Below are 140,879 nucleotides of genomic sequence, written 5' to 3' on the forward strand. Positions count from 1 at the left end.
TACTTGAAAAGGCTTGGAGAAAATCTGGCAAACGGCTGGAAAAGCTTTATCACTAATTTACCTTGAAATTAGGCAGGAGTACTCAAAAATTCAATTTTAACTAGCTTTAATTTTTACGCTGAGTTAATCAATAATGGTCACCATAATCTGTGACCAATGATTCAAGCACTCAACAAACCAGATTTTAAATAAAAACTGTAATGCTGACTTCTAGCTGTGGCACTGATGTAGCGAGCGAAGAAGTAATTTATCCTGGATATTCTTTTCTCAATTAGACAGTCAGTACTACATTCCTAGGAACTGTATATAAAACTCTCTTTGTTGTTGGCTGACAATCAGACTAGATCAAATGGAATTGACTCTTTCTTCCTTCCCTGGATTTGCATACTGATAGGCTTGATGATTTTAGGATCTTATTTTGTTAGTGAGGGTGTACTGGATTCTTTACCAGCTACAGTTTGTTAAAAGTGTACTCGCGTGCTAGCATGAGCTTTCTGTTTGATCTTTGACCGTACAATTTTATGAGAAATAGTCTCTAATAACCTCACAAAATCAATTGTTTGCCCCTTACCCAAAAAATCCATAATAAGTCTGGGAACTGTATCCAAGTATTCCAAATCGTCTTTACCTGGGTAAAGGTTTTGGGCAGGTGATGACTTTCCAGCTATCTTAAATCATCTATTTCTCCAAAAGCAATGGTTTCTATGCTAGACAGAGCTCTGAAACAACCATTTTGAGGTATTTGTTGATGATTGCCTGCTATTAAATTGATTGTCTGATATTGATCCCAAGTGGATCATTTAATCTAATATAGATGTATGATCAAAGGACAGGTTGGGCTCTATGGGCCAGACAGAGCAGATTTGGGCTTCAATGGAGTCATTAGCCGATTGTGATGAGGATTCTCCAAGCAGTCGTGCACAAGGGGCAAAGCGCCACTAGGCTAAATTGGTCATTAGATATTAGATTAGGTCATGAGTGTGCAGGCTTACAGTGGCATCAATCAGAGATGAGCTGCTTCCTCCGATAAGACATCATGGTGTTTATCACTTCTGTTGCACTACCAATGACAAACTGGTGCTGGTGCACATTTTTTCTGGTACTTTTTGTTTGCCTTCTGCTGTTGTCAAGACATTTTTGAGGTGCCAGGGTTTATGAAAATAATTGCTTGGGTTTTGAAAAGTCTATCATTCAATCACTCTGGAAAAAACAGCAAAATTCTTGCACAGATGACAACATGGATATGAAGATAAGAGGGAAATGTAAGTATATGTCCTGTAGAACAGAGCAATGGTCAGTGTCTTAAGTTCTGGAGTTTCAAAATGTTTTGAATGCCTCTTATAAATAAACATTAATCTAGAGACCTTTATTGCTCTGACATTCATGATCACCACTTTTCTCATCACTGATTAAAACTCTGCACTCGTGAAAACACTATAATGTAGATTCTTTCTGTTTTTAACAGATTTGTATTAATTAGTCATTAAATTCATTCCACTTTCTCACATTAAAAATAAGCTCTGCTTCCAAAAGTCTTTGGCCTCTAGTTTATTATTTTCTTGGCCGGAGAAGACTTGGCACCCACAAATTCACACTCGCTATACTGGATGTACAACATTGACCTTTACTATGATCTTCATGCGGTCAAGAAAAGCAGCCCAAAATGCATAATCAGATTATTTTGGTTTCCTTTTTTTTGTTTATTTTATTAAGAAGTCTGATATATAGTACAGTAGCAGAGAAATTCTGATCTTTCTTTGAAGCCTCAACTTCCACACCAACCCCCATTACACTGCAGGCTTCGCAATTATTGGTGTATTATTTTACCTTGTTCTTGCAGCCAATACTGTCAAAGTGCAAATAGTCATACTGTTTTAATGCAGTATAAACTACAGGCTTCAAGAGTGGCTCTGACTGAGTGCCTGCTGAAGCATTTCAATAATGGTGTAAAGTCTAACACTGTGCAGAAAATGGTAAAGAGCCTAGCTCTGTGCAAAGTACTCACTGAAGTTTTATTCTACTTACAGTATGTAAAATATTTTCATATAATAAAGTTATTAGTTATTCCATATAAACTATTCCTTCTTAAATGTTGTTCTTTAAAACATCTAAGGTTCCATTAATTCTCATCTTTCAAATTTATTATTTATTAGAACTATCACTAAATCTTCCTCTCTCGTATTTAAAAGGGGGTATTTTAAGTATGTGGTTCATGCAATTTTGAACATACCACAGTAGCCCTACAATTGTTAAAATTACATCTGCTATTAAAACCAGTTCAGTAGCTAACGGGAAACCTCTGAGCATTAAAGACTGAATATAAGGATTGTACTGAAATAAAATGTTAGCTTCAATAACAACAAATTAGTGAACAAAATCAAACTGAAACACATACCGCATCATGCATGTCAAGGAATGTGGTCAGAGCTCTGGGTTCCAACCCTGGGTGGGGACACTGCTATTATCCTAGAAAAAGGCATGTTACCCAAATTGCTCCAGCAAGGCAGACTGTATAAATGGATATCAAAAATTACATGTTAAAAAAAGTGTTAAACTGCTTTGAACAAAAGTGTAATATTGCTGTACAGGTTTTTGACATGTAATAATATACCATTATCAACGCTACATATTTGTACTGGCAGCATAATCATATGACAGAACTGCAAGCACAATCTGTGGCAGAATCTGTCCCAAAATGCCCAGGATGAGCTAAATGAGCCATGTATGGTCTTTAATGTCGCCAGTTTTTACCGCTTAAAGGATTTCTGCTTTTGTTAGAGTCTCACACTGATGCCCACTTTTACACATTACAGCTGTGAAGGGCTCGCTCATGCTGCTATAATGCTGTAAGGAAGTTTCCAGTGCCTCATGGGTTTATGAAGGTCAGATTTTACATAAGAAAGGTTTGTAAATGGGAGGAAGCCATTCAGTCCATCTTCCTCCTCTAGTAGTTCAGCCTTGAATGAGCCCAGAGTTCAGGCTTCAGCCACCTGGCTGGGAGTGTTGCAGATAGTCGCAGGTTTTTTTTTAAAAAAAGTTTCCTATTCTCTGTTCTATATCCCGTAAATTGCCTTTTAGGTTCCAACTGCGACCCTATGTTCTTCTTTCACTGCAGAATGTGAAATGATCCTCTGGGGCAAACCTATACCCTTTACAATTTTATATATGTGGATCAAATCTCTCAATCTCCTTTGTTTTATGCAGATGTTTAGCTCCTTTATCATGTCAATCTCCTAAAACAAGGAGTCTTTCTTGTTGCTCTTCATTGAACACTAAGACTAGAATATCCTTTTTTTGGTATGATGACTAAAAACCAAGCACTATTCTAAATTAGGACTTACTGTAGCATGGTAAAGTGAGAGCATAACTTCTGCTGCTTTCTGCTGTACACCCAAGCATTCTGTTTGTTTTTCATTGCTTCCCTACATTGTCTTGATAAGGACATAGAATCCATATAACCACCCAGATTGGTTTCATGTGTTACTTCCTACAGCTCAGATTCACCAATGCAATACAGTTTGTACAGTATATGTTCTGACATGATGCATAGATTACTTTGCACATCTCAGCATTAAATTTGTTTTAAATTTGCCAGGTTCCTCTTTTTTTGGTCTGCCTTTTTGTTATTCCTTGCTGCTGTTTGTGTGAGATTCATTTTTGTATCACATGCAAATTTAAATAGCTTGTTAATTCTGCCAGAAATGAAATCATTGATATAGATCAAGATCTGCAACAGGCCTGTAACAGATGCTTGTAGTACCTACTGTTTCCATCCATTTTCTGATCTCTTCTGATCACAATCCAATTCAGCATTGAGGCAAAGTTGGAGCCTAACCTGGTAAGTAACAGGTGCAAGTCAAGATAAACCCTGGATGGGACCCTGGATGTCCATCGCAGGGCACTTACTGCTTATAAGTGCCCAATTAGAGCATAAGCCTTAAAACTACATGCAAGTTCCTGTTTATTAAGCAGTTGTTGTCCTATTTTCATTCATCGTCTTGGATTCCTAAAGTTTCTGGTTTATAAAATGAACCTTTTATGAAGGCCCTTGGCAAAAGCTATCTAGAAATCTAATTTTGTTATGTCGTGTGCTCTGGTGTGATTAACTGTCCTTGTGGCTCATTTAAATCATTTTAATAAATTACATTAACAAAGCCTTCCTTTAAATCCCATTAGGCAGTCTCTTAAAACGCCGTAATTGTGAAAGTACAGTCTTCTTCTAATATAACTATAGCTGTTGTTCCTATAGGTTAACCAGTAAAAGAAGGAAGACTCATTGGTCATTACTTTCCTGGTTCCAGTCTGTGGATATTCTTGTCTAAGCTTTTGTAAAACTTCAATCAGTTTTACTACAATAATCCAATACTGATGGATCTACTTTATAAAAAAGGATATATTTATTTGAAAGATATCTGTGTCTTTGCCTGCATTAGGTGGCCTATAAATTTCACTTGTTGTTTAACTTTTATATTTACTTGTTACCTGTAGTGTCTTGCTTAAGTTCTCTAGTTTGTATTTTATTTCAGATATAAATTTTGTGAAAGTATCTGGAAAGGTTCAGATGTGCTTTACAGAATACTAATTATTACTGTTCTTCACAGGAATCACTATTGTATTCTGTGCTTGCTTTAAAAATGATTGCCTTGATACTGAATGGTAAAACACAATAGCGGTGAGTAGGTAGATTATTTTGAAAAGAGTGCTATACTGTATGTTAAAGATGTTTGTTTTTGTTTTTTCGCCTGAAACAGGTTTGAATTTTATCTGCAAGAATCCTATACGACAGATAGTTCAGTCACAAAGAACATTTCTTCTTAAAATTTCTGCCGAATTCTGAAACTAAATTATTTATAGAGCATAGGTGGGTGTTACATCATTGAAAAATCTGTTTATAGGTTTAATTTTCCCCCTGGAGTCTGGGCTGTTGCTCAAAGATTACTTTTTGGATTGTTGAATGAGTAGATTCCAATTGACTCCCACACTGTAACACAGAGAGATAGGAATTCCAGGAATTTCAATTAAGTCTGATTCCCTAGTTAACTTCTAGAACCATAGCCTCCCTGAACAGCTCAGCAAATTTAACAATGGGAAAGTTTGTTAGATTTACACTTGCCTGGGTCACATTCCTGTTGAGTTTTAGTATTACTAGTTTTCATTGGCATTTCTTCAAAAAACATCCCACATTGAAATTTAAAGTATTCTTTAACATCTAAAAAAAACTACCAAGGTACTTAAGAATAACAGAAAACTTTATTTGTACCTGTACAAAACAAATATGTATATCTGTGCCTGTGTGTGTATATCTGTATGAAGAACAACTGCAACTCAAGACATGGTATATCAAGAAGTTAGATTATTCTCTATAATTCCTGTCTATTAAATACCATATCTCTGAGAAACTGGGACATGTGTTGAGCCATAAAAGCCCAACATCCCACTGCCACTGGGTATAGAGTATCTGAACTGTCTAGTCACACTGCAATAGGTCAATCAACATGATGGACCCTTTCCTCTTACATTCTTCATCAGAATTGTAACCAAGGTACTGTTCATTCCACTAGAATTAACCACAGAGAGCTACACTGTTAAGGCATCTTGGAAATCCCAGACACTGATAAATGCTTTCATTTTCTCTATTGGTAATACAGGAACTTCATACATGGCCAGAGGGCCCATCAGCCTTGGAAGAGGCCCATACAGAAAGCACAGGACTTTTGTCTGGTAACATGCTGTATTCTGTGCTCTTCAGCCCCTACACTGTCTGTTGTCTCACCTGTCCAGTGTGTTCGGTGTCCTTTATGATCCCTGTCAGACCTCTTCCCTATATAGTTCCCAAGCTTCTACGGAAATGTTGGTATAATCTCTGTGTTAATATAAACTTCTTATGAACTATAAACTACTGTGAACTTCTCTGACAATGGACACGTTTCTGGACTTAACAGGTTTGAATAATATATTTGACTAGTCAATGTTTTGATGCTAGAAGTATGTCAGTTGTTAGAATGTAAAAAGTATGAATAAAACATTAAATATTTTAATAAAAAAGACATGTAGCTCCACAGTGCCTTTAAAATAAGCTCATAAACATAATTTCATTTCTCTTCTTAAAGCCAGTTGACTACAGAACTCATATCTCAACAGATATATTTTATTAAGTGTGCTGGTCAAGAACGTTTTGATGCAAATTTCGGGAAATTCAAGATGTCATCTTTTAAGAAAGCGGTATACATAGTTTTGAACTTAGCAATTTGAAATCTGTGCCAGTGAATAAAGATTTGTTTCTTTTCTTTTCATTACATTTCCTGGTCATCTGTAACAGACAGGCTTTCTATTAGTCTCGTATCTGTTCCCTATTTACAGTTTTGCTGATCACTCTGTAATTCAGACAATGGCACGCAGCGCTAATTTGGGGAAAGGAACTGTTGTTTCCCTTTTGTGGCTAATTACACCCACGTTACTGTAAGAGAGAGTGACAGAGGACAAAAATAACTGTCTGTCTGGTAGAGCAGGTTATACTCTCGGGCCAAGAAGCTACCATTTGCTTGATAACAGATTGGTTATTTATTCACATATTTATTCTTCAATATTTATCAGTATTTCACCTCTTCAATATTTATAGGTAAATCAATATTTATTTATTAGACTAATGGCAAAGATAAGTAAAGATAGGTATGATACTAAAGATACTATATACAGGAATGTTCTGAAATTAGGTTTGGTAACATGTAAAGCTGCAAGGCTTTGGATGATGAACTAGTCAATAATGAAGGTGGATAGTTTATGCAATGCACACTGCAGAGAAAGCTGCAAGGGTAATCATAAATCAACTGGGGAACTGCCTGGACTGTCTACAGCAGGCTTGTTAATTGAGTCGAGAATTAGCGTTTGCTTTTTGAAAGGGAAATGTTATCCCTCACTACTGTGTGAATCTTGCAAATCACTATTCAAATTGTGTCATCCAGACAGCACTTTGATCTGTGAAGGCATCAGCCCAGATGCACTAACTAACTTTGATGTTGTACGCTAAAACAAGCGGTATGGTGCCTGACGCCACACAATCTCACTGCACTCTTTCCTTTAAAGGAAGGAAAAATGTGGAATTGAAGCCACGTCCCTGTGAATAGAATATTTTGAATAAATTGGCCAAATGCACAACAGCAATACTTCTAGATCTGAAGTGAAGGCAAATGCAAAATTGTATAGGTTGCCATCAGACACTCAGGAATATGTACAGTACATATTGCTTTCAAAACCATCTCTTGTTGACCCTAGTGTCTGGACTGAAGCAATTCCAGCTTTTAGCAAGAGATGTTCAAGGTTTTAGAACACTACTCATACAGTATATGTATACAGTTTCAGGAGCGTTGATGTTTTATGTGTGTGCCTGGCACAGTTTCCATCTGTCTGTGTAGCACTAATTGGCAAACTAGAAGAAATTGTTAAGCAATCTATTTGAAAATTGTGTTCATACATTTGTTACTTCTCATTTTGACAACTGAAATGTCCAATAGGTAGAAATAACCAGGGCACTTTTCAAATTGTGTTGTTAAAGCAATAATATCACCCTTGTTTTGGAATCTTTACATAGGTTTCTAGTTACCTTTATCTAATTTAATTTAAAATTGTTGACCTTTAAAAAATTCAAATGGTTTTTCACCCCTGTATTTGTGTGATATTTTGCTTATTTCTCTGGAGGCAACCTTCAATCAGCTGTTTTTGGTCTTGTTTTCCCACTTCAAGATTGCAGAGTCTGGGTGACAGTGCCTTTGGGTTTAATATCCCTAAATCCTAAATCACTCTTCCAAAAAGATGTTCCTTGGGCGACTACAATTCCTGTATGACAACTTGTTTAAACTTTTACTTGTGTTATGTTTAAAATACATTTGAAACCAATGACTGAGGGAAGAAAAATAATTTTAAAAACTTAAAAAATAGCAAATTCTGAAAAAAATGTCATTTCAGTGCTACTGTCCTCACCAGGAAAAATGGATTGAAAGAATTTGGATGAAGATCTTTTTAGGTTACAATAAGGTTAATAAAAGATAAAGTTCATTAAGTCGTTAGGCTAAATGGAATGAAAATCTGACAATGCTGTTGTTCACAAAACCAGGAGACAATGTTTCACAAGGAAAATGACTGCTCTAGCAGATTATTGGCTGTACTTTTCCCTGTGATAGATGCAATTTTGGCAATGACACGAAATAAAAATGAGATGGAAAGGGGCATTACTTCTCTTGACGCCTCTGTCCACTGTAACTGAGGTACTGCAGTCCTGAGAAACTTCAAAGAGCCAAAAGGGCCACTGTATCAGGAGGCTTTCATCCTCCTGACGTTTCTGCTGTGGAGCCTTCTTCAGGGGTAGCTGATCCAGCCACCCACCTGATCTTTATAATGCGCCTAGGTTGTGGTAGTTTTAAAATTATTAGGGATACATTTACTTCAGGAATAATAATGATGCCAAACAACTCATTAAATCAAAGCATGCTGGACTCAGGTGGGTATTAAAAGGCGGCACACAAACCTTTGCTCAATTTATGATGCAAAATGTGGCACCCCTTCTAGGTTGTGTTTAGATCAGATATCATCTGATATTCTGAATTCACGCACTGAACTGTTCAGGGTCTATGCAATACAGGGTCTTTTATATTACATTTAATATAAAAGTTGAAAAAAAGTTGTAATCTTCCAATGGTTATATGGACATATTTGTAACAATTTACGGTGCATGCTGTTATTTCATCATTGGTTTTTGGAGAAAGTCTTCAGACATTAGCCAAAGTACACAAAAATGTTTTGTTTATTAAAAATAAAATACAATGTAGAATGTCTGTATTTCACAAATGTCAAGAGATAGAAAAAATGCAGGATATTTTTTTGTTTTAGCAAAGTATTGTGATCTTACAACTACTTTATTAACATTGTATAGTAACAGTGTTATAAGTATGGTAAGGTGTTGTCCTTTGATTAAAGTTAAAAGAAGTGAGAATTAAAATGTTCTGACTCCTGTGTTTAAATTACATTGAGCTTTTACTATGACAGAACACATAACTTCACTAATCTATAGTTGATTTTGCAACATGTGTTAAAAGACATCATTATTGTGACAGCACTTCACTCTTAAATGACAGACTGCCAAAAGGACATTAACAGCAGAGGATAGCACTCAGATGAGAATGACATGGTATTCCAAAGCATGCGACTGTAAATTAATCTAAGGCTGATGTAATTCTGTCACATAGACATATCTCATGCAGGAAGAAAACAAACTGTAAATAATGACTCGGATTAATTCAAGATTGAGATGCGTGTCAATAGCACATGAGTCATTTGATGATGACTTTATGCTTGCCTGCATCTATCTAAAGGAAAGTTGGTATTACAGTAGGTTTGACATTTGCTCAATTTAATTTGATCTAACCCAATTCAATGACTAGAAAAAAATTGTTGATGCTTAATTCACAAAGACATTACTTCCTGTAAAGCTGTTACAAATTGAAGATACCGGCCATATGAAATACATTTTCTCATCCGTCATCAACAAGCTGTTTATACCAGTGGAAACCTATACCACAGAGCACATGATGGAACTGGGACAGTGAGACTGCTACAATGATGCCAGTCCATTGACCAGAATAATTCAGAATAGCGAACTGACCCCAGCCTTCGTGTCTATAGGAGATGGGAGGAAACTTGATCACCCAAAGAAAACGAACTAGACAAGCCGACATTGAACCCATGCTCCTGGGGTTAGAGGCTGAAGCACTAATCACATCAGCACTGTACCACCCTATTCGAAATTTAACGTATCAGAAAAATAAGTTTTAGGGGTCTGCCTAATTTGTCTCTCATTAAAAGATTTTTAAGGATAAAACTGGATGTATAAAACTGATTTTTTATGTTCTTATTTCTGTTATCTTAGCAGGTAAATATAAAGGCTAGCCTGCATTGTCAGAAAGTAAAGTGCCTCCGAAACAATTTGACCTAAGCATAGTCCAAAACACAGGTGTAATTCTGGATTACTGGACCCACAGCTAGGCACAGCAATAACCACTGACAGACTGATTTTCACACCAAAACCAGCTTTAGCAATGTTTCTGTGGTCAGCTGCAGAATCCTAAAAGGAAAAGTCATCTGAGTAGCATGTGACAAGAAAGTGAATTCTTGAAATACCACAACTTTTATCAAGAAAGGAAACACTTTGTTACAGTTTATTATGGAGTGTAGGTTGCAAGCTACAAAAAACACTTCACAAGAGCTTTTTTCAGAAGTTAAAAGTAAAAGGGGGTTTTAACTTTTGAAACAATAATTACCAGAAATGTATGTCTCCTTTTCATTGTGTAAAACTAAGTATTTCTGGATGCATTAAACCAAAAAACAAAATGTTACTAAATTCATATGAATAATGAATCATATGTATATAATCAAATACTTTTTGCTTTTGACAAGTTGTCACAGCATGTTGAAGAATGTTAACTTTACTAAATTGATTTTAAAGTGAACTGACAATATATATGGAATAAATCTACAATATTTTAATGCTTTTTCACTTCTTCTATATTTTAATTTTACTCCCATTAAAAGAGATCCAACACTTCCAGCCTCACTATAACCTCATGTTGCAATGTTTTAAAGGTGACCTACAACACAGAAGATTTTTAAACTAAGTGTTGTATCTGCTTGTTTTACAATACTAGCAGCACTGGGAATGAAACTGAGATTAACCAGACAAGCAAATACACAGATTTTCAGATGTGCCGGTGACTAAAGCAAATTACGTCAACTCCTGTTGCTCAATAATGCATTTCTGCAGTCTGTGGAAGAGCTGGTCACTGATACTACATTATTCTGTTGACTTAAAGCATACCCCTATCACTACAGATATGCTAAATTAAGACTGCAGTTTAATCAAGTATTACCATTAGTATGGAAGTGAGTACATAAGACATAGGGTTTCTATAAGCCGATATATAAAAATGCCCTTTTGCTTCCTCTAAGCAAAAAGAACATGTAACACAGCATTACAAAATTCTTAAAAAGTTGCAAAATGGAACTTTTCAAATGAGGTCAGAGCTCCTTAAATGAGACTGATCAATTTGCAACTTGCAAGTAAAAATAATTAATGCAAAAATAGCTGGAATGTTTGTGATATACAAATGTAGGAGTGGTTTGCTTTCTTTTCTAACATCATTTTTACTTAATAAAATGACTCCCCTCTTACAGTGAAGTATGCAAATCTAAAGGCTTGAAGCTAAAAGAAAACTTGGCATTTTCCCAAGAAAAGCTGACTTGGGCATAATGCAATCCCTAAGGCAGTTTATACTATTTGGAAATTGTGACATGCCTTGTAATTTATGAATTCAAGGGTCCTCACTGCAATTCATTTCTTTAGGTTACCTTCAACACAAAATATATGCAAAACTACAGAGCCTAGAAGGGAATAAACTATTACAATTGTTACAAGAAACACTAGTCACAGCATTAAATAACATTAAATAACAAAAATCAATAGTCTGGGATCTGGGATGCATACTGGTATAGCTTAATGCTTTACTCACATGGTTACTCGGCAGGACAATTAACTGTGACAACACACTCAAACTTTATATATCTTTATTATATGGTGAAATGCTTCGTGTAAATCAGAGATAAACCATAATCATCGGTATATGACAGAGGGAGACTGCAAGTGTGGATCACTCCTCACAATGGAAGTGTGATTTCCCTGACAGAAACATCAAGCAGTACTGGAGGATTCAGTAACAAAGCTTGTTCCTCCACAGGATGAGGGTAAATAAGCAACAGAAAAAGATTCTCAAGGTTGACTAGCCACAACGGGAAAAGATGAATCTAGCCTATTAGCGGAGAAGTCTTGTTTTTTACGGGTTTGATTTTTTCTGAGAGAGGTTGATCTTGTCTCCCAGACTGAGGGCCATCCCCTATAATGAGGGAGAAAAAAAGACAATTACAAATTAAACAGGAAAGGCAATAAGATGCTTGCCAAATAATATTCTAACAGACATTTCAAGGCATCAGGTATTCTTACAAGACTAATTAGCTGCTTTTGCATCCAACAAGCTACCTTCCTCAACTCACATTTCATCTGAACTGAACCCTTAGGAATATTTAACAATTAAGCAAAACTGTGAAAGGGACATTTGACAAGCAGCCATTTTAGTTCCGCATATAAACTGAGGTAAAGAAGCTTATCAGGAGCATTTCAACAGGAAAAGGTGTTCAGCCACGTGCAGTCTGATCTCTATGATCCAGATGTGATGTGTTCAAGCCTTGGACATGTCACCAGCTGACTGTGGCAGGGGAATCCCCTATTGTCTGAGTGACCAAGGGTGGGTTGGGAATAGTGAACAAGGGCTGTCACCAGCACACAGACCCCTGTGGGCATGCAGTGCTGTTGGTTGTGGGAGTGCCAATTGAACCTCTAGGCTATGTTGCTCGTGACGTGTTAAAACGCACAAAAGGTTGTTAATAATAATAATAATAATAATAATAATAATAATAATAATAATAATAATAATAATAATAAACTTTATTTTATATAGCGCCTTTAAAGGTGGCTTCTCAAAGCGCTTTACAGGATGACAATAACAATAAATAAGAAGACTACAACAATAAATAAGAAAATTTCACAAGACAGGACACAATTATAATTACAACAATACAACAATAACAATAGAGGAGACCGTGGAAGATGGTATTAAGAAGAGCAGAGGGGTGAAGAATGGAACCAGTTAAGTAAAGGCTTTACTGAAGAAGAAAGTTTTGAGTCTGGATTTGAAGGAGTTTAGAGAAGGTGACTCTCTAATATCCTTGGGTAAAGAGTTCCAGAGCTTGGGGGCATAGCAGGAGAAGGCCCTGTCGCCCATACAATGTAGACGGGCTTGGGGGACAGTAAGGAGGGCAGAATTTGAAGAGCGGAGGTTGCGAGGTGGGGAGTAGGGCGATAAAAGTTCAGACAGGTATTGAGGTGCCAAGCCATGTAAAGCCTTGTAGGTGAGCATGAGGATTTTAGATGTCTGCCTGCACTTCCTCATCCTCCCCTGTGTGCAGTCACGGGGTTTATAGCTACAAAAACACACGACTGGCTATTCGAAATTGGGTGGGTATAACACAAATAATTCTAAATTAAAAGAAAATTCTCATTATCTATGCATGTACGTTTCGAGAGCAAAACGTACACAGATTTTCACTATTGGTTAAATGTTCAGGTGTCATCTTAACTAACTGAACACTCATGACTATGAAAGAGTCAAGAGACTAAAGTGACATAAAGTGATTAAGCTAAGTGACTATGTCATTATTGCATCTCATACATTTGCTCAGTATAAATTACAAACATCTACTTGGTAGTAGTTCCATTCACGTCTTACAACGTTCTTTTAGCAGTCTTATGGCCAAAAATAGACTGTGCTTCATCTGTACATGTTTTGGTTGCCGTTACTATTTCGGAGGCACTGTAAAGCAATACCATTTAACAAACATCGAAAATCTGTTTAAGGTGAGCTTAATAAAACTGTGAAGGATCTAGTGGATCATTAAAGATGGTGAAAGATTTGTCTAGAATGCTGCAGGATCTCTTCTTTCCTTTTGGTTTCACAGCCTGCCCCACAGTGGACTACCCCAGAAGAGCTCATTTGAACGTGTTAAGGAGAAGGCCTAGTAACAGGTTGGTAAGTTCCAGGTAGGCAGAGGACCCTACCTGGCTCTTTGCCCGGATGCGGATGTGGCCACTGACTGGAGCATCAGGCCCCATGTGTATCGGTTTCTCAATGCTGACGTTGGCGAGGGCGTCCTCTCCGAATATGGAGCGGGCGTACAAATTGGCAGCCATGAAGCCACAAAACCCAGACAGAGCCTGAAGAGTGAACGTCAAAAAGAATAGATATCTGGGCCGGGGTACAAATTTGTTTCACACTACACAACATGTTATGAATTACAAAATTCAACATTAGTTAAGAACATTCCATTGCACAATATCAGAAAAGTAGCCTTACTTTCTGCCTCAGTGTAAAAAACAAACGTTTTGTGTAAAAATAACCTAAGAATTAATAACTAGAACATTGCAGAATACAATTAAGATGAAAAATTAGATTTGCACTATATCATTTTGCCACACAAAGTCAGTGATACATTACCTTTTCTGGAGTCAGGCACTTCATATTTGTTGATTTCAGAATGTGCTGGAGATAATCATTCAGATCTGTGATGTTTGTATTAACTGTCACCTGAAGAAGTAGGATCACAAAAAAATAGAAGATTCACAAAAACTGAAAAATAGTGAAGACTGCGTTTAATGATTTGTGACAATCTTTGAATGCTCTTTTACTTGCTAGGTACACCTGTGATGGTATCTATGATCCGTCCAAGGATTCATTAAGGATACGTGAAGTAGTGGATGTATCGGTACTAGAGGAGTGCTCTTACACATGAATTTACTGAACTCCGCCAAACATATAATGAAATGTGCAGTTCAATATGAGTCACTAATATTCTTGTAACCGGGGTAGGTAATGGCCTCACTGCTAAGTTGTGGTGCCGTTGTTCCTCAGATATTTCCTCAACAACAAATTTCTCAATCATGTCTGCCGTGTGTTAGTGAAAGTTGAAGGTTTGTATTTACTAATATTATGACAGTTTTCAAAAAGGGCTTGCATGGAAATACTATTTTAAATGTTATTCTTTTGATGCTTTCGGCAGCTCCAAGCTATTTGAATGCATGTTTTATACTATTTATTTACAATATTTCAAATAGTCTAAAAGTGAGACTGGAGCTAACACTGGTCAGCCACTGGCAACTCAGTATTTGCTTTCTATTTTTTTTGTCTGTTACTTTGTCTGTTTTTACTTTGAATACACCTTATTTGAATACATCTTATAAATCTACCTCTTATAAGTAAATTGAAATACAGAGTATGGCACAAATAAAATACAAGTACTGTAATAGACTGTCTTAATACAGAAAGTAGTTTTTTTTTCAAAACCATAGTGCTTAATAGCTTCCTTTTCTACCAAACAAATCTTCACACTATCATCTTAACATTTATCACACACTTTTACTAAGTACAGACGCCAAGTTCCCACATTCATGTGAAAATATAAGTTTAGCATAATAGAAATATTTTAAAAAATGTTAACTCTGAAGACTGCAGTTATTATACTTTATCGCTTTACTACCTTAATTAATCCACAGCTTGACAAACTTCAATACCATGTGGTTACACATTAGAGCAGAACACTATTTTGACATTTCTTTGAAATGGAAGTGTTTTTTCACAGGGTTAGATTAGATTTCTACCTTGTTCTCCCATTCAAACTCTGCCCACATCTGGCGGAACTCTGCATCTGTGCAGGAGGCAGGCTGAATGTAGTCCATGATGTCTATATGAATATCACTCAGGACAACACAGTTTCGGTCACTGGCAGCTCCAGAAACATCATAGACTAAAAATCAAAATAAAAGGAGAGGAAGGAGATGCTGATGAAGTTCATACCTCTTACAAAACCATTACAAATCTGAGCAAATCATGATCAAAGACAATGGCATAACAAAATAAAAAAAAAAATCCTATTGGATACTCACAGCTGAAAAAAAAAGTCTTGACCACAAACAAAACTGCCTGCTCTAGAAGACTGTTAAGGTGCTTTGGAACCAGAAAGTGACTTTTGATTTGTACTTACCAATGTTTCCGAAAATAATGCCGTTCTCGGTTGAAGCCACTTTGACATTGGCCTTTATGTTTGCAAAATCGTGAGGGGCCAGTGTGAGAGGTGAAGGTTTTTCCACAAGCTTTAAGTCACCTGTTGGGATTAATAGATTAAAACAATCTTTAGCATCACAAAGAAAAAGCATACCTTCTATTGCATTTATAAACCCACAAGAAAGACTCAGGTCACTGTTTGTGTTTCCAGTCAAGGCAGAGACAGAATAATGGAGCAATACAATGTCTTTAATTAAGAGGGTAATGGAATAAACAAACGATTGTTAAGAAGATCAGTACAGACGATATTGCAAACAAGTTTTAAGGACTTTTTTTAATCTGCTGAAACATTATACATTACTTTACCTAGTGTGGCCAGTTCTAGAGTGCAGTTCTGCAGAGTGTCATTGGTCTGGTTGACTACAAGCACATCCAGTACAATGTCATACTGATTGACATGAACATAGGCTTCTGCATAGACTGGATCTGAGAAGCCTGTCAGCTGGGTGACCTGCAATACAAAGCATCAGCATAGAACACTCACTGTACTAAAAAAAATCATACACACATGCATTTCAGCATCAGAATAGAGGAACATTGGTAAATAAAATTGAAAAGCAAAAAGGATTGTTTCATATTCAAGCAGGTGATTTCAAACAGCATTTTTTTCTTTAAAAAATGCAAGTCATGCTGCTCTCCATTGCCATGAATACTGATCAAATAAATAGCTTCACTATTGCTATGCAAAAGTACCACCTAGTGGCAGCAAGAGAAATACTACTTTACTGCCAATGACAAGAGAAGGCGGCAGCCATATCTCAGAAAGCACCACATCCACACAAAACTGAACAGCCCCAACCAGGGGATCCTGCACAGCAGTACCTTATTGAGTTTAGATGCCAGCGGGTCAGCTGCCTCTTTTCTCTGAGTGTTGCCCATGGCTGCCAGCAGGCTGAGCTGAAACTGGTCTTCCTTGGACGTCATCTCATTTTTAGCTGTGAGCTGCATGAAGGAGATGGGGTCGTCTGCCTGCACTGTCACGTTTCGCTTCTCCGACTCCTTCTGCAAATTTGAGCAAAATCATAACATTGACAGACTCTGCAAACCAAAGGCTCAGGGGGTGAAGTGATGCATCATCATTGGTCATAACAGGTTTAGATACAACACACACCACAAAACATAACAGATGCTACAGTAAATAAAGCTCATCAAATGTAATATGATTACAATGTGCAGCAATATGATTAGGAATGTGCAACAATAAATTATGGGCTCCTCCCCACTACTTACTGTTATGAGGAGGTAGCAAATGAAACTCACAAGAGTGCTCTCTATTACTCACATTTTCTAGCCTTCATATGAACTCCCTTCAAATTCTGCAGAATCTTTGGTAATTTAGTGTTCTTTCAATGTTGTTAACATTCACAGGAAGCCATGAGTCTCTAACACGAGAACTGTTTTCAGTGTGGTTTCAACTCATTTTAGTTTTTGTATTCAACAAGGGCCACTGGTGACCCCTGCTCTTCCTTGGCAGTCGGTGGTTTCCGGAAATTCTCTCTTATCCAAATAAACACAAAATGACTTCAACAATCCGATGAGAAATCAGTAAAAATGCAAAGACACTGTACAGTTGAGAACACCACTATAAGGTACTGTGTAATAAACGATCAAGACAATTCCATGCACCTTACAATTACCAGTGATCTTTTCGATTCTTTAATACAGTAAAATGATTCCTTTTCAAACCGGACAGTCTGTCAAAACTGACGACAGCTGATGGTAAGATGGTGGAGCAGGCAAAGTGCTGTTCTGCTTCAGGTAAAAAGAACTGGAGGTCTCACCTTCTGGGAGAGCTTCTCCTCCTCGAGCTTGGCAGACAGCATGTGGGAAAGGGATTTCCTGCACTCTTTGTTGAAGATGTCGTTCATGAGAGGGGAGCACTCGGACAAGACTTTGAGGCACAGGGAGATGCGGTCCACATCGTCATCGGTGATGGGCTTTTTGGGCAGGGAGGATTTGCCTAGGTGCAGCACCGTTGCCATAATCAGCATGGCCTCTGCAACAAAGGACTGAAAGAGGAACAGCCAGGAATTAGAAATGAGACTAGAGAGAACCGGAAACAAAAACATCCAGCAGAAAAAGAGCAGGCAGGGCATGTTAATCCGTACAATTTAAGGCTGATGTGGACAACTGTACAAAAATTCAATTATTTTAACTCTCAAGGCCCAAATACTATTTCCCTATTTGTAGTTTGTTAAAAGTGGATGTTTTTCATAGATTTTCTGTATGAATGTTGATTAGTAATACCAAGTACAGTTTTTACAAAAAGTCTTATTTAAAAAATAATAATAAATCCGCCTGCTTTTTTAATTTTTTATTGTGCCATCAGCATAACAGAATTTCAAAGAGTCCACGTCACGCCCGCCTCTGCAGGTCTAACTCACGTTTTGCTTCCGTTTATCAGGCACAATCGCGACGTAGCGCAGTGCCAGCTTGGTAAGGGTGGTTGCCAGTGAAGCTGCCACAAAGAAATCCCCATCCATTAAAAATCCCCGCAGCGGCGGCCTGCGGAAGAAAGAGAAAGATCCGCCTTTATTTGAATCATTCTGAAAATATATGCATCGCCGTTAAAAAGACGTGTAAATAGTTCTGAAAAAAAAAAAGATTCTGTAAAGATTCATCACAATACGTTCCACAACACCAGAGGTGTTTCCTTGAACATCTCCTTCGCAGGCTAAGACACCAGTACTGCAGAGACGCATCACAGGGATGGATGTGCTTGCTGCTACAGCGCTTTCCAGTACCTGTCCTCTTCCTTTTTGGATGGCCGGGAACTGCTGAGGGCACTCTGTGTGGCATAGGTGCCCATCTCTGTGACCAGTTTCTGAGCGGGGGCTGCAGTCACCTCTTCTTCCGCTTTCACTTCGCCAGTTTCTTTCTTTATCTCGTTTTCCACGATCGGGATCTAGATGGAGGGAACAGACCACGAACTGAAATCTTTGAATGCAGTTGTTACGCCCCATGACAAGTACATAAATACCTCTATCAGTATAACACTGCCTCTGGGGTTTTTTTCCTTGAAGCAAACAGCAAGTAAAACAGCAAAAGTAAACAGCGTAAGAAATACACTTTAGTATTTTCCTTTTGCAACAGTGGAGAAATAGGAGGTAAGCAATTTGGGACATTCCAAAATAAATACTAATTTTAAAATAAGAGTCTCATCAGCAACAACTTGGTCTGATGGAAAAATAGTTCAGTGATATATCATGACAATATCATGTGACCTGTCCTAGAAGAATAAACTATATGTTATTGAAACACTGGAAAAGCCTGTATATCAGTGTTCTAAAAACCAGGTCTTACACAAATTAAGCCTATATAGCCTATATCTACACCTGCAGAGACAGACATACACATCTATATTTACATCCACTCAACCACAGGTTCCTGTGCGGTTTTTCTGCTCGATGGCAAACCCTGCATGTGTTTTTGGAACAACAATAAAAGCATGCAATTATATAAAGGAGTCTAAGTATGGAGGATGCACTAAATTGAAATGTAAAAAAAACTGATCAAAGATATCAAAGAGTAAACGGCATACTTATTTGCTTCAATATGTTTTTATCTAGGTTTAAAATATCCTCCAAATCGAACTGCTAGAGTGCAAATTGTCCTTCCACCTTTAATTATAATGTAATTATATTGAAATATACTATGCATCTTTGTTTTCCTCCAACATTAGGTGCACACCGCATTATGTGTCCTTCACCAATTAAATCTACCCTCTTCTTGAATTAAGCAAAAATACAATAATTAAGAAAAAAAAATATTGAAAAAAGAGCAGTCATTTAAAACCCAACAGCAGTGTAAAGAAACTGGAAACTACCTCTCCCAGAGACCTCCTAACTTCTGTCATCACACTCTGAATGTCTTCTTTGGTGCTGCAGTACTCTCCCAGAATCCAAAGAGCACCTCTGTATATCCTGATAGCAAAATAAACAGCCATTAAAAAACACAATATTAACCCAATCTTTCAATCAATTTGTGCTCCCTGTTGCCTTTACGCTTTCCATGTGGCCTTGGAGCGACACCACACTAAAGGTCAATTTCAATCAAATTTAAAATCAGGCAACACTGTAAACCAAAGTCTAGTCAAATAATCACTTCATGCAGCGCTAATGCTACAATCTAATACTTAAATTGAAGATTACTACATGATTGCTGGTAGTTCCCTGCTGGTACTGTTTTAATACAATTGAGAACAACATGAATAGCGGTCTGTATGCGCTGTGTATAGGGACAATGGGCTATCGACCACTTACTTCACGGTCTTGATGGCATGGAAAACCTCCAGCATCTTCTCAATGATGAGAAGCCTCAGGTTGTCGAACCGCTGGATGGCTTCACGCACAAACTCCAGGACATCAGCTGCAGCTGCCTCATTGTTGTCACTAAGGAACTCCATCAGCTGACAGACACAAAAAGAAATTACCAGAAAATGACTACATCTACGAGTCGTCTTATTGTAGCACCGAGACACGTTTAATTTACTTTCATTATTGAAGTTTTAATACTGATGGCCTACACTACACACAAAGGTGTTTGAGAGCTCTCCATTTTAAGTGTTATATACCAGTGGATCTATCATCGCCAGACCAATTCCATTCAAAGTTAAATTCTTTTCAATTGCAAACAATAGCCAGATGCTTCGCCTTGCTCTGACTTCATTCAAAGCTTTACAATCTTTATTAAAATGAATTACAACATAACATTAAAGGAGTAACATTGCATCAAAGGAAAATGGAAATTTGCTGATTAGTTTGGTCATGTCAATATTAAAATAGCTATACAGCTATATTCAGTCAAATTATTTTTTCAATGTACCATAAAGCTGTACAGTTGGTTACACCACTAAATCAGTAACAGACCTATGTCAGCAAAGGACTATTCAATTGCTATTCAGAAACACAAGCCACAACAGTACAAAGTAACCTGTCATGACTTACAAGAAAGATATTTGCAGACAATCCTTAAAAAAGTCTTTGTAGTCCCCAAACACAGAAAAAGGAAATTTTACTCACAACAGGAATAACATTTGCAGCCATATCTGGGAACCGGACACTGCAGGAGTGCAGAGTTCGTACAAGTAGCTGCCTGTACTTGTCTGTGTCTTCATGTTCCGTCACATTGTTGGTTTTGATCACCTCCTTCTTCAGAACAATCACGAGCTACAAACCCAAAATAAAACTCAAATTATATCAGAACATAGCTATGCACAGTGGGACGCTACAGAGTGATAAAGGGAAATTAAAGATGCAGACCTCTTCCACATTACGTGAGGAAACAAGATCGAGAGCAAGCTGCAAAGTTTTCTTGCGCACTTCTAAATCTGGTGTGGTCAGCACACGGAGGATGTCCATCACGAGATCCTATAACACATCACACAAAATTCAAAACAAAAGAAAACCTGGCTCTGCTGACAGTGTAGTAACAAAACAATCTCATTTTCAATCAAATGTATTTTTGACCTGATTGGGCGCTTGAGTTATAACAAATGTAAAAGAAATGGACTTATACCCCACCTATGGGATTTTCTGTACTAGACATTATTTTCCCAGTATAATTTACAAGTACACAGACCCATTACAATATGCTCTTTTCTAAGCATAACCTTTAACGAATGTTATTCCAGGATCCAGATTTCATACAGCTGTCAGTTATGTATATTAAAAATGTAAAAAAATTGGTAGGAATAGCACGATTTTAAAGACCTACGTAAAAAAAGTCAGCAGCAACTGTTAGTTTTAAATTGTATGGTCAGCTCTTACGCACATTTGAATCCTTAATTGTGAGGTATGTAGTTATATTTTTACCTGAAGCACTCTCTCGTGAGTGGGGTGTTCTTTCAGCTCAATGAGACGATCTAGGACAATCAGCTTCACATTGTTGTCACTCTCCTTAATGATCAGATCAATGTAGCATTGTGCTGCAGCCTGGAGATAATTGCAGGGCAAAACTAAATTCCATCTCTATAGCACACTGTTCTAACCATGGTCAATAAGCAGTATTTCATATTGTTTATTTAAAAGCAACATTCTCCAGGTGCTTTATAATAAATGGAAAGCACATTATACAAAATAGCCGTATCCTATATAGCCTTGTAACCTGTACATTGTAGACACAACATCAGAACACACAGAAAACTTTTTAGCAAAGGTCTCATAAAAAGACATCATAATAGCTAGATACTGACAGTCATGCTACAAAAGAAAAAGGACTTAAAAATCAACTCAAAATCTGACAAGAAGCTGTGCAAGGACTCTAAACTAAGAGTCATGTGATTGCTTGCTTAAGACCTAGTGAGGATTCTAGCAAATACATTCTGAACCTATTTTAGCTTCTTAAGTGTAATCTTAAGATTCCTGCAAGCAGATCATTATAAAAATCAATCCTTGAAAAAAAAATATTTATCAGTTTTGCTGCTACAGACACAAATAACATTATATTTCTTGAATGGAAAAAAAATCAACCCAGAATCAAAGATCACTCCCAAATTATTCATTTGGGGATTTATTGCCACTGGATATGAAGTTAAAAATAAAACAAGAATGTTCTTCAACAATATCCATTACAGATACCACAAAAAATTCTGGAATTTCTCATGACTTCAAATGCCATTGTTTACCTAGCAAACAAACCTTTCCTTAAAAATGTATATCTGCTTAAGACACACTACCTTTATGGCAGTTGGAGCACTAGACAGCGTCACTAGAGTTCCTGCTGCTTCGTATTTTACTGCTGGACTGGAAGACTGCAGGAGGTTATAAATACAGCGGATGAATCGCGCTCGTTCTGAAGGGTTTGCATGGCACACCTGTATGGACAAAACACAAAACAAAGAGTTCCATGAAAGACACATCTTTGGCAAGAAACGCGTAGTGCCAGGTTTGTAGTTCTTAATTATGACACAGTAATTAATTCAAATTCCACTAACTGCACACAGAAAGAAGGCTAACCAAAATAAAATCATTTTCAATTATGAAACAGTAAATAGATGAGCAAATGAAATTCTGATTTTAGTGAATTAAGTTAAAGCAACTGCATTTTTATTTAAAAAAAAATCACTGTTGTCTGATCAGTTCTCACGCTCTTACCTTGTAAATGAGCTCCACGATAACCAGCTGAAGAATGTCTCCAAAAGTATGAACCTGGTCAATGCAGGTACTTAAATAATCCAAAGCCCTGTCCTGTAGGTGAAATATTAGAGAAAAAAAGTCAAAGAAAATCAACAGATCTTTCTTAGTAAAGAAATCTAGAAATGAACATTATAAAAATCAGAGTACTTCTTCACTATTCTGCATTATTCACGGTCTTTTCACATTCATATCAAAATTTTAAAAATGAAGGGGTTAGCAGAGGAACAGAATATTAAAAACTGTAGTTTTACACGACTTACATAATAAAACATGGAACTGTACCTGGTCAGCATGAATCAGCATCATGAAAGCATTTCTCTTGCAGCTAGCATCCTTCTCATTTACCAGAAAATCATGGATCAGCTCAGGCGCATCAGGAATTAAATTCTCAAAATTCCTATAGGAATAGAAAGTTAACATTAATGGCACCCTTTTCATTAAAAGTTATTCAGAAGTTCCATTTCATTAAGGAACAAAGACCCAGCTACCTGTTTTCTTTTACAACATCGGCTTCTAAAAATCTGTCCTTATACACTGTGTATTGTGCATAAAGAGGTGTAGTCCCTTCATTGCTCCCAAACTCACCTATAAATGGTGTAAATGGCCAAGACAGCATTTCGCCGCACATAGCTGTGTCGGTGCTCCAGGCAGGCACGGATCGCTGGCATCAAGGGCTCCAGCAGCTCAGACTCTTTCAGCTTGCACAGGAACCGCAAGGTGGAACCCCGAATGAATTCATTAGGATGCTGTAGGTCCTGTTAATGCAACAGAAATGAATAACCACAAACTATCCTCACCCCAGCAGACACAAGGGCAGATCAGTGACTCCAAAGCCGAAGGCAATTTAGGCCAGGTCGCAATGCTGAAGTGGGTGACTGAGTTAAACCTGCATTCAGGCTTAAGCAACAACAGATTTCTGGCGATTATTAAACAGTACAGTTTAGGTCAACAATTGCCTCCTATTTTGCTTCATGATCAGGTGTTTTTCCCCCATCAAAGTGGCAAGAAGCACACTGTGAGAATAGTTTTCTGTGGCAAATATGGAGTCACGAGAAACGGGTGGCTGGATCAGATTTCATTCCTCCTGCATGGTCCTGGTGATAATTTCTTAAGTGCAAAGCTGTAAAAGAAGAAGCGTTCAAACAAGCTTTGAGCTCAACAGCCATGACAGCTTTTAAATCCTTATTCTATTATTTTACCCACTCTTCATCATAATGTCTTTTGCTTAGAAGTGAAAAGAAAAATCCAATTCAAATATAAGAGGTGCACTGAAAATTCCTATTGATGATTATAGAAGTGGGTCTCGATCAAAACAAACACTGTTCCCCATTTTCCAATTCCTACAACTTTCATGGCTTTTGGAAAATACCTAAGAGTATTAATATTGGGGAAACGCTCTTGGCTCTCTTGGCTGTTCAAGTATTTCTGACTTTTTTTACGAGAAAGATAAGTGGTAAGTGCTCACTCACCAACACTTGAAAAGTGGAGAGAAAAAGCCACAGCTGTGCAACGTGAAGAAGCACTCTTGTTGTTTATAGAAGCGAGACCTTAACACGGCCAGCAATATGATTATAAATATGAAACATATGAAAACTGCAGATGTTAAAATCTTGCAGTAAACCCACAAAACCAAGTGAAGTACATCTAATGTATATTTGACGTCTTATTCTTAGAGTCAAAGCAAGCACATGACCTGGCAAAAACTAACCAACACAGTACAGAACACAGAACAGAAAAATGGCACATGAGGGCAGGAAACAAGTGCCCTTAACCAGACTAAAAGAAAAATATCAAAATGTTCTGAGTTTTTAAGACTTGGTGCAATGGAAATGTATTCTCCTCTGCCCATCTTTGTAGGGAAGATCAGGACAGGAGACATGAAAAAATCTTTTCACAACATACGTGACCGGTCTTCCAAAGCAAACACTTTCAGACAACACTGTCAAAAGGCACAAATTCAGAACATGACACACTAGTGAGCCGGACAAGTACCTTTCTGTAGGCATCACAGACCAAGATCATCTCTTGCAACAGCTTCCCATCTGGAGTGGTCTTGGGAACAATCTCCCAGAAGACAAGGAGCAGCTTTTTAATGGTGTGATCTTGAAGAGGCAGTACAAAGCGAATGATGGTCATCAGCAGGCCAGGCAGCTTCTCCCCATTGAGAATCATGATGATCACCTTCTTCAAGGCCTCCGTTTTGGCCTTGATATCCCCCTTTTCTAAAAGTGAACAGCACCACAAGACTGAAAATGAACACGTGCATAATCACATTCACACAAAGATCACTCAATCCTATCCCCTTTAGAAAACAGGAAAACTACCCCCCAAAAATGCTTTAATCGTGAGTGGCAAAACATCAAAGAAAGAAACACTTTTATTTTTTTAACCATGTGTTAACCATTCAACAAACCTGGTGTAAATCTACAGCAAGTTCTTCCTTCTAGCTTCCCTTGCAGTTGTTTGCATTTAACACTCACCGAGGTCTGTTTTCAAACTTAGTTCTGATGGCGGTTCCGAGTCCATCGGAACATTTATGAGAGTGTAACACACATTCTCCGCGGCGGTCATGATGCCGGCTGTCTAATTTTCTGAACGAAAAACACCAGGAGAAACTTGATGTTGATCAGACCCTGTAACAAAGAACAAGAACATGCATTTTTTTAAGATAAAATTGATCGCAAGTGACTGCTGTGCAAAACGCGAGTAACTTTGCCATATTATACATTATTTATCGACGTGAAATGGCATTAAAATCAACAAAGCAGCTGTCACAAATGACCAAATCATTTAGAATTGGGCTGTCCAATCCTGGTCCTAGAGGATTTAATTTCAATGTAGCTCTTAATGTCCTGTCAGATCATCACTGGGCTAATTGGACCAATTTATTACGTTATCTTAGATCTTCAGGTGCTGCTGCTTTAAAGAGACCTAGAACACCTGCAGACACCCTGACCTCTTCCCTGTACAGCACCAAGAATATCCTGCTCCACGCTGGCACGTCAAATCCGTGCTGTTCATAGAGACATAATTACACTTACTGCTCACAGGACGTTCGCATTTAAATACACATGTATAAGTGGCCTCCGTAAATTAGAACACCTGTAAACACCACTTCTATTATTTTATTTTACGTTTTGCAACCTGATGACAAAAACATAATTCAAGTAAAACTTACAGCATAACGTTCATATATTAATAAGAAACTTGCTGGGAACCAACAGTAACTTATCATGAAGCACTATTTTATCATCTTTTAGGTTCTTCTCCGTAATGAGAATAAATACAATTAACACCACCATATAAAGGGCAGGTGAAAACAACATTTAAGAACAAATACTAAGTAATAAGGCAAAAATGAAACTATATCCTTTTAAGATATTACAATAAACGTAAACATTTTGTATTAGGGCCATAACTTGTCTACCCAAGTCTGACGTTACACAACGATATTTTAACGATTGTTCCCTTGGTGTAAACTACAATACAATAAAAGCATGTGGAAAGCCACTAATTTATTGACCATATCAGTTGACTATTCTGTGCAGGTGTGATCACATAATTTTATAGTAAACTGCACCGAGCTCGTTCTTCTGCACAATCAAGAGGTTTGGCCTAAAAGATAGGCCTCAGGAAGTGACCGGCTCAACTACACAAAATCCCACAAGCTACATCAGAAATCGGTATTGTGGAGGCAAAACCACCACAGTAGCAAGTTTGTGCATAACGTTCAAATCAACAGCCATAACCGATTTATCATGGGTCATCCAACTCCGGCTTGACAAATGTCTTCCTTGTTAATGCTCTCTGTAGTGGTGCCTTGCTGGAACTTCAGCTAAAATAACCTGCGAGATGTGGAGCTTCAATTTACAAAAAGGAAGAACCTTTTGAAAATTACAATGCAATTGTAAATATTTCTTATAGAAGAAACTTCCGTAAAATGATACAAAACCGCATAAATCTACACAATTAAAATGAAAGTTTCTTTACCTTTTTATTCACTGTGTTAACCTCTCCCCAGCTGCACTACGCTACAACATCCAAGTGACGTGGAACTAGGAGGTCTGAGCCACATCAATACTACAGGAAGCTAAGAGGGACAAACTTGCTTAAACTAAGGCGAGAGGGAACAGAAACTCGTTTCTGCCTGCATGCGTACAAATGTGAACTTTTAACGTCACCAACATTTAGTGTATAGATAGAAACAGAGTATAGGTAAATCAGTTTTTCAATTTTATTTTATTGATTCGATCATATCTATAAATAAGAAATGCTTAAATAGATTAGTAGTTAAATCCTACTAATCTATTTAAACATTTCTTGTTTATAGATATGACCGAATCATTAAAATACATTGAAAAAACGATTTGATCGATGTTAATTCAGATTATAATTTTTACGATGAAGTTTAAATGTTCTTTGCAAATCGCCTATTAAAATATGTTCAAAAACAGAAAAAATAAACACCAGTGCAACACTATATATGTTCCTTAATAAAAATAAAACTTTGTTTCAATAATGATAATTTTTTCTAATTTTAAATATTTTTGTAAATATCCACTCGTTGCTTCATTATCACAAACACCTCCCCCTATTAGAACTCAAAAGTGCATTTCATTCTGTTTTAGGGATTTATGTCATGATCAGAACTGTCTGTCAAATGGGTTTAAATGGGAGGATTCAATGTCCACAATTGTCCACCAAGCCTCTGGCCAGTGACATAGGTTAACCAAGAACCTCCACATAACCCAGGTCATTCTACATAAGTGCAGGCATTTATCATTGTGGTCATGTCTACCTTTTCCTGATACCCCACAACCATCTCTCTCCCTTTGTCAGTAATGTCCCCTGAGGGTGTGACCAGATCATAGATTGTCTGTACTTTATTAGCATAAAACAGACTTTTTTTTCCTACGTCAACAGCATTAGTATTGGTATCATTATTTTTATCTGGCTTTTCTGAGAAGAGCAAAAGAAACGTTACAAAAGAGGAAGAGGATGCTATTTGGTTTGTCTAGATTGTGGTTGCTTAACTTAGCAACCTGAGCTAAGAGGATTTCATCCAGCCATTTGTTGAAAGTTTAGTTCAGCTCCAACAACACCTAGTCCAAATCCCAACAACCCTAATGTGAAAAAAAACCCCAACATAACACATTCTCAATCTCATGTTTGTGTTTCATGTTCATATTTGTTTACTGATTCTGAAAAAGTCTATTGGTTTGATTTTATGATTTGATATGTTTTAATATTTGAATCAATTCCCATTATACTCTTCAATACAAGACTATGAAGATTCAGTTTCTTTCTTCTCTGGACTGATGCTATTCTAACATAATGTTTTCATTTTAACATAGTGATAAAGGTTGTGTACAGTATTCTCATAACAGTCTTCTAGTTGAAGGAGCCTATTGATCACAATTTTACATTTATTTATACTGAGCATCAAAACATATCACTCCATTTGAGCATGTATTTTTTTAAAAATAGAATGTGTTTCCACTGATTAAAGCCTGGTGAAATTCAAGTAAATAACAATTATGCCCCATATACAGTATCGAGGGTAAGACTCCATTAAACTAGCCGTTATAACTACTGTTTATTTGAATGTTCAGTATATACAGTATATACTAACATTCTGTTTACTAACTATACCATTGATATAAATTAGGAAGAGTAGTGGTCCTAATACAGATCTCTGTGGTACTCCATTAAGTACATCACCAGAACATTCACCCTTCCTCTGTTCTCTTCATTTCTATAAATGAACTAGTTCTACAGTATATCATATCATATGCTTTGTGTTGTACCCTGTGTTGCTAATGCTTGTTCATATGTATTCTTAAATCAATCAGCACAGAAGCCATGGACATTCTGCTATCCTTGTTATCCCTTAACAGAACAAGATCCCAGGCACTATTGCTGGCTTACATTTAGCTGATTGTTATGTGAGCCAAGGAATATTATTTTTGTTGTAAGTAAATATTTACTGAAGCCCAACAGGGACTATGATTTCACAATAAACATGCCAATGAAGATATATCTTTTAATGATCTGAAATTCATCTGCGTCAGTTTCCTTAACTTTCCACGCATCATGCTCAAATGTGAATGAAAAAGAATAGCGTGCATGATCAGTAAGGAGTGAGGGACAGAGACAATGACAGGAGTAACAACAGAACTCATCTCATTGGAATGATGAGAGAACATTTCTACAATATTCTATATACCTAAAAAAATGCTGACCTCACCAGAAGTTGTTGTGACCTGGGGATAATGACTAACGGGGAGAACACCTTACTGCTTCTTCTGTAACATGACCTCTTCTTGCGGTGCCAGCCCTTTTTGTGAAACTAGAAAATAAACTATCTGCAGGTTTGAGGTCACCCCTGGGATATACTATTACACCTCTTCCTTCAGCGGTGTCCTTCATACTGCAGGAACCTTGACTCAAATCAATATCAAAGGTCTGCTTCGCCTGACACAGGACATTGTTGCACAGCATTTGATGACCCCGTCTGGAAAAATTATAGCAGAAAATACACCTGGTATTTCATAATCCGGTCACATTTTCAATATTTCAGGGTTTTTTTTTTTACTTCCAATGGGTACCGTTTTATCACCATGAAAACTAAAATATGCTCATTTCTTTCCTAATACAACAAACTTTATAACAATTAAACATAGAACTTAAAAGGGTGTTAAAATACCTGCAGATAACCTTTCTATCCACAAGAAATCCTCTATCTAAACAAAACTAACAATTCAATGGGGTGACTTAAACAGCACCATCACCTTTATCCATATTGAACTGAAAGTGGGATTATTAGTAGTATTTCAAGAGGTGTGCGTACAATAATCAATTAACATCATGTTATGTATGTCTAGCAAGCCCATTTTTTTCAGAGAACGTTAGAAGATGCCAAGAGAGCATATTGCTACCTGATATTTTGACTTAAGCAGACAGAAAAAATGACACAATAAAATTGGCAAATAAGCGTACCTTGGACACCACCTCTGAAAACAACATATAACTGAAACTCGGGCCTGGTTCATGATTAATTGGTACCAAATGATTACCCTTTACTTATACATAAAGGAAATTCAGCACCCATCTTACACTGTACCAGCTGATTTAACTCACTATGAAAAACAAACTTAACTATGAAAACAAACATGCAGTCCTGGAACTTCGGGTTCACCTTCAAGACCCTCTATTTTTTAATGGAGCGCAAACCTTTTCTATCTCACAGGATCCTTACATTTAGCAAGTGTGTTTTCTGAAGAGTGCTTTAGACTGCAACCTTATAAAGTACATGGTTAACAAGGTACTACAAATTCTTTTTTATTTTTTATTGGAAGCAGTTGTTACTTAACATTTCTGTTGTTTTGTTTTTTAAAAAAGCTACGACCTGAAACACATAGGGAAAACAAGATTTTATTCTGAAACTTCAATCTGAGGTTGGTTCATATAGAAAAGCATAATATAACTAGTCTTTGTAGAAAACAAAAAAGCTAATATTGTGGTAGGTGGCTTTCTAAGATCTTCTTAGGCCAAAATGGGCTCCATGTTGACATTTACTTTGTGAATGCATGGTCATAGACTGACAGCAGGTATGTTACAGATTGTGAACTTTTTAATCAGCAGTGTAAATCTTTGGCAGCCAGGACCAACATCAGTGCTCCATGGGCTCATCAGCTTTTCCTCCTGCTGGCTCTTCAGGCGGCTGTGCAACCTAGAAATCAAAACAGGAGCAGGCTTCAGTAAAGAAATCCCAACTTTAATAAAGAAACATCATTATTTTTTCTAAAACAAAAATCTTGCCTTAAGTATACAGTTAAATATACTGAGCATGAAAAATTACTGTGAAAAATTCAACAGAAGGATATGTAAAGCAAGCGAAGGCCTTACAGTATAATTTGCTGCATTGTTGTATAAATCCTATACATTTTGGAAAGTGTAATAATTCTTCTTATTCACCTTGAGGGAAACAATCACCCTAATTGTCCCTTAATTCTCTTTTAATTTATATAAATAAAAAGAAAGCTACTCATTTTATAAAAATATATTATATAACTTGGCAAAAAAAACCTTAGCCAATTGTATACTGAATACATATGGAGCAGAACATTGTGCTTATGGAAAGCACAGGAGACATTTTCAGCAAGAGGAAGTTGTGAAAGAACTGTACGGTTAAATATATCTACCTTTCTCTGGGGTCTCTCTTCAAGGCCTTCGAGGAACGGTGCAACTTCGTCATCATCATAGATAGTAAACTCCAGGTCTTTGCCAACAATTCCAATGGAGACATTCTGTGAAGGCCAAGAATGTTACCCTTTAAAGTATTTTTCTGAATATTAAATATGTCATAATAAATAGTAAAGTTAATCATTACTGAATATTAAATCAAACACTAAATACATTCAATGTCCCCCATATTTAAGCTTAAATACATTTTTAAATTTTTACAATTCAAAACAACATTAATAATCACTTTCATAGCCTGTTTTTGGATTCGTGTATCAAATCAATTAAGCATGAAAATGTGAAACAAATGGAGCTAAGCAGTGCACAGTCATACAGAATATAAATCTCTGTCAGTGTAAAATCATTACATACCACATTACATCTAAACATCTTTCATATTTACTGCTTGCTTGTCAATGATGAAATTGTTATAAGACAAATCACCGGGTTTTCTTTGCATCAGACGCTGCACGAATTACTTACCTTTGTAGTAAGGTCCTGCTCAGCAGGGAGGGTTTCTCTTAAAGCACGGAGACCATGCTGGACAAGTTCGTTCAAATTGCCTTGAGAAAAAAAGACAAAGTTTAACACCCTCATGAACCATGATGGATAGTGAGATACTGGAAATACTGGATACTTTCTATTTTGTACTCACAGTCAATAAATTTCTCCATGTTTCTTTCCAGGTAAGTGCGAGCAGACTGGGAACGGGCTCCAATGGACATGGCTTTACAGTCAAAGTAATTTGCCGATGGACATGTCTGGAAGATGTGAGGCCCCATATCCTAAAACAAAAGTAAAACTCATTCCAGGGGTATAGAGAAACCATCTCCTCGCAGTTTCAATCTATAACTGCCTATCTGGGTTTTCTCAACCTAAGGATACAAGCCGATACAAGCAAAGGTCCTGACAGTTCAAAACCCACTACTGTAATAATTTTAAGATCTGTGTTCTCCTTTATCCTTAAGGTGAAACCTGCTCCTCATGCTTCCCCCAATTGCCATAGATTCACCTCAGTCAAAACTCACCACTTGACATCTGCCGCCTTCAAAGACTGAGAACATCAAGAACCAGCGTGTGTGTGTTGGCTGGATGGTAAGTGGTGGGAGTCCTATTAGTAGGACTCACCTTGATGATGAGGTTAACACAACATTGATATGTCCAGTGTTTTCAAATGCATCTGAGCTCATGCTTTAATTCAGACTGGCAAACTTCAGATATGTGCTGACATCTCAGGATTGAAGCACAGACCAGTGGAGACAAGCGTTAATTAATTATTGATTCTCAATACAGGCACTCAAAGGTTAAATAAAATACGTAAAGAACCAATATAGTGATGTAGTGCGACACAGGCATTGGTAAATGCTCTTGTAAATTAGGATCTTCATTGATGGTCACAGAATTTAACTTCAGATTTTACAGAAGATCCTTACGACCACTGTATGAGCAGAGGAGCAGAGCTTATTAATCAGAGGCTTCACTGAGCAAAGACACGAAGGATGCAAATTTAAGTTCCTTAAATACTATTTATATGATTAACATTTGAAAAGGCGGTTTTGCAAAATTCTTTGTAGTTATGTTTCACCTATTACACTTACAGAGCTGAATCTTTTGACTCTAGGAACTTACATCATAACCAGCAATAAGCAACCCAACACCATAGGGTCTCCTTCCATATCGCTGTGTTGGAATCTGGGTTTCTGAAGAATAACTCAGGAAAAAAACATAACTTTTAACAGTGCTTAAAACCAGTACAACACGTGGTCAGCACATTTAGTGCTTTCTGAAGACAAAACAAAGCCACAAGAAAAATAACACTGGCATTTCAAGAGTAGACTTTAAAGTACCCATATTTACATGTGACCAAATAAATTACATTGTTGCATCAGTCTCGTTTGGTTCACTGTTTTTTTTTCAGAAAACAAGCATTATTTCTTTAAACATTTACAAAGAATGGATACGTGCCACAATAACTTAACGAACACAGTTTAGTCTACTATGGGGTATGTTTGGTTGATGTCCTGATAATGATGTAAAACTCTGAAGAAAAAGCAAAGGAAGTGCTACTGCCAACTACTGGCTCTTCAGAACTGAGTGGGGTTTGGCTTACACGACTCATGTATTAGCATGGCAGCAATCCCAGCCCCTCGCTGTTTCTTCATCTTTCTGTTGCTTTTACTGAGCAACAAACATTCTCTTGCATCTTTCTGAAGTCCATTATGTGCCCTACTGATTACACCTTAAGATGTTCAAAGCTATGAAAACGTTCTCAGGGCTGACAATAACTGACAACGACCTAGCATATATATTTGCAACAACATGTAGAATCCTAAAACTTACTCTGAGATAAACCAAAAAGTAGAGCAAATCTATGAAGTCAAAGGATACTACTTCCAATCAAAGCCACCAGGCGGGAAACAGGAAGAGGCCGGTCAAACACAAACCTAGAGTCAAGGCACTCCTGACGCATGAAGTTACTGAATATCAAAAGAAAGAGGGCAAAAAGATATTAATCAAAATCCGGATAACTGCAGTAAAAAAATCAAACTAAATATAATATAATATAATATAAATGTATCTTTTAACAAACCACAAAAGTCTTGCATCAGCAGTAAGACCCGCAATAGAAATGCCCACGTGGTTGTCAACATGAAGAATCTTCTTCTGGTGAGCAGCTAGCTCAGACTGAGCTCTCTATAGGAAGAATTAAAAATATGTTCTGTTACACTGTGTATCAAAGGTATAAAAAGCTGTGAAGCCGCTCTTCTTTAGCTGAAGAAATGTCCCTAGAGAAGCCCATAAGAGAGTTGGTAATCAAATTACAAAACATGAAAATAGATATCTTCCCATTTTTACTGCTGCTATTACTGTATTTGGTTTACTTTGATAATCTACTGCAAAGCTAGAACACAATGATATCTGTGAAGCTAAAAGAAAGTCCTTAATTTACATTTAAAAGGATAACAGATTTAAATTGATCATATATGTTTACTACAACCTAGGAAACAATGTAGTGGATAAGGCTTTGGACTTCTACTGTAAAGCTATGAGTTTTACTATAAGCAACTGCATAAATGAGTACAGTATTACATTGCATATTCTTGCAATGGACTAGATTCACATCTAGGGGAGAATCATGCACTTTCTGTCAGCAGGACAGTAAAAAAACAAGATAAGCTCCAGCCTGATGTGCTTTGAGATTCAACCATAGAACACCTAAGAAGAACTGATTAAACCAGTATGAGATATCATATAGTATTATATCACAAAGAATAGAAACACACAGAAATAATGAACCACAATGTCAGCAATGAAATGTATACCTTCAGAGCTACAAGAACAGCATGAGTCTTGGACTTAAGGCCCACAGTGGCAGAACCCTGTTTCACTGCCTCCATGGCATATTCAATCTGATGAATACGTCCCTGGAAATAAATGGGAGAGGAGCAGGTCAAGTTTTAACGATATTAATAACACAATGCAACACTACCAAACAGCAACATGACACCTGTGAATGGCACAAGTAAAAACAGTAAATTGTACAACCCTAATTCCTTTGGAATGAGGTTCAATCCTCATAAACAGTTTATACAAATTGTATTCCTGCAGCATAAACACAAGCTGATAAAAAGTGGTCCTAATTATTACAATTAAATATGTGATCAGGACAGAACACTACCTGTTAAGATGTAAAGCACCAAAAAGCAAATGTAGTATTTTTTAAAGACAAAATCCATGTAAAGTTTAAACTAATGTCAGAGGCATAAATAGCTTTAAATAGAAAAAAATGCTCTTACCTGAGGGCTCCAAACAGTGACATCGTTGTCATACTGATTACGGAACTGGAAAATAGCAGATGCAAATTAGTAGCATAAACTTCTATTTTTTAGTATGAACTTTAATATATTTTGCATCACTTACTGTACTTTCTGGTCGTTGCATTATGCAGGGTGAAACAGAATCTTGGGGCACAACAGCAGTTCACTGTGCCTGTTAACCACAGCGTGTCTGACTTACTATCTTCATCTAAGTATTATATTTCTAATGAATAAGAAATGACCACTCAACATTTGTCATCTGTTCTTACTTTTCTTTAAGGTATTCACAAATGCTATCTCCCAAGACCCTTAGATACAAATAATTTATATATATTTATATTTATATTTGACCCGCCTGCCAAACTATCAGAAGAAACGAACGTGCATGCACACACAAATATGCAACTTCCCTGAGACATCCTGAGACAAGACTTCCCTGAGACACATGTAACTGTAAGTAAGCTCCAAGAAGAGGTAGAGGCCAGAGAAAACACCAGGCTTCTATTGGATTCATGAAAGCACATGAATTTTAAGAAGTGTCCAAACTGGCCGTGGAGTTATTAAAGTGTCTGCTGTTCTACTGCCAACACTTTTTAGGATTGTCTAGCACATTGCTATCCATCTCCAGTACTGGAGGGCCACTGTGTCTGTTTGTTGTCATTCTAACTCAGTTGTTCAGTTGTTAATGACCACAATCTTCTTGATTCTTGTTACTGGATCAACAGAACCAATTAACCAACTACTCAGAGCTCTTTCAGGTGCATCCATTCAAAGATACCTAGAAAACCTGCAGACACACTGGCCTTCTAGGACCATCATGGTGTAGCGCAAGAGCTGCCAAAACAAAACCTCCATTGTGTTCCCTGTGCCCAAGTTAATGCAAGGTAAGGAGAAACTGAACCTGGAATATTGGTTACAAGTTGACAAAAACGTGCCAAGTTGCCACAACAGGTATCAGAAGTTACTTGGTCAGACCAGGAGAAGATACAGTCTTAGTATCATTAAATGCCATTTGTCAATTACAATTAAGAACACAGATTCTTACTCAGAAGAGCTCTGCTGCCTTGCAGAATCCTGACAAAGGATGGCATCACAAAGTAATCAGTAACGCCCTTAACCATATGCTATCTACAACTGGAGATTAAAAAAGGCATTCTTTCAATCTTCGATATACTTATGTACATCTCCAAAAACTCAACGAAGATTTTAAAAATCCGGTGCTTAATATCAGCACTTCCACGAGTGTTTTCCATACTATATTGTGGGTTTGTATCAAATAACATCCAGGAACAGTGCTGCATTGACTTCTGAATTCCTCCCCACTTTAAATAAAAGAAACAAACTAGCTTCCTCTCGATGTCAAGCCGGACCAAGCTGTTACTGAAATTCCTGAAACACAATACTTTAATCTAAGAGCACCGTTTGTGATGCTAATTCATCACCAACGTACTACAGCACAAAACTGCATTGAAAACGAAAGTAAAAACGGCTACACCAACACCGCTTTTCAAATCCGTTCAGATTATTAACCTGAACGTTCATATATAAATATTGCCAAATATATAATTGTACAGGCTAATTAAAAAAAATATATCATTTTTAAAATATGCCTTTACAAATTGGCTGTCCTAAAAAATCATCGTCGCACTGACAAAGGCCTAGCCATGAGCCTCTTAGAATACTGATGCCCTCTACAAAAAGAGTTGCATATATTTCAGATTTTACCTTCTTATTATACTGTACGATTGATTTTAACTAACATATCTTTGCCAAACAGCAACTGTAGTAAGTAAATCATTCATAATGTATTATTATTTCTTTCCCCACGGTAAACGCTTACTCACTCTCCCATCCCCCATGTTGTCTAGGTGCACCTCGCATTCAATTTATCATAAGCTTTAATCAGTCTGTTATTTGATTAGATCGAGAAGTTAAATCTTGTATCCTCTTTCAAGATATTTAAGAAAAGAAAAAATAACATTTTTGAAATCACATTCTCACCATCTTTTCTTCCAAGCTCTGCCTGATGGGTTACACTGGACACCGATTCTGTCAATCTGTTGCTTTTCCCTGAGCTACCAGTCGCGTAAGGAAAAGCAATAGATCGCAGAAAATCAGTACAGTAAATATCTGAATCCAGGCTTGAGAGCAACACTCGCAGGCAGCACATGAGGAGTTGAAAGACAGGTATATTGTTATGGGGGAAGTTTGCAATTTTTATGTTTTTCGTGAAACATTTAAAACCAACGACCTACGTCCATCATAAACGCAACCTGAAGCATATTATGTCATTATAAACGAGTTATATTATATATAATAGTATCAAAATTATTTAAAATTAGAAGTTCAAAGTTCGACTGAGCAAATTCCATAGGTTTGGGGTTTGTATTGTATGCACTGCGGGGCATAGGTGAAAAGTTGGACTTTCCCAGCATTTTAAATTTAACTGTTTTAAAGTCATGCTCTGTGAAACCTCAAATTTTCACACTTTAAAGCATCATTCATTAACGTTTAGGCCAGCGCCCAGCGAAGGCAAATTTGTATTTTTATTTATATGCAACGTACAATTAGGCACTATACAGTGACAAGTCTAATTAATCACATATTTTAGCATTAAATCCAAATTTAGATTACACTTCCCTGAACAATTCACCGCAAGAGATAAAACATACAGTACATGTGGACATAAAGATGTATACAAATACTGAAATGAATCATTTAACAACACCTCTAACTCTTGAATACAATTATTTACTTTGAATAGCGAAACCACTTAAAAATAAATGATCTGATTCGGTTCTTTAGAGCCCTTTTAGTTTCATGGAAACTAATCTAACTTTTCGTGGTACAGTATATGACAACAGATATTATTAGATAGTACACAACTGATACAAAACATCTATAAACACAACACTTCTATGTTTCCTGAAGTATAAGCTTGAAACATTTTTAAAACATGGTGTAGGGCTTCAGCTTATCTCACCAATAGTGAGGTTCAGGAAATAGAGAAGCATCTTTGAGGAAACAGCTAAATCATTGTAAAATTGGAAAATAATTTCCACAAGCCAATTACCAGTAAACTTAGTGTAATAATAGTCCGTTCTCAGCAAAACAAAAACAATCTTGAATTTCCTGTGAGAGGAATACTGAGAACATGTGTTGGAATCTAGTACTACAAGTCGTACCTGTATTTAATGAAGGTGTCTTACGCACTCACAGTGCTTTTGACGTAAGTGTACAAATTAATTTAATGTTTGACGTGTGATATTGTACTTCTGCATTCTTGCAGGAATACTAAGACAGCTTTTGGTCACAGAGCAAGCTATGAAGTAAGGAGGTAAAGCATCTCTCCTCTTCTCAGGTGAGAATTTTACTGCTACCAAAACCTAAATCTTCGCATAAAGTTTACAGGATCTTTTTGTTTTATTCTCACAAACTATTTCTACCTTAACTTGGTTATTCTCTCATGGTGCTGCATTTTCTCCGTAATGATTCAAGTGTCACAAACTGTCCATTAAACCGATAAATCTGTTTATGTTTGGATTCAGACCACTTCAGAATCAAATGCTGAAGATCGTGTAATGGGTCTGCTGTCCAAAAGAAACTGATTCAACAAAACTGTGCATTTTTACTAACAGACAGCATGGTGGCAATAATAATAATAATAATAATAATAATAATAATAATAATAATAATAATAATTGCTTACACTTATATAGCGCTTTTCTGGACACTCCACTCAAAGCGCTTTACAGGTAATGTGGACTCTCCTCCACCCCCACCAATGTGCAGCATCCACCTGGATGATGAGATGAGAGCAGCTGCCTCACAGACCTTGGGCTTTGAGGTCACTTCCAGCCTAGACCACTGCCTTGAGAGTGTTGAAAGATGCTACCGTATATGAGAATAAAATTGATTGATTGATCGATCGCACAGCGCTTGCATGTCCTCCTTCCTGAGTCGTTCTCCAGGTGATCGGCTTTCCCCCCATCCTTCAAAGACATGTTGGCTAGGTCGTGTATAGGTTACATGGTGTCACTAATTTACCCCTGTGTGCTGTCTTGTGTTTGTGTGTGCGCGCGCGCATATCCTGCAATAAATAGGCATTCATTCTAGGGTGTAGTCTCACCCTGAACCCCCATGCTGGGATGCCTTAAACCTTACTGGGACTGAGTAACCTTCTGAAGATAGATGATGGATATAGTGAAACTAAAAAGTACTATACAAGTTTGCGAAGTTAGATCTAATACCATCATTTTCTTCTTATTAATGTATAACTTTAAGCATTGAATACGTGTTGTATTACCGCGGTTTTCTGGGGGACCCAGAGGAAGTACAGTAAACTGCTTCAAGGGCTACGGCGCGCGTTCTGGGTGCTGCAGAGCGCGCGTTCAGGGTTCCCTCGGCACTGTATTAGTAATCAGTATTGCAGGTTGTGACATCTGGGAGGCGACATTGAGTCTAACTTCATGAAAAAACAACATTTTTACCTTCTTTTCCTTTTACCCAAAATGCTCGAGTACGTTTGAGTGACCATGGACCGCGTTCGCTGTCATGTAATAGTACAATAATACGGCGAGGAAAAAAGGGGGGGAACGATACTTTTGTCGGAATTAAAGGATCTACAATTCGAAACATGGCTGTGAGGGAAGAAGGAGAGGTACTGCACAGTAAAATCAAACACCACGACGGTGTTGGTAATGCAAACAGCACAGAAAGCTTCAGAAACGGCTATGTGAAGAGCTGCGTCACCCCTTTAAAACAAGACCACCAAAGGGGCTTTTTATTTAACGTCTGCAGGTTTTGCAATGCGGATTTAATAGGTTCAAGACGATTTCGGGCTTCGGCTCTTTACTTTGGTGCAATCGCAGTTTTTGCAGCTTCGCTACTGATTTCCAGGAGCCTGCAAAGTGGACCGAGCTCTTCGCTTCTGCGGACTTTGCAGTCATTTTTGCTGGTCTTCTCACAATCCGTCAGTCCCCTCTTTAGCATAGGCTGTGCATTCTTCTTTTTAACGTTTTACCTGCGGAGGAAGAAGAGGGAAAGTTACAGATGTTGGCTGGTATCGCTACCAGCATCATGCTACTTGGGGGATTTCTTGGTCTTGCAGTTTTTGCATTGGGAAGACAATCAGCATCAGATGCAAATGGTGGGCAGATTGCTCTTTGTGCTGGGCTGTGTGGGCATACTGACACTGATCCCCACTTTGAAACTCAGATACAGTGTTCTGATCTTGGTTTTTGCCAGTCTGGTCTGGCTCGTTTCCTTCACTAGCCTCGAATGCCTGCCCAAGCCTCTGAGACCCCTTCTGGCTTGTCTCGCAGGGGTTTCGGGCTCTCTCCTGGCACTCTGTTTCGATCATTATTACCTACCACGGGAAGCGCCACACAGGATCGCTAACGCTGAGGAGAAAGTACCCGTGATCAGACCTAGGAGAAGGTCCAGTTGTGTGTCTTTGGGAGAAACCTCAACAAGTTATTATGGCAGTTGTAAAATGCCCAGGAGACCTTCATTGCCTTGTATTTCCAGGGAACAGGTAGGTCCCCAAAGGCAGACACACATATACCCAGTCTTTTGAATGCCACCGGCATGAAACTTTTGTGGCAACACGAATGTATTAACGCACCACACGACTCGGCTCTTCTAGGAAACAAAGTATTGATGTGTGTTCTGCATTGTGCTATCCATGTTAAGGGGGAGGGGGTAGGTACTGTAGCAGTAACCGTTACATGAACTTGTAAGGCAACATGGAAAACTATTTGCAAGTTCACATGTTGCGACAGACATGCATTGCCCCCTCAAAGGCTTTTAGTGAAATCCTAGTTTTAAAACAATTCTGTACAGTTCTGTTGCTGAGCTCTTTAAAACCAGTTGACAGGACAAGTTTGTTTACTACGAGTGTTGCTTCACCTCAAGTTGTGTAGAATTGTGCAAAGTAGGCCTAAGGAACTGTGCACTTTTCAATTAAAAGTAAACAAAAAAACGTACTATATTTGTAAAATTGAATGATGGAACTGGAGTGTTTGCACCCCCCCGGGGAAACAACACTCATTTTTCACATTATGATTAAATTAATATTTTCTTAAACGGATGAACGTGTAAGAGAACTCGTAGCTGTGAAAATTTCGATTTTGTCGTTTTAAAATTGGTGCAAACATGGAAAAAGGTTTTAAAGATCAAATCGTTTCAGTTTAAAACCATCTGGCGTGTTTTACGTGAATTTTTCTGAGCAATCCCAGATACTGATGTACTTTTCATTTCAATGTTCAAATGTGAGGATAATTAATTTACAAGGTCCAGAATAGTAAAATCACACACTTCTTTAGATTTTGTACGGTTTATCTATTATTTTTAAAACTGGAAATATGCTACAGTGAACTACATTGTTCCTGCTGTCTGCAGGCATTTTTCATTGATGAGTAAATTACTGTCAACAGGGAACCTTGAGTACTTTGACGGTTCGCGGTTTGCTTGTTCAATTAAAATGTTCCTAACTATAAAACAGCAAAGTACAGAGGTAAATGACGAGCAATTAAATGTTGCTATTATTAATTTTAAATTGAATGAAAGTGAAAGTGGCGGGCATTTCATTTCAGTAGCAGTATTTGATTTGATGTGTGAAGAGTCAGTTGAATGTTGGTGAATACTTTTCTATGCTGTTCGGTTTACCTTATGTACCATAGGATCTACTGTAGGTGTTAGAAAAGCCCTTTAGTTGGTGTATAATATTTTTAATCTATTTAGATGCATATGTTTTAAGTATGCAGATTGAATGACAATTCTTGGTACATACTTGATTATTATGATTTATCGTGTTTTACTTTCTCGCTATCGAACCTAAGTTAGATCTTGATGCTTTGGGGAATAATAAGGCAGTATTTTTAAAATAAAGTTGGTGTAGTATAGCACAGCGCGTCGTTTTAAATTTGACTTTTCATAAGTTCATTTTTAGATCCTGCCTAAAGTAAAACACACTTTATAAATGCAAAACTACCTGTTTACCTGCCTTCCTGTGTTTATTTTATTGGAGCTCACCAAAATAAGCGAGTCAGCAATGAAGAAAAAATATCTTTATCAAAAAATTGCTGGAACCTTTTTTGGGTCGCATGGTAAAATACATTTTAACACTGCTTCACGACTCTGTCCTCCAATAAACTTTAAAGTTATAAATAAAATGTGTTTGATTTGACTGAGGCCAAGAGGTTTATATCTGCTAGACTTACAAAACTGACGTAGGAAATGAATTCATTCAGTACAGAGGTCTACTTTCTTAAGAAATTGTGTCGTTGCTGTCTCTCAAGCGCACCATTTAATAAAACTTACTGTATTTTAGAATAGAGAGAAATTAGATACTGTTTTTCTATGTAATAGGATTGTAGGGGGCAGGTGCTTCATATTCATTATATAAGCTGTCATTTAAATATATAGTAAATTATTTCAGCGTTTGTGTAAATAGGGAAGAAATACCATAAACTAGTCATGGACTGATTTACTCTCTGATAATTTATTTTAACATTACACTGAAATGTGGTATTATCTTTAAAGCTATAGATAAAATACATATGTGAAAAAAATACTTTTGAAGAAAGTTTTTTAAAGCTGATTACATCCTTTTATGCAGTAGTTATTTGTAACAGTTATGCTGTCAATTTACAGTGTGTAGGTGAATTTACTGTTCTTTTTATTGGGGAAAAAACCCTCAGATTTAGAACACAAAAGAGCTTATGGTTATTGAAAGTTTAAAATAATTATTTTTGTTATTACTGTATTTTCACATATTTCAAAGAAACATAACATAACTTTTGAACATTCTTGAAAATCCAGTGTGGAATGTGTCTATATATGCTGATAGACTTTTTTTTACAACAAATAATGGAAACATTTCCTCCGTTAATTAGAAGTGTAATCCATGGATAAAGTTCTAGACTAAAATTAGTTTCTGATAATGTGTTTGGTGTGAAACAAATAGAAAAATTCTGCTATATATGTGTCACTCTGATACGCACAATAGTTTAAAAACACACCTTAGCCATGTTACAAGCAAAAAAGGTACAAATAACGCATGCAGAGAAATATCATTAGAAAGGCCATGCCTCATGAGGTCATATTATTTTATAGGAAGTTTCTTTTGACCTTGGTCTGGGTTTTAAAAGAAAATGTATTGTGGCCTACAGTACATTGTTTCCTCAAAAAAAAGGAAAGACTGACTAACATTCAAAGTCTACACTTTTCAAAACAGGTCTTGGATGGTTAAACAGATTTTGCAGTTTCTGTTTTTTTTAACAAAATGGTATGGAATTACTTTGTGTACATTCCTTTTTCTTGTAACACTTAAGATGCCAGCACGTGACAGTTTTAAGATCTCTTTTAAAAAATCTGTAAGACATAATTTTGTAAGATATATTGAAGATTTTGTGTAATAATTTATATAGTTGTAGTAACAGGACTGAGGGATGACCATTTGCATCAGGCGTCCTAATAATGCCTCATTTGACTCCCATACTGAAGTGTTGCAATTAGCTCAAAGATTCTTCCTTATTAAAGCTTCATTTTATCTTATGTAGCAGCTGCATTGAGAATTCTGTTATGAAGAGGTGAGTTCAAATTAAAAACATTGTGGATTTACTAAAGCAGACATGGATTTCTTAAAGAAAGGATTAGCAGAGGGACTGGAGTATTGCTTGCAGAATGTAGGCAAGCTGTGTTTTTTCTGCAGAGGTCTTGGTTCCTCTCAGCTAAACTCCTCACTGGTTGTGGCCTCCTTACCCTTTTACCAGCTCCAGATTTATTGTAGGTCATGTATTAAAGTATATAGTATCATACAATTGTGGAATACCTTTCAATTTACGTATTCAGCCAGCACACATCACCACTGAGCATTTTAGAAACGTCTGTAGTACAAAAAAGAGCTTGTCTTTCTTTTGGTAAGATTATAGCAATTCATCCCACAAGACAGCATAGCAAAAAGATGGTAATCCTTTACGTTTGCGTGCATTAAACTGTACTGTCCTGTTTTTGAATTGGAATTATAAAGTAATGGGCACCTTGGTGGCACAGTGTGTGGCACTTACTTTGCAGCGCCAGGGACATGGGTTCAATTCCGGACTTGGGGTGCTTTCTGTGTGGAGTTTGCATGATCTCCCCCTTTGTACCGGGCACTCCCTCAGTCCAGACATGCTGCTAAATTAAGTGGGCTCTGGGAAAACTGGCTCAAGTGTGTGTGTCTGTTCTATTGTGGGCCCTGCAATGGACTGGTGTCCTGTCTGGGTGTATCCTGCCTTGTACCCACTGCTTGCCAGGATAGGCACCGGGTCCCTGTGGCTCTGTATTGGATAACACGATGAGAAAATAGGTGGATGTATTACAAAGTGATCTTTAATTCAACTACAGTTTGTTTATTTTTGTAGCCATAGTGGGTGCAAATAGGCTTTACATTAACTTTGTATATTTAGAACAGATTATGCTAGCTGTGTGTAATGTTATTTTTCACACTTCCTTGAGCTACACTCAGTGACTCTTCTTTGCAAAAAATGAATTACAGCAAAGTAAGGTTTCAACTCTATATCAACCTGCCTGCCTGTTGTAAAGGGAGATAATTAGTGCAATTTGACATTGCTAGAAATGTCTTCACATGCTTTGGTTATACAGTACAAATGGGTTGTCACGTATTGAAGCTTAAATTGCCAGTTTTGTAACTCATGCAAATTAGTTGTGTTTTGAAAGACTATAGTTGTCATCTATTTTGATACATCACAGTCTTTGCTAGTCTCAGTTCCTTGTTTCATTCCACCACTAAATCAAATTTACGCAAGGTGAACCTCATGTCCGACCTGATCCTTTTTGCTCACCAAGCTGAGAAACGAGTATTTCTGTTATTGATCTCCAGATGTTGTTACAGGTTATCATCTTATCTTGTTGAGAATAGTGATGACAGTGCTGGACTCCCTTATGGGTCCCACGCTAAATTAGCAGTAACTGTGAGGTCAAGATCTCTGGCCTGTGGTATCCCATGTGCAGGACTTACCTTCTGCATTGTTCAGTGTAATGTTTTATTGTAACACTGAGGATCTCTTGTCTATAAAATCAGAACAACACTTCAGTCTTCGCTTACATATTTTAAAGGTTTATGTGTACACAATGTAAAAGCAGCGCACTGTGCAGTTTAGGTGATGATTTCAGTCACGCACAGTTCCCTTCAGAGTAAACATTCCCCTGTGGTTGTAGTTACTCATCCTTGTCATTGCTAACAGTCCAGATTTTACAGAACAAAATTGTACTGATGATATAAAGGTAGCTGTTCGAATGTCAGTAACTCCCACATATTTAAAGTTCTGTTTTATTATCACTGTGCAGTTGCATACTTATAAACACGAGGCGCTCCTGCCATGCTTGTCAGACTAGTAAAATCTTGCTGCAGTTGTAACATTATTTTCTATGAAAACTAACATTCTTTTTTATTTAAACTCCCATCTTCTGTTAAAATTAAAAATAAAAATGTTTAACAGCCATAAAATATTCTTTTCTCTGCCTCCATTTGAGTTTCAGTTTAAGTTTTTAAATCTTGCCAGGGAGAAGTCCTTCAAAAACATTTAGAAGGGAAATATGTTCCAACCAAAAAAATAATTTTAAGCAGCTATTATCATTACAATTTGTTTATTTTTTTTACAAAGACTGTGAATTTCCTTTTAGTTCATATTCATATATTCTCACACGCATTATAATGGGGTTATTGTGCCTTTCTGGTAACACATTTTAGGGTAGATGTCTACTCAGGATTTTTATTTTTTATTTTCAGAAATGAACAACTATTTGCAACTTCATGTACATATAGGATGAATAGGAAAAATACTTTGTAAAGTGTCTTGTTATGTTGGTGTGAACAGGAAGCTTATAACATGCCCTTTGCAAAATAAAAAAATACAATTATAGTTTTGGTCTAATGGAGTACATAGTAAAGTCATACTTTACATGTATGTGCTGCAGTCTTTCAAATTGCTCTCATTCCTAATCACATTTTTTGTTTGACTTTCTGGAATGGAAATAGATTTCATACTCATATTTCATTGAAGTTCTGAAATATATTTGAATTCCTTCATTCATTTCAATTGAATTTAGGGCAGAAGCACCACATAGAGAATGAAAAAAAGAGTCTGAAGTATTTTAGCTATGAATGAGAATTTGGAATTTTTTTAACCGCCCTAGTACTTTCTTGATTAGTGATTGTGACCTTTTTTGTTCAGGTAAGTATTGTTTAGAAAAGCAACACTGAGGTTTCTGATACCAAAACATTTCCTTTTGCGGGCATTTTCTCTCTTCGACTACTGTACTGCCTTTACTATTACAATACATGATTTCTCACTGAGAGTTGTGATCTGAGTGAAGGTTTTTATGAACAAAGAACTCTTCTGTTGATGATAAAACCTGAGATAATGTTAACCCTGGTGTGTCTGCAAAATGTCTAGCCACTACGCATTTTCTTCTATGAATGTATGACCTTTTTTGAAATGAGTGTAGAAGGGTGGGTCAAACCGTTCATAGATAAAGACAGGTAAATTCATCAATTCAGTTTGATTCAGGGCTCATTTGGTATCTTACTCTTTGTCAGGTTTACATGAAGAAGATTAATAGAGAATCAATAGGAAGCTCTCTTATGGGCTGGAGGACAACAGGTAGAAAGAAGCTAACCTTCAAAATGGACCGCACTAAAACTAAACACTGAGCCATCATTACTTCCTTTCTAAGGAACTAGAAAGGCCAACCAAACATATTGGGAATTGGTGAGTGTGTATGCTGATGGTAACCCAGAAAGCTAGGTACTTATTCTGTCACAGATGGCATGAGGGCCTGTGGCAAGAACTGATAAAGGCAGTTTGTCACATCAATATATATGAGAAAGCAGAACATTTTGGCATTTACTTTGGAAGTATTTTGATGACTACCCAAGAGCATTTGAGTATATCCCAGGTCTTACTACTCCATATGCACCAATGGAAAGAATCAGGTCCTCAGATCCCGCAAAACCTTCAGTGATGACCTAAAGGTATATGACTGTTTCACTGTAGATGATGAGACATGGATTCACCATCTGTGTGAAGTCCTTGTCCTTCATGTTCCATACTGTAATCACTAGCAACCAGGACGCGATGCACTCAAGCTTCAGCGGGCAAAACCTTGGCAACAATTTTGTGAAATTTAAATGAACCCTTCAAAATTCAACTTTTATATGACCTGTTTGTTGGGAAAGGCAAGCCCAGGGGGGTTGGAATGCTGGAGATAAACACAGCTTTTTCACAGGAAGCCAACAATGTACAAGTGTTGTTAAAGCATTCTTAGTAAGTTTCACTTGGTGAACTATGTACCTTATGTATACTATCTGCCTCTGGTTGGTTACAGTTTTAAAATCTGAAGGTTCTCCTTAGTGAACAGGACTTTGCAAATAAGTAGAATATTTTGTCTGTCCATCAACCTTAAGAGTTCTGTATTTGTACTGGGGATGCCAAGTGTGTGCCAGATAACGCTATTTGGTTTTTAATTTGGTGATTATTGTAATTTAGTGTTTTTATTAGCTGGTCTAACATTGTTTTATAGCAAAACTAGCAGCGATTTAAGAAGATATTTAAACATGTTACCCTGATCAAAGAGCAAACTAACAAAGACATATATTACTTATGTTCAATGAAATGGCAATGGATTCTTAAGGTATTGTAGCTGCCTGCAAAAGTCTCTGCTTTCCATAAATGCCATAAATCCATAAAAGTTAGTACAGATGGTGAACGTTTTTGTTTTCTAGACTAGACTTGGCGCAAAGGAGCTCTCTGGAAACCCACACTCACACCTTCAGGATAATGTGAAGAGATAGAAAGGCACACTACATCCTATATTTTGAAAGCAGCAATTAGAATGGGAGCACATGTTTGCGCAAAGTGCAAAGAAAACCAAAAGAAAAAGAATTGGATGACTGCATTCATTATATGACAAATTTGGTTTACTTTTCCACTTAGAAAAATGTTGCAAGGAAGGCCTGATGTTGTGGCCAGTCACGTTCGTCAGGGATGATTATACCTTGCCAGTACTTCAACACAGAGAACAAAAAGAATATTAACAGCCTCAATTTAACCAAGTGAAATGCATTACAAAAACAATTTCATGCATAAGCATCAATTAGTACAAGACATTCCAATCACATGTTCACATTAAATTGCTCTTTATTATAGATAAATATTTATTTATGCACACAGATCTTGTGAATTGGATATAAAAGCTTAGCAATAGTAAACTGTAATATGATGTTATTATAGAAAAGACACATCTTGATGAATTAACAAAACAAAGCAATAAAATGTACATGTAAAATATAAACCATCACATAATTACACGGTTATTCTGAATATTAATCATTTCCTTCCACCTTAACCATACAATACCTTCGGCATGATTCTTACATTGATAAATGAAACTACTAGAAATCTATACCATGTCGCTCTTCACAAGTGGAAAAAAGTAGATATGTTACAGAATTGTACAATACAGCTTTTCATATGTTACATTTTATATGGGCTGCATTACTATCCTCTTTTGTATTGTTTTAACAAGTTAATTTTAATATGTGCATATGTTTAGGGTCTAACTAGACTGTATTTAAAATTGATTTAAATGTAGTAAATAAGATGTTTTTTAAAGGTTTGATGTTGACTGATCACATGGTTATTACAGTAAATGTGCCTGTGTGTTTTGTGTATCTCCAAAGTCTTCATGGGAATTTTTCTTATTTTAGTGAGTGAGGGATTGACTTTCTTCTGTGTCAGCAGACAGGTTACATGACCGTTATCAGCTTGTAGTATCCATACATGATAGAGTTCTTCCTGGGAGCTCTTATATCATATTATTTATTGATCCCTTTGATAGGAACAACTGTGGGACCAGCCTCTGTGGCTGTACTATGAAACATGAAGGTGTGTTTTGTGATAGGGTAAGTTTTATCATGGAAAGAAGCATAAGTAATGTTGAAAAAACTGTACAACCGAACCTTTTCAGAACACCTTTCTTGTTTTTTCAGCAGAGCAAATGGATTCTGCTCAAGGATAAAAAATGACCTCTTTTCCAAAAGTCAGAAGAATATTTATCCTTATTATGCAAGAGCTGGAATCTGATCCATGCATCTCACATATATATATTTTTTTTAAATAAAAGACTGCCTGTGAAGTGTTTTACCAATTGATATCCTTCTAGCTGTAGGGTTGTTGTTTACTTTATTTCAGTAAGAAAGCTGAAATTGCTTTCCTGGCACCTCAGTTGAATGAAATGAACGAAACAACAACTGATGTATAGTTGTGGGGCTTAGAAAAGAAAGAAACCGAGATGAAACAAAAAAGTCTATTGTATAAGTAAAAACTTTTTTGTGTCCGTGATGAATTATTGTTCACTCCCTTACAAATGCAATCAAGTTGTTTTCCTGTGAGATGTCATTGGTTGTTGCTGCTAGACAAAAGCACGATAAGAGTTTTCTTCTTTTTTTAGAAATTATTGTTTTGTTTTCTTCAGGACTCATAATTTCCTCCTCCATTTTGTTATGATGACACAGACCATACTGCACGTTCAGTCTCCTTTGACTCTGAGAAACGGCAAGGTCATTGGCCAATCAGATGTGACTGGAAGGTGATGGTTTCGATTGACAAATGAAAGGACAGCTGTGGCAGAAGGAACACAGCTGCTCTTCAGATATGTACCCAATTCACAAGGGGAGTGTGGACTAAAATAGGCAGGGAGAACAAAAAGGGAACAGAATGTGAAAAAAGGAGCACTAGAAAAAAAAAACAGGCTAGTGCTCTGTCATATTTTAGCCTAGGTAGAAAATTGCTCCCTGAGTAAAAATAGTCATTCTTCACCATTCAGGAGTAGATCTTCTGCTTCCTAATGAAGCTGACGTGATCGAGAAATTAGTTTGCCCTCTTTTTTAGGATTCATACTAGTTTTTAGGCTACCTACTATGTGGTGTTAAATGTGTACAGTATCTCTCTGTAAATAACCTTTACATAAGAAGGGTCTCCTGTCCCAATTTGTAATTAAATGTAGTCTGTAATTAAAAGATTTGTTGGCACGCAGATGGCACTGTACATACAGTATATGTAACATTTTACTAGAAAATTAATTGCAATTGAACTTGAAATTGAAAAAGGAAAGTAAAATATTTTAGAATGTGACTGAAATATGATATACACAGACTTCAAACATATGTATGCCGTACTCAAAACAACAATATACCTTTCAGCTTTATTGTAAAAGTGAGCCTGGGAATTGCTTTTAGGGAAATGTCTGGCACTGAAATGTCACATAAAACAGGCCTTTTCTTCCTAGTTGCACAATGTATAGATTCTGCACAGAAGGAACTTTACATGATTGTGTGTAGTAATCCAATTTGCTCCAAATTAGAGGTAGTCAGCATTATGCTGATGGTTTGTCAACATACAGGTTATAAGGCAAATGGGCAGAGTGAATCCTAGCAACTAAAGGCAAATATGCTCTCACACGTCAGTGCCACATTGATGTCAGCAACTAGTTCCATTTGCTTGTGAAGTCCTTTTGTTTTAAAGCATATTTACAATGGGCCAGTTCAATGAGCATGCTTCAGTGAATAGGGGCTTGCATTACACTGTGTAATTACAACTACATCTGGATTTTACCTGGAATCACCCAGATGCAGAATAGTCAAATAATATTCTGGAGTTACAGAATTTACAGTTTCAAAAAATGACAGTTATACAGAAATCAGAATAAATTGGAAAAGTATGTCTAAATGTTATCCCACTCATGTACTAAAACACACAATGATGTATCAAGTTTTTGAGATCACATTTTTTAGTCTCTGCTCAGATTAAATTGCTGCACAATTTGAAAACATTTCGAAAAGGTTTTTTATTGTATTTAATGTTTTACTCTAATTGTAATCAATGTTTTAAATGTTTAAAACAGTCTTAAACATTTTTTTATTATTTCTTTCTTAATATTGCTGCACAAAATGATGCCAGAGTAGTTTATGTGCTGAAAATGTCTTCGTATTTGCACTTTGAAAATTAGCCATGTGTTACTGATTTTCCATGTGTGATATGGAGTTTGTGGAGTTTACTAAGAAAGAGCATATTGTTTATGCTGAAATACAAATGAACACATTTTGCATCTGTGAGTAATGTAGACCACTGAATTTGAAAAAGGGAAATTATAATTTACCAGCTAGTAATTTTTTCCGCACATTAGAAATTAAATGCTCTTAAAGTGTAAAGTATACATATCACCAAGAAATCTACCCCCCCCACTCGTAGATATAGGAAATGTTATAGAAAATATTAATTTTTATATCAATTGTTATTGTTTGTGTTATATTTTTGCTGACCTTTAATAAAATAAGTCTGGATACTGCTACTTAATTCAAGTTATCATGGATGTGAACATTTTGTTTTAGAAGCTCATTATAAATACATAAGGAGTGTGTTTGTCTGACTGTGTACAACAGGTCAAAGCTCTTTTTCTGCTGATGTAAGGGCTTTTAGCACAGGTGTTTATCATTTCAACACATTAAAAAGAACGGTGACAACTTAAGTGTTGCTGAGGTATGTCTGTCTCTGCTTAAATGCATTAGAGTTTGACCTAATTCTCATATTCACAGAATAACACCTCTAATTTGAACACCTGTGAATCTGCTATTCTAATGTCCTTTGTGCATGTTGTCTTAATAAAAAATAAGGAATTTTGTATTTTACAATTTATTAAAGAAACATAAGTTGGAAATATGAAAGCCCTGTCCTGAAAGTATAAAATCTATTCCATGATATTGAGTTTTTTCTCTGTTTATATTTGATATTTTTTGGATTAATATTTGTGTTGTCTGCTGTGCACAGTTGCTGTCACCCCAATTCCCAGGAATTCTTCATTGTTTTCACCTCTGGGGACTTGAAAACTAGGAAGAATAAATGTGGTTATTTAAAATGTAAATAAATTAATGAATAATTTACTTTTTGTGGCGATGATGCTGATTCTTCTATTGTACTGTTTGATTCCTGAGGGCCCTCAGATACCTTTCCGAGACTTGAGTATTAAGCAAGCACATGATAACTGAAGGAAAACAAAAACAGGTTAAGTGATTTGTTCGGGGTCAAACAATGAGTCAGAGCCTTGGCTGGGGTTTGAGCCAGGAATATGTACATTTATCTGATTCTGAATCCTTCACTTTAACAAGACAGGTACATAGTTACCGTGAGTTTAATCTATGTTTCTTTACTATTGCATGCGTATTAAAATGCAAAGTTTCTCTACTCTGAAATATATATGCTTTTTTTATACAATAATGTTACATAAAATCATTAACATTCACAAATATATTTAGAAATTCACATAAAAAATATCCAAGGGTATGAGGTGGTAGATGTTGTTTGATAAAATACAAGTGGATTATCAATATCCAGTATGCCAATTGCTGTTTGTTGGAAATGTTTCATAACCCGATATATTCAATGCTGGATTTTGTATATGGTCATGTATGTAGTACTGTACATACATTTTCAACATTATATTTCCATCAACATTAAGTTGACCAAATTAAATACAATTTTATGTTCAACTTTTAATGTGTATTGAATTAATATATCTTGTAAATACCTGCAGTTCTGTTTTCAACAGTTTAGTTGTACTCTAAACAATCTGATTTTACTTTCTTTGTGGTGATTTGGTCATAAATATGAGAAAGTCTTTTTCATCTTTTTATGATGAAAACATCTTGTTTGTCCAGTTTATGATTTCAAGCCTGATTGTTTCTGAAATCATTCTCATTGTTATTTAGCATCATATTTGGAAGCTTTGGGATTTCTAAGCTAGATTAGTGAGTATGACAACGAAGAAAGGGCAATTTTCTTAACTGCTACTTATGGAAAGCAATGGGGTGCAGTTTTAGGTCAATACTAGGAAGTTACCATTGTAATATCCATACTGTGCTGATAAGCACCTTGGTCCCTGAAGTACCCAACTTGAGCACCAGTGAAAATTATTTTTTAATAAACAAATGATAGAACACTCCTGCTTTACAGAACCAATCATTGCCTTTTTTTAGAGAGCACTGAGTTGTATAAAGCCTTTTATAGCTGAAAATAGAATGAGATTTTAAAGCATTGCTTTAAATAAACAAATGACTGAGATCGAACCCTATAATTTAGAGAATGTAACTGCTGCTGAATTAATATTTATAGTTTTTCCAGACCTTTACAACTGCTAACCTTTCCCCAAAGGATATCTGGAATTCACATTTGTCAACTATGTAATTTACTTAATGGGAATTAGCTTGTTTGAAAGTAGATATTTTGGTTAAAAAGAGTTATAGCAAATCCTTCACAGTTTTGACAGGAAAATGTACGTAAAGCATCAAAGAAAGAAATATTTCTGAGACGTGAAATATTTTGATTTTTTAAGTGAATGGAAAAGAATAATCACAGTCCTAAACACCATGAGCAACACTAATCAGCCCATGAACACTGGCACCTGTAACTTGATTTAATTTTATACCTCTGTCTTCCTTTTGCCAAATATAAGTATTCCAGGTTTTTTTTAAATACATTTAAATATTGTCTTCTTATGTAAATGAGGTACCATTTCTCTGCTTGGGAATCATATTGGATATGATAAAATTGAACAATCATATTAGAAAAATATGGCTCCTGCAGGACAGATTAAAATCTAGTTAATTATGGAAGATGCACTTCATGTGTCTGTTTTTTCATCCTCAGATGCATTAACATTAAAACTAGATTTGCAGGGCTTGTCTATGTGGAATTTCCAATGGCCTGAGACGGTCAGACATGTGCAATGGCTTTGCGATGCGAGAGTGATCTTAGAACATTTGTGCTATCTCATAATCTATTAATGTGATAGCATTATTAATTGCATGGCCAAGCTTCCTGGAAAACGTTCACCCTTCTCTGCTCAGTGATTTGCCACAGAATCCCCATTCCCAGCTTATACACAGAAACAAGATAGTACATTCATACTATGTGAGCATTTCCTATGAAGTCTCAATGTATTTCCAGTTTTAAGTCTTTCATCAGAGAATTCAGACAAAAAACAATTGTATTTATTTACTTTTATTTACTCAAAAAAAATGGTTGATTGGTCTATGACTTCAGTGAGGATTTTTGACTAATAAAGCCTGTTTTATCCCTTTGAATAATAACTTCGCTAGAGGAAGCAGGAGACAAGGGGAGATTAATGAAGACTTGATAATCAAAAGATACACTTGAGAAAGAGCAGTTTTGCAGACAGGAAATGGTAAGAAAATAGTTTCACCCCAAAATGGAGATGTTATGGGAGAACAATTATAAACTTTTTTTTTAAATTACAGGCATAAATGTTTTCATAATAGCTTTCTAATGTTTTTCTACTTCTCATTTTCCCATGATGCTCGTAAGAATGTTTTTCTCCTAATCTGGGAACGTGCAGTAACAGCCATATGCAAACGCTGATCAACATAGCAGACAGCATTTCAAATCACTGTTCTATAAATCTAAATCCCCACACAGCAGCGGAAAAGATTTTACAGAGCATTCATGTAAAAGGAGGATAAAATGGCAAAATAAATATCATTCCTATCACTTTCAACTTTTTAGTATAAAATAATTAGTTTTCTTCTCTTTTTTCTCTGGTTCTAAATGTAATCTGTAGTAGTGAAAAGAGAATACCTCACACATACAGTACTGTTACTACAAGGTTATAGTATACATACAGCAGTGCATTTTATACGCTTATGTTCAGAGAATAATTCCTTGCAGATGGAGGAGAATGCACTTTCTGTCCAGATGAAAATAAGAAAGACACTATGGTAGTCTATATCTCAGAATGAAATCCATGAGATTATGAATGGACTAATGTTTTTTATTTGTAAATTTGGGTTTAGAGCTGAGGCCCCTGCCTAGATACATTCTCATCCTCCAACCTTAGCTTTTGGTTAAGATGATGTCGCTAGGCCTTTGGATGTCTAGTGGAAGCTATATTTGCCACCTCTCTCTTTGTAAACATGTCTACAAAGACAGAGTTGAATGAAATCCCTTCCGTGGGTATTTCAGCTGTCAATCAGATCATAAACCCAAAGGAGGCCGTTTGGCTGATTAGTTTGATGATTGGTGATTGATTCATCTTGAAGGAGACTTGGAAGGTACTTCCACAGCTAACTGGGTGGCTTGTTCTAGAGTCCTAAAATGCCACACTCCATGCTTTACAGTGAAAATGCTGCAGGGAGCGGCCATACGAAGTTGTAACCTGATCTCAAGATCTTTAGAAGCTAAGCAAGGCTGGGCTTGGTTAGTTCTGGGAGACCTTTGAGGAAATCAGGTAACTGCTGCAAGTGGAAGGCTAGTGAGTGACAATTTGACCTTGTGATACCTTGTGACAAACTTTGTGACACTTTGGCTAGTACGTGACACAAAGTTTGAAATGAAAGCCCCATGAATGTAACAGGTTACATTGTGCTGCAGGAGGTGTTCAACTCAGGGCCCTACTACTTGGCTATTAAAGATCCTATGACTGTAAATTCCACTGTAGGTTTGCATAACATGGGTTAACTAAATCCCCCCCCCCCCCTTAATTCAGTCTCTACTTGTGTTCCTGTGTACAGTACAAAATACACTGGGATACTTCAGATTGAAAAGCACTAAACTTTAATATTTTGAAGGGATTTGTCTTATTTTTATTCTGTTGCCTAAAATGAAAATATGCATTTTGTGAATAGTCCTGAAGTCTGCCATTTTATAGGATAGACAAAAGCTACCAAAAAAAACATACTTAATGCAAACCCTTGAGAGACCTCTTGAGTGATGAGCTCACCCTAAAGCATGTAATTGCCAATTAGGTCATTTAGGAACTCTCTTGTCTGTCAGATTCTTGATTTTTGCACATTACATTTATTTTATATTTCCCCCTTTTTAAAATTGTGTATTTAATTTCTGTGAACCAAAAAGATTTTTAAGTTGCAATACAGCATCAACATTGCTAAATAAATGAAAAACAAGTTGAGATAAAAATTAGAGTTTAATTAAAATTCATTATTAAAAATAATCTAATGCCACCCATTAATAAATGTTTTTTTAAATATTTCTGAAGTATTGATATATGAGGTTATTTGATATGTTAATGTTACCTTATTAATTCTACCTTTTTTTTATTCAATAGCCTGTGTATGTGGAAATAATGTGGAACCAGCAGTCTTGTGTTTGGCATGTGCCTAAATATATCTGTCTGCCTCATAGAACCTACAATTTGGCCACCCAAATATTTTCACATCAATAGGAATTGTGACCAGAAATATCAAACATGTAAAAGAAATGACACCTGTGAAAATGAAAGCTGCAAGACATTTAATATCTTCTTCACAAAGAATATGGCACAATGCTTTCCTCGACCACTTTCATTATGTTATCAAGTCTGTATCTTCAAGACATTTCTGTTTCTAGCTGATTAGTTGATCTCATAAAGAGATTTCTTTATGCAGCATGTCATTTTCTTCTTTTTTGAGAGTGGCTTTAGTAATGGTGTATTGTGATTACTCATTTCATTGACCTCAAATATTACAACATCAGGAGAGCTATGCAGCTGTTTATTTGTGGTTTGTCAGCTATTAGAGAATAAACCTAAAATATTTTGTATTTATTACTGTTTGCTTTTAGTTAGTCCTTATATATATTGCTTCTTTCTTCATTTAGCAGATACGAAATGTTTTGTCAGAATCTGTCCTCATGTAAAGATACCAATCTCTTGTTTTTCCAAAACATTGACTTGAACACTTAGGGTTAAAATTATTGAAAGTTAACCTTGTCTTTAGGTGCTTTTGGTTCTGTTTAGGGTTTGGGTTATCAACCAGGGATAACTAATAGCCTTAACTAACTAATAAGTATGTGGTTTAAGCACTAAGCTGCAGTAAAAGCCAGTAAGCATAAGAACCTTCAGTTGTCACGTTCCCCTGCTGTAGAGCCATGTGGAATGATATAACATTGACGTCACTTAATGACGTGCGAGTTTTACTTATTGCCCTGTAGAATTTTGTGACTGCCTTCAGCTCTGCTGAAAAAAAGCTCAGACAGGAAAGTGTCTATATCACAGGCTGCGTACCTTTCTCCTATATGCACCGTTTATATGGAGCGATTTTACGAAGGCATTTGCAGACTGTATTCAAAATAAATTATAATCTTTTAAGAAATTATATCTGTATGTCTATCTAAAACAAAATATTATAATGAGTTTAGGAAAAAAGACAGTTGAAAAAATTGAGTTTTTCATAATATTGAACTACATTGTTGCTTTTTGATTTAAAAAAATGTTTTAAATGATTTATCATATAACATCATGCATATGTCTGGAAAATGTGTCAATTATTTATCCATAATCAACTAATTACTATTGCCATACAGAGATACATGGTCCATTTTTAGTTTTAATAAATGCTGTGCATGTATGCATTTATTTGTAAATATAGTCATTAGAATATTTTTATATTTTCATATACTGTAAAATGCTATATTTATAGATAAGCATAGATTTTTTCAATATGTCTACGTGTTAACATGGGGGCATTTTTTAACAGCTAAAGCTTTTTCAATTTGAAAAGTCTGTGCCGTTTGATATCTTTGTATTGTATACGCATTAGCATGCCTTTAATCCAATAAAGTTAAGCTTTATATTTCCTAACCCTTGAAATAAATATATAAAGATGTACAGTCATTCTGTAGAGCCTTTGTTAAAGAAGAGGAGAATGGTTTCCTCATCTTTATTTCCACTGGTGTTATGACATTTTAGGGGAAGGTGGATATTATTTAGAGAAAATTTTCCTTTTATACTGTAGTTATTTTTCTCTAAGTGCAAAAAGATTTGAGTGCTTTGGGCAATCCTAACAGAATAAGAAATCCATATTTCAGATATTCTCTTTTCACTTATTACAGTTCAGCCTCAGGCTTGAGTGCACCCCTTCAATATGTATTTATCTATTTGAATATTATGTTAACTTCCTGTTATATGTGTGGCAATATGCAGAACTTACTCAATGTTCTAGTGTCTTGTCAAGACAGTCGAGGCAAAGAATAAATTTGAAAGAAAAGCACAATTTCTCCACCTTTGAGTAAAAGATTACTCAGTCACTTTATTTACAGTAATTTAACATTTTTTTGTAATTGTCTGAAATTTCAACTCGGCTAAGAGTTTCAATTTTTTTAATTAAAAGAGTCTGAATAGAACAAAGCATAACAATGGTTGATTTTGTGACCGCAAAAGACTGTTCATTTTTCAGTCTTTGTACTATTTTAATTTACACTCTATTCAGGGAAAGAGGTAATAATGAATGAGGTCTGCAACATAAGTAAACTGTTGCATGGTACGTGTGTGTTTTATCATTACAATTATACAACACACTTGTGTCACACATATACCAGTAATTGTAGTAATTGTAAATATAGTAATGGAAGTTTAAGCTGTGTTGCATATATGTGTTTTCTTTAATATTATGTAATAAAAAATATTCAAATACCTATGTAAGTAATGAACTAGGAATAGCAAATTTTGAATGTGCACTTGTAATATTTTTTTTAATGTATAGTACATTAAGTAAATTTAATAGTAGAATTAAAATGAATCCTGCAACATTCAGTGTGGTTTTCAACATTTTGGAATTATGTTAAGATACTAAATGTAGATTGCTAATATTTTCTTGGGAATATAAGAAGGTTTCCTCACAAACCTCCTGTTTGGCTCACCTATCCAATTTGGTAGGTGGTAGGTACAGTAGGTAATTGATCCAAGGATTTTTTCCTGCTTTGTCTTGAAAGAAGTCAAGGTTTCAGAATGGCTGGGTAGTTTTTTCTTCTTATAGTTTGAAATAAAAAATCCACACATTACACACAATACATTTTTATTAAAACTGCACATAACTGGAAAGGTCTCTTGGAATAATCCATGTTTTTGAAGTGAAGATAGAAGATGAAGATTTCTATGTGATATGTTTTTTTAGTGTCATAACAATTGTATGTCAACAGTAATGTGCGGTAATGTGGACATAACGCTTTGCTTTAATTGATTTTATTACTAATTTAGTACAAAACAAATCATTATTCTGTCGGATTAACTTGTTAAGGTTATGTTTATGTCTGATACCGTACTGTATATAGCCAGACTGTCACCTGAATTATTTTACAATGAGATGAACTCTTTTGCACAATGGACTTCACAAAAAGAGGAACAAGTGTGAATTTGAGGACAGAAGTAGCCCTTGGATATATCTGGACTGAGGGTTTTGTTGGGGGTGTATTAAACGAAGCTCAGTTTTTTTAATTTATGAGGCTTATTTAAGTGTAAACAGGACAGTGTTGACAGAAAAACAGAGGTTGATAATCTATTGCCCCATGAACAAATGGTTTTAATTAAGCAGTTCATGTTCGCAGCAAGATTAAATATGTACTGCCATTAACACCAGGCTGTTTTGAGTAAAGCTGAAAATGTTGTTACAGTATACGACTGACAAAAAGGTGTTATTTGCGTGGATTGCAATATACTTGAACATGGGCAGAATTTTGGTGAAATAAAAATGGCAAAAGCCATATGTTATAATTGCTTACTTTTTTCCCCCACAAGATGAGGGTTGTTGTCCTTTAGGATTTGTAAACATTTCATTTGGAAAACTTTTGAAAAGGACTGGCTTGTATGCTTCAAATTTCCCCTGCTTTGTTATCTTCAGGGGGAACATATTGTGCTAATGTGAAAGGGAAACAAACAAACACAAGATTCTAAAGTTCTTGCTGTTGGCCGTGGAATCCATATGATCACATTTTCTTGCTTAAGGAAGGACTTTGTTCGTGTAGTTTTTGTGAAGGCGGTGTGTGGTTAGGGAAAGGGTTAACCTGCGCAGTGTGCTTTGTGTTTGGCTGGCTAGAGACTGAAACAGGATGCAGTGACTGCATTGTCAGACTGCTGGTGTGAGTGCAAACAGATGAGGAAATGCTGGAGCAGGCACTCCAGAACTCTGGCTGTTGCCTAGGAAACTGTTTGCGTCATGATCACCAGCAATTAGCTTGCAGCTCTTTATTTTTGATGATAGCTTTGCAGGGCTAAGCTCAACTGCAGTAGCTGACAGCAAAGAAAAGTGACCTCAAACAGGACCCATACAGTCTCGTAGAGAAGAAATTCAAAGCTGGTCACTGTAGTTGTTTTTGATATTCCAGTCCAATGTATAGATACTCATTTTTTTATTATTTTTTTTACTTGATTTTGTGGTATGAATTAAGGCAATGCTCTGTGTGTTAACCATGAAACTGTAAGCATGACTGATTTTTTTTTACTAATTTTACTTTGCCATTGCACTTGCACAGTATGTACAAAAGAAATAAGAGAGAAAGCTATAACTATTTAAAAACATCTTAAAGGCAGAATGATTAACACAAGCTGTGACGGAGTAATGCAGCAGCTGAGCAACAGAGTCCGTTATGTTTGCTTTCATGTTTTTTTTTCACCCTGGAATTGTAGAGTATTTACAGATGCAAAATACAGCATTTTGGTCCATTAGTTTATATTTACAAAAAAGCTATTACAAACCTGGACATATTGTAACTTAGAAAGAAAACAGGCAATATTGGCAGGTCTGACTTGTGATTTGATAAATGTGCTCTGAGGCATACTTGAGTCAAACAAATAGTCACGTTGGATGTAGCTATGAAGTGAGTGTTTCCCTGACAAATGAGTTTGCTAATAAGTTTATGTCTTTTATCTCTGCTAAATTCTTATATTTGTTTTTGCTTCGGTGCGTCATTGAAGGGGACTATAGGGGTATTGCCTCTCTTGACAGTGCTGGTGTGAATGTTTCATGAGGCTGTAACATTTCAAACTTGTTTGATTTTTTTTGTGCTTGAGAAACTATGAAAACAAATGCAGTTGGTTGATATACAGTAGCAAATGCTGTTGATTACAAAGATATCTTAATTAAATGCTTTATTTTCCAATATAGAGAATTTTGTGCTGACATGGCTTTTAGAAATAAAGTTTAACTGAAAGTTTAAAATGCAAGGCTGACAGCACTTTTAGGTCTACTGGCATTACAAGTATACATTTATAACATGTTTTACACCTGTAAGTAAGGATAACTTTCTTATTGATTTCATTACAGGTACAGTAGGAGTGTCCATGGTAAATGTGGTAAAGAAAGTACAGCTGCTACTTGCTAGCCTTTGAAAAAAAGTCAGGACTCATCTGAGGTTGTTTTCTTCTCTTATCAGTCAACATCTTGGTTTGTTATGGATTGCTCTGAAGGGTGTGCATTTTTTGCTTTAAATTAGCATTTCACAGAGACTGAAACTGCGTAACTGGAGCATGCACACATGGTATTGTGCTAAAAGTTCCTGTCTGATTTCGAGCAATCTTTTTAATGGTTGCTTTGAAAGATGGCACTCCAAAGATAAGATGCTTTTTAATGCTGCAGCAAAACCACATTCACGTCTCTCAGCATACTGCTCCATCATTTTATGGAGTAGATGTGCATTTTTGGAGTCAAATTGCAATGAGAGGATACTTGCTGACATGAAGCTATCAAGCATACGTCCGGCAGCAGCCCCTGAGACCTGCTCTCCTGCTGTCGAATCAGCACATTTCATTCATTTAAGTAGAGCACAGATTTTCTGCATGGCTTATCTCAAAGGTTTATTGCTCCATACAGTTGTGAGTAGTTCAAACATTTAAGAAAGCTACTACCTTTTAAGTCCATGTTGAAACTATTACCTCTTTATGTGCATCAAGTAAAATACTGTCCGTTTAACAAAGTCACCATGGGGCAGTGGAAGGGGGCAATCTTTGCATTTTTATGAGGCTGCGTTGTGTTGATGTACTGCCATTGTAGAGACTGTAAATGCTTTTCATATGTAATTGAAGGTAGGAGCAGAAATGTCTGTTTAACTTAGGAAAATATTACTTTTGCTTCTCAGGAAATGTGAGAAAACATACCGGAACAGTTAGAATTGGGAATCTGTGTTAAATCACTCCCTTGATTTGTGTGAGCTTAATGATTAAGAAACAAATTGGTATTATTTGAACAAGCATTTATGAATTTTCTTGGAGCCTCAAAATACCAACAGAAATGTAGGGCTTATAATAACATCCAGAAGATATTTTACATATATTTAGTACCGATTTTATAATTTAAGAAAAATGTTACAGTGAAATGATTTGCATGTGTACTTTATTTATTTTCTAAAATTAAAAAGTGGTTTATTATCAATATTTAAGAAATAGCAGAATATACTGTATCCTCAGCAGAGCCCAGCACTTAATATTCACTGATGTCACGCAAGCCCTGGCTTAGAAACACCATTTTGTTGCTGGAAAAACATTTTTTAAATGATTAGTTTAATTTGAGGTTGCCAAATTCTGTATTTTATTATTTTTGTTTTGAATCTTGTAATGAAAAATTGAAAAATGCTGTAAAAGCAATGTATGGGTCAGTTAGTTTTTTGCACAATTTTGCACTGACTTAAGAAAAAATAAAAAAAATGTCTAAACACCTATTTTAATTGTTATTTTTAACTTAGTTTTACTTAATTTGGTTTTAACTTTGATAAAATGGCACAACACAGCAGGGCGGGAATCTTGCAAAAATAGATGAATAGATTATGGATAGTCCCTTTTTCCTTAATAAAATGTGGACAATTTTAAAACTCTGCAAACACGGGAAGTAAATTACCTCATTGAAAATGCACTAAACCAAATCTGATTTCAGACTAATTAACTTTTAATCTCTCAGTAAAATACTATAAAAAAGCATAGGTTCAAAACATCACTAAAAATACTAAAACATTTAATTCAAATCAACAGCTACAATCGGGTTATGAATCTTTATGAACTGACTATAAGGCCAACAAATCAATGCTTAAACTTAAAGTAAATGTCTGAATCACAGTTTCTTTAATAAACTCACTTTTCTATTGTCAGAGCTTATGTTTAATCTCGGCTTAGAATTTTTTTATAGAATAGTTCCCACTAATATATTTTTCTTCATTTACAAAGAGGATGTTCATCTATCAATTCTCCAATATTCATATTTAATGCACATCTTACAGAAGGGCCTTAAAATTAGTCTTTTGGCATTGAAGTGGATTAATGTAAAGCTGAGCAGGGTTAGTCCTAGTATTGGCTGCAGCTATGAATTACTATTCTGCGTAGACTGTTGTTGTGTAACATAATGTAATTTTAAATTTATTATTCACAAAAAATGCAAATGTGTTTTTGTGAGTATTTTTGTTTACATTGTTTTTTAAAAAGAGACATTTGTTAAAATAAGAATAATAGATTTTGCTACAAAATAGCCCTTCTTTTGCCCATATGTTTATGTCATAGTTTGCACCTTAGACACTTCTGCGTTTAAGAATATTATTCTTTTAGTGTAAACAGTCCATTGCAACTGAGATAAAGCACATAGTAAGTTTTACTGTTAAGATACAGAGAAATTACAGTAATAAGATGTTAGTCATGTAGTTCAATTTCAATTTGTGTTCCACATGTACATTGAAAAACTGTGGTATTGTTTTTCAAGTTCAAACTCCTCAAGTCTAAAGTCGCAGGTCGCAACACACAAAGGATACACTGGTGAAGGTTATTTTTCTGGGGTCATGTCCCTGCTTTGTGCTTGTTCTCTATGTATAGTTATACTGTGTGTAGCCGTGAGACTGCAGAACAAACTTAAGAACAGCCTTTGTATATAAAGGAGAGGTGAAAGGTCACAGTTTCAGATTTATATTTGACATTTAAAACACATTGCAGCCCATTGCCTAATATGTTGTCTTATTGCACAATGTGGGTTTACTGTGCAGCTCTTTCCTATGGAGCAAATAACTTTGAAAGTTTTTTAGTCATATTCTCTCCTACAAATCAAAATTAATTAATTTTTAACTGAAATTGATGTACAGTTTTCCTTTATATGTTGTTAATATTTACCTTTCAAAGCTTTTGATGTGAATTTGCTAAATGTCAAATAAAATTTAGTTCATATGGAAAACCAAAGAATGCTTTGGATGAACATGGTGAGACAGCTATGTCAAAAACAGCAAAACTGACAGTAAAGCCAGAAATGGAGCCATATTACAACAGGTATAATACAGTATAATAAATGTAAATATTTTTTATGTTTACTGTAATATTTTTACTATTATAATAAATTTATAATGAGGCATAAATTAAAAGACAGTTTAAACTAAAAATTAAAAGACAGTATAAACTAAAAAAACGTGTCTTTTTTAATCGGATGGTGATTTATTTAAGCCTGTCGTTTTTTGGTTGAAATTTATTAGTTTTTTTGCGAGCAAAGTCCAATTCAAAATTATACCATTTAAAACTAAAGTGAAGAATCACATTAATGTTGCAGTTTGAAAGATATTTGTGTGCTGTTATGGGATTTGTTCAAACTTATTTTACATTTTAGTATTGGTTATTTCTAAGTAATTGATATTGCTTTTTAGTTCTTATTTTTTATTTCTGGAAAAAGGCTCAGTCCTTGCTTTTGCTTTTTAGTGTTAGTTTTTTTTTTTACGAAACTTTTGTTCCTTTGCCTTCCTGTCTTTCTCTCTCAATTGAAGGCAGTGTCTGAACCACCACTTTTACACCAAAAGGCTGTTACTAGGCGACTGCTGACGTCAGTCTCTGCTACAGAAGAAGGTTTGTGTGTTTAGCTGCTGAGGGCAGACCCCACTGAAAAGGGCAAAATTATGAAGCACTATTAGTCATTGCCATGAAAAGCTAAACTTCAGTGTCCAGGCACAGCTTCTCTCTGAATAATCTTGCATGATGCTGGCTCTAGAGACATGCCAGTTTTTATCCCCTCTGTAGCCTTCCGGAGAGTAACTTGTTTTTTTTTAAATTGCTCTCTCATCAGCCTTGCCAACCCCCCCCCAACTCAGACACACACTCCTCCCCTAATCCTCCCCCTTCAAAATCTATGACGTAAGTGAGATTTTGCAGAGGGGAAAAAAATCAATCACTCTTGTCTCATCTAAAGAACCACTCTGAACATGTGGCTTCTGTATTCTCATAAGCCAGACAATGTATTTAACTCCAGAGTCTTTACACTTTTTTTTAAAACATAAGCAGTTCACAGTGCTCTCGTTTCTTTGCTGTTTAAATGTTCAAAGACGGGTCTGTAAAAGATGATCTGTGTTGAAATACATAAATAAATATATTTTAAAATCTGTTGTCTTAGTAGTGTAACCATTATATTTATGTATTAGTCAATAGAAAACTAGTGTGGTTTGCAAAATAGCAGACAAGTCCATACGTTTCTGCTATATTTGCCCCTTTCTATGGAAAATGGGCTGCTTTTATTTTGTGCATTTCTAAACTGTCTCATGGGGTATGGAAACACATTTTCCTTTTAAATAAATCATATATTATAGTTGTAAAGCTAAAATGTGTCTTTTAACATTTTGATGACAGTGCATTCAAGTTAAAGAAAACAGACCTAACTTGCTCTTATGGAAAACTGTAGTTAAATACAACTTTACTGTACATAATTAATCTGAGATATTAAACTCTTTATTTTTGAGACTGAAATGTGAAAATATTTTTGTTTTAAATTTTGAGTACTGATTAGGTGATATGGGATATTATGCAAATCGAAATACTGCAATCGAAAGGTGTGTTATGCATTTCATGTTCCCAACACTACATACAAATATTTTTGTGATTTCTTGTACTATATAAACTTAAAAAATATTATTCCTTATGAAGGACTATCTTCCTAATGTTTTGGTAATCACTGTGCATCTTTCACAAAGCAACATTTATCTATATGCAAACAGTTGTGCTGCATTTAAATGTTTGCATTTATATCCACACAAAGAACAATTATGATTTTGTACGTAAGGGCAGTTTTGAAATGAAACTGATATAATTGCAATTTGCAATTCATGTAGTGCTTTTATTTCCTCTTAAAGATGTCAAAGGCCTTTGTCACAGCCAGTGGTGTTGTGGAGTTATCTATTTAGAAAAATGACTTTTGGACATTTTTGTCTAATTCAACTTTTATTAAAAACAGATTTAGCTTTTAAAATCAAACATAGCTCTATTAATGTCATAAAGAGATGCATAAACATAAATGAAACATTTCGATCTTTCCTTCCACCTTACTCTAAATTGCTACATTATATCATCAGATACTGCTTTAAAATTACCATGTGTTTTTTCTTAAAGCTGAAGCAAGAAAAAAATTTGGAGTTGGATTATCAATGAACTCAGGTTTTTATTTTTCAATTTCCCAAAAATATTTTGCGTGTTCTTGACAAACAAGCTTTTTAATGCTGTCTGTTAATTATCCTTTTTTGTTTCAAGTTACTGTTGATACCAGTTACTACACAGAAAAATATGAGATTCTATTTTTTATAATTGGATAAATGGGTACTGCTGGGTATTTTAAAATTTTTATGTTTTTGAAGGTGTGTGTAAATTTATATAGATATGGGAAGTAAAAGTACTATTGATTTTGCTGCTCCTACTCCTTCAATAAAAGAATCTGCAGTTCATAAAATCTGTAATGGATCGCACTGCTATGTAGTGGGAGGCTGGGAACCTTGTTTTCTTACATTTCCTAATAATTAGCAAAGGGTATACACATTTCCAGCCAGGGATAACACACTGTGCCTGCTTTACATTTTACTGCTTAAGGAGATTTATGACCTTTCTATTCATTTGAGATATGAATCTACAGTACATCTTAAATTTAAATTTGGTCTTGTACTTGTGCTTAAAGAAGCATAAAGCAATAGAACTGTCACTTTTACAAAGGGTGGAGAAATGTACTTGTTTTTGTTTCCTTGTGATTGTGTCCTGATGGACTATGCTGAACTGCATGCTTTAGGCCGGGTGGATTATGAGTTGCCCAACAGTACTTCCTTTGACATGATTAATGGGTGTTCTCCCATCATGCCATTGACGTTGAATATGGTCAGAGAGAGTGCTGTGGCTGAAGAAACACACCTGACATGATCAATCAGGGAGCCTGGCTAGGTTTCAGCAGTTCGATTTAGGAAGCTTGTGGTCAGGGTTGTGTATTTTCAATGCTCTTCAGGGAACACCACGGGCAGCCATCCAAGCAGAGCTTACAAAAAAGTCTAATAAAAAACACTGAGGTGGGAATAAATGCACCCATCCACTGACACCTGATAGGGAGGAGGTGGGGGGGGTGAAGAAAAAATAGTTTAGGCTTTAAACTAGAGCTGTTCTACACACATATCTACCGAGTGTACTATTTGAGCAGCATACACACATGTTTATATTATGTTATGTAAAGGATACTAATAAGACTTGGCTGACTCACTTTAATTCTTATTGTTGTCATTGCTGGGGAGGTGTGATTGCGTTCCCTTTCCCTTTACTTTGAGTTTCATTAGTGTAATTCTGAGTTTGGAAAATGAGTTAGTCCCTGTCACTAAAAACCCCCCTCTTGATTTAACATGGTCTTCTATCGATGTGAGGTTTGTTCCACACAGGACGAGCAGACACGAGAATGTGACTAACTCTTTTACACTTCATCTGTTCTCTGGCTCCGAAAAGGGCAGTTGTGCAGGAAGCTGTGCATCATGTATCAGTTTTTTAGGTCATTATTCAGGCTGTTTATTTTAAAATCCCGTTTGTTGCAATTCTGGTTATTGTGGGTCGCCAATTAAAAAAGACACAGCTTAATGAACTGTGTTAAAAAGACCGCACAGTGCTGACTTTGAAAGGGTAGCATAGTGTAGTGGGTCTCATACCTGGTGGGATGGCCAAGTTCCCATCACAAACATTGCTCCTGTACCTTGAATGAGTCCTTTTACCCCACTTTCTCCAGTCCACACAGCTGTATGAATGGGGACCAGCATTGCGGGAAGGAAGATCTCAGCCAAGGTTGGTGTTCCAGCCAGAGGTAGGAGTCACGTCTTTTGTCCTCTTAGGACCATGGAAACCAGGATAACTGGCCCAATGAGTCGCCCTAACTTGGATAGGGAAATTTCCTGCCGTTAACGTGGCAGTAATTATTTGTCCTGTACTTCTCTCTATGCAGTGTGTTGGTTGGACCTGTACTGCTCTTGGTTTGTTTCAAATAGATGATTACAATCTGTTAATGTCATGTGAGATGTCAAACCCCTTAGATATAGCTGAATTAAAGATCTGCAAAAAGTGATGCAGATATCAGTTTTGCTTTATTTATATTTGCATTGACCTTTAAGTGAAGATTTTGTTCCACTTTACAATATTTACCTGCCAGCACATGGGCAGTTGCCAACTCTTTTCCCTTACAGGTCTAGGATACATTAAAGGGTTTCTCCATTTTTGACAAATTACAGTAAATGTAATTCTTTAACAGGGCTGACCGATTTATGCTTAAGTGCTGTTTCTTCATTATTAAACAATCACAGTTTTGGGAATGCCATAATGAAATTCCTTGGTTTACATAACCAGAGAGATACAGAAGTTATCCAACCACATTTTTTAGATTTTTTTTCTCTCAGTGCTGGGTAAGTGTATAAAGAGCACAAAATTGTCAGCATGTTTAACTAGAAGTCCAAAATGCAGATAAGCTAGATGGGGTCATTAGTATATGTTTATAAAGTGTGATGGGAAAGATCAAAGGGGAATATTCACAATGCCATTCACATGAATGAGTCATCACCAGAACTTGTGTGTAAAAATTATTTAAGGTACAAATGTGCCTGAAATAAGCAAATGGATATATACAGTTATTTGCCTCAGGAGCCCCTGAGTATTTTTTACTGAGCATTGTTATAAACTAATACATTTCTGTAAATGTATTACAAGTCTGCAACTCCTTTCAGGGTTGGTTACCATTTTATTAAGAAACATTCAATTCTGCGTACTCCAATCAGGTAAGCAATTATAAAATGAGCTTAGCAGGAACAGCTGAGAAACCCGATTGAAGCTCTCAAAAGCTGTGTAAACAGCAAAATAAATACAGATACTGTACATGAAGCTATTTGCTATAAATAAGTCTTTTAAAAAAAGTGCTATTTTGTTTTTTAGTTTTTCACTAAATTGCTTGGCTTTTAAAGAAACATGAAGCATGTGGTGCTGCCTGTGAAAAAGCAGGGAGCAGGGACTGGTGTGCAGTTTGTAGAAGCGAAGGTGAAAGCACCTCTGGGTGGAGGGAGAAGATGTGTTCTGTGGTCTTTTTATCACATAGTAAATAGGATGGGGTAGGTTGCATTACTGTTACTGAAAGAATGCAAAGGCTTTTGGGGCATTACATAAACACCCAAATTACTTTAGTTGTGGGAAGGAAGAGTAAATAGGTCCTTTGCTTTCTTCTTTATATTTCTCCTTCCTGAATGATGCTAATTACTGTCCCCATGGGTGTGCTCGAATTGGCTACTCCTACCAACAACCCCTCCACCCCCCCAAAAAAAAAAACACGCACTTTCTCTAGGGAGAAAAGTACTTCTCTCATGGTTTTTTGGTTCTGCTGTTTCTTTGTATTTTGTATTGAGTTCAGGGGTGGACTCATCCATTTCAATTATTTTTTTTAAATAGTGCATGCATTTGTATTTGCTGTTTAATGGGATTCAAGAATACAGTATGAGTATGAGGAAATGTATGAGTTACTTTTATGATAGTTTATTTTGCATTTACAACATTTGTTTATTAAAATGATGTTACCTGCGGTGGTAATAAGTTACACAACTTCATGCCTGTCATAACCCAAACCTTTACACAGTACAATATTTTTATTTTTCTGTTGGTTCACCATTGCTTTTGAAAAACAAATAGTATTTATGTATGAACACTGATTCCCTTTTCCTCAACACATTCTTTACTTGCCTTCAATCTTTCTTTGTAGTGTACATATACAGTACAGGACATGTACAATATGTTCTGAAGTGCTAACATTGCTGTTCTCTGTATCATCTACTTCTTGTCATAAATGCCCAGAACTACAAGCTGTTTCTGGATGGGTGTGGTGTTTGTGCAAAGGTTTGTTTTTTTAATTAGGGGAATTAATTCAGGAACAGGTATCTGTTTAAATATTGGTGTTGTGATGACTCACATTGGGGTGATTTGGGGTTCAGTTGTTTATAAGAGGTTTAAGGTGAGATAAGAGTTTTGACAGCAGATATGTGAATTTCTGTGATATGTGGATTTTAAGCTGAAGTAATGAATCAAATTAATGTACATCTATCCAGGCTTCATTGGTTGATTAGATATATCTTTAATTTCTATGTCAAATGCCACATGTGTTTGCATGTTGTTTGGCAGTACTGAACAGAAAATAGCAGTCCAGCATCTTGCTCATCAAGTAAACTAAGCACTGAAATTAACAATACAGATATCAAAATCCTAGCCACTAGGTTTCTTTCATTATTACTGCATTTGAGTTATTTTGTAATATATATGTAATATACCATACATCTGTATGTATAAAAAAGTTCTTATAGCTGTTGTATTTTAACAATAAAATGACATGTTCTACCCAAAACATACATCAATGAAGGATGTTTTTTTAGGGGACAAATAAACATGTCTAGAAAAGTGTATTGGTTAAAAACAAGTGACTTGGTAAGCTGATTCTGCGCCATTTTGACACAATAGAAATAAAACAGTTCTATCCTTGTGCTTATAGTACACCCAATAATTTGTTCATTTTTGCTCCAATGAGCAGTGCTTATTGAGGCCTATCGATGTGCCTGTACTCCAGGTGAATCCATTGTATACAGTAGTAATAGGTATGTGTGTCATTGTCAGAATCATTAGCAAGAGTACAGTACATTTATGATGTAATTGTAGCTGCAGTCCTTTGTTTCATGATCCCTGAAAGCTCTTACAGTGTTAAATGCAAAGCTTTATGGTCATAATTAGATACTTCATGCCATGTGCAAATTATGTATATGGCTCACAGTCATCTGGCCACCTGAAAGGGACTCAGAAGATAACTCAAATGTTTGCAGGCTACGGTCAGCACTCTTTAATTTATCTTATTAATTTTGCAAGAAAAAACAGATAACTGAGGCTTCCCATATAAGGGTAAAGGTGTGATGACTGTCAAGGCAGTTTGGTCTGGCCCTAGGACTTACTGACAATAATGTTTGCTGATGTACTGAAATTAAGCATGGTTATCTGAAACGCAGGCTGATTTTGCTCTATAGACTTAGGATTTCAGGCATGTCTTTGTTTTTCCAGTTAATAGCCAGGTCCCTTTAAAACAATTTCTCGCCCTTTGTTAATTCAAGCACAGCCTGTGTGAAGCAATTTTCCTCTCATGACCAGGAGCTACTGTAATTAACAACAGTGAAGTACTCCGTATTTCTTGAGATAGTCTTTTTCTTCTATTGACTGTGCTTTAGGAAAATGCAATTAAGACAACACACAAAAAAGGTGAATGCTTTCATGTTTGGTCTATTTAATTCAATTTTTCTGTGAATATTCAAAACCAGCACAATTTTCTATATGATGATATAAGATTTTGATAAACAATGGAAAATTGTTTTGTAGAGATATAATGTAGTGAATTGTGACCATTTCCAGTCTGGGGCTTTCTTTTACTTCATTCTTTTGAGGGTGTCTATAATCAGCTTTATTTTATGTCAGATCTTTATATCATCAAATGGAATGCTTTCATGTCCCTCATGGTGAGAGATTTATCAGTCCAAGACATTGGGCCCTGTGGTCAGTTTTTGGAAGTTTCATAGTTACGGTGGATGAAAATGTTATTGGGAGGTTTGTAAAATAAAAAGTAAGTTTGCTTTATTTAGGTTTTGTCTGGCTGTAAATTCATATGTGACACCACTCCCAGGTGTAGAAGTCCAGATGTAAGTTATTTTTAAAATGGTTAATTCGTGATCTGCAGCAGTTATTTAGTCTATGACAAATTTTGTTTTTCATTTAGCTGTTCAGATGTGCCTTCAGGTTTATATATTCTTCTGCAGCTGCCAACTGTGCAAAGCATAAAACAAAACAAAACAATTTCATGGGTAAGAGTGCAGAATAATTATCGTAATAGATAAAAGTATGATTCATATTACTTTATAAATATTTTTGTAACTTTGTGCTTTCACCTTGTAGTAGTATACTAGATAATCACAATTATGCATTTTAGTGATTGAATGCTTTAAGCCAAAAGCCAAACATGGTGTTTGAGAACTTACAACAAGTGACAGTTTAAATAATTGTGTTAGAAAATGTCATGCCTGGGGCAAGTGTTTGGGCATTTGTTTGTAAATGATTTACTTGTCAACAAGCTATTTTTCAAAGCTTTCCTGATGAATGACAGTTGTGCTCTCACTCTGAAGCTGTTCACATACTTGTAATTGGCTGGGGTGCCTGGGCTTCACAGGGCTGGTCTGTTTATGTGAGGAGACAGCTCTGATTCCTTGATAACACCAGATGTTCCCTTACAAGGCTGAGAATTTCCAGGACCTCAAAGGCTCTCCATATCAGGTATACACTTCCTGTAGTGTGCTGTTTAAGGCACATGGCATTCCTGGGAGCTTTCCTGGGCTCCTATGCATCGCCAAATTGAAACTGTGATTAAAATAGAAATCTCATGGGCAGCATTTATTACAAAGTTGCCTCACACTCAACAGTGAATATGTACATCCTAAGCAGATAGTATAGTATATGGCCCAAATAATGTTGCATATGGTGCTGGCTGTGATAGTTTTTAACTATCAAATTAATAATCAATTTTAAGTGGGAAAAAAAAACACTTTTTGATTCATGCTTTTGTAGTGCAAAAGGCATAAACTGAAGATTAAATGTCTGAAAACTGTATTGCAATGTTATCTTATTTTTTCTGATGTCATGATAGAAAAGCCTCATTGCCTTCTGTGACATTGAAACTATTTTCTCTTTTTTTACCATTTCCCAGTATTCCACAGTGCTTCATTTCTTCTCATGGGCTGTTTGCATCTCCTTTAAGAGGACTAGGTCAGTGCAGGTCATCACAGGCTCCTAACTGTGAATCCTAGAATAAACACAACAACAGCCATCTCGATCTCCTGATCACAAAGCATTGTGCAACAGTCTTGCAAGCCTGCTTTGTTAACATCTGGTGAATTTCTGGTGTTACTGGCTCTAAGTCTGCATGGCTGGTTTATTTTTTCATGTGGTATAAAAATCACCCAAATTGCAGATTTTGTCAGACTCTTCCTAGTTCCTAGCTCCTTTGTGTACCTTTGTGTACCTTTGTGTACCTCCTTTGTGGTATTGTATAAACCAGAATCACTTTCTTTGTTGATAGGCTACTGAAAATGTCAAAAGGTACAGTTTTAATTAAAGAAAAGAACAATTACAAACTAAACGCATTCACTCCGGGGCCGCACAGAGGTGCAGTGGTTAGTACTGCTGTCGTGCACTGCAGGCCCCCTGGTTTCAATTCTGGACCTGCAGTGCTATCTGAGGTGCCATTTACTCCAGTCCATGGTGTATCCTGCCTTGTGCCTGTCACTTGCTAGGATAGGCACTGGCTCCCCTTGACCCTGCTTTTTCAATAAAGCAGTTAGAATGTGGATGGAAGGGTGCATTCACTCCTTCTTGGTAATTAGACTTGGGAAATGTAGGGATGCTTTAAATTTTGGAATGAATAATTCTGAGGTTTGTTTACCCTGTGGGGTTGGATTTGGATGCTCTTTACTTGCTCCCACCATCGGTTTCCTAAACATCCGAGAAACTGGTCTTTTTCCAACTCTGATTTTTTTTAAGCCCTTAAAGACTTGGAACCTAGTCTTTCACAGAGTCCTATTTTCTCTTTCAGGTTCATCTCTGTTTTAATATTACAAGAAAACAAGTTTAATTATGATGAACAGCTCCATGGATTTGTGTATACTGGCACTAGAACAAGAATAAAAGGTAGATTTATTGGATCGTATTGAAAAATGTAAGAATTGGGAAGAAATAAGTCTGTATTGCTGCCTTAAATTTAGCCCTTCTAAAGAGGAACTGGAATTTTTTCCTACTCATAAATTATCTCTGCATAGATATCAGTTCTTGGAACTATACAGCCAAGTTAGAGAGCAATAATCATATATTTTGTTAATTGTCAAGGTTTTGTATTTAAGGTGTAGAACTCTAAGGTTGCCCTAACAAAAACTTTACTTGTAGTTTGAACTATGTTTAAACACCCAAACAAACAATAAACAATTCTTCCTTTACTCATTCATCAGCTTAGTAGTATTCTCTTTTAGTGTACATACAAAATGCCCTTTTAAATAAAGATTTCACATTTGTTCACATTTGTTCTCAATTCATGGATTTCTTTTTGTTGGTGATTAGATGTACAGCTGGTAAAAACACACATAAAACTTTACGATTAAGAAAGACTGGCTGCCTGCAGCTACTTACACTGTGATTTACGGTGAGTTGTTTGGTATAAACACTGGAATGAAACCCTGTATTCAGGATTATATCATTTTCACGGACTACATTTTTTAAAATGTTTTTTTCTAGTGTGCAATGGGTTTTCTTTGCCAGTCAAAACTAGTGTAGTAAGATACTGTAATCTAGCTGTGGCACCGAATGTAATAAACTTTAACCAGCTAAGGTAGATTCATATCAGACCATACCACATAATGAACAAACTCTTCCTTTCTTTTTGTCACTGATTAAGTGTCAGTTGTTTCATTATGATAAAAAGGTCATTCATAAATCTATTGCACAGAACTGATAGAATTGTTGTACAAGCCTAATTTCTCAGTTGCAGGTCTCAATGTGTGCCTTTATATTCTGTTTTATTTGTTCAAAACGCTTTTTTTTTGTAGATAAAAAAAATTAACGCCTGTAATGAAATCAGAAAATGTTCAAGTCAAATATTGCAACATTATTTTTCTAAACCTTGCCACCTTACTGTAAATCCAGACTGGAGCCAGTGTAGTTCAGTGTATTTAAAAATCTTTCATCTTAAAATGTAATGTGGGTACTTTGCTAAGTAAACGTGCAGGATTCTCTGGGGTGTGGGTTACAGATAACTAGTTTTATAATACAGACATATGATTCTTTTAACTAAATCAGCCCAATAAGAGTTTATAAACTGTGTGTGGTGCAGCCTTTTTTACAGATGGGACATTCTTTTTACTTCCAAAAGTAATCCAAACAGAAAGAAAAGGGAAAATACCACTACTAACCTTTATTGCCTTAGTTCTTTGCAGTTTCCTACAATTCCTTGGTTCTTTTCTATATGCACTGACTGGCGCCAAAAATGATCACAAAAGCACATTTAAAAGCACTTGTGTTCATAGCCCAACATTGTTTAGGTATTGGATACATTATTAGAATATTACGTGAATAATAACATGAACTTCTGTAATGTAAAAATAATTGCTGTGTTTTTGTGCAGGAGCCTCCCTTTATAGATATATTTTTCTCAACAAATGATGGATGGTGCAATACACAGATCTCCTTTTTTAGCTTTCATGCAAGTTTTAAGACATGGAATTAGGGGGACTGAGAGTCGCAGAATAGAAATGGGGCGTTTGAGTTTGAAATGTGCCATTGTGGGATAAAGTTCATTTCTGACGTAATTGGGTTGACCTTCCTCAGCTTGTGGCATCTTTGTTTTTTCTGCAAACACGTGTTTGTCATTATGCTAGCTTTTTTCTGTCTGGCATCTTGCCAGGAAAAGAAACTTTAAGAAGAAAAGGCTAGAGTGACAGTTGTGAAGATATTTGTGAAAAAAAAATGATGTGCACAACAGTCGTATTACAACATCATGTGTAACGTCCGTCATTTCACAGTTACCTTTTGGACAGCTGTATGTTACCAGTGGAAACAATTTCTTTCCCCCAATTTCCCTGAAATTTGCTGAGAGTCTTCCATGTTTCAACCTCTGCCTTTGTTGCCGTGTCCACTTTTAAATAATAGCACACACTGCATTTATTAATAAAGAAATAGGTTTACATGGTTTAATTTCTGAATAATAATTTAGGGACTGGTGCAAACAACTTCCCTGGGAATGTAATAATTACTAGAAATTATAACACCATATCAGTTGAAAAAAAAGGGTAATTTATAGTTTTATAGTTTCTATATTTTTCATGTTTAAAATGAAATAAAATGTATTTTTTATGTTAGTGTTTCCTTAATTGTCTTCCAGCATCCTAAACAAATCCTTCTGATTTTCTTTTTCATATCCTCAGCCTTTTTTTCATATGCGTGAGCTCGATTTTAAACAATTTATGGACCATCTGCTCTGTAGACAGAGAGTATTAACTGATAGGCATCGGTTTGAGTTTCTCGTGGTTCTTCATCCCTGGCATTTACTGTGGGCGAAACAGGTCAAAGTGCAAGTGACTCTCGAGAAAATATGAAGGCAGGCGAAGGTTGGATGAGATGTGAAAACAGATTACATGGATTTTCTTGATTGATGTCAATAAGAGCTGTGGAAGAGTCTTACTCCGAAGCAGCACATGTTGCTTGCTCTGGTCATGTGTACCGAATGTTCTCTGAAGAGAAGTGCAGGAATATCCCTTTACAAGAAAAGTGTGACCTTTTCATTGAAACTATGGGCTTCCTGTGGGGCCTGTTGAACACCATAAACAATAACTTGTGTACATCCATGAAACCTTTAATATTATAATTTGGTAGGTTTATGTTGCCTTCGGAAAAGGGGAAAGTATTTTTTTAGTTTTCAAAATGTAACAAATCTGGTCCAACATTTCTCTGCCAGGAGAGTATAGCACAATTTGAATTATTTAAACATGTTGACTAATAACTATAGTTTTATCCTTTCAAGGTACTGCAGGTGGTGCTGATAACTAACAGTTTTTGTGTAATTTTCCCATCTATAAGAAGTGTTGTAGCTTTATTCAAAACCTCTTTGGTAAATATTTATTTACTATATGTACCTTGCAGAGACAGGACAGCTGCTGCTGCTGCTCTGTAGCAGAAGAACACAGCGGTAAAATAGCAATTCTGTTCTGCAGATTTGAATTCAATTTCACCATAACAGCACAACACTTTCAGGATGGATTTACTGCATGACTGGATCGTGTTACAGTTACGAGGCGCCAAAAACATTACTTTGCGTCTTCAGTCGTGAGGAAATCGCTTGAAAAAGGAAGCCTCTCCCCACGTCAGAGGTCTTGTAGCTGGCTTGGTGCTTCTGTGTGTGCCCTCAGTTTGGGTTCTTTATAAAAATAATACTAAAAAGAGCTGTATTCTTCGCCCTGGTCAAGGCCTCGGGCTTCAGAGATGCTTGTATAATTGAGAACTCTTTGTGACTTATTAATTACCCTCCAGGGTATGCAGCTGTATGCCGGCCAGGTTGGCTGTCATCCCGGTTTGCGTCATTAGCAGCTGTTTTGGTTTGAGGCAGGTGGCCTGAAGGAGATGAGCCATAAATTTGAATACTGCTGCACTCCTTACAGCAAGCTTTTAGACCTTCATTTTCACAGCACTCTGCATTCCTTGAGCCTGCCCTACTGCGCACGCACACAGAACCCTTTTCTGGCTTACTGTCTTGTTACATTGTTGGACTCTCCATGTTCTGTAAATATTGCCAATGTATGGATACTAAGTGTTGTCCTGTAGGAAATTGGGAATCTCTGTGTTTATTGTGAAGGGTTCTGTCTTAACAGATACTATCATTTTTTTGTCTACATTGAACATTTATTATGATTTTTCTGACATTTGTTGCTGTTTTTTTGCTAGTAATTGAATACCGAAGTGCTGTATTTTTCTTGTAAGTTTAGCATTTCAAAATTTTGAAACCTGCACCTGAAGAAAGTTCCACAGATGAAACATTCTTACATTCTTTTTTTTCTTCTTACTTTTTACACTGCAATTTTCAATATGGAATTAACGTTTACAGTACATTGTTCAGAATAATGTATAATAAGGTGCAGAGTTTTGTAGAATCTGTTTCTATGCATTTCTTGTGCCACACTGTAGTTTGCTACAGTTCGGCAGTTTGCTTCGTGAGTGACCCTGTGTGTTTGGCAGTATCTGGGTGACCTGAGGGCAGCACTGGTTGTAATTGTACCTGTCTGTGTACTCCCGGTGCTCAGCAGGAGCTCTAAGCCCTAGTCAGCAAATACTTGGCTACATCCCGATTTTTCCATCTGCTTTTTGGGACTCACCCACATGACTCTTTTTGGGGAGCTATTGATGAGATGCCTCACGCCGCCAAGTGCGACAGCACTGGGCAGCAGTGCCAGAATGCGATTCAACAACATAGACAAATTCCATTTATACATTTTTTTAAGGAAAATTAATACAGTGTTAGCAAAGGTAGGAACTAAGATCTATGAATGATTACTTGGATATTTCTTAATGAACGTTTTATCTTTTCATGTGTAATTCATGCAGAATTCAGTATTAATGGAACTTTTAGCATCTATAAAGCATCATTTTCTAAACTAATGTGTTGCTCACTCTCCTTCTATAAGGGAAACCCCAATATAGCATTCAAAATCTATTACACCTGTGGAGGTACTGAGGATACAGTATTTTTGTACATGATCTAGTGCTAGTATGTGTTGTTCTGTTTGGCTGTTTGAGTGTGTGCAAAGATGCTGCACTTTCTTTGGTTTTTCAAGTTGAGGGTTTTGTGGTTTTAAATTTCGATGTGCACTATAGATTTCGGGTGACAGGGAGATTAAATTATTCTGTATAAAAATAAAGATCACAACTCTTACTGATTGCAAGTCCCATCTATATTTGTTATTAAATAGGTGAATAATTATATTAAATAGGTCAAGTGATGTGTTAATGATCCCCTAAAATAACTGAGTTCATTGTTTTACAGACTGATATGCTAACTTACAGTAAGTATCACAATGATTAATTTAAGAATACACAGTTGTCTATGAACTATGATGGTTTGCTGCTTCTGATATCTTTTCAGGCATATTCTGTACTAGTCACTTAGTCCTTTGAATAATTTAGTATGATTGTTGTTGAAATTGTGAATCTCAAAACGTGAATCCACTAATGCTTATAAGCAGTTATTTTTCTCATTGAGAATCTGCGGGTATGTGGCTGTGGTTATTTCCTTAAAGACCTGTGATGCCTGATAGAAGGGAGGTTGACAGTAATACTAATCCCTTCATCTAAAATCTTTTGCCCTTTCTTTTGTAAATAAAATAATAAATATTTTAGAATCTCTTCTTTTACCAACTACATTAAGTTCTCAGTTAGCAGATTGCCTTCTTGTCTTCATTTCAAAACATTGTCATCTATCACAGAGAAGGAAGAGATTTAGTTCAATTCTGCAGTGTATTTGTTTTCCAAGTGATAAAACAATAGTTTTTCTGGACAAGAGTCAAAGGTAAAGAATTTCTGATATTAAAATTTAACTATGATAGGAGAAGGCAAAGCAACTGTTTCTTATTATGCAAAGTTGTTCTTTTTATGTATGTGCCCAATGGCAGCAGGAAGGGAACTTAAACAAAAGAGCCAAGATAATATTTGGTATTTAAAAATACACTGACCACAGTAACACCTGAACAGAAATCTGAGGAGCAGGTGTGAAAAGACACACAAGCTTACCAACACATGCCCCCTGTTCATTTCCAAGAATTTTTCCACATGCTTGATAATTTTCATAGTCGTGCTGCAGGGTTATTGGCTGTTATAGGGAATGACTTTTAGCTGGCTCCTTGCTGTTCAGCAAAAGAGCAGGTTCTATAAGCTAAGACTTGTGAGAAGTTGTGTGCATAGTTAAATCAGGGAAACAGCATGAGTACAGCAAGATTTGTAAATGTGCTATGTGTTCATCAACATTTCATCTTGAAGAACGAAAGAGTTGTTAACATATGATGGTGATAAAACGACAAAGTGATTTTAATATTCTATTGTCATAATGATTGATTATTCTGTATGCACTTGTATTTGCTTATACTCTCCTTTACATGTCTTTGAGAAGTGAAGCATTGATATACCCTGTGATTTAAAGACTTTCAGGAGCCTAGCAGACGGTACCAGGTGCTGTCATTTGATATACAGTATGCTGAGGCCTAGTATAAGTCATATCTCACAAATAATAAAAACTCCATGTAAGTTGTGTTTTTTTTTGTGTTATTGGAATTGCTACAAAATGTCTGTGAATCACAGTGCTCAGGGTAAATGTATTTTTTAAAATATCTTATATGCTGGTTTTATTTATTTATATTTTATTTAATTCTGGACACAGGACAGTGAACTTCTTTATTTCAATCTCCCTCTGTGGTTTCCACATTAACTGCTGGTATCTCTGAATAAATATCTGATTTACTGCAGGAAAACAGTATCGGAAGTTATGCTTAACATTTCAATTACTTTGTGATTCTATGAAAACATTGTTTCTACGTTTAGTCGCTGAAGCTGCAACACACACTTAAACCAAGGCCTGTAATTCATTAATTCAAAAATAGGAAAAAAAATACATCTGCACAGTTTCCTTTTAAAATAAATACGTCAATTAATCTGTTAGACATTTCTGCACTTGAACACGGAAACTCAGTGATGGCCAGAATGACTTTACTCATTAGGTTGTTTTTTTGGGAATTGGTCCTTTGAAACATAAGGAAACTCTTAATTGTGAGTTAAGAAAAGTGCTCTTGCTGTTTAGCACAAATACTGAAGAACATATCCCATCTTATGCAGAAAGATTGGCACACTCCAGATGTGATACTAGTCCTAATCCTCAGGGCTCACTGACTGCTATCGTACCGTCCATTTCAAGAGCCACATTATCTGCAGAATGAGGGGATTTAGAGCGTGCCTTAATTCTGACGTCAATATCAGCAGTGCAGACCTCGGTTTTACAGTAGCGACTGCTGGGGAGAAATTCTATTGGCTTAATTTGAAAAACAGAAACTTCCTTTGCTCACTCCTATGAATCTTGCTGATCACCCTCTTTCAGTTTTCAAAATGTAATTTATATTCTGGTGTGTTTCATACAACGCTATCATTCTTGTCCAATATATTAATGCAGTTCATATGGCCATTTGTTAGTAGTGAATACATATTTTTGTGATTCTTAATAACTAGGGTCAGATATGCGGTTTTATCATAAATGACATGGCAGCTGCATATCTAATATGGTGCAGGTGTTTTAAGGACTTTTTAGTGCACTCCATATCCTCAAAATTTAGCATGCTTGAATGAAGCATAATTTAAAATTGAGCATGGCAAACTATTGTTAAATAAATGTGCTTTTTATTACATGAAACTCGCAGTTTTAAAAGTTTTCTTTGATACACAACTTGCAAAGAAAAAAAAAACTCATGCAAATAAACTGTGCTTGTCCAGTATATCGAAACACACAGTTGGTTACCTCCCTATCCTGAGACTTACGATAAACCTATTTGCATATCAGTGATGGTTTTGGAGGTCTAGCTAATATACGAAGTACAAAGTACTGAGTGCCCATACAAGACTGTAGGGCTGTCAGTTTGGCTGGTAGCTCTGCTCCAAGATCATAACTATCACTTGTCTTGAAGGAATGTCTTGAAGGTGATTCCCTGCTTTACAGTATGTCTTTACAAGAACATTTTTGTTGGATCAACTTTGTGTTTGCTTCGCGGAACACAAGTACCCTGCCTTATTCACCAAGCCTTGTTGAATATGATGGGAAGCTCTCAGAATGGAATCAGTTTGCATTGCCCAGAGCAGTCCATGGTGTTGATTTATTTTTTTAGCGGGGGTTGTGTAAATAGTGCCACCTTTTTCAAACACCTGTGCTGTAAATATTTTATTGCTGCTGTTGGGTTTTGGTTTACAAAACTGATAAGTTTGCTGTGTTATGTAAGGTATGTAAGACAACATAAATTATAGGCTGTCATTGTGAGCGTTGTTAAACCACATGACCCAGGGACCAAGTTTTTGAATATGCTCGTTTGCAGTCACACATATTCCCAATCCTAGAAATAAAACAAACAGGCAGAAATGGAAGGTCTCCAATAGCATATTGATATTTCTACAGCACATATTTCGTTACACTGCTGGACAATTACTCATTGTGATTTAGTATCTTTGTTAGCTGATTCATCCAAGATATTACTTCACCATCAAATTCTCTTGTTGATCAACCAGGCATTACATGAGCTGTCTCCTCTGCACATTCAAGAGCTACTATCCCAGGATATCCCAGTTCGCGAGCTTCATTCTGCTGGTTCCTCAGTATTCGAAGGACGTCTTCCCATTGTGAATTAGGGGATCTAGTTCCTGATCTTTGGAATACTCTTTCTGACCGTATTAAAAATGTAGCTTGTTTGAAATCTAACTTGTTTTCAGTGGCCTGCAATCCATATTTCTTTCCCTTAGTGTCACATTCATACATATTTTTATTGTCCTTTTTGTTTACTATATTTTTTAGCTGTAGACTTCATGATAAGTGTCTTGAGAATTATTGAAAGGCACTCTATAATAATACAATTTATTGATTGACACTCAGTGTGTGAACTGTTTACCACAGCAATGAATCAGGTCAGGTCAAGACCATTCTGTATATGCTAAATGAAGGGTTGATATGTGGACATGTAGTATATCCTTAAGAAAATTAAGGCTTTGTCAAAAAGAAAGCAAAAATATGCAGTACACTCCAAAAATGGATATAACCAGTTGTAATGAATTATGAATCAGGAAACTACTGTCTTGACAAGCAGGTTGTGTCCTTAAGCATTGCTGTAGAGTGTGTACAGGACTTGCAGCTTCATGACATAATGTTTTTTTTGTTTTACAATTACATATTGTATCGTATCTGCACAACAGCATTATTATTTATTTTAATATTTAAGATACAAGTATGTGAAAATAAACGTAGTAAGCAGTTACTTTAGCTGCCTGTACAAAGTAAAAAGAAGTATTGTAGCTAGCTGTACATTTCCAGCTGCAGATGCATTGTACAGTATTATAGACCTACCGGACGAGGTCAGACAAATACTTTCAGTATGCTCAGTTCATCACCATTAAAATGCCGTAAGATGAGCTTTATGCCCTTTCTCTGAACCTGGACTTTTAAATATGTTACTTTTCTGTTTTTTCTGTTTTTTTTTTTCTTTATAAGCGAGACTGACCTTATTGCGAAGAAGAGAAGGGTAGCATAGCAAGCTAAAAGCAGCCTAATGTATGTGTTAGTCAGTGAGATTCAAAGAAATCACTGAAATCTAGAAAATACAATTGGTGACTTAATTTATATAACAGATTACATTGTCTACAACATCTTAATTCATTAAGGTCGATTTTAACAGATGGTCTCATAATCATAATCATACAGAAGAAATGTCAAGACAGATTTTGAATTTTGACATTTTTCTAGGGAGCCTTCTCTAATCTTTAACCTTCCTTGTGATCTTAAGACCTAGGTTAGATTTGAGCTATAAGTCTTACTCAGTGTCACCAAGTTACAGATGTTGTATACTCCACAAGTGATGACTTCCTACATTTTTTTCCGGCATCAAGTTGTTATGGTGTTTGTATCATTGTTTGCTTAATTCTATGCTGGGTTGTCATGGAAATACTTATTTACTGAACTAATGTCTAGCAGTGTCAAACATATGCTGATGACAAACCAAGATCATTTCCATTTGATCAATGAAAACATCTTCTGATCTAAAAAAAGGCACAATAATGGGTGTAGAAAATGTACTTTCTCCATCTGGAATAAACAACAAAAGGGAAAAAAAACAAATAAATATTTAAACAGCTTGCAAAACTGTATGCCCATTTAAATAATTTGGGAAAACGTTAAATGCTTTTGCTGATATTTTTTTTATCTACAGTCGCTTTAAATTATATTTAGAAGAATCCATTATTTTTATTGGAAACATCTAAAGGTAATATAAATCCAGGAGAAAAAAGATACTTAGGCTTTCCAAAAATATATTCTAAGTGAAAATAAAACTGAGCACTTCCCAGAAACACTCATTGTTATAGGTTCATTGTAGGCACAAAAACAGAAAAACAGAAATAGAATTAATTATAATTCATAACACAAAACAGGGGAAGTTGTATGATCAAATCATAAAAATGGTTTATGAGGAATTTAAGATCTCGGTGGTCCAGTGGTGTTCATATTTCATACTAATGTAGTAAATACATCAGGTTATTTATTGCAATGAAATGTTTTATTATAAAAATATTTCCTAGCTTTCCAGAAAAAATCTAAACCAAATTTCTGTTCATTCATGGTGCTTAACGAGGGAATTTTGTCTAGGAATGAAACAACTTGTACACGAGAATGTCAGTACACAGGCAGCTGTTAGAAGAGGCGTCCTTTTTGGATATGAAGACGACAGTGTGACAGGATTAACAAATTCTCTTTGTTGGAAGAAAAAAAAGCATCGAGAATTGTGGCTCACCCTGCAAATTCTTTTTAACTCTGTACACCCTTAGCCACAAGACGGAGATGAGTGTCTGTAAGTCATATCGCAGCTGGACTAGATGAAGCAGAGCAGGACAGTTTCTCCAGAATGTCTATGCAGTGTTTAGATCGATCTAATTACCACCGAGAGGTTAAATGTAATATAACTCATACCTGATGTATACGGTTTGATTCTGGTCATTTCACTTTTAAAACTCTCTCTTAACGGTTTTATGTGTTGATAGAATTTGATCACATCAGGGGAACTACTGTAAGGTGTTTTTTTAAAAGAAAAAGTGGTCAGACTAAATAGAAAACCAAGTATGTCTCCCTAAGAGTGAAGTATATCAGCCTTTTTCTAAACACAGCAACAATGATTCATTCAAGATTTACATGAGAAAAAGGGTAAGATTATCGGGGGGGGGAATTTTAATAGTGGGGCATTTTAAAATACAGAATAATTATAAAGTGACAGGAGGTGCTATACTCTTGAATTTTATTTGTCCTCATTTGGATCTTGAGAAAAGCCAAACCAGTACAGAAAAATAAAATAGAGCTGTTATCAGTGGTCCCTTTAGCTATTGTGTGCCACCTTGTGGCACAACCACTGAAGTCTTTAAGATAAGGGGTCTTGTTGCATAAGACTGTGTGTACAGAAGTTTATAAACCAAGTACATTTTTGTAAATGCCTTCCAAGTGTTTATATTGAGCTCATGCATGCAGGAAAATTGATTATTTTGTATCATATATCCTGCTTAATGCTCTTTATGTCCTGTCTTGTTGTTTTCTTAAAATTTCTTGTAGGTATCAAATCCTGATCTTGAAATTCTTCAATGAAAACACAATTTAATTGACTGTATTGTAATATGTTTTCTATTGCTGAAGTCCTCAAACAGCTTGTGGGTGTAACCTATATTAAGGCTCAATATCTGTTTGAAAATGTCACATGTGTGAAACAGATTGATTCTTATTTGTTCTCCTCTCCAAGTCATGATGGTGGCCTATTCAGCCATGCTTGATAAAACTGTGGAAGAAAAGTATACGTATAAAATAGTAGATGTCAAAAAGTCTAAGCAGTTTTGTCAAGCACAATGCCAACACTGTTTGAGTGGCCTCATGTTTTGTGAGTTTTCTGTCTGCACAGATAACATGAAAATAAAACCCAATTGACGTAATTAGGCCTGATAAGATCTGAAAGGCCGTTGGTGACGTTTTACTGCGGTTTTAGTGGTTTTCTGTTTTTTTTGCATGAGGCATAAGTTTGGTTTTAATCTCAATTCACCGAAAGACTGTAACCCAGAAGTAAATGTTAAGATAAAGAGAACTTCGCTATTGTGTTGCATACCACAATTTACGATTTCCGTACTAGGATTTTGGTATATAATTGACACCAAAAATGAATACGTACCTCAAAAACCTTATAACATTATAAATTCTGAAGGAAATGAAGCTGAATGCAGTTATGCTGCTTTTTTGTTGGCTTGTTTTAGTTGTGCTAACTGTGTTCACTGCACTTGGGACGGTACGAATCCATGTATCCAGTGCAGCTTCCTCCCTTAAGGACAGAGTTTATACAGAACAGAGCAGCCTTGTTTAGACATTCTTGTGACCTACCATTTAATTTAATAGATACAGTGTTTCAATATTTAGGACTTTTTTTGTGAATCAGCAGCAATGAATTAATGTTAATTAAATCTACATCGCCTTTAAAAATGTAGCTAATTTGACAGATTTATTAATAAGCAGTTTTTTATAATTCCCTCTTCATCCACATTTTTTCTTTTTTATTATCTAACGGAAAAAATAGGGAGACCTTTGGACTACAAACAAATAAAAACTGGCCATGACTCTACTTGGCAAATGGTGCTGTAGGTACCTGGTCATCTGAGTTCTTTGATGTCTCTGTGTGGAAAGGTTGGACTCAGTAGATGAAGGCATGCTGTCAGCGTGGGAGAAACTCTTGTAAACTCATGATATGCTGTGTTTAGTCTCGTGATAGATAAGAGATCTTTGCTACTTCGTAGTATGTTACTCACTTGACACATGCCTCAGCTAGAGCATATCGAAGTGAAAGATGAGTGCGAATGAACATCTGTGAATTGTGCGTTACTAAGAGGGAGTACACCTTTTACCACTGTGTTTCTAAAATAACATTACAAAATGTTAGCGTTACAAAAAGGATATGGAGGAAAGGCTTAGTTCTTAGGGGTAAAAAAAGAACTCATTTTACAGGCTGCACACAGTGCATTCAGCAAGTGCTGCGTACTGTAGGTTTTCAGATAACACATACTGTAGAACGTATCAGAAAAACCAATTCTGAAAAAACAAGTTTTGTTTTTCAAGCAGGCAGTTTTTCTTATTTCACTTTATTTGTAGGTGAATGTCTGTATAGACATAAAATGTTTAATAGATCTTAAAATTGTGTGGTTTTACTAATCTAAATAACAAATGTAAAGTTCACCTATACACCTATAACTGGTGAAAACAAAATGGAAAAAAAACATCTAAGAAAAACTATAGTGTCCATAGGCTTTATTTTATCTTTACTTTTCCCTAGCCAGTATTATTTTACAACATGTCCCATATTTGCATACTACTTCAGTATAGCACAGTGTCTTCCCTTCAGCTATTTATATATACTTGAAGTGGTGATCAGCTTCCTCAATCTCTGAACAAAGCTCTGTAATTGTCTGGGGGATGAGATGACATCATGTTTAAAACTGCAGGTCACACTTTGTTCGTGCCCAGTATGGCTATGACTGTGTCATGCAGTGTGTTATTATTGCTCCTTTTCACCAGTGAAGTGAACTGAACTGTGTTTTTCTCTTTTACAGATGATTCTTTGGGACTGGGACCTGAAGCAATGGTACAAACCCCAGTATCAGGTAAGATCTGTAGGCTGCAAGGTCTGGGTTTATTTCACTGTAAACGTTTTCTTTAGTTTCCCTATACTCCTTTTTACAGATCATTACCAAATAATATTCAGTAGGATATTTGGAAACTCTATGAAATTGTAAAAAAAAGTTTTTCATTAGCACAAATTACTTTATTATTCATCATTTTTTATTTAATACAGTTCTTTTAAATTTGCAAATGGCATCACATGAATAGCTTTTAGGGTGGTCTGTTCATGCAGTAGTGTCAGAATTTCATTTTATTGTGCAGCCTTTCAAGAGCAAAGTCTTGAATTCATCTAGGCTAGTAAGAGGTGCCTTAAGTTACTGTGACTGTTTTTTTGCAGAAAGTACATTTGTGCACAAAGAGTTGTGGGAATTTGCATCAAGCTCCCCAGTCATGTTGAAATTCATAACCTTGAGTCACAGATGATCCTTAGACAATCTAATAGGACCAAATGACCTATTATCTTTTGAAACTAATTCTTATACTCCTAAAACATGCCATATACTGTAGTACTGTACTCTTACCTTTCTTTAATAACAAAACTTTGAACACTAGTAATGCAACACAGCATAAGGTAAAATTAACCATTTATGAATTGTTGTTGAGCTTTTGTTATACTCTACATTAGTGTATGCATAAGAAACTTTGAAAGATCAATAAGACACATTGATCTGATTTCTTAGATGGTGTTTAGTACTACAGTATATCTTTATTATCAGTGCCTTTTTAAAAGCACTAGGTGGCACCGTTTCGCCACATTAACACAAATCTAAACTGGCCACGCTCACTGATATTGCAGACGTTTCTCCCTTAATGTGAGTCTACTTTTAATCATAGTTCGGTAAAAAGTACTGTCTTTAAAAAAATAGTAGCCTGTTATTTGATTTTATGCCTCTTCCATTTAGAATGTTGTATTTCCAGCTGTAAATCAGATAACCCTGTTAACCACTATGGTGACCTCTAACCTTTAGGAACATTTTACCAGAGCTAAATGCCAGATTAGGGTAGCAGTGGTCAGCATAGCTGCCTTGCAGTGCTGGGGCCTGGGGTTCAATTCCAGACTTGGGGAATATCTGCATGGAGTGTGTATGAACTCCCCTTGTTTGTGTGGGTTTCCTCCGGCTGCTTTGGTTCCTCCCAGAGTCCAGAAACATGCTTATAGGTTAATTGGCTTCTGGGAAAACTGGCCCTCATGTGTGTGTGTTTACAGTATGTTTGTCTGCCCTGTGATGGACTGATGTCCCGTCCAGGGCGTACCCTGCTTTGCACCTCTTGCTTGCCAGAGTAGGCTCCGACTTCCCTGAATCCCTGAACTGGAGGAAGCGATCATAAAATGGATGGATGGAAAAATAGCAGTTTATACAGTGTGAGTCCTATAGTGGGGTAAATACATTTACACCCTGTGAGTCCTACAGTATTGTAAATAAATGAAACTGAATGGAGGAACATCGCATTTCTCAGTGAAAGCCCTGGAAGCTCACAACCTCTTCATGGTTTATAGACATCAATTTGGTTCAAAATACCACTGCATTTCAAGTCCTATAACCTGAATGGCAGCGAAGCATGTGCTGTTGTATTGCAAGTCATAGCTATGCACCATATCTGTACGGAGGTAGTGGTTGATTTAAAACATTTTCTTATTTGCTTTTTATATACTGCACATTTTTTTAATTTAAAGAAATGTTTTATCTCCTTAAAGATGTTTCAGATGAAAAGCCTTTGAAATCTATTAAATATTCCTGTTTGGAGGAGCTACAGGTCCCTAGTGCCTCAAGCAGTTAAGGTGCTGTGCGAAATGAAAGATGGCTGGAGTTTAGGGGTGGCCTTGGCATAGTCTTCACTCCCTTCATGTTCATATATGAGCAGAGCTGGATCAAACAATCATTTTTTACTGATATCAGTGGACTAATAAAACCCTAGTGTAAAACATACAGTATAATGTGAATTTTGTAATAATATGAACTTTTAAAGGAATGTGTTACAATGCCTTTGTTGAAAGTGGTAATGGTAGTGAAATTAAGGCCTAAATAAATGTCCATTAGAGGGTGGAAAAGAGGGACAAACTAGCTTTTGTAGGCTTTCCATCTGTGAGCCTTTGAAAGAGATGTAACTTGGTTAAACATTTTAAAGTGCTTATGGATCTCAAGGTTAGGAGACAACCAAGGGGAGGCAGAACACACTAAGTAGGAGTCTAATGAGAAGCATAAACTAGGTACTGGGACACAATGTTTGATATTACGTCTATCATGCATGTCTTACAATAGCAGTAAATATGGAAGCATTTGAACTCTTAATTTAAATATATCTAAACTTTTTTGCACAAAATTAAAATGTATCTTTACATTACATTTTTAATCCATTTTGATTTTTAAAAAGTTCAGTGTTAAAAAACATTTTTTTTATCATAATGCTGCCAAACTTCATTCCGGTTTCTTCTGCTTCATTTAGGGCTATAAAACATGTCACCCATTAAGTACACTGTGGTAACAACACAGGCAAAGAAAACAGGATGTTCTTTAAAAGATGTGCAGCTGTCCGCAACTGAGGTCACTTCTAGGGCCATATCTAATAAACAGGCCTCTGTTTTCCCCTTTGTCTTCGATGCGTTCAGAGTCAGACATAAAAGAATCTCACAGGTGGTAAGGTTAATCAGTGGGGCACTCAAGTGTGTGTGTGTGTTTGTGGAAAAGCAGCATTACTTTACAACACAGTCAAGAGCTTGTCAAGCATGACGGTTTCACATCTGCCACAACCTGAGAAATCTTCATGCAGTACAGTGGAGGAGGTACTGTAACTAGAAGCAAAGTGTGCTTCATTTATGTGACCGTACATTTACAGTACTTAGTTACCCCTTTTATAAAGGAGTTAATATAAGACCAAATTGTACAGTATATGAGATGGAATTTGAAGACGTATTGTACTCAATTCGCATTCTGTGCTGTTTTTTCCTTTCTTATTCGCCTTACTTTTGACATTTTACAAAGTTTGAGCTTTTATTTCTATTAAAGACACAGCTCCTAAATATTATCTAATATGTTTTGTCTTCATTTGTCAGAACTGAAAGGAAGCAGATGTAATATTTGTGTGTTTATTCAGTTTTTATCATCCACAATCAGGGGATAAAGGCACAGTGTTGCACAGGTGACAATAACAAGAAGAAGAAATATCAGGTGATACCTGCAGGTAGTGGAAGTTCTTTGTAAGTGTCTACTAGTGGTATAGGTAGACTGTTCCAGTTATCTGATGGAAAATAGGTTTATAGCCATAGTACAATGTGTATTGCCACCTCGGGGAGACATTTTGATTATTTTTTATTTTGAATCACAAAGCTATTTTCAGTTGGCTCAGCCTCTATCGTGCGTTACAGACACACTGTACATACTGTATGCTCGGGTCCGAGTGTAGCTGTTTTTTTGTGTCAGGGTGCTGCAAGTGGGAACGGCGTGGACCTTTCCGTCATCAACGAAGCTCGTAACATGGTTTCCGACTTGCTGGCGGACTCCTCCCTGTCTCCTCAAGTCATCGCCTCCCTGCGCAGCATCAGCAGCCTGATGGGAACCTTCTCGGGGTCGTGCCGGCCTCGGGTTAACCCTTTCACTCCTTTTCCTGGGTTCTACCCCTGCACCGAGATGGAGGACCCTACAGAGAAAGGAGAGAGAAAGCCCCATAAGGTCAGTCGCAGTGCTTGAAACATTTGTTTTCTGATTTACAAACGGATCTGTAGGATTTGTTGAGCTCCAGCCCCGGTCCTGGAGAGCCCCAGACCAGCAGGTTTTGTAGGGCCACTATTAAATCAGCAGTTTCTTAAGACATGGAGCAATGCCATGATGATCATTTCAACAAGTCATTTGTTAAATTGCATAGCTTAGATGTTGATCAGGGCTACTTTTCAGCAATAAAGAACCAGAGTTCTCTTAACTGAACACATTTCTTGTTTAATTCATTTGTAGCTTGCTGGTGTTGCCAATCTGTAAAACAGTTGACCTATAAGACTAACCGGATTGGGGTTCTCTAAGTCTCTAAATAAAGTATTGTCTAAAATGGCATCCTCTCTATTGTTTGCCAAAGCACTGTGTATTGAGAATACATGATGTAGACTTTAAGCCAGAATTGGAATTTTCATGGTGCTGAAAAAATATTCAGATGTACTGAGGAAAAAGTTCCTAAATGTCTTGTTACAGTTCAGCAGGTTTTAACAGTAAATTGCATGCAGAATAACTGCCTTAATCTGTTACAGTATATACAGATTTGAGAATGGCTGAGAATGACACAAGCAGTGCTAATGGGAATATGTTTGGACAGTTTATTACATATTTAGGAGCCTGCCCGCTGAAGAGCTTGCAGGTTTACTCTAATTTCTTTGCAGAAAAAAATGAATCCATTGAGATTTCTTAAAATGTAATTTCAGTTTTGCTTACAGCCTCTGGGGAAGAATCTGGGGCTCTAATTCAGAATACTGATTGATTGTGTGTGTTAGTGTATTGATGACTAATGCTGTGAACTTTTTCCATTTTTGTACATGACAAATTGATTTTTGGTATGCGTTGGTTCTTTCACCCAGGGAATGAACAGCAGGAATAGCCTACCCACCCAACAGCTACGACGAAGCTCAACATCATCTTCTACACTTCCGTCTCTGGAGGCTGCTCGTTGGGAGCGCACTAATGGAAAACGACCTCATCAGGAATTTAGCGCTATGAGGTACGCCATGCTTACATCATCATGATGCTTTTTTAAAATCAATTTAAGAATAAACATATTTTATCTATAGACAGACACCCCAAATTTTTAATGTATTGTTAGTATTTTTCTTGAAATGATGGTATACATTTTGATCTGTGGAAACAAAAACAGTATTTTGCCTTTTTGCAGCCCAACAGTGCAATTCCTCATTTCCACAGTAGATGGCAGACTCTGAACACAACCCACAGCTCTGCTTCACAGGGGAAGATCTGGAAATACTGTTGTAGCTGCAAAATGTTCAGATGACTCACTTGGCCTACTCCAGAATTAGTGTTCCAAGTATCTGCAGAGGAATATTTAGGCATCACTTGTGCATTTACAGATTTTTATTGTTATTATATTTTATGAACACTGTTTATGTTCTGAATACTGAGAGTTCAATCTGAAACCTTGCCATAACCCTTTCTGTTATCAACAGCAGAACCTTTAGAGTGGCATCAAAAATGCCCATTCATTCTACAAAGACAACTTTTAAAGAAAAGCCCCCAAAACAGTAAAATATTATACAAGTGCATCTTTTAATAGTTGCAGTTGTTTTCCAATAAATTAAATATTTAAAACAGAGATTGTAATTTCAGTAGAAGAACTATTTTCTTTAAAAGCTGTGATCACTGAGGACTAAGTCTAAAGTATTTATCTAACGTAGAACGTACATATTTGTAGAATGTGTAATTTTATATCTTTATCAGGCTCTGACTAACATATTGTAATTGCTTACTGCGGTAGTTTTATATGGATCAAAATGAGACTTTAAATGCAGTTTACATTATCAATCCTTAAAACTCTAGGCTGAAAGCCATTAGAATGCAAACTGTCCTTAATTATGGTCCACATAGATGTGTGTCTGTTGGAGCCAGCTTTATGATGTTAATTTATTGATACATGCATTTGATGCAGTCTCTTGTGTTGTTCCATTTTTGTCATCATTAACTAGACAGCTGCAGTGCAATGTTGAGTTATGATCTAAGTCTTCAAACCTGCTGGTACTTGGTGGTTTGACTTATAAATTGAATGAATCAACCACGGCATACTGTTTTTAATGTCAAGGATACCGTTCTTGTTTTTGAATGTCCAACGAGACCCAAGCAAAAGTAAAAGTAGTAAAATAGCTTTTGCATGATTTAATTAGATAGCTGAGAACTTGCACCACTGATTGCGCAGGCTTCAATGCTGTGGACTGTACACACATTGCACTAAACACACACAACTTATTCTGTACAGCATAATAACGGAAACCATCTGCCCACATAAAATACTTGTCTAGTGGATGCATCTTGTAGTGAAGTCTTTTCTCACCCTTTGTATTTGCCAACAATCTTGGCCGGAGGCTTTTGAGAGTGAGCGTCTAGAAAACTATTCTTTATTTTTAAAGCCCAGGGCCCCAGCCAAACGGACCTTCCAATGCAAACCTCTTGACAATCCCGAAGCAAAGGTCTTCGTCTGTGACACTGACGCATCACGTAACAAGACGAGCAGGTAGGTGCTGGACAAAGCCCTTGTCTGACACACTGTATTGTGATCCAGGTGATGGACCTTTACCTTTAGTTTCTCCTAACTGTGCTTTTATAAACATGTGATAGATGGACGTTAGTGGGGGGTATTTGAGCATCCTATACACATAGATAGGCTGACATTAGCTTGGAAGAGTCACGTCAGATACTTTCTACATGTTTTGTCCCTCTGTCACATTTATTAGGATCTAACAGAAGTACTGAACTAGTGGTTAATTTTCTCTAACAATTAATCTATTCATCTATGTAACAGAAGACCTAGGTACGAGACTCAATTATGCAGGCACGCTGAAGTGTGTGAGATTAGGAGCTAATCTTCCTCCTGAACTTCTGTTAGAAACTCCAGAAAGTGAAGCAGTTTGAGTTTGAGCAAGCAGTTTTTTTTTAAAAAGAGAAAGTTGCTCTGTGCAACTTCAAGTAGCTTTTCAAGTGATGGATGCTTTACATCTCTGTTGCTGTGTGAGACATACCAGTTGACACACCACTTAAAATGTCAAGCATAATCTTCTTTATTGAGGAGTCAGTTGACATTTGAGAAGCAACTTTAATGTTGGATATTATTTGAGAAACAAATGAGGGCTATAATTCTTTTTATTTGCTGCGTAAGAGCTATGATACAAATTGTAAATCTAGTGTGCTGCTCTCCATGACAGTGCATTGATGAATCAGTCTCTCATCGTATTGTGTCGCCGATGTTGAGAACAAGGCATTTTTGCTGTGATTGAATATCACTGCCTGTTGTTTGAATAATATAGGAAAAAAAACATCTACAGTTAAATGTGACACAAGCTTTTCAGAAATACATTTCACAGCAGGATTGAAAGGAATAATAAATAATCTTAGTGCTAAGGTTCGGCGTTGCAAAAAAAAGTGTGGACAGTAAATATACAACAAAAGCATATACATCTTCTACTAAAATGGACACAAAAACAGTGACAAAAGAATGATAACGACCATACATCATACCGAATTGTTGGATATAGTTTTATCCCTTGGCGGCCTGTTTCTGAAACAAGGTTATTCACCATTTTAAGTAGGACAAGTACAGGTTTTTAAGTCACACTGAACTGTCAGTAGTTCCTTGCATTTGGACAACACTTTCCATGTAGAAGGGTGGCGATGTGACAGTGGCAAAAGAAGCCTCACTTTATTCACCACTGAAGTGCAGTGCCCATTTCCACTTCAGGGGCATTACAGCATGTTAGCCGTAGATAATGAGTGCTTACTTTGCGGTTTAAAGTGTAGGAGTTTTATCCAGGTCAGGATGAAGAAGTCTGACTTTAACATCTGTCCAGGAGACCAGGGTTAGCTGCCCCGCTTTTCTGAATAATGTCCACACGTTGTCTGCAGTTCATCATCTTCCATAACTTGGAATTTCTGGGTCAGAGGGAAGCTACCACCTCCTATTTGTAATTCACCACGTTTTCATGCACGCGTCTGATTTTTCTTAAAGCTCTTCCAGGAAAATGCTGACTTTGTCCAATCTTTCTTGGTGAGATCCACAGATCGCCAGATTTCTAGGTAGTGTACCTGCTAACAAGAAAACCTTTGCTAAACTTTCAGGACATCTGTTCATCCTGACAAGTCATGGTTAAATTGTTCTAGTGAATTTCCATTTACTTTCACTCAATCTATTGCGTTTTACATTAAAAGATGACAGTGTATATGCTTAAAATCGGAAGGGCAATAATCCTAGTTTTTCTGTTTTGAGGCACGTCCCCCAGTCTGAGTCCAGTGAACTCTCCAAGCCACAGCCCAACCGGTGGCAGTGGGTCTCTGGTGACACGTTCCCCAGTTGAGTTCCCAGACACTGCTGATTTCCTCACCAAACCCAGCGTCAACCTGCATAAACCCCTAGGATACGCACTCAGCTCTCCGGACTTCCAGCAACAGTTCAGGACTTCAAGCATTCCTCTCTGCACAAGGTAACCACTCTCCTGTAGATCTGGAGTTAGTTAGTATTCCAGTGCAACAGACATGCACCATAAGACTGGATTAAATGCAAGACTTCATTTTTTGTGCAGTTCTTGAATTGGTGTTGAAGGTTTGTGATTAATTTTGCCCATTTGATGCATGGAGATGTATGGCTCTGATTCAAGCTGAATATTGACTATTAAATTTGATTTATGATATTTAGAGTGCCTTGCTCTGAGACCATTGAAGGGCTCTGTGCCTGTAGCTAAAAGGTTGTGTATTCTAATCCTAGACGTGTCACTGCTGTTGTATCCTTTAGAAATGTACAGATTACTACAATAAAGTGACCAAGTGTATAAACGGGTAAAAAGGGAAGTCATTTTGGATAAACGTATCAGCCAACATTAATAAGATTTATTTCAAACTACTTCTGTTTTCTTTTCCTTATCAGTTGTGGACGTCAGATGCTGAAAACAGTTCCCAGTGCAGAGTCAGGGGAGGCTAATTTACTGTCTGCCACTGAGACGCAGCGCAAGAGATCAGGTAGGATTTCAGTGCCCATTAATACTGTGATTGTGGAGCAGTCATTTTACTGATAAGGTGAAGTTTAATCATGACCCGAAGTTAAAGATGACATGCATAAGTACTCGAATGGCCATAATGCGTCTTGGAATTTGATCAGGAAATGTTATCCAATTAACAGTAGAACAGAATTCAAATATATATGTATATCTAAGAGCTTTTTGTCTTTTATTATTCCCTGAGACCATAATGTAACAAAATTATTCCATGCTGGTCAGTATTATAAAAACATACTCTAATGTTAAATTGGCAATGTTAAAACTCTTTCTGATCTGCTTAAAAATACTGTAAACTCATTATGCATTCCAGAATGTGTTTAAACAGCTTCCATCTTTAACCACTGCATGATAAATTAGTTATCCCCATTATTTGCAGATTATGCAAATATACAAAAGCAGGAACATCTTGTACACGTCAGGTGTATTTCTAGAATTACACATAACGCATAGATGATTCTTTGTGGGATGAAAATTCAAGTTTTACCTGGGTGAGACATAATTCACATTCTGAAGCAGGCATTTTCTTGTCTGCTCTTTTTTGGCTTAGTTTTTTAAGCAAACCAAAGTTTCTGTTGTGGCTCAGAATCTCAGAATGAATCTCGGGGTCTCATTCTTCCATTCTGGGTGCTGTTGATGATACATTTTTGTTTTGTAAAAACCAAATAATGCAGTAGGAGACAGTTGTTATTTTTTCAAAATATGTTTTTGACTAAACACAGTTCTCCAGTTTTGATCTTGAAGCGTCCTCTGTTGATTCTGTTGATAAAAGTCTGTAGATCTTTATTCTAAATTTAGATAATAAATAGAGTCTATAACAAATCTGTCTAGAACTTCAAAAAACGAATCTTCAGAACATCACAGATTGAGACAGAAGTGCTTGGTTTTCAGAGAATGGGTCATGAATGAAATGATGACGCATTTAAATGCCTGTTTTTTTTCCCAAAGGTGAAGGAACAGAAAGTCCATGTGACAGCTCTCAGATAAAGGAAGCATACGAAAAAGCAGAAACACAATGTGAAAAGTACCCAGACATCAGAGAGTCCGATAACGAGAGCCAAACGGATACAGAACAACAACAGTGTCAGACACACACGAGTCAGGAGACTGAGGTAGGACGGTAATGGATTATACATATTATCTTTTTGTTGTTGTTCCTCTACTGTAAAGTAAAATGCTTTCATCAAAATCACTTCAGATGGAGGAGATGGCATAAGCACCCTTTTTTATTTTAATTTCTCTACTTTCTACATAAGAATGACCTAGGGCTCTGATTTCCGCACTAGATATAATTGGAAATGCGTGTAGCTGAAAATGACAACCCTTGATTTTCATGAGTTCAGGGTAAAAAGGAGAGTGACGTCACAACAAAGGGATGTCAAACTCATTTGCTGTGGTGGGCTGAGTTGATTTAAGTGTACTTCAAGGGGGACATACATGCCATAAATGATCAAAATATAAGGTACTGTATTACAACTAACACAGAATTAGTTGTAGTGTTTTACAGTATGTTTTTGGTGTAAATATCTCCATTTAAAATGTAGTTAGCTGTCAATACCTTCACACAATTATTTAAAATATCATATTTGTGATTATTGTATAGTAGAGTATAGAAATATATGTTTTCTTAAAAAGAATATCATTCAGTAACTTCTGAAAATACTCAATTGTGTACACCCGTTTCTTCACCTATTTTGTTGCTTGTTTCCCACTGTAAAAAGTCTATTGCACTACAAAAAAAGGCGCTTCCCTTGTGATCGTGCTTACTTAGTAATTTTTCTCATCAAATAGCCTCCTTACCAGTGCTTCAGGAATAACTTTCCTCTAAGTTCTATTATGCCCTACAAGTCTGGCAAATAAGACCACAGGAATATAGCAAAATGTGTGAACCTTTTCATTTTTTTTAATATTATACATTGTGCAACTACATGGCATCACTGCAGACATGAATTACTGGAGTTAGAAAAATGCTAAGATGGCCAATACTTTATTTTTTTTTTAACCAGAGCAACCAAGACTTCATATTGGACCCACTGCTACAGGATCATGAAGTTCTTATGGAGAGAATCAACAACTGGAACTTTCCTATCTTCGATCTGGTTGACAAAACAGGAGGAAAATCGGGAAGAATACTGAGTTTTGTAAGTTCAATTACAACTATTTTATCTGTTGCAGTTTAAACACTGTATTTTTGTCACAAAACAGATAAAACCTTGCTTCGACCATGTCAATCACTATACAGTATGTCCATTTTTCCTATATTAACCATATTATCCTTGACTTAGTTTAGTAGAAGCAATGTAGAAAATTGGATGGGGATTTCATCCTACTATGTGTTTTAAAGATGGTGGCATTTCTTGCTCTTCCAGGTTAGTTACACCTTATTCCAAGACACTGGTTTATTTGAAATTTTCAAAATACCAGTCCGGGAATTCATGTCGTACTTCTGTGCACTGGAGAATGGCTACCGGGACATTCCCTGTGAGTATTTTATAACATTTCTTCTAATTTTACACTTATTTTACACTTTATCAAATAGCAATTGCCTCAGGTTTTTTTTCTTGATTAATGTTAATTTTATTGTTGCCGTGTCCTGAATGAATATACATTTAGCTTATAATATTGTGAAGTAAATTCTACTTTACTAATGATGGATAAATAATTTTGGATTATTTAGATTGAGTGCTAATGAGTGTCTGCAGTTTTGGAGAGTGTTCAAGTTCTATTTCTCGCTCAGATCACAATCGTATTCACGCCACGGATGTCCTTCATGCTGTCTGGTATCTGACCACAAGGCCGATCCCTGGATTCCAACAAATCCACAATGATCACATCACTGGGAGTGACACAGGTAGCGGCCATTTGACTTCTACTTGAGCAGCAGTCAGTACTTTTCAAGCTGATCTCAAATCTTTTTTCCACATTAAGTACTTGAAGATTTATATTATATAGACTGTGACTGGCAAGATGCTAATTCTGAGCTCATTCTGGTATCTGGTTGCTTGATTTGTAAATAGGCTATGCTAAATATGTTTTAGTTTTTAAATTAATGGAACATGTGGTATCTGTGTTGATGCTGCCTTCAATAAGTCATGAATTCTGTTTATTTTTTTCTCATGTTGCATTCTGAAGAATGTTTGGATGTATAAATGTATTGTTTTTAATTGTAAAGATATTATTGTTGTATTCATTTTGTTGAACACATTTTTTGTGCAGTCCACATCCTCAATGGCTTGTTTAGAATAAGACCAGAAAATTCTTAAGTCTCGTTTTGGTTAATGATATTTGACGTAGCCTTGATCCATAGAAAATTAATTAAAAACCTCTGCTGACTGATTTACCTCTTCTGCCAAAAGAGCAGCTGCCATTAGATAAGAAGGCCTCCATTGTGATTGAAATCTGTTGTTGCTGCTGAACTCAGCATGTTTCAAGCTTATTTTAACTCTGCGGATGGCTATTTTAATTTTTTAAATGGAGCATAGCCTGAGTCATTCTTTGACTAATTCAACCTGCAGAGTGCATACTGAAATGATAAGTAGTTTAAAGGTGTAGTGCCCCAGGCTGTTTTGAGGAAGCAAGAATACAGTCTACTGTAGTATAGATTTGGAAGCCTATGATGAAAGTAGTCATCCCTATACAGCAGGCATGGAATATTAATTGTGAAACTGTTTTGCTTATTAAACAATGAAAGTGTGAATATAGACTGGGGTGGATATAAGTACAGGCACATGGTTTCTGTGCTACAGTACTAAATACAATAAATATTGTTTGTTCGGTGATTCATACTGTTAGTGTGTGTTTAGAAACTGCTAACCTCAACCCTACGGCAGCAGAGCTGTGCCAGTTATGCACAGCCTCACAGGTAATCTACAGTAGGTCACAGGTGGTGAGTGACTTGACCCAGGCTCAGGGTAGAGCTCTGAATCAAGCTCCTTTACTGTTTGGGCCACTTACAAGCCTCTGAAGACTAATATCATGTGCCCGAGACCTACTGTAACAGGTTCTACCAGTAACTCAAATGCAGTTGTAGTTAATCGGTAAAGGCTAAATGAAACATGTCTTCCTACCAGATAAAGAGACAAGAATGTGCTTTTTTCCTGACATTTAAAATGTCTATTCTTTGTATAGGACCTACAGTATAGAGGGTATCTGCAAAATTAAAACCTCTAAAGATTAATGAATTAGATAAAGGATTCCTTTTCTTCAGATTCTTCAAGCTACTGTACAGTATAGTTCTCTCCTGAAGGAGACTTATCGAACAAGTCTGTTTTTGTCTTCTCCTTCTTATCATCATGCTTGTTTTAGCTAGTTTATGATTATTGATGAGGTTGATGTTCAGGTCATTTAGCCTACTTGTATACACTACGATCCAGATTTGGTGGAAAGAAGTTAAGACAGAGACACTGAAATCACAGGTGTATTAGAGAACACATTTAAAAGTTTTACCATTAATTGTTGTTGTAACTTTTTGTTTTGCAATGTTTTATTATACAGTACTGTACAGAATACTATATTATATTATCAACATTATTTATGTGATGTTATAGAAATAACATGGCCCTTAAGTATGGCTATAATAATACGCCTGTTGTTTTAAAAGCACTGTTTGACAGTTTTGGTTGCAGAGACACTCTCATGTGCTATGGGGAATTGGGAATGTTATTCTATATCTGCATGGCTGCAACAGAAAACCTGTAAATGTACTATTACCTTTGTAAGAGATCAATTGTGGCATGCGGCTGACTTGAATGCTTTCATTTTTTCCCCTCTGCTTTTTATTATTAGTAACGTAGTTTACATCCTGAGAGGTTATTTCTCTAAGAAACAATACTATGTACTGTAAAATGCAACAAAAGCAGGATTATATATTTTAATTCTTGACATGTATAGCTGAGTAGTTATGCTTCTTGAGGTCACTCAACAGTTATTCATCCTCGCAAGATATTAAGATATTCCAATAATTAATTGAGTGATTGTGTATGCAACTGTATATGCATGGGTATACGCATATCTCTGCGTGAGGTAAACATCACCTGTCCTTTGAACGTTCCTTTTTACATCGACAATTGTTCTGCATTTCTCCTCAATTGGCATTTAACTTCCTTGATTGCTAATTAGATAAACGTTTTGCTTTCTCCAGATTCGGACAGTGGGATCTCACCAGGCAGGGTGGCCTATGCCTCCTCAAAAAGCTGTGTGATAACAGATGACAGCTATGGGTGTTTATCTTGGAACATCCCGGCCCTTGAGCTCATGGCGCTATATGTAGCAGCTGCGATGCATGATTACGATCACCCTGGTCGGACAAATGCTTTCCTTGTAGCCACTAATGCACCCCAGGTAAGCTGAAGTGCTGTAAAACATATTAGATACACTGTACTGTGATGTTAAGTGTGATTAGTTTTTCTCTGTTTGTGAACAAGTAAAATACAAATTCACTTCAAATAAAATAGATAAAAGTAATATATTTTAGAGGTACATGTAATGTATTTCAGTTTTGTGTACTTAAAGGCTGTACTGTAGATTCTTTTCTGGCATGTGATCAGATTTCCAGTGCTCCATTACGTCTTTGGTAATATTATTAAATAACCGATCAATAGCATAGATCTAAATTAGCAAAATGCCACAGAAATATGTTGGTACAGGACTCTAATTTTTCTACAAACTAGATAGCATGCCTTTCTGGCTTATTTTCAAATGGATAAATATCTTTATCTTCATCAGTCTCTTTTATGCTGTTCTTTTAATATTTGGAAAAAAAAATTAAAAACTACCAAGTCAGAGTTGGCAACAGTGTTGGCTGCAGCTCAGAGTGTTATTCTTGGTTTGGCTGGATCATTTTTGCTGAGAAAGAAGAAACCCAGGTCCTGCTTGATGATGTGAGGTGAAAGCATAACATTGTTTCTGTTCCCCCCATTAGGCTGTGCTGTACAATGACAGATCAGTCCTGGAAAACCATCACGCAGCGTCTGCCTGGAGTCTCTACTTGTCCCAGCCAGAGTTCAACTTTCTGGTTCACCTGGACCATGTGGAGTTCAAGCGCTTTCGTTTCCTTGTGATTGAAGCTATCTTAGCCACAGACCTCAAGAAGCATTTTGATTTTCTGGCAGAGTTCAATACTAAGGTGGGGTGGTAGTTCTTCCTTAGAAGAGTACACCATTTAAAATATAGATTTAAGAGAACCATTCACGGCCACTTGGAAGTTATTCATTTGAAATTGTTCGATTTACAGTTCTGCTAGAAAAAAAGCTAGTTATTTGTATCACAATGAATAGTAAAATACTTTTTTTTCTGCCCGATATAGGTCAATGATGTTAACAGTCCAGGCATAGACTGGACTAATGAAAATGACCGCCTGTTGGTCTGTCAAGTGTGCATTAAGCTGGCAGATATCAATGGTCCCGCTAAAGGTCGAGAATTACACTTGAAATGGACGGAAGGCATTGTCAATGAATTTTATGAGCAGGTACGCCTCAGTGTGATTTATATTTCTAGCTCATTATACTCAAGATGTGTCATACAAATAAATATATATATATATTAAATAGATAAAGTACATAAATATTGTATATATGTATAATGTACATACCTTGTGTTTCACAGTCTGCTCAGTATTGTTGGAAAGGAGATTGAAAGGCATCTGAAAGGCTTTTTATGCTCTTTGGTTGTGTAAGAAAAACTCCAGATGTTTCGTGGCTGCAGTGGTCCATGATCAACGCTGCAAATCTTGCTCTGGCCATTTCATCATCTAAACAGAGCTTTCTTTTTGGAACCGTTTCCAGGGAGATGAAGAGGCGAGCCTCGGCTTACCCATCAGCCCCTTCATGGACCGCTCATCGCCTCAGCTGGCAAAACTGCAGGAGTCTTTCATCACTCACATCGTGGGGCCCCTCTGCAACTCCTATGACGCTGCAGGACTCCTACCCGGTCATTGGATTGATGAAGAATCTTCTGAAGATGTCGAAGATGGGGAAGAAAGTGAAACGGAAGATGATGACCTCGAGGAGGACATAGAACCAAGTAAGAACGATATGCAGATCTTGCTTTAACAGTAGTGCTGACGATCCAACCCCATTTTCACCATTTGAACTTGCTTAGCAATGCAGGCATGCTTTGAATCAGGTAAAATAGTGGGTAAATCAAATTCTAAGAGGTGAAGAGGTCTGTCCAGTATGTTTTCTAACAAGTTAAGTCTTTAGTATTGGGAACTTTAACCGGAATATCCATTGTGCTCAAAACAGAGTTAATTCCATTATAATTATAATCCTTTGAATCAGTCCACAGCGAAGAAAAGAGGTGAAACTCCCATGTCAAAGAACCTGTTGTGTGCATCCCACTTATTTATAGAAGTAAACAAATGTGCCAGCTTCATAGAACAATGAGGTGTTCTAAAATGTTATTTATAACGTCAGTACCTGAATGCTCTATGTTTCTGTACCAATAAAACCACATAATACAAAAGGGAGATGAAGCATGAAATACTTGTTGAAATGTTTAAAATTCCACAATAATGATAGGTACTATAAATTAAAACTAATTCTGTCACAGAAATAACTGATCTGAACATTAGATTTGAAGTTAAGGCACAAGAAAGTGACTGGAAATATGCCTGTGTTGTTTGTTTCAATTATACTCTTTCAGAAAGATATGCAGAATGTAAGGGAACAGGTGAAGGTTTATTTCATGCCGAGAAGTAAAGAGACACGTTTTGGCTGTCGAGAAGAAGGCACACCTGAAAAAGGCTCCACATTCTAAATGCCTCTTTTCAGCATGGAATAAATCTTTACCTGTTCCTTTGTAGCCTACGAATGCTGACTCAGCGACCTACTTGAACTTATGCAGAATGTAGTCAAACATTTCTCTAGCTGGCAGAACAGTTCACGCATTCCTGAACTGTTATCCCCTTTAGAGCAGTAGGGTCAGTGACTTATTAATGAACGTTCCCCCATTTATTGCTCTGGTGCAGAAAGGAGAAAGACCAGGAGACGGCTGTTCTGCAACATCATGCACCACTTGACTGAAAATCACAAGGTGTGGAAAAAAACTATCGAGGAGGAAGAGAAGAGCAAAGTGGAACTGAGCAAACAGCAGATAGAGAACTCATCTTTACCTCAGACATCTGACGAGATTCAGGTGATAGAGGAGGAGACAGAGGAGGAGGAGAGGCAGTAGGCCACAGTGGAGGAGAAGTGGCCCCTCCTGCCCCGCAGGATATGACACACACTGAATTGTCACTGTGCCGACACCAGACACTGATGCGTTTCACGTCACATTGAAAAGGCCTTAATACTGTGAGCGGATTCTCACTGAACCAGTGGGAGACCCACTCCTTTGCACTTTCGCCCCATGGAAATAAAGAGAAAACTTACTTCAGAAAATAAAACAAGCATATGTAACAGGAAGTAAGGGTAGGAATGCCTTCAACAAAAATAACGTTATCTAGCTGTGATGCTGCCTTGTTGAACACTGAACACTTACTTTCCATGAGGTACTTAAAATATAATTTAAAACAATGAAGCCCTTCAAACTATTGACACCAGTTACCAAAGTGAACAGTTCAAGTATGGAAATGTAGGTGATTCTGAGACTCATTCAGACTCACCATCATTTAAAAAAAAAACAGAAAATGTGCCTGTCTGAACCTAGCACTGAGCGCTGCAGTGCGGACTGAATATGAAGAAAAAAAACTGTAACTGCACAGTTTTACCCTGAACACTGAGGACTGGGAAAAGTGGACAGTATCATTAGAACGTGTTCAAGTTCTGACGTTTTGACTGAAAACAAAAAAAAATCACCTGCATCATTTTTGATGCCCTTTATTGCTGTGTATAAACTGCCTTGTTTGGGTTTTATTTTCTGTTATTGTTTTTTGTCCAGGAATGCACAGCGGCCAATCAACTTAATCAACTTGGGAATGTCTATTGTTGTTTACCACATAGCATACGGCATACAGAACAGGAAAACTGTTCCAACGAAGGGATGTTTTTCCTTTTTTATTTTAATATATATATATTTTTTCACTGTTACTCAGGATTCACACTTAGATTAATAGTTATTTTGCAAGAGTTCAGCTCATGAAGTCATAATGATTTCTAATACTCTTGTAAGTAAAAACTATGTATAATAATAACCGTTTTTATTCTTTGTACGGAAAATTTGCACCAAACTTGTTTTACCTGTTCAAATTCACCTTCATTAAATTATTGAATAAATTCAGAGGTGGATTTAACTCATGTTGATGCCGCCTCCCCATCACCAAAAAAAAGATTTAAGAGTTTTGTATTTATTTTTGGAGAGAACCCCTTAAACTCAAACACAGGGATATTACTGTAAGTGTTTTTATGATACAGTAAGTTGCAGAACGGCAAAAATAAAATCGTACATTGAATAAACAAGGTTGTTCATGTATTAGAATAGGACCAGAGGTTTCAGTTGCCTTTCTGTATTCATTATTTTAACAAACACTGTTATAAACCCACTCAATTGTTTATCCTTCTACAAACAACAGTATTTTCATGAGATGATCATTCTTTGCAAGACGTACACCAAGGCCGATAATTATATGAGTTAGCTCTCCACACTTTTCCCCAGAAAAAGTTTAATATGTGTGTGTTGTCACATTTTCATTTTATAACGTAATTTGAGTTTAGGAATAAAAATACTTTTATTTTTCTGTAAGATGAGAACTCTAGACATTCCACAAAAACAGTATATTTATTGAGACTTACATTTGTGAAGGAGTTTGTATTGTGAGACATGCACAGCTCTTTCACAATAGTTGAATTTTAATCCAGTCATAAAAGTTCTCATGCAAGTGGTGCAAATTAAGCTATTACATGAAAATGTGCACCTTTTACTAAAAAAAACAAACAATTTTAGCAGTGTTTTATTCTCTGCACAGAAAATATCTGCATCGTTTTTTTTAAGTAGTCAACTGTATCCAAACTCGTCTGTTTTATACATGTGGCTGAAAAATATTGTACATAGAGAACCTGTAATTATCATCCAGTTTCCAGAGTTTTTATCTAATACTATTTACAGATGTGAAATCTGTGAGAAGAGCCATGGGAACTGTTGTTTTTGTCTGGCTAAAGTGTCGTCATGTTTCTAATCATAACCACTTGTCTCTACGTCTTCAAACACAACTGGTGCCAAACTCTGTTCCCCATCGTGTCCCATGCCGCCTTAAAGTGTCTCCATGCTGCATCTTGCAGTAATAAATGACTATGAGGATAATAGATAAACACTGACAAAAAAAAAATCAGAAACATGAATTAAGTGCAATCAGAAAATGAATTGACATAAAACAATCTATTTGCTTATTCAGCATAGCAGGTTGCAGTTTCTGAAAGCTCCCCTGTGCCCTGTTTCTCAATTCTTCTGCTCATTATATTGTAAGCCTAATTGTTTATTGACTTATCACTGTGCACCATCATATACCCCAGTCTTCTCAGATGTTCTTGTCATAAATACATTTATGAATGGTTGTCACCTTTATGTAGCACCGTTATGTATGTATGTAACCATTCGATCCTATTGAAGTGGGGAAAACCATTTTTAGAGTTTTATTGTTATTTAAAGATGTTATAAAACACAACCCCTACAATACTTTCTCAGAGGACAGTTCTTTTTGATCCACAGCTAAACGTTTTTTTTTTCCCTTGTTGACTTACTATACAAGCGTGTGGATGCGTGTGTACCAATGGCTGTGTGACCGGTAGGCTTTTACTAAATTTAATTAATCTGTATCCCACAACACCCTGACAAACAGGTGATAGCTAAATAATGGGATCACCCAAAATACTCATCTAAAGAGTCCAGAGTGCCTAATTGTAGAGCATCAGAAACTTACAAGTACACTGATGGAAGCACTGGGAGTCATTTACAAGTGGATGACAAATCCAATATAACTATTGCTCCAGTCCCAGGGTACAGTGTGAACTTCAGTGTGAGTAACAGAACTTATGGAAACTTCACTGTTAACTTGTCCATAAGATGTGTACAGAATAAGTCTTTCAAAGTCCCTGCTTGTGTAGAAAGTCTCGTCATTTCCATAACCTGTAACAAATGGGCCATTGTAACATTTTACAAACCAAGAAGACTGTTCATGTCACCACTGCGAGACCTGCGACTGCACTGATATTTCAATTGAAGTGGTTTTTTTTCGCTCATCATTTTACTGCCAGGTTCGTGTGGAGAGGAAATGTATCCATTGCCTGGGTGTTGTGGTTTTTGTATTTATGTTCACACAAAGATTTCATTCAGAAGAGCCAGAAATATAAAAACATAATAACACTCTACTGATTTTCCATTCATGCAATAATTGAAAATACACTGATCCCTGTACCTGCTGTATTATTTAATCTGACAATTGTGTTTATTTTCATTTTGACACCAGGAAAGTCGGCAAAGATACACTCACAGGTATTCTTTATTATTGATGTTGTCTAGTCTAATGACAATTCCCACCCTCAAAGATTAAATTCATGATGTTGCTATGGTTCCCATGACTTGGATTCAAAATACCAAAAGCTGTAAGTTTCTGAATTATCAAATGATTTAGAAACTAAAAACATTTTCAGGATCTTTTGAAAGTTCCATTTTGCAGGCTGAACTTTGAAATTAGATGTGAAAATGAATGAAGACCGGTCTACTTTGCAAGACCCCTTATAGCAATAATTTCCACACTTTTTTTAAGTTGTTCAAAATGACAGAAAAAATGTTTGTTATAGTTTTGACTAAACTTTCATCTTCACCTACTGTATGTGTAAGATTTTTCATGAAAATTTAATTTCAGAAGGATAAATATTATACTGTTTTTGTTTCTTCTTTCTTGCTATGTGTAAACTGAGGTCCTTACTTGTGTGTAAATGCCCTTATAAAAAATAACCAGCAAAAATGTAGCAGAAGCATATTTTTTAGCAATGTTAAATAGAGGTTCATTTATACAGTACATAATGTGAAGAAAAATGTGTCTTATAGGCAGTCTAGATTATTAGAGAAGTGAATTCAAGTCATTCTTAATTTATTAGTGGTTCTGCATAGGACTGTGTTCAGTTCTCAAAGTTACGACTTTGATATGCGATAAAAGTATGGCATTTAATTGTACTGTTTACTTTATATAGGTTAACGTTGGTGTGGCTCACTTGTTTAGTCACAGAAGTTTTTTTAATTTCTTACCCATTGCAACATCCCCCCATCATTAAGATCAATTTTCAAAATGAGTTAAAACATTAGTTAGCACCATCCTAAGTACTGGTTCCTCAACTATTTTTATAAAGTACAGCTCTCCCTCCATGTACCACCAAGCTTTGGATAGTAATTAAAATAACAAAAGTAAGTGTTACAAAGGTGGCAGGGTAAAGGGGAAGCCGTTATTCAAGGATTTAAACTGTCGGAAGAAGGAGAAACGTAAGGGTGGCATTTTAAAATGTGTGTGTATATATATATACAGTACTGTCCCAACACAGAAACTGCGTAACAATTTTGGCATGATTCTAAACATACCATGCAGTTCATTTTTGTGATTCATACATTGAATGCATTGCCCCCAAACATAATGTTAATAATAGGGCATGTTCAGAACATGTACTGTACCAGGGCACATGGAAAAGGGTAGTATGTCTCCTTTATCAAGCTCAGACAGGTTTGTGTTGAGAGGAAATGTATCCATTGCCTGGGTGCTGTGGTTTACAAGTGGATGACAGTTCCAGCAAAAACTGCCTAATATCAGAGATATCCATCTATAAACATCCATCCAGCTCAGCTATGGCACTTCTGACTTTATGACTTGGTGGTTTGAATTTACACTCCCCCCTTGTTATAAGGATTATATACAGAACCTATACAATTGGATGAAGGTGTGTAGTCAGTTTTAGGAATGTTTCATTCATATGTAGACTGATTTTGTTGTATGTCGTACACATCACAAATACATCACATTGGCATTGCATACAGTTTCTTTTTGGGGACAGTACATACAATGTGTTACACCTTTGGTTTCTTTATTTTATGAGTCTTGAAACATGAGGAAAAGTGAATTGTGAACAGTGGTACCTTAGGGGAATCAAAGAAGGTCAGTAATTCTTCCACCTGATCTGCTCTGCCATTTAGGATTTTGTAGTTCACTGCAGTGGTTAACATCTGCAGAAAAAAATAAAAATACAGATAAGCACAGTAACACAGTGGAGTAATTCTATGATATTATAATTGAAATCCAACACAGAAAATGCAGCATTATTACAACAATAACAAATTAAGTACATCAGCATTACAATGCGGGTTGGAAAAATGATGGTACAATTTAATGCACATCAAATGCAACGATTACGGAGGAAGTTGGGCAATTCCAAGACTGCTGGGGAGATCAGAGGTGCTGGCTGAAAAGGATGGTCCCAAGGGCAGACCGGAGGATGTGCAGACTGTGTTATTTGCTGCAGGGTAAGTTATACTGTATAAGCAATGTTCTTTGCTGTTCCAGTACGAATGCCTTGTAGACCGTTGTGTACCAATCGTGTTTACTTAGGATGCGAAGGCAAGTCTTGAATTATACGAAACTCCAACCCCACATAACCGTGAAGCTGTGGCTAATGTGAGCTGCAGGGCAGAGGGGACAGAAGCAACTGAATAATAGGACTATCTACTTTCTAGTATAGTCAAGACAAATTTAGGCAAAAGTTAATGGTATTTAATCGATCCTCATGCTATTGTGTGTATGTTACACTCGCCAGACCAGTGGCACCAGAACCAGGCTAGTTACTGCAACCAGTAACTAGTGTTATAACCTGGTGCCACCCCCCAGGGAACGGGGGACAATACAAAGATGTTGCAGACCCAAGAGCTAGGGCGCGCAGGAGCTTGGCCCGCCCAGGATGTCGGATTCCACATGTGTGGTTGAGATTCTCAGCAGCCAGGCCAGCGCACATCATCATGTCGGACTTCTAAGGCGCACCAGAAACTGGATTGAGGGTGTCATCTGCTGAGTCCTTGTCCGAAGTGGGGTCCCACCCTCTCTTCTGCACTCTACAAGCTGAAGCAGCCCTGGACAGCACAGCCACAGCAGTGTACACGTTATACTGTACATTTACAACCTCAGAAAAAGTACCTGTGGATATACCCCTCACCTAACTGGACATAATCTGATGAACATACTTGCTTACTGTAAACCTATTTCTAAACATATAAACATATAAGCCAATAATTAAATTAAAACGTGAATGCTTCCTGAGATAAATGAAATAAGGCTTTCAGTAAGGAATGTCTGGCACATATTGTATTGTGCTCCTGAATGATACTAATCTGTTTCAAAGAGTATCATGCCTTTATGCTACCATCTTTAATAGCTTAAGTACACCAACACTATATTAGTAACTGAATACAGAGGGCTTTGTAATAAGTGGAAAATGCAGTGTACTTAAGTGTCTTTTAAGACCTCCTGGAAATGGGTGTAGAAAAGCAATCGACACTGTATGATGGTTTCAATCAGATAACTTCCAAACTCATCTTCTGTATTTTCTTAGGTTACGCAGCCAATTTCAAGAACAACCTTTCATGGCTTCAAGGACAAGTTTTCATTGCCATGCTCTTTGTGTTTGATGACACTTAGTAAATTAAACATATTTGTTATCATTGTACTGTAACAAGCTACATAGAAACCATTCTGGTTAACATTTTTACGATGAACGCCAACCTCTCAAACTACAATCTGTAGCCCGACGTCCGCATGTGACCAGATGACGCGTGTACGTTTGGGTGGTCTGTTACAGTCTGGCTTGCAGAACCTCTCCAGACTATGATAGCCTGCTTAGACCCCCCCAAACAAACAGTTCATCATAGAGGTATTAGCAGATCTTCAGTTCCTCTTCTTCTACTGTGGAAGAACTCTACAGTCCTCTATTCCTTCCATTGAAAGAGCCAGAACAGACACAAATTCCTGTAAAACTCCTCTTAGTTCTCGATTCTCTTCCTTTTTAATTCCCTGAAACCCCTGCCAACTCCACTGGGACCACCCATCCACAGACAGTCTTTCCTTTAACTGGAAGAAAAGCCCCTGTCCCTTTCCTACTCCAGAACTCCCAGCACATTCACAGTCTGCCCTTCACTGGAAGATACTCCTTCCAGGTCTCATCTGAGACCTACTGGTGCTCTCTATCCACCTGATCCACTGGCGCCCAGGTTTTAACTAAAAACAACACTTATCTACAACTCTGCAGAGCATTGAAATGAATGCAGGAATACATATCAAGAAAAATAAATCCTACATTCACTCTTGATCTACTGTATCTTTCTTTTCTTTCTTTTCAATATTTACTGTTTTCACTTAATAAAAAAGTATTTGAAAATGAATTTGCATTTTCTATTTTTTGTAGAACATTTTTAATTGATTTCTCTATTTTGTTTTAAAACATCTTCTGGAAATACTTTGCTCTTAAGTGTTTAAAAGACCAGAGCACATTTGGTAACTCTGAGATAGCATATATGGACAAAATATACGTCTGTTAGTGATCCTTGCAAGAACTTTAATAAGGAAAATAAAGAAGCAGTTCCACAACCTCAGTATCTTACAATGTCTACAGCGAAAGACAGACAGTACCTCCACCATAGTTGTAAACAGGCACTTTTAACATCCGATTTTAAAAACAGAATACAGTGATAAGAACAGAATATTGCAATACACATTAAAATAAAGTTACTGCAACTGCTATTTCCACAGTTTTTCTGAAAAGGCATGCTTTTTCAACAAAATCTCTCAGTCTCATTTTTGATTGTATTCCTCGTGTGTTACTCTTAACTTCACAGTTTTAGCAAATCATATCAAATGTTTTACTACAAACTTTTAAGTTATTTTTTTCTGGCCAGACCAGTTAACATTTATTGTAACATAAAATGATTTTAAAAATCTAATAGAAAAGCAACATTAATAAAATGTCCATATCAGACTAAACATTCAGTAAATGGGCAACAGTGAAATGCATATTACTCACTGTATAGCAAGGACACACAGGGAGATCATTAGTCCCATTGTGTCCCTGACATGGAGTAGTAATTTACATTAAAGTTAACATTTAACTGTATACAAGTTCTCTTGAAAGAGTCATTATAAAAGAGTACCAAGAATTTGTCACCTTGCAGAAGAAAAAAATGTGCAAGGTTTTATGGATGGATTTTGAAGGTCTTCATCTTTACCTTTTTTAATTAGCAATATTTCCACTTAAAACTCATTTTCTTATTCTTTGCAAGTTAGCTGCAAACTAACTTTTTTTGGTTCATAATTCATGTAATGCAACCAGACAGCTCTGACGGAGTGTTCAGTTGAAAATATTTGACTATGTTTGCACCATTACAAAATGGAATTAAAAACTGCCTTCTTCAGTTTGAGGTTTGTTGGTGTGAAAGCACTTTAAATGCACTGGGTTTCAGTGATCCATTTCCCTGAGTTTACTCATAATTACTCATACTGTATAATTCCATGCGCTACTGCCTCCTGATGGCAGAGATGAGATAGGGATGAGGCTGTAGAGTCATTCCTAGTTTGGGTGTAAGAGTTGGTTCTGACCCTTGAGGAAATTGAAGAGTAAACCTTTGAAGCAATGTTGTGAAGAACAAGAACATCTCCATTCTCGCCAGATGCTCCCCAAGACAGTGTCTTCTTCCTAGCAATTAAATACACAAAACCATGACTGAAAGAAGCCACTCAACACTGGAAAACAGACAGAATTATTATAGAATGGTAATGTATCAAAGCAGCTGATGGCCTAAGATCTAGTTAGAATGATCTTGTCATTTACCCTCTAGCAAAACAAGGTAGGTTGTGCTTTTGCATATGTTTTTTGTTCAGAGAAAATCAACATAGTACATTCATAGGCTTGTACAAATTACAATAAAGTAAAAAGCTACAGAATAATAATATTATTTTTAGTAGTAGTATAATGAGACAATGTACAGTAGTTCTGAAGAACGATGGGTCTCTATTAACCACTGACAGGTTTTCTGTTAAGTAATATGGAGCGTAAACTTGCCTAATGAAAACGGTGCAAAGGCCTCTCTCTTAATGAAGTTCCCATGACAGTCTAGGAACCTCTCTGGAGAGAACTGCTCGGGTTTGCGCCAGTATTTTTCATCAAAATGAACAGAGTACAGATTTGTTATCACTGTGGTCCCCCGTGGTATTGAATATCCCCTCACAACTGTGTCTTCAGAAGTCGCCCGAAAAATCCCAAGAGGCGCTATGTTGCAGAAGCGCAAGACCTCATGCAGCACAGCTTCGGTAAATGGCATTTTAGGCTTGTTATCTAAAGAAGGTAGCTTGCTCTTTCCAACAACACTGTCTATCTCTTTCTGCACCTTACCTAGGAAAGCACAAGACAATCAGGTTAGCTGCAGCACTTAGCCCACTGTAATCTGTATATCATTTCAGTCATGAATAATGTATGCAATACCCATCTCCATTTACTTTCTGATCTGTTGTTAGAGAGTAACGATCATGTTCATTCAGAGAGAAAGAATTAAGCTTTGTGGCAACTCGCGCTGTCACATGATTTCTTACTGTCACATCCCAGTGAATCACATTACTGTATTTTCAGTCTTGTGATGCAGGGTGTCATACAGTTGTGCTTACCTTGCATGCTTGGGTAGAGAGCCATATACAGCATGGCCCAACGTAACGCGTTAGTTGTTGTTTCTGTCCCAGCAATAATGAGCTCACCTACAGAAAATATTAGATTTTCTTTGGAGTACGAAGCTGCGGGATCACTAGCATTTTGCTCCATCTCATCGAAATAGGCATCAATGTAGTGTCGCGGGGACTGATGCACTCTGTTCCGAGAGAAGCGGTCAATGATCTTCAGCAGGAAATCATATACCTCGGCTGCGTTTCTGAAAAGCTTCTGGTGTTTTCCAAAAGGAAGAATCTTAATCCATGGGAAGGCATTGTAGAGAAACGCCCACCCACTGGCAGCCAGCTCGATGTTCTCGCTAAATATTTCGATCATGTGCTGGAAGTCCGTGTCATTGTACGTGAAGCGTTCTCCAAAGATGATGAGGTTGGTTATGTTGGACACGGCGTTCGTGACCAGGTGTTTGGGATTGAAAGGCTTTCCTTTGTAGTCATCGATAGCATCCACAAAAAACATACACTCTTCCGAGATTCTGTTTTCAAATGACTTTTGGCCATAGCCAAAGTATCTGAAGCTGTTGACAGCGAGTTTGCGATGGTCAATCCAAGCCCGGCCATACTTGCAATTAAGAAGCCCTAAATAAAACAAAGAGGAAGGAGAAACAAGTAGTTTCTAGAACTAATAATTTCAAAATTGCATAAAATTAGTTTGCTTAACGTTAATTCTAACTTTTGGTGCTTCTGTAACAGATGAATTAATTAAATGAAACAGAAAAGTAATTTGTCTAAGTCAACAAAACTTAATGCACATACAAAATATACTGGGTTCTAAACACTGGCCTGATGACATACAGTAAAGACTGCACACTGAGTTAATAATTATTAGATGTATTGATTTATTTTTGTATGCTTAATTTAAAAGTTAGGAGTTCACTTTTAAACAGTGCTGCCTTATCCCCAGTTTCTGATTTTTAATGTTGAATCTGTTTTGACAGAGATCAATTCTGAGCTTTGTACTACACTGGATGAGGTTAGAAATAGGACAACACATTTAAATATATATATATTTAAAAGAAAGCTAAGTTTTTAAGTTGCACACAAGAGTTCAATCATTCATAAATCATTTTCTTCATGAAGTTTCAAATACATTTCCTTCTTCAACTGTTTAAAAAAAAAGGAAATTGTTCTGCAATACACAAGGTTACACAATAATAAAAAGTATTTTTTTTCAGATCCTAAAATTATTTACCAAATAATTTAAAGCTTTGTATAACTGAGAAAAAAAATGTAAATTGGAAATGTCAATATTTTTGTGCAGTGCAGTTCAACCTACTCCTCAAAAATCATTTGTCTAATGACATTTTGGACCAAAGTCTTCAACTGTTTAGAAAGACTAAAAGAAAAAAAAAAGGAGCAGTCTTTGGACTAGCTTCAAAATGCATGTCTGAAATCACATCAAAAGATGACTGTACAGTGCAATAGACTTGTTGTTCAAAAGTTCTCTGCAGGATGTGGTGATGTCAGAATAGGAATGTTCACTCCAAGAGGTTCCAGAGTCTGCAGAGAACCTCGTCTTTAGATCAGTTCTCATTCCGTTTGTTTACAGGAAGCATTTATTTCATAACATTGAGGTCAACATGTACTATATAAGTACATTTTGACTGGAGAAAGATGATATGAAAAACAAAATAATGATAAAAGCACAATCAAGTTATAGCTACACTGCACTCAAGAGACCCCATCAGGGTATTATTTGTTAAATGCCTTATTTGAATAAAAGATAATTCATTATTTTAATATTAATTTCAATTTAACATTGTACCTCAACAAATATGTCTTTACTGGTGTCTTTAGCCTAAACATGACTGGACTATTAAGGATGTGTTCTGTTGCTAAGGTGGCACACAACCTTTAAACATATCTTGGCTCGATGCCTCTTACTTTATTTTGGGGTATCTTCCTCTTTTGCAACAAGCGGACCTTCCAGTTAAAACAAAGGGCAAAACTACAATAAGCGCATAGTCAAGACATGGCTACATTACATTGAAGAGTCCCTAGACGAGTTAGGGCAAAACCGGTCTGTAACTGCTGAATGTTTTGTCTGCTTGTTTATGAGTCAAGACAATAGACTTGTCTTTTGTGATTTCAATGAACTGTATCTGCACATACTGTATACAGCGCTTGTACAGAAATGTGGAGGGCTCAAATAACAATAATAGTCATGTGAAACTTGCACCATCGAAGGATTAATTCAGATATACAAATGAGACACTAAGAACACGTGACCATGGACAATGACAGGACAAACTGGAGGGTGCTGCACTGACTCACAATGTCATCATTACTTGTGTCTGTGATAGCTGGAAAAACTGGAAGGACACCACACACAGATGCTGAAACTGATCTGTACCCACTATCATGTACCATGGAAAAATTATTCACCATAGCCCTACCTGTGTGCAAACCAAATTTCATTTCTTCACTTCTTCCCACTTCTCATGATACAGTGTCTGAATAGACCATTCACGTTTACAAGCTGGGATTGACTCATGAATTACTTTCAAGCTGTGTTTTTAGTGCTCACAGTCAACAGAGGGATCACAACAAATAACTTATTATAACAAGGCAAACAACGAAGAATTTGCACATACCTCCCATTTTGGTCATCTTTTTAAATAAAGGCAGAGAAGGTCTATCTGCAAAAATTTCACTCTGGTGTGAAAGACACTCTTTAATGGCATCGTAACCATTAAGCACAACTGCTGATATGCCACCCAGGTCAAGACTAAAAATCTTTAAAAAAATAAATAGTACATAGATGAATAATCACAACTGACCATTACACAAAGCGCTTTGGATTCATGCAAATTGATACAATCATCATAATATGTCGGTTTCTGTATTGTTGCGATACATATTGACTTTCCACCTTATAACACTGTCATAAAGTTAGAAAAACAGAGATCTTATTGATATACAGTATTTTGTTTTACAGAATTTATGTCCTTCATTTTGAAAAGCTGTATGCAATATAAATTGTGTATATGTATGCAAAGAAACAGTGACAACATTATCAAATGTCTATTTTCATTGTCAGTGGTGTGCGATATTATTCCTTTAAAGTTTAGAATACTTTCTTTACCACGATGATAAAAGTTCTGAGAAGAGCAAACTCAGCAGTTCTGACTTCAAAATGCTTCCAGGCACTTTGCAATGCCAAAATTGCATTTTTTCTAGTACGAGTAGGCTGATGAAATTTAAGAACATAATTTAGATGATCTTAGCGTTAACCTTTGACACACTTGAAAGACAAAAGATGCTTTGTTGCCATGTTGAATCTTTAAAACACCGTGTCCCTGCAATGTTATGAATAATATGATTCTACAGACTAGTTTACAACATCATGTACTCAGGGGACATTAGGACGGCGATTCGCAAACCGGGCACTGCACTCTGTGATTAAGAGTATTAATAACACAGTACTTTATTTCTTCGGTAAGTGAAGTTGTCTACAGTATATCTGTTTCTTTCTCGTGTCTTGATGAAATAAATCACGATCTGGAATAAATGTATGGCTGCCGTCTGTAAAGTTCTACCTGTCCGTAGGTTTCACTCTGTTTCTTCATGTAGACGTGCGGCTCCGAAGCGAGAGACAGGATATTCCCAATTAGAGGCAAAGGTGTAGGTCCCAGAGGGAAACCTCTGGGTCTCCTCTGCTTAGCAAGCTGACGGATCAGCAGGAAAAACAGAAAGGTAACTACCAAACTGCCGAAAGCAACGAAAGCCTGCCTGGATGACAGTGACAGGAGAGCAGTCACCCCTGCCGTTACCATTTTCAATCTGTATGAACTAAAGCCGTTTCACAAGTTAATCTTCACTCTCCTTATAGCAAATATTGCTATACACTGTATCACGTTCTCCGGCACACATGTTGTAACAGTGCCCGCCTCTAGTTCGCCAAGATTGGTTAGGCGAAGTAAGGTTTCCTTACTACTGATGAACTTTGATTAGAATGTGGAATTGTCAGTCAGTGGAACATAACTTTAGGAAAACGGAGCTGCTTTAACTGTAAACGGTCGGAAGAATAAAATGTACTGTGGACAGTGAAATGTTCTTGTTTTGCAATGAAATGGTGAGCTCAATTCGAATAATTCTCGTGTGTTGCAAAAGTAGTATTTGTTCCTGTAAATATTACATTATAAGGTCCTGCAGTTTTTGATCTCCTTGCCTGGTAATATTTATATAATACGCTAAGTTCCCCCCCCCCCCCCCAAAAAAAAAAAACATCTGTTACAGAAACAACAGTGGGAAGTAGTACACAGGGGCTCTGGAGTCACAGCCAGAGAGTTATGGGTTCAAATCCAGGGTAGGAGGCTACTTCTGTACCCTTTAGCTAGGTCCTCCAATCAATGTTCAGTTGTAAAAGAAGGACATCTCCAGGTCATCACTGTACGTCAGAATTGTTGTTCCCTTATTTAAAATTAATTTTAAGTAAAGGATTGTATTAAAAACAAATAAGTGTAGGTACCTTCAGAAGTAGAGAAACACCTACACCCACAAGATTGAGACAAGCAGTAAAACCTGTGTGATGGGTTATCGAAATCCTAGACAACTTTTCAACATACTATACTTTAACTAACTATATTTACAGTATATAGATTTCCTTTGTGTAATATTGTGACTAATTATATTTACAGTATATAGTTTTCCAGTGTATTGTAGGTCTTACAAACTCCAGTACTTCAGACCTAACACTGCACTATAAAATATTAAGGCATACCTGGACTAGTCTGGACTTTACCTACTACCAAACAAGAGTAAAGAATTAAAATCTGCTATTTAAGAATTATTACTCACTGAATATGTCCTAAACAATTGCATGGATTTCATTTATCATTGTGATACTAGGTACAGTATGATAAGTGGGGTACACTTGTAAGTTGCTTGCCTTTAACAAAAAAATGTCTTTTTTGTGATATGCTCCTGGCAGAACTAAAGATTGGAGTTGTTTGCCTGTGTCTTATAGCACCAAGAGTACTATTATAGGGTTTCTGTTTAATGTCAGGCAGACAGATTAATTGAACTAAACATTGACCACCAGTGTTGCTTTTTTCCATGTCAAGTGTCTTTAACCAGTCATACTGTATTGTGTACTAAACATTTAATTTCTAGTTTGATTTTTAAATCTTCATTAGCTGAAATACATAAATCATCGCAGTGGCTGGCGACAGGTCACATGTTTTAATTGCCTTCAACTTAACCTTCTAAAAGACCTGCCAAATTTGAACAGCATTAATAAACGCCTACACAGCCCTTGAAATTATGCCAAAAGATGGAGTTTAGTAGAAAAAAAACATGCTTTCTTTATTCTTGTTTCACCTCACTTCCCTTTCTCTCAAATCCTGACCTATTGTGTTTGATTGATTCACTATTCTCCTGGGTGGAAATGGTGGAAATGTTAACGAAACCCCTTGTTGAATGTAAGCACTACCATGTTCCCTTTGGCATGCAAACAGATTTTGTTAAATTTCCTGTTCACTGACTTTCTTTGAAATTGTTCCTCATTAGCACAGATGACTATTTACTGTGCTGCATATCCTTAAAACTAAACCAGCTGGCATTTGGCTTTCATATCCAATACAATAGATTTCCATGGGTTTCTTTTAAAGCACTGCTCAATATAGCATTAGACTTTATTACAGAATGTATTTTATGAAAAAGAAGGTGTCAGAATCCTAGATCATTTTCATGAAGCAATATTAAAATCAATATTCATCAGAAGAATCATGCCAAAGTATAAGCCACATTACAATAGGGAATAGTGAAAATACCACAGAAGAGGTTTACAGACAGTACAACTGAGCAATCAACAAATTTTAAATACCATTGAGCTAAGACCCCACGGATAATGGACTCAAAGCACTTTCATGCATTAATGTGAAGCTTCTGAATTGACACAAAACTAAAAATGTCCCAGAAAACAAAAAGACAAGAAGCCTTACTAAATGAAGAAATTGCACTGTAAGGGGTAAGCAAAATTCAATCACAATCCTAACCTGATGCACGTTTGCAAGCAAAACACAATAGATTATAACTGATTTTTTTTAAATTGTGAGTGGTTCACTATGACTTCATTGTCCATTTTTTATTTACTATAAATCATAAGCAGTACAACTTACTTACTGCAGCTACACTTATCCTGTTGCCTTAATAATGATACAGCTATATGCCTGCTTCTGCTACAAATTCAATTTCCTGAGATACTGATAGAGCTAATAGTAATAAATGCGTCTCTTAACCCATAGCAGTACTTTTTTTTTAAATCCAATGCTTTCATGAGAGCCTTCATTTCATTTTAGTAAGTGTTCAGGTGTGATGAAAAGTTTTGTTTTCATACAGAAGGATAATCTAATAAATGCACTTGAGACATGTCTCTACTGCTTCATATTAAATCTGTCAAATTTAAAAATGAAAACGAGTCATTCTTAACATATAAACATGACAGTCAAATGAACAATGAACATGAGATGTGCTTATTTTAAATAATAAAATATTAAATAGCAATATTAAGTAAATACGTAAAATATTTTTATTATTCTAACATATGTTAAAATAACACCTTTTAATTCTTTAAGTGGCAAGCCATGTCATTTTTTTTTAATAGCCAAATTATTTTTTGTAGACCATTCTCTCCCAATATGGCATGACCAGCTGCCAGCCAGTATTGTTTGCTGCAGTGAAGACAATTTACAGACCTGAGAAGTGAATTCTTAAGCCATCTGCCTCTCTTCACATTGCAAAGCAAGTTGTTTATTTTGTGACATGCAGTTCTGCAATTTGTGGGTGTATTTTCTCTGTGCATGTGTTTGTCATACGGTTTAATCTTAATTCTCTGTTATGTTGAGTCTTTTAACCTGAGAAGATTAGGGACAAGACACCTTTGGTGCCTCACCTTTTATATTATATTTGGCAATCTGTCATTAAGTGCATTTAGCTCTTGAAAATGTAATAAAAATCACTTGGAATTGTATGCCATTTTATATTATTATTAAAATAATAATTTGTTGCAGTTTTCATCCACATTTTTATGTCAGAGATGGAATTAGTGAGAGCAGAGACAGCCACATAGAAGTCAGGCTTGGCATGGATTTCTATGAGTATCATCAGCATAGAAATGATCATTTAGACCAGGTGATCTTAATAGCTGACCAAGTGGGGGTCCAGGATTGATCCCTGAGGAACGCCAGACTTAACGAGTCCAATTTCAGAGTTAAAGCCACCAAGAGAGAGAAAGTGACAGTGGTCAGTGAGGTAAGACTTTAAAAAACCATTTAAGAGCAGTGTCAGTAACAGCAAACACATTCTCCCGAAAAGAAAGTGAGATATCAATGTTAACAGTGTCAAAAGCAGAACTGAGGTCAAGAATAATTAGGATAGAAACCAGAAGAAGATCATTAGTGACTTAACCAGAGCAGTTTCTGTGCAGTGAAGTTGTTGGAAACCAGATTCGAGGGGTTCAGAGAGGTTTTCTGCGAAGCGATGGTTATTTAACTGAATTGTAACAGCGTGTTCCAAGAAAGTTTAAGTTGGAAATACGGCAAAAATTGTTTAGGATGTCCAGAGCCATATTTATTTTTTTGGCACAGGGTTAACAGCAGCAGGTTTAAAGATCACAGGTACCGCACCAGTGCTCAAGAATTCATTTATTATGGTGAGGAACAATGGGTCAGAGAGTAGTGAACCAGGATTGAAATAAAGCAGTGAGAATGGGATCTAAAAGGCAGGCGGTGGATTTCATATGCGAAAGTCAGTTAACTGAGGCATGCAGAGTCAAGCAGAGAGAAACTAGAGAGAAGAGAACCAGTAAAGCTGGACAAGCAGGGAGAAGTCATGGAGAGAATGTGATGCCAGATATTGTCAATCTTGGAGCTAAAAAACTCTAAGAATGTCTTACAAAAGTTAGGATGAGGCAGGTAATGTGGTGGGGCAGTTTGGCTTTAGCAGTCTGTTGATGGTGGAGAATAGGTGTCTAGGTTAGTTATGTTATGTTAGTTTTCAATGATCTACTGTATGAGGCAATCAGAATGAGTCAGTTTTAAGTAGTTCTAACAAGGAGCCATTTTATACAGTAGTTTCAAAGAAAAAATACATACAAAGTAATCCAAGACATACCGTTTCCCCCAAATGTAAGCATACCCCTGATGAAATAGGAACAATAAACATTAAATAAAGATTTGCTGACTGGATAATGTTTCTGGTATTAATTAAAAAATATATTATATAATAATCCTAATAGCTTTGAACAGAGCATAGTCATATTCGTCCATGTGACTTAAATAATTCAAGTTAAAAAAATACATTTAGAATCACATTTATTCACACTCTTCTAGTATTGTGTAAGTCCACCTCTGGTGCAGGGGATTTGGAGAGGCTGTTGCTTTTGGATTTACAGTCACCTCCAAACCACTTGTTTCACAGCTCATGGTAGCAAGATTGTGTCCTAATCCTGGCAGTGTGGTTACTATATAAGTAGTCTTAAACGTATTAGTAATGAAAACTATAGTGGAAAGTATTAGGTTACACATTTTATCAATCTTTTTATAGTTTTTTCATTTATTACGTCCATCTATAACCTGGGTGAAACAGGAAACCTTTGGAGGTGGAGGCCTCTCTACAGTTCAGGAGTCTGCCTCTGCTCTTCCAAATTATATACAACAGTAACATTAGTAGAGGATACTTTGAGGTGTAAATAAATGTGAACCAATAGGTTTCTGGAATTTGATTTTGTATCACAAATATGAATTTGTTGTCTGTACTGATACTATGGTTAAATTTTAACAATTATAACAATTTAAGTGAGGTATTATCCAATCTGGAACCTATTCTGCTATATGAAATTTTTGCTCCTATTTAACCACGAGTACAAATAAATCTGGGAGCAACTGAAAATGCTGCTGAGGACCTGAAGCACATTCGTCTCAGAAAAAAGACTGATGTGGAACATCTAAAACATAACGTCCCAGCACATACACAGATAATACTTTGTCAACACAATTGTTTGTATCTAAAGTTAAGCTGCACTTATTAGGAACCCATATATAAAGTCTAATTACCTCTTGTGCCAGAGAGCCGGATCTGTATAGTATTTTTTTTCCATTTTTAAGGTCTGACTGTAGTTCTGGCATATGTAAATATTAATCCCATCACAACTCAAGTCTGCAGGTGCACAAATGTTAAACATTTTAAACTGATGAAAGAAACACAATAGAAAGAGCACATGTACACACAGATTGATTTGTGATTGGTAAACATTCCACTTTGGGACTCGGACTGATTAGATTTTGAGAGTGATTGATCAGAGAGTTTGCTACAAAGGCTTAAGAGCTGCATGCAGCTTGTTTTTTAAAGGAAATTGTAATTAAGACCATGCAGAGGTCTTGGGCCATGAGCACTTAAGAGTGAAAGATAAGGTTAATTGCAGCATGCCAGCCTCTACAGATGTTACTGTCATATACTGCTGGTTATGCTATATTGTTTAAAACCACATTTAAAAGGTAGAGTAGATAGATTTCACTTCCGTATCTATCAGTTACTGTATATGTTTGATCAATCACAGCTATCTATTGTATATAACTAAATTCACACTACAATAATGTTTAAATATTTTTGATCAGTTATCTGAATTTATAAAGTTGGCAAAATGCACACAGAGATTTAGTCCTGTTTAAGACCATAGGGAATTAGCATTAGATTCCCTACTTCAGAATTGCATTGAGCAGTTCACTGCTGTTTTTAAGACTACAGCACAGCTTACCCACATTGTAAGATTTATTATTGGATTTTACCAAGAGCTATGAAAAACAAATTGAATGGATGAACAGTTACATATTGCATGTTTTTTTGTTGTTTCAAGAGTGTATTAACAGTTCTATATGTACCTATAAGGGATATATACTGTACATTTATATTGCATCATCCATCAAAATAAGCTTACTATGCTTATTTTACATTGGAAAAATGACTTCTGATACAGTAGTTCAATAAAAATGTAAATAATGTATAGTGCTGTTTAATTGAGCATTCTGGATGAATCAGGTAAGACTTTAAAGCTTCATTGTTGAACATCTGCGTTGCAAAATCAGGAATTAAGTGAATATTGTAGGAAATAAGTTTTGAATAAGACTCATAGTGGCTAATTCTAATACAGAATAACAAGCAGAGGTTAAGTCCTTTGTAGCAGCAATGCTCCCTATCTGAGCCTCTGATTCTGATGTAGCCTGTTTTTTCTGAAGCTAGATTTACTGGAAAACCGCTTCCGCTGTCATTTGGAACAGAAAACGTACTGCAACATTTGTTTCATTGAATTACATTGCAGATTCAGAAAGAACACGTTGTCTTTGCACACAGAGTTAGCATACAAAGATACCACAGAGCATGCTTGCAAAAATAAAAAGAAAACAAGCACTTATGTATAAATGCTTTTTAAAAGAAATTATGTAAATGTAAAATAATCAAATACTTATTATTTGACAAGATGAAAAGATATTCCTCAATAAAAATAAACAAAAAACCCAGATACACAGCTTTAGCCCTTTTTTATGAATGAGGGAAGTAAAATACTTATTTCATTCATAAGACTCTGACATCACTTCAGATCGAGAAAACATCTTTAAGAATAAGGCAATAATGTCCATTTGGGAGGATAGAAGGATACAAAAATAAGAATAGCTGGAAAAGGTTACAGTATTGACTTTAAAAATGTCTTCATTAAATGTATCTTCTTCTTTAATGCCAGATGCAATATATTTCATTGAGAAATAGTCATATCCATTTCTTCCTCTCCATGAATATATATAATAATTTTGCCTCTTTTATCCTTACTTAAAGGACATATTGTCTATTAAAAATGATACATAAATTGATTTTTTATTTTGATTTAGTTAAAAGAAAAAAAGTGCACTATTCAATTTTTATACATATAACATATATTAAAAATGAATGTATGTAATTGTCAGATAAGGCACAAGAAACAAAACATTTGCATATGTTTATGTAGTGTCAATATTCAACAAACAAGCTTGTTCACCGATTTATATTTATTGAAAATTGTAAATGTATGTTTAGATTATGTCTGATCGACACTTTCATTGAGAAGAGTTTAGACATTCAAAGGAATTTCCTAATGATAAGACTGTTATTATGTTTTCAGTTTATCCTTAATAACCTCTTTGTACAACTGGTCACTTACTGAAATCCTAAAACAGCTTGCAGGCAAATTAACAGGGAAAATCTACTTCATTTTATGCATCTCAGTGAGCTGCTATGTGCTCTCATTCAGGAATTGTATATAGGCTGGAAACATAACTCTAAAAACAGGCTGTTACTAGTTTCCCTAAAGAATGGGTTCTGGACATACTGCACAATAGAATTACATCTTAAATAAAAATAAAGGAATTAGTTTTTATATACCTCCAGTTTACATCACGCTCCAGCAGAGCCTGGATGCCTGCCTGTGTCTAATTCATGTGATTTACTAGTTCTGTCATCTGCTTAGTTCAATAGCACTAAAAGGCTCATCCACACTAATGGGGTTCTTGTGTGACGCAGAGGAAGCTTTTCTGCTGGAATGCTTTATGATACACTCCCCAATAATGAAAAATAAAAGGAATTAGATGATACCACTCAAAAACAGCTTTATAATTGGCTTAAAACTATTCACATTGTCTGCTGTATAGATATGCATTAGAACTACTAAGGATTAATGCAATTCAAGTAGATAACTGTGAAGAATTATAAGATACATGTTTTCTCAAAACGTTAAGTAATAATAATTCTACAAATATACTTACACACCACCATTGAAAACTCCAACAAGAACAGAACTACAGAAGCTCCGAGTTACACTCAAAGTAGATTATTTCACGTAAAAAAATTATGTACTGTTAATAATAGACAAAATATGTTACCACTAATACTATGCTGTAGTTTAAACCTACATAAAAGAGCTTAATTTCTATCCACTTGACAAAGTGTGATTTTAACTATTTCAGATACTAAGCAGTAAGAACATCCTCAGTTGTGGTCCCATATTCAAAAATACACTGAAATACAATTTGTGCACACTGCTGCTTCAAACAAGTCAGTGAGCAGCCTGCTTGTATCGATGAGTATGGATATCTGAATGTGCGTCTGCAGTATGCTATGCTCCACAGCAGATGGCTCTGCTAGCAAGTGCTACATCTAGTGCTTATTGATTTGGCATTTGAAAAATAGCATGCAATGTTACTTTTTTGGAAACCTATAAAATATTTATTGCATTGGATGATTTCCACGGTCGTTTATTTGATTTGCTCCTGTTTAATTAATGATCTCAAGGTAAATTTAGATATCAAATGGTTCAAATGACTGGCAGATTTTGTGAATGGAGCACTTAGTGACTAAAGAATGACGTAATCTGAGTGCCATATCCCTTGTTAGTGTGGCAGATCCAAGAGATGGGCGTCGATTGGCTGGCCTTTGCAGTCGAAGGCTGTGGTTGGCTGATGGATGATAATTAAACACCTACACAGTGGATACACAAACCTGTCTCATACATATATAGGGATGTACACCTTAACTGCATGCAGCAGAATCAAGAGTTGGTCTACCACTTGAAAGACGTCAACCTTACCAGTTTTCTCAGAGGAAGATCTGATAATCAAGACAAGGTAAGCATTTTGTCTAAGCTTTTCTTTATATTGTGATGTACAAAGTATAATACACACCATTTTTGGTTCTATGACTTGATGTTATGATAGACAAAATGCTACAGTATATGACAAGCCACTTTTATTGCAGAAAATATTCACGTTGTGTGCTATACATTTCAACTGATAAAACAGAATTAAGTTTCAGATTTGAAGAGTTTACATTTGTAGGGCTACAGTCAGTTATTGTGTATCTGTGGAAGAAAATATTTTTCAATACAGCACATGTCCTGAGAAAACAGCCTGTAGTTCATTAGAGTAATGCGCATAATCCCAGTGGGAGGCTTAAAAGAATCAATAATCTTGATGATACTGCTAATGCAATATTCCACTCTTCCTAGCATCAAAACCTGCAAGAACCATTTGGTCTTGAAAGCTGTTAAATTTCTCTTTCTCTCAGTTATGGAGAAAAAAGTTAGAAACAATGCTGTACTCTATAGGTTCTCTCTGCTTGTCTTTCACTCGTAAAGCACAATTAAAATACTTTAATGCTTCAGCTTTGAAGTATAAAAAGAATACAGAAATGATCATACCATAGAGTAACAGACTGTTTAACATCAAAAAGTGCCAGCCTTTCTTTAAATGGTAAGCACATACTAGCTTTATCCTAATATAGAAATGATAGATGACTTGATAAACAGTCAACACTCTAGAAGACATTTTTACAGATAAAACTATTTAACCAAGTTTGGTTGCCTTGCTTGTACACTTTCCTAGAACTGAATAAAGCAATTGTGAGAAGTTAATTTCTCATTTCTCAGTATTTCAGGAATACCTGTAAAGTTAATTAGCAAACATCTTTATCTGCATTTATTAAAGATCCTGTTAATGACCCATGAAATTCCAAGTGTTTTTTTTGGAATATATATACAGTAACTGTATCTCCACTATAGGGAACAATGGTTATGTTGAAGATCTCTGCTTTCCTTGTCACCTATGCCTTGGTTATATGTCAGATGTACAGCTCACAAGCAGCTCCAGCCAGGTGAGAATCGATGTACTGAAATATACACATTCAAGAACAGCATAAGCATTATTGAACTTAGAAAGTAAGTAGCCTAGATCTGGAAAATGTTAAGGGAATTGCTTGTCTGCTTTTAAATGTTGAACCTGAACATAAATGATGGGATTCACAGTTTGGCAGTATGTGTTTGATAATTTCTAGATAAAAAAAGAATTTTCAGATTGTCTTATGGATACACCTACTTAGGCTTGTACCCTATTCAACATCATGGACATAGACAGCAACTATCGACCAGAGAAAACTTGAGAAAAATTGATCTCCCTAGTCATGATTTAATATACAGTACATAATGTAAATTACTGTAGAAGACTTAATAACGTAAAAAAAATTAAAATTGATTTAAGTGAAAAAGAAAGCCTAATTATGGCAAGTGCATTTTCACAGAACACATTTACAAAATTAAAAAAAAATGTAAGTAATTTATTCAGTAAGGTTAATAACATAAAACACAATAAGTCACTGCACACTCATAGTGCTTGCTACAATATTGATTTTCCCATAAATTCTTACTTGGCTACCTCTCAACTTTTTAAAATGGAATACTTTTAGCAGATTGTTGTGTTGTTGGCTGAGATCCCTTTTAACAGGAGCCAGTTCCTTTTAGCATTAACAATGTTCTAACCAAAATTGCTGTTTCTAATCTTACGGTGGTAATGTTCAGCCATTCTAATCAGCATCATTAACTATTTGCCAGCAGACCTGGTTTAGAGTCAATGACAGACCGTGTCACACTCAGCGACTATGAAGCTCGGAGGTTACTCAATGCTTTAGTAAAAGAATTTGTGCAAATGACAGCAGAAGAACTGGAGCAACAAGTGAATGACGGAAATAGGTATGAATTTTTTTATAGCTCTTTGCTAACTTTGTTAACTTATTCATACTAAAGTACATAATGAGCATAAATTCTGTTAAGATCATATTTGCAGTTTCAAACCAATATATTTGCCTTTTTGTTTTTGTGCAAAATAGCCAGAACATTAACTTGACTAAGACATTTTCAACGGTCAAATGCTATTTGTTTAACTTTTATTCTTTTCATGCTGTTAAGAAAAAAAACTGCACAGCTTCCTAAAGCAGTTTGTGCTTCAGATTTGTGATTAAAATGTTCAGGATGTAGAGGTATGTGTTCATAATTTAGATGTTCGATAATGCACAAGGAAGGAATAAAAATAATGCCATTTAATTCTCTGTCCTATTCATTTTTTGTCTGCATGGAATAATTTTATTTTACAAACAATTTTAGAGAGCTTGTTTGCCTGCTGAGAGCCTCAAGTATAGAATGCCTAAGGGAATGGATGCATGATCTCATTTATTCCAAGAAGAATGGTGTGCATGAAAAAAAAACATGTCAATGTTCTTGAAGCCAAAACAAAATTAAAGGGACAAAGGCATGATTATTGTAATTTTCCCTACCCTTTAGACATGCATTTTGTAGAATAGAAACCAGAGTGATGGTAACAAGGAGACGGTGCATGATACTGTATTTGCCTGTGATGGGAGAAGGTGTCTAGCTTTAATGGAGAAACTGAGCATGCATGTGCATGCACTTCTTTTTTTATTATGAGCTTGTCTCTGCATGTTGTCTTTTTCTACAGCCTGGATAGACCTATTTCCAAGCGCTGCTCCAATCTGAGTACTTGTGTCCTGGGCAAACTGTCGCAGGAATTGCACAAATTGCAAACTTTCCCTCGCACTGACGTCGGAGCAAGCACGCCTGGCAAGAAAAGAAGCGTTGCGAGCGGGCTGGAAAATGAACGCTATGCAAACTATGGAGAAACATTTGACAGCATCTAAGAATCTTACTTTCCTTCTTCCCGCTCCCTTCCTTTTTTTTTTAATCTTGATGCATGTGGATCGACCCTGCTTGATTGATTTAAAGCCCTGATTGCATACCTTGTTAGTTTCTTTTTGACCCCGTTGATTTGGCAGAGAATCTTACTAGAAAGATACATAATTCAATTAAACACCAAACAGTATTTAAAAAAAAAACAAACACACCGAAGATTAGTTTAAAACAACTGTTTCCTTCAGGTCGTATTTTTTCTGATAACGTAATATTGCTTGACTTCTCTGGTAATAACAATAGTCATAACAACGAGAATCTTAAGAATAATAAATGCTTCTTTCATGCGTGACTATGTTTCTTGTTTAATAAACTTATTTTTCTACCAGGAAAAATTCTTTCTCCTTTATTTAAGTGTAAATAATATGAATATGTATGCAAAATGAGTTTACAGTTGGCCATTTAAAAACAGGGAGTTATTCAAAGTCAAACTATGATCTTATAGTGGTATTTAACTGAAGTAGCAAACAGTGCACCTCACAGTAAGCTAACAAATTACAGAATAGGGTCCTCTAGATCCTCAAGATGGCTTTCAGGTAAGATTTATGTATTATATAAATAATTTGTTTTGAAATGAATCCTGTAAATTAAAAAAATGAACAAATTTAAACAAATCAATATAAACTTATATGTTAGTTGTAGTACATGTGCTGACTCTTATATTTGATTCAACATACTTTATACAAGGAATGTTTTTAAAAGTTGGCTTGGTATTGGATTTCATCATCTTGAAACTGTGCTAGCCTATGATTTCCTCTCAGAAAGCAAACAGCTGATCCTTGTTTTCCCTTTCTTAAAGCAGCGTTACAGCACAGAAACGAGCCTGCAATACAGCCACATGTGTCACTCACCGCTTGGCAGATTTCCTGAGCAGATCAGGAGGCATGGGCAACAGCAACTTTGTGCCAACCAACGTGGGATCCAAAGCATTTGGGAGGCGAAGGAGAAACATTCAAATGTGAAATCCGAATGCTCTTCAGGGATATGGTAAATGGATGGCACTATGGAGTGCTAGTCTCCCTTGCTTGCACTCTCTTTATCACTGTTAGTGTTTCGCCCTTGCTCGGTTTTCTCCCTTATCCTCTCTCCTACTCCTCTGCATGATGCCTGTTTCATTCTGTCACTCACTCTTGCTCTCCCCATGCTTATTCTTGATCTGTGTGCACCATAGCCTCTGCTCGTAATTCACTTTACTTGGTGAATCCATTATCCGTCTCAATTGCTCAGCCACAAGAACCATTTGCAGCGCACATACTGTATCACCTTGTATTCATAAGCCTTTTTTTCTTGAAACCTTTTCATTGAGGACCTCACAGAAATACCTTTAGTTGCTGTGCTGAAACAGAAAAAAAAGATACTAAAATCACAACCTCATTAATGCAAATGCGAGATCATGCAGAAAGAGAAATACAACAGGAATACAAGTTTTGTAGATAAAAATATTTCAATGTCTAATAACCCTGAATCAAATGTTTGAGATGTACAGATTGTTCATGTGCAACCTGCTGCTTGTTAATTTCATCACATTTTGTGTTTTTCTTTTACAGATCCACACTCTCAACAAAGCAGCATTACATATCTTTTGGAAAAACGAAAACCCTGTCTTCAACTCTCATACTTAATCGAGGAATGGCCTAGAGACCATAGGATTGACTTCTCATCCTCCTGTTGTTCTGAATATTTATATTTGCTTTTGGCAAAGAGATAAAAAAGAGCACTTCAGTTCTGTATATTACACGTAAATCCTGAATTCAAAACTATATTCATTTTTATATGCAACTCTATTTCAAATAAAAACAAAATAGCACTGGTTATTTATTTAGTTTTTGGCCTAGACTGCATTTGTACAATGTGATCCACGCTACTCAAACCTGTCTCAGCAGTGCTCTAAAGAACCTCGGGGACTACATTAAACTCCGCCTTCTCTTGGCTTCCCTGTAAATGGCTGTGTCTTGTGCCTTGATGTAAAACACTTTACATAACATGATTGTACATTATGTTAAAAAAATCAACTCAATATTGTAACAATTGTGAATTTCAGCAAGATTAAAATGTATTTTAGATACATTTGGGTCGGGATACTTGTTTTATTGCAAAGACTTAAAGTGATTGAGGTTACTCACATCCAAACAAGATCGCATCCCTATTAGTCTTCTAACCAGAATTCTTTAATCTAAATTGATAGTGCCTGATGGAAACAGATCTCTTAACCCAACTTCTTCACTTAGGATGATTATTATACAACCAGTCCAGAATAATAGATATTTGTACACTGGGCTTTTGCCAGTGCACGCACTGGAAAATCTAAAGTGCCTCCAGTAGAGTTGGAGCTATAATTAGATATGAAAGCTATCTAAAATAATTTCCTTTTTAGGGCTGGCAGTCTGATCTTAGACTCTTTTTAATTGTAAAACTGGATAAAGGTTTTAAATGTCCATGATGCACCTTTCTAAATCCATATTTTGCTTGATCCAATTCATTGGATTAAATACTTTAAGGATATGAAACATGTATTCTACAGATCTATAATATCTGTAGAAAAGACTATTTACATACAACAAAATATGAATCATAATAATTAGCTCATATTTTGAAACGGCTTCAGCAAAACCCTTAGAAAAGTTGGTACAGAACTTCATTTCTACTGCTGATCTATTAGCTTATGATTAATAATGCTCTCTGTGGCTGGCTTCTGAATTTGAGAGAAACATAATGTAAATGTGATTCTCAAGAAAAGTGAAAATAATAAAGAAAAAGAAAATGTTATGATATTCTTTACGGATACTGCATCTTGTACATGTAAATTGGGAAAGGTGCTATATGAATATAAGATATTATCCTGTAATTCCAAATGACTACAATACAGTACACAGATGAAGAAGACTAAGAAAGCACAATGTATTCTATTACCTATAAAACGCAGGAACCTGGAGCTCCACCTGAAGAAGAACTGACTGTTGCAGCTTTCTTAAACAGTTTTAACTTGAACTTATTAGTTTATTGAAAATATCCGTAAAACCCAATTGATCTTTCACTCATACAATTGCAGAAAATAAAAAGTGTGAAGACAACAACGACAAAACATTCCTCTCATAATATCTGATACCACATTACACATTTCCTTTAAATACAGTCTGAGGAAGAAGTGTTAAACTTAGGTTATTACCTTATTCTGTTCACCGCTTACAAATGCGCAAACACATTCATGCAGATTTCTGTAAAAACCACCAAAGTTCTGGTTAGAAACCTTCAATGTGGATCCAGAAGACCATCACGAAAGATGACATTCAAAGATATTTCCCATGTACAGGTCCTTGGCCTCTTCAGATTTTTTTGCCCTGCTTCAACTGACCTTTCCAGAAAACATGAATGCCTTTTTTATGTCATTTGCAGGATAGTTAAAAAAATAGATACAAAGACTTTAAGTACCACTTGCCTTACAGGGTGTTATCACACATCAGAAGACTGAAATCACTGAGGATTATTCTAGAGAGGGGTATAATCTTTTAAGTTATGTATTATAGGTTTTCTTGGTTATTATATCTTTTGTCCTGTCGGAATGATACTTTCGAATAATATTTTCACATGTGTTGTAATAAGATCCTAATGATAATTAATGTTAACTGAGGGATTGAAACCAGAATTTAAAACCTACAACATGATAATCATAATGAAGGTAAAACGCTACAATCATCAATGTAGCATTTTGTAAAAGGCAGTGTTACATGTACAGTACGTCTTGAAAATAATCCAGTATATTAAAACCAGGTGGAAGAGGTATCACTGCATAATGTAATGAGGGCAAATTGGTCAGATACTAATTTATAAATAATCAGTTTTTAATTGAATATATTATAAACTTTTTTTCTTGCAGGCCTGATTACATCATGTACCTATGATTGATTTAAAGATGTGAACTATATTTAGACCCCAGAACTGATCAAATCTGAACTTTCATGTAAAGTGTGAATGTTACATTAAACGGCTTCTTCATTAGAAATAGTGCAGTTCAGGGGATTGCGCTGGGAAATTGAAATTACTGTAAACAAAAATCTTTGATAGTTGATAGCCAAGGGAAAAAAACAAGTTTGGACAACGTATGAATGTAGCACTGGGTCGAGGTGTGCAACACAGTCTCTCCCCTAATGTCAGGTATATCCACATAAGTATGCTAACAACCTAATCATTCAGGTGTGTTCTGAGGAAGTAGCCACTGTCAACCTAGTTTGCGTTTAGTCATTGCAGTGTGTGCTGCTTTATTTAACCAGGAAAGGAATGCTCGTACATCAATAATGATAGTTGCATCCACAAACAAGAACAGCTAACATTGGACCGCCTGACCAGGAGGATGGAACATCTTTTTATCACCACCCCCCAGGTCACTGAAATCACCCCAAGACATGGGGCAATGAGGCAGGAAAGAAAAACCATGGCAACACCCACCAGGACACAAAGAGCAAAACCCTAGATGCATCTTGACACAATGTCTCCGGTGCAGTGTAATAGAACAACAGTTCTGGAACAGGGAACATTAGAACACAATAATAAAACTGGACATGCAAAAAATCGTTACACTAACACAAGAATACGTAATTATTTATATAACACGAATCTGTACGTATATATTAATGTATAGTTGCATGAACCCATTGTTACAATAACAACTCCTGATGCTCAGTTATCACTTTTTGACTCTAGGAGATACTGCGAAGTATCATAGTCTTTGATCAAACCCTGGCTTAGGACAACACGCTGCTCCACTAATAACATAGGACACCATTGTTTCCACACCACATCAATTCTGTAGAGCCAACATGCAGTGATTGAGCAACTCTACACTCCTAGTAGGACCTTCTCACGTCCCAACATCAGCTGTTTTATGAAGAATGGTTTATACTCTCCTTTCATGGATATACTGTAATTTTGGCTCAGCTATGCAGCACTTCTCTCTCTAATGCTGAATGACTGGAAACCATTGGTAGCAGAGGCTCAACCTTCTCTCCAGGGAATACCTATAGGCTGGATCTCTATCTCTATAGACATCCATTGCTCCCTCTCTGCCTATACTTCAGGTATACTGACTACCCTGAAGTTATGGTCGGTGTTCTGATTTGACTGTCCTAAAAGTTCTGTCTGTTCTCCCTCTTGCTATGGTAGAGATGGCCTCCATGGCTTCCCTCTAGTGCTTCTACAGCTGCAAGCTCATGCTCTGTGCTCTGTCCATTGGCAAGAACGCTGATAGAGGGACCACTCTCACTGGCATTCCGACAACTTCAGCCTAACATTCACCTGAAATTGCCTCCAAACCAGATCGGAGTAGTAACAAATTCTCTTTCCTATGACAAGTCCAGAGTCCACGGCCTGTAGCCACTACTCCATGCTGCTGCCCACAGTATTGCTTGAAGAGGGACATGCTCCCTGGGCTTGTTAATACCAGTGTGAAAATAAAGAGTGCCTGTATAACCACTTGTGTGGGCTTGGATTCAGAAACTTTATAAAAAAAAGATTAAAATAAGTCCATGAAAACAAGCCACCTGAAATTGTATTGTAAAAGGGTAGATGTGTGTGCTCGGGTAATTTGTGCAATTATCCTACACAGCATTATTTCTCCAGGGAAAATTGATGTTTACACTTCAGGTAAGCCTGAATGTAGGCGTTCTAGTATAACCTTTGATTATTCAATCTTAAACAATGAATCTGTATATTGTCATTCATAAATAGTACAAAGAATCCTCCAAATTTATTCACACCCTTGATGAACTGTAATGAATCGCTTTAGAAAAGAAAATGCTGGTGTACATCAGTATTTATCTACGTGCCTCAATTAACATGCATGAAAAGGAGTAGTGAATAATAGTAGTAATAATAGTATTAGTGCAATCCATATCTAAATACACAATGTTCAAATTTATTCACACCTTGAAAATGAGCTAAATAGAAGCACAACAAATGCGATATTGTAAAGGATTTTATTATCTAGTAGTTTCACAAATTTCACAACTCCCCAGGAAGTGCCTATTGACATTGTGGGCATCACAAGTCAGCTCGATTGTGACTATGTATTATATTAAAACAGAACTATTTCAACATGAGGAAACGTCAGAGAACTGCCCCAGGTTAGAGGCAAAAGACTGATTTCTAGTGATAGCTGTTAAAACACCAAGACATCCCAATTTCAAATCCAGTGTCCATTACCAAGATGTTTAAGGCTAATGTGATGATTACTGTATACAGGTTTGCAATGGTGATAACTGGACATCAGTGAAATCACAAGGATACAACAAAACCAAGATAATGACAACAAAATCAAAGACAGAAACGTAAAGCTCACCTTGACAAAGAAAGTTACTGTAGGTTATATAGGTGGGTCTGATTTGCCTTGGGGTCATTCTACATTCTCTGGTCCTGGTTCCCTTGTTAGAGGTGAATGATAGACAGATGTTATCCAAAAACCTGGTTCCCCTCCAACTAAAACGTGCCAATTTAATTGCAAAAATCGACTTTTACTCAGTCACCAGAATAATCTTACAGTTAAAGTTAAAAGAAAAAGAGAAGTGTTCTTTAATAAAGTGAGAAAACGGTGAAGTAGGAATTTTGCAATCTACTGACTAATGATGGCAATATAGGAAGTATAGAAAGTTTATTGATTGCATTAGATGCAGTCTTTACTAAGAACTTTCTTTCTTTGGCATGGTATCACTTAACCACTAAAACAGTACCCTGACGGAGCACTGTAGTTAGAAAACCCACTTGTCCCCTTCAGCCAACCACTCTCCTGCCTGACAGTGATGCAACAGACAAAGCCTCCAACAGTAAGGACTGGTGATACTTACATATATATACTTGTAGACAATATCAGGCTATGAAAAAATTAAACAGGCGCTTCCAACAAATGAGACTCATAATATGTGAAGTATGATATTTCAAATTTGCATGAGAAGCGGACAAGAGGCTAATAAACTCGTTTTTCAGTCGATAATGGGTGTCATTTGAATTGCAGACATTTTTTATTACATATGGTAATAATGTTATTTTCTTTTAAATTTTCTATAATGGAATAATAATTGTTTTTATTATATAGAGAGTGTGCCTGTACACAGCATGACATTATTTTTCTGCTTAGTCTGTTTAAAAAATTTCATCAGTTATCCATTTATTTTCCTCTGTTTTATAGCATAAAATGTTTAGCTCGGTTCTGTTACAGTGTAATTGACATATACAGAATTTATTAGTTGTGATGGTATTTCATATGAATTCAAGGTTAGCACATAAAATTCAATCTGTGTGTAAGTAATGCATACATTTTAACAGTACACTTGAACTTCTGCTATTAAGGCTTCTGCTATTAGGCAGCACTTCAGTGAAGTGTTGCTTTTTACATATCAGTGTGTCTCAATGACAAGATGAGGACTCTAGATTAAAACCATAATACTACCTTTTCAGCTGCCTATAAATGGATGATTTTCTAAATGTTTATTGCCACGTCCTTAAAAACAAGTTTCACTGTACTACTATATAATTACCCATAAAATAATTTTTGGAGCTGTTTGAAATGATCATGCTCTGAATTAGTTCTACCATATTGTGAGGGGGAGGTAATAGTGTAATATACTGTAGTGTCTTTTCTATGACGGATGTTAACTGTGTTTCCCTGTCTAGTGGAATTCAAGGAGCTGTAATCACTGCGGAGGGTAGATCTGTACATAGCAGAAAATTAAGTTAAATTCAGAGATTATTTTCAACTAAAACTGTAGAATCACAAATACAATCCAGACATCTCACCATGAGATATTAAATATATCATATTATATATTAAAAGGCTCATACAAATCCCATAGGCGTGCATTGAAAATTGTTACCTGAACAGGATTCCTACTTGTATTAATATCAACCTATTTTCTTACCACTCTATATTCTACAGTCTATCTTGGCAAGCAATAGGCGCAAGGCCCTGGGTGGGACACTCCTCTAAGGCAGGGCACGGCACAGACACAAACACACACACTAACACTTGGGCTAATTATCTCAGAAGACAATTTAACTACCAAGCCTTTGAGCTGTGGGAGGAACCCAATATGAACATGGGAAGAATATACAGAACAAACTCCATGCAGATAGGAACCCAGGTCCAGAACTGAGCCAAGGGCCCCAGTGCTGACAGGTAGTAATAATAACCACTGTGCCACCATGCCACCCCAGTATTAAGATCCCTGATGAGCAATTACACTGTCAATTGGAATCTGTAGGTTTAATTTTCAACAATGCTGTATTATAACTTCCTTATAAACTCATGGGGTTTATACATGTCCATTAACCTTAGATAAGAATCTAATATGTTAATGTTCCCTAAATATGACAATGGCTTTATAACTGAGTTTGTTGTGTTAGTAGGGGTTATTTCTTCATTAAATCTCCCAAAAGACAGATATTACTTTTGTTTTGTATTCAGCATAGGGATTGTTAGTATTAATATTATGAATACAGCAGATTTTTTTTAAGTATTAATGTTAGTGGACTTACAGAATTATGTTACCCAAAACTCTCTTGAAAATGAAAAGGACAACGTTTTAAATAAAAAAGTTTTCTTTATTTGACTGTCTCACTTACAATTATAAAAGTACTGCTTTCCAATAAAGGTTAATAATGTTTTCAAAACTAAAGCTAAACTCTATATTAAAGTATAACTCATTTCCAAGAATGTAACATTTGAAATACATATTTTATCTAATTAGTTCGCGTGAGCCTGTCACAGTGTTAGTAGCCATCCCAAAGTTTGTTTTTGTCTAGGTCTGGATATAAACTACTATAACAAAGGTGTACACTCATGCTTTGCAATCTCAGAATTAACTGCGTTTACACTATTCGAACAAGAAACACTCTCTCCAGTAGATGGCAGCATCAAGAAAATTTAACTCGGATGTATTCTTGTTCTGTGTATTTTCAGCAATGTGGAAACAAAACTTCATTGTTATAACATCATTACGCAGACTGTAAGCTCCTGATTAATTCTGCTTTAAAACATGTACGGAAAAGGCAGTACATAACTGCATGCATGCAAGCGTGCAGAACCTACAACATTTGTCATTTGTAAGGTTTGTGAGATGTCCGCCAAGCTTTTGTAAAATGTATTACTAACGTAAAAATTAGTATTTTTTATGTGCAAACATGCCGTGGTAGGGGAATGACTCTCTTGATTCCAACCTCCACTTTCAACAAAAAGTCAAAAATCTCCTTTGCAAGAGGAGACATGTCTTGATTAGAATTCATTCAAAATCAAAGACAAAAGTTATCAGCTTCTTCACATGTCCTGTTTTTCACACAGAGGTGTTCGACATAACTTACCAAGCTCCGGACTGAAGTTCTCCGGTAAGAACTTCAAAATACACTTTTGGTTTCAACTGATTCTAGCTCAACTCCTCTTGTCCTCGTTTCTTAATTCTCAACACAGGCAGTAATGTTAGCCATCTTGGCTCCACAACATTTTTTGGACGCAGAGCCAAAATGGTGGGAGGGGCGCTCTGTTATAATGTTCTTTCCCCGGGTCCTAAAACACAGTGGGTTTTGCGAATGTACGTTAGATACAATCCTCCAAAACTATGGGTATGGTGGGACCACTGTTTTCTCCTTAATTTGCTTTAGTAAAAACAAAATCTCTAAAAACGTTGAATGGGATTTAAACATGATATCAATCCTGTACCAATTTCTGAGTTTCCAGAACTGCCCCCATTCAGGAGTTAAATGAGATGTAACCACCTGAACCTCTGGAAAAATAGAGGTAGAACAGAGGAACATACAGTGATACAGTGTTATTCCCATGTTTCTGTTCATCACATATTGATCACCTACAGTATTCAAAGCAGTATAATTAAGGAAAACAGGCTTATGTCTAGCTGCTTAAAGTTCTGTGTGTTGAAGCTGTAGGAAACAGTTCCCTTGAATAAGGATATTTGTGAAACTAGAAATCTAAAGCATGCAGGTCAATATAGGTAATCTATTATTTTTTTTAGCTTAGAATGAAAACCAGCAGAAACCTTGGAACACGGGTTAGAATCAAGTATTCTAGAACAGTGTTTTTTGGTACTGATGAACACCTGTGTCTTCTGGTTTTTGCTCCAGATGAGGTCTTAATCACAGACTAATATATTTCATTTTCTATTTCAGCCCTATTTTAGAATGTATTTCAGTTCTTAAAACAAATTCTCCATTAAATCTCCCAAAAGACTGTATTTAGCATTTCTATAACATTTATATGCATTTAGCATAGGAATTGTTAGCATTTACACTCTGGGCTTATTAACTCGCTCAGTTTCAGAGTTGCCCTAATTAAGTTGTGCTAAGTGGAATTAAGCAAAAGGAAATTGTGGTGTGGAAATTGAGTGTCTGACACATTGTCATTCCCACCTGTGTCTGTTCATCGTAAATTGATTGCCTGTTAATATTTTTTTTTAGATAAAGGTAACGAAGCAAATGCTTAATTAGCATGTTGAGGAGAGATCTTATAAAATTGAGTGTAGAAATAAAAAGCGAAACAAGCAAATATATCCAATACAGGCATCAATTCGAATCTGTTATTACGTGTCCATTTGGAACAAGAACCATTGGACACAAGGGTATTTTAGGACATGGACTGAGGAAATGGAAATCGATGTGTTAATTTAAAGTCCAGATTTGTTTGGAGAAAACACATACTGTACCACTTACGCACAGTAGTAGTTATAAAAAATATCTATGAGAAACAAAGCAAAGGTGACAAGACCATTTGGAAAGCAACTAACATACTGTAAACCCCCAACATAAAATACATAAGAATTTGTGGGGATATTCCCAGCACATTTAACTAGAAGAATCATAGACACGAGTCTACACCGCACTTTTGCTGTGCTTTTGAAGACACCACCATCTCCTTAGCCTGCAGTCCATGTCCTTTTTTCATTTCATGTGATAGAAGAAGAGGCAGTAGAGCTGGCCACTGCTCAGGCAAACAAAGTACTGAGCAGCGCAGTGGTACTAGTACTATGTAATTTGTATTATATAACAAGTGACTTATGACATCCTTTGACTGAAGTACTGATCATTTAAGACAATTATCCATTTGCCAGGGGGAGTCAATTAATGGGCTGTGGCTCATTCCTTCAGCTTACATAGTTAAGTTAATAGTGAAATGTAACAGAAAACTGAAAACTCCTCTTACCAGATAGGAACAATTTTAAAACCCCTATTTTGTTATTTCCACTGAGTCCATTCTCATCAGTATCATTATTCATATTGCTTGCAGACGTAAACCCTTTTTTGTCCTTCCATGTTATTACAAGAAGCTTGTATGATAAGGGAGTATGGTGCAGATGTTCTTCCTTCTTCAGGATGGCACTGTACTGTATTTCTCCTTTGCGTATCTTGTCTTATAATTGTAACTTAGGGTTCCCCTGAATAAAAAACTATATATACAGTAAACAGCATGTATTAATAATCGTTCAGGTGGGGAGCTGCATCAGCATGCGTAGGCTGCAAAGGAACAAGGAAGGTTTATACCTTGCTGAAAAAAGAAGAAAACACAATGTTTTGGCCGTGGAGCCTTCTTTGGGTGTGACAGAAGAAGGCTCACACCTGAAGAAGTCCTCACACGTGAAGAAGGCTCCACAGCTGAAACGTTGTGTTTTCTTTCTTCTTTTTTTTCAGCATGTATTAATAATGTCTCACCAACTAATTAATCATATGAGTATGTGGAGCAACC

At 36.3% G+C, this 140,879-nt stretch overlaps 5 protein-coding genes across 11 annotated transcripts; 2 read left to right on the forward strand and 3 right to left on the reverse strand.

Moving 5' to 3' along the window:
• Positions 1-11,593: 11,593 nt before the first annotated feature.
• On the reverse strand, positions 11,594-26,997 carry copb1 (COPI coat complex subunit beta 1). Its single transcript, XM_006642595.3, has 22 exons — positions 26,900-26,997; positions 25,390-25,542; positions 24,902-25,131; positions 23,495-23,664; positions 23,192-23,306; positions 22,868-22,960; positions 22,450-22,587; positions 21,587-21,706; positions 21,035-21,142; positions 20,795-20,941; positions 20,036-20,181; positions 19,600-19,696; positions 18,518-18,678; positions 18,158-18,278; positions 17,555-17,782; positions 16,596-16,775; positions 16,080-16,224; positions 15,694-15,813; positions 15,311-15,456; positions 14,151-14,240; positions 13,715-13,870; positions 11,594-11,936 (listed from the first exon to the last, which is right to left on the reverse strand). Exons 2-22 carry the CDS (start codon positions 25,478-25,480, stop codon positions 11,877-11,879), a joined length of 2,862 nt encoding a protein of 953 aa, XP_006642658.1. The 5' UTR covers positions 25,481-25,542; positions 26,900-26,997; the 3' UTR covers positions 11,594-11,876.
• Positions 26,998-30,327: 3,330 nt separating this feature from the next.
• psma1 (proteasome 20S subunit alpha 1) lies at positions 30,328-37,070 on the reverse strand. Its single transcript, XM_015338508.2, has 10 exons — positions 36,973-37,070; positions 34,951-34,995; positions 34,477-34,578; positions 33,744-33,847; positions 33,542-33,630; positions 32,783-32,853; positions 31,809-31,938; positions 31,637-31,716; positions 31,114-31,218; positions 30,328-30,641 (listed from the first exon to the last, which is right to left on the reverse strand). Exons 1-10 carry the CDS (start codon positions 36,973-36,975, stop codon positions 30,582-30,584), a joined length of 789 nt encoding a protein of 262 aa, XP_015193994.1. The 5' UTR covers positions 36,976-37,070; the 3' UTR covers positions 30,328-30,581.
• A 2,531-nt stretch (positions 37,071-39,601) lies between these two features.
• pde3b (phosphodiesterase 3B) lies at positions 39,602-107,732 on the forward strand. Its single transcript, XM_006642593.3, has 16 exons — positions 39,602-40,507; positions 87,109-87,159; positions 90,598-90,846; positions 91,737-91,876; positions 93,291-93,394; positions 95,141-95,354; positions 95,795-95,886; positions 96,870-97,033; positions 97,928-98,062; positions 98,291-98,402; positions 98,659-98,772; positions 101,062-101,261; positions 101,842-102,045; positions 102,226-102,387; positions 102,704-102,941; positions 103,888-107,732. The coding sequence occupies exons 1-16, from the start codon at positions 39,608-39,610 to the stop codon at positions 104,091-104,093; spliced, it is 3,285 nt and encodes a 1,094-aa protein (XP_006642656.1). The 5' UTR covers positions 39,602-39,607; the 3' UTR covers positions 104,094-107,732.
• A 3,686-nt stretch (positions 107,733-111,418) lies between these two features.
• On the reverse strand, positions 111,419-117,443 carry cyp2r1 (cytochrome P450, family 2, subfamily R, polypeptide 1). Of its 2 annotated transcripts, none has more exons than XM_015338473.2 (5): positions 117,132-117,443; positions 116,187-116,328; positions 113,539-114,171; positions 112,940-113,269; positions 111,419-112,573 (listed from the first exon to the last, which is right to left on the reverse strand). In XM_015338473.2, the coding sequence occupies exons 1-5, from the start codon at positions 117,366-117,368 to the stop codon at positions 112,395-112,397; spliced, it is 1,521 nt and encodes a 506-aa protein (XP_015193959.2). In that variant the 5' UTR covers positions 117,369-117,443; the 3' UTR covers positions 111,419-112,394. The 2 variants fall into 2 exon arrangements, with proteins under 2 accessions (XP_015193959.2, XP_069037729.1); XM_069181628.1 differs by having other exon boundaries at positions 116,187-116,231; positions 117,132-117,221.
• Positions 117,444-126,046: 8,603 nt separating this feature from the next.
• Positions 126,047-131,213, forward strand: calca (calcitonin/calcitonin-related polypeptide, alpha). 6 transcript variants are annotated; one of them, XM_015338475.2, is made up of 5 exons: positions 126,059-126,242; positions 127,175-127,266; positions 128,000-128,137; positions 129,948-130,135; positions 130,696-131,213. In XM_015338475.2, exons 1-4 carry the CDS (start codon positions 126,156-126,158, stop codon positions 130,108-130,110), a joined length of 480 nt encoding a protein of 159 aa, XP_015193961.1. In that variant the 5' UTR covers positions 126,059-126,155; the 3' UTR covers positions 130,111-130,135; positions 130,696-131,213. The 6 variants fall into 6 exon arrangements, with proteins under 6 accessions (XP_015193960.1, XP_006642550.2, XP_015193961.1 ...); XM_015338477.2 differs by having other exon boundaries at positions 126,061-126,242; positions 128,003-128,137; XM_015338476.2 differs by having other exon boundaries at positions 126,062-126,242; positions 129,951-130,135.
• The last annotated feature ends 9,666 nt before the right edge of the window (positions 131,214-140,879 follow it).

This window comes from Lepisosteus oculatus, chromosome 21 (genome assembly GCF_040954835.1).
Source record: "Lepisosteus oculatus isolate fLepOcu1 chromosome 21, fLepOcu1.hap2, whole genome shotgun sequence".
In the NCBI taxonomy this organism is placed as follows: domain Eukaryota; kingdom Metazoa; phylum Chordata; class Actinopteri; order Semionotiformes; family Lepisosteidae; genus Lepisosteus; species Lepisosteus oculatus.

Excerpts from the sequence above, each read along its gene's own strand:
- calca (XM_015338474.2), top strand. The coding sequence starts at position 126,156 with ATGCAGCAGAATCAAGAGTTGGTCTACCACTTGAAAGACGTCAACCTT. Across the intron at positions 126,243-127,174 it reads GATCTGATAATCAAGACAAG|GGAACAATGGTTATGTTGAA; the intron begins GTAAGCATTTTG and ends TCTCCACTATAG. Across the intron at positions 127,267-127,999 it reads TCACAAGCAGCTCCAGCCAG|CAGACCTGGTTTAGAGTCAA; the intron begins GTGAGAATCGAT and ends ACTATTTGCCAG.
- copb1 (XM_006642595.3), bottom strand. The coding sequence starts at position 25,480 with ATGACCGCCGCGGAGAATGTGTGTTACACTCTCATAAATGTTCCGATG. Across the intron at positions 19,697-20,035 it reads CATGCCATCAAGACCGTGAA|GATATACAGAGGTGCTCTTT; the intron begins GTAAGTGGTCGA and ends TTTTGCTATCAG. Across the intron at positions 15,814-16,079 it reads TCTAGAACTGGCCACACTAG|GTGACTTAAAGCTTGTGGAA; the intron begins GTAAAGTAATGT and ends TAATCCCAACAG.
- cyp2r1 (XM_015338473.2), bottom strand. The coding sequence starts at position 117,368 with ATGGTAACGGCAGGGGTGACTGCTCTCCTGTCACTGTCATCCAGGCAG. Across the intron at positions 116,329-117,131 it reads AGAGTGAAACCTACGGACAG|ATTTTTAGTCTTGACCTGGG; the intron begins GTAGAACTTTAC and ends ATTTTTTTAAAG. Across the intron at positions 114,172-116,186 it reads AAAGATGACCAAAATGGGAG|GGCTTCTTAATTGCAAGTAT; the intron begins GTATGTGCAAAT and ends TGTTTTATTTAG.
- psma1 (XM_015338508.2), bottom strand. Across the intron at positions 32,854-33,541 it reads GGTGGCTTTGATTGGAAGTA|AAACCCAGATTCCAACACAG; the intron begins GTATCCTTTGAC and ends GTTATTCTTCAG. Across the intron at positions 30,642-31,113 it reads AAGAGAGACCCCAGAGAAAG|GTTGCACAGCCGCCTGAAGA; the intron begins GTAGATATATTT and ends TTTGATTTCTAG.
- pde3b (XM_006642593.3), top strand. The coding sequence starts at position 39,608 with ATGGCTGTGAGGGAAGAAGGAGAGGTACTGCACAGTAAAATCAAACAC. Across the intron at positions 102,388-102,703 it reads TCAATGAATTTTATGAGCAG|GGAGATGAAGAGGCGAGCCT; the intron begins GTACGCCTCAGT and ends AACCGTTTCCAG. Across the intron at positions 102,942-103,887 it reads CGAGGAGGACATAGAACCAA|AAAGGAGAAAGACCAGGAGA; the intron begins GTAAGAACGATA and ends GCTCTGGTGCAG.